Source organism: Mauremys mutica, chromosome 4 (genome assembly GCF_020497125.1).
Source record: "Mauremys mutica isolate MM-2020 ecotype Southern chromosome 4, ASM2049712v1, whole genome shotgun sequence".
Lineage (NCBI taxonomy): Eukaryota > Metazoa > Chordata > Testudines > Geoemydidae > Mauremys > Mauremys mutica.
The window spans coordinates 30,564,710-30,708,888 of record NC_059075.1 but is presented as its reverse complement, the minus strand read 5'-3'; the positions used below and the strand labels follow the sequence as shown (position 1 = coordinate 30,708,888).

The following is a 144,179-nucleotide window of genomic DNA, read 5'->3' as shown; positions in this document are numbered from 1 at the left end:
TTTCTGTGTACTGAGGTATAGACAGATAAATATCACTTTATTCCATAAATACCCTGACACTTACCCAATGTGTTTATGGATGACCAGAGGCTTTGGAGTTTTACTATGTAAAATGTATTTGTTCCATAAACAAACATCGTGTAAATGTAATAAGATCTCGGAGTTTAATGAACACTACACAAATGAAATGCTCAGGACAAACTTTAAGACCTGTTGGAGTATTTTAGAAAGCTCTATAAAAAATAATGCCTATGATTGTACATTTCCAGTATCTCTCTCTCCCTATTTTGAGTTATTAGGACGGAATTTCATGAACAGAATCTGAAAGCAAAATTTAGATTTTTTTTTTTAAACCAGGCAAGCCTCAGGAGTTGGCTCTTTGTGGGGCTGCTTGTGTTTAAGAATCAGAGGGGTAGCCGTGTTAGTCTGGATCTGCAAAAAGCAACAAAGAGTCCTGTGGCACCTTATAGACTAACAGAAGTATTGGAGCATGAGCTTTCGTGAGTAAATACCCACTTTGTCAGACGCAGGGAAGTGGGAAGCGGGAAGCTCAGGAATCTATTTCAATGGATGTTGTGTTTAAGAGTTCATCTGAATCCTACCACAAATTATTTAATGCTCTCGGATGTCACACACAGAGGATTATAGATTCAGGTGAAGAATGAGGAGCATTTATGGTTATTCAATAACAATATCTACACATGGCAAGTATCATTTTCATTGGAACATTATGGATTAACATTATTCAGATGCAGTTTGCTTCCAAATTCATTAACTCAAATTTGATTTATAGAAAATACTAGCATCTGCGCACATTTTCATGGCAAACATATTAGGGGGAAAACCCCACAATGAAAATTAAGATGATCCTGCTATTGACACATGCAGTTCTGTAACAACTGCCATACTGTGGGTGTGTCACTGAATTGGGCTTGGGAATAGCAAGTAAAACAAACCTTTTATTACATTTCCTCAAAAGATAGCTTTACTGTAGTTTCTGATTTAGTTGGTCCTATAAATTAACCCAGGTTATTATTATTATTCTTTCCTGTAACACTTAGCAACCACCTGCTGTTTATTGCTCAGTTAACTGCCTGAATTATTGCTCCAGAGCATGCAGCTTGAACACAAACACATTTAAATGGTTAAAACATCAATAAAGAGCAAGTAATACTACTTATTACTTTTAATCCATAAGAATTCAGGCCGTCTACTTTGACTGAACAATAAAGATCCGAGGGCTGAGAATTTGTCATTGGTCAAAAATTTCCCCAATGTTCTGTGTAACAGCTGGTTGCAACCCTTCACCCCAGAAGCAGCTGAGTTTCCGGAGCTTAGTTATAAAGTGTACAGTTGTAAAGTCTTTTGGAATTAAATACAAAGTGCAGGAAGATATTAATTATAACATTCATATTTCTAGAATTAGTCTTACACTTGTGATTTTACTTTTCTTCCCATTATTTTTCAGCTCTCTTTCTAGTGTATGTGATGACACTAGCTACCATGGTGTATGGTGCATAACTGGTGATCAGTCACTTACTGAAACTTTGGAAGGAGGCATTATATCCAGCCAATGATTGGATTCCTGTGAATTGAGCTCTCGTAGTGGCAGGGCACACTCTCCAATTGTTTTCTTTCGGGGAGTCTGAGTTTGGATTTTAAACACCAGTCTTACAGTCTGCAGAATTTGCAATTTGATAGTAAACACAAAGGTTTCCATGAATTCAATGTCCTAGAAGAAAGGACACATATGTAATACAACAGTACAATCAAAACAATGAAGAGCCCTATACAGCATGAAACCCAGGAGAAAAAAAAATTAAATCCTACAAAAGGTGTAATTGGAAATATACTTAGGCTGTCTTCATTGCCTAAAGAGGCGTGTTTTTATAGCTAGATAACTAACATGGACTAGCTTAATCCTTGTAGAGAGAGCGCTCTGTACATTTTACTGCAGTGTAACTAGGCAAGGTCAATTGCAGATGAGAGACCAATCATGTGATACACTGCAGTAAAAACTACATGCACCAAGTCTCACTGTAAAATTCAAGGAGACAATTAAAACTCCTTGGTTATCTCGTCGTAAAAACACACCTTTTTTGGCAGTGCAGACATAGCCTTACACAGTTCTCAGTCAGGACATTCTCTGCCTGGTACTGATTGGCTGTTTGTGCCAACCCCTCCTACCCTAACTCTCTCGTTCTTTTCACTTCAGCCTCACTCCACCTGCCCTCCACACACCTCTCTCTGCCCCACCTGTCTTTACCATCTCTGCTGACTTTCTATATAGGTTAATCCCCTCCTTACTAACCCCCTAAAAGGAATTCAACAACAAAACCAAACAAAAAAATTGTGGCACCAACATGGATGTTTACAAACCATTCCTCTGCTTGTATGTTACACCTCTGGCTCCTTCCGGGTGTCTGACCTCTCAGACTATGAATCCTTCAGGACCGGGACTACCTAATACTCTGCCTATCCAGTACCCAGCACAGTGGGGTCCCATTCTCAGTTGACCTCTAGACGGTACCACAACATATCATTGTGCTCTCACAGAAGTCAGTAGGAGTTTGGGGATTGGCTTCCACAAGGTAGGCCCCTAACTTTAGGATTTCTATCCCCTTTGCACAAGCAAGGTGATTCTAGGCCTGTCTTTTTCTCATTTAGCCCTCCTGACAGGTCAAAGTCGATACTCAGTCATTAATCAGCCAGTAGGACCCTGACACATGAGAAATGCAGAGTAAAATTTAAGGCACCAAATGATACAGTCCCCAATTCATATTTGTACAAAGAAGCATGGAAAAGGGAACTCAGAAAAAGTGTTAAATTGCACATTTCTCCAGAAGGACTGGGAGGATCTAGATGTGTTGGGTAACATTTCAGACTGTGCCATTTTCTCCCTTCACGCCCAATTCTATCAATCAAATATCACCAAAGATAGTCATGGTGAGAGGCAAGCTTTTGAGTTTACACAGGGCGCTTCTTCAGATCTGGGAAAAGTACTCAGTGTCACAGCTACATATAAAGTGGAACAGATTATTTAACATAAGTAGTTAACACATATTTCAAGGGAGCATTCCAGGTGAAGTAGCCCATTAACACACCTCCAATCATAAGGGGGTGGGAAGGAACCTGGGGTAGAGGGAGTTGCTAGTGGATTATAGGTTGTTGTAATAAGCCCTAAATCCAGCATCTCTGTTCAGTTCATGATTTTTAGTGTCTAGCAGAGTTATGAATTTAAGTTCCAAGGCTCGTCTTTTGAAAGTGGTGTGCAGGTTTCCTTTGTGCTTGTCTCTCTCACCAACAGAAGTTGGTCCAATAAAATATTCCTGGGGGAATTCTGTGCCAAAAAATTAAAAATTCTGCTCACAATATTTTAAAATTCTGCAAAATTCTGCATATTTCATTTGTCAAACTAATGCAATATAATCACGCCGGTTTCAATTATTTTGGTAATTTATTTAAACTACAATACAATGGATGGAGAATGGGAGTGGGGAGCATGGAAGGAAATCCCCAAACCCCCTTTGCTAATAGTAATGTAGCTATGTTTGACCCTTTACTTCTAATTATTAGTCAAAAAATATATGCAGCCATGTGCTCAGTGTTACATCATAGGCAGCTGAAGAGCAAGTGAGGGCTAGGAAATCAAACTCACAATTTATATTGGCTACTGACCATCTCCAGAAAGATCAGTAGCAAATAGTTCATAGAGCATATTTTGATAGGAAATTTTTTCAGTACAAAAATTTAGACCAGTTCTAATCAATAAAGCATTTATAAGGCCACACTATCCTTTACAATAAGGCTCCTTTTCGCCACTCTGGCAATGTAAAGAAGCCTTATAACTTTTAAGCCTGTTTTAAACTCCTGGGGGAATTCACTAACAAGGCAGGCTGCTACATTCTGCTCTGCCTGAGGGGATAGAGCCTGCCTAATGCCTACGTCCCCCACGTCTACCCCTCCACGAGAGTATGCTGCAATAGCAAGCACTCTCTCTCTCTCTCACTCACACACGATTTCCCAGCCTTCTCCCCACCAGGTGGTGGTTTACGTCTCTACCGGCTGCTCTGGGTGCCTGAACCGATGTGCCTGCACTGCCGGGGAAGGGTGCATGACTACTCTTGTGGCTTCCCTTTGCTTCCCTGTCAAAAGTCATTTTTCTGCATGGAAGCAAACAATTGATGGATAACATGAATTCTGCAAGTGCGCAGTGGCACAGAATTCTCCCAGGAGTAAATAAAAGCTATTACCTCACCCATCTTCTCTCTCTAATATCCTAGGACTGACATGGCTACGAAAACACTGCCTACAAAGATAATCATGTCTTGCTCCTCCACTTTCCCCCAATACTAGGTCATATTTTCCAAAGTGTACTGTTAATTGTCACACTTAGAGCCAAATTCTTGTTCTTTGTGCAGAGGCAGAGTTAACAAGTTTGCACGGGGACCTGTACAGAGATGGGGGCAAACTGAAGTCTCCACTTTGCTCCCCAAGCCAGAGAAAACATGAGGAGAACCACGAGAGCCATGTACACACTCTAAGGCAGTGTCTTGGCCAGTGGGCATATGTAACAACTGCACCCACTGGCCTTATGCCACTTCTCCTGACCTCTCCTCTGAACTGCTGCAGAGAAATGCACTGCAGATCAGTGCTCTATGATTTAGTCTCCAGTCTCTCGAACTCCATCTCCAAAGGAGCAGGAGCAGGGCCTCAGTAATTCTGCTGTTTTTCAGCATTTTCTACACCTGCAAAAAGCGGGTGGGTGAAAGAGGAATGGTGAGAGAAACAAGATTTATCCCTTTTTTAACTTCTTAGAAGCCTATAATGATAATGTCCTGACACTAAACAATTCTTATGGATAACCTGGTGCAAAGAAAATGAATGAAGTAGAAACAGGATCAAAATAATTTATGTTTGCAGAAAAAAAATGTATTGATGTTTTTCTGCCACCACTTACATTGGAACCTTCTTTGGCTGAAGATTTGAACTGCACTGGCTTAGGCAACATCAGAATTCCTTTGACAGAGACATAAGGATTTTCTCCACAACTAGAAGGCCAGCTCAGATCTTTGCACTACGACATTGAAAACAGAGAGTCACTTTAGACAGCATAAACCCCTAGTTTTAGGCTAACACAGAAGCATGCATTCTTGTTTACTGTATGGCGTAAGGAAAAAAGCTTCAGGATATTTTTTTAAGGTAAATCAGAGCACGTTTGATGTCCATGTTGCTTTAGAGTTTAATTTTTGAAGTATTTGATAATCAATTTCTGCAGCAAGGTAGAATAGTTATCCAGGAAACTTTAGTGAATTAATTATATGTCATTACAATAGCAGTCAGTAAGGAAAACGCCCCTAAGGCAGTGTGTATTGTTTCATGCAACATTGCAGGGTCCCTGGCTATTCAAAATTCCACTACCACAAAATCATTCACAGTTCATGGAATTGTGTAAACACTTGCTGCACACGCAAACGGAAAAGCCACAAGAAGTTACATCCCAAAATATACCAGTGTTGTGGTTTTGCCACTGAAGTACTGGCAGAATTAAACATAGCTTTGCTCTTGAAATAAGATGCAGTGAAGCAATCACATAGGGCCTGATTCTGCCACTCTTGCACACTACTTTACTCCACAAGCAGTCATACTATCCATGGCTAAGGCTACGTTTTAGTCACAGGTATTTTTAGTAAAAAAGTCACGGACAGTAAACTAAAATTCACGGCCCGTGATCTGTCCATGACTTGCACTATGTATCTCTGACTAAATCTTGGGGGTGGGTGGGAGGAGGGCAGGGATGCTGCTCAAGGGGAGGGGGGCAGTCCACGGCCCAGGACCCCCTGCTGGTGCTGGGGGGGGGTTGGCGAGGCTGTCAGGCTCCCTACCCGGCTCCTTGAGGCTCCCCAGAAGTGGCGACATATCCCTCCCTCAGCTCCTAGCTCTGTGCACTGCCCCTGCCCCAAGCGCTAGCGCCACAGCTTCCATTGGCCGGGAACTGGAGTCACACCAGCCGCTGCAGAAGTCACGGATGTCCCAGAAAGTCATGGAATCTGACTTCCATGACCTCCATGACAAACTCACAGCCTTAACCATGGCAGAAAGAAGTCCATTAGTGATTAAAACAGTAAGAATCCAGGAGAAGACGACGTCTTGAAAGAAGCAGGGAAAGGTGTATCACATTTAGGCCAAACTGAGGGTATATTTTGATTCTTCAGTTTTGAGGTTGTTTTACAGAAGCAAAGAGCCCGGCCTAGCTGGGAGAACTGATACCACAGATTACTAAGTACAATAAAGTCTCCATCTGAGTCAGTTATTTAAGCCCAGCAATATTCTCTTACATGCAAGATTGTGATCCAGATCTGTTCTGCAGAAGGAACATAACACAGTTTCACGTTCATTCTTCCAAAGTCTCGTTCATCACCTGATAACGTAATGGTATCTGGGGAAAAAGCCAACAAATCTTTTTAAAAGCCTTGCAATATCTTAGAGCCCATTCTGAAAAGCTGAGATGCTGTTCAGTTTTGTGACCTGCATATTTTAAAGCTCTCTCAAACTGCGTTTGAAATATCTCAGCTCAGATTTTAAGGCCAGGAGGGACCAATAGATCTTCAATTTGACCCCCTGTATATTACAGGGCATTAAATGTCACCCATTTGCTCTGTATTTAGCCTAATAATGTATATTTGATTAAAACATTCTCCAGAAATGCATCCAGTATTGATTTGAAGCCATCAAGAGATGGAGTCTCCACAATTTATCTTGGTAGTCTGTTCCAGTGGTTAACCACCTTCACTGTTAAATCTGTGCCTTATTTCTAACTTGAATTTGTCTGGCTTCTGCTTTCAGCCATTGGTTCTTGTTATGCCTTTTTCTGCTAGACTAAAGAGACATTTACTAGCTGGTATTTTCTCCCCATGAATGTACCTATACATAAGGCTAAGATTTTTGTCTCAAATATTTTTAGTGAAAAAGTCACGGACAGGTCACGGGTAATAAAGACAAATTCATGGAAGTCCATGACCTGCTGGTGACTTTTACTAAAAATATCTGTGACAGAATGGGGAGGGAGAAGGCTCCAGCACCCATCGCTGCTGGGGCTCTGGGGTCCCCCACTGTTCGCGGTGGCCAGGGAGCTGCGCGTAGGGGGCCCCCCGGCTGACAGCTCCAGCCCCACCACCCCAGGACTGCAGTCACGGAGGTCTCTGGAAATCACGGATTCAGTGACTTCCGCAACCTCCATGACAAAATTGCAGCCTTACTTATACATTGTAATTAAGTCACTTCTCAATCTCTTACATAAACTAAACAAATTGGGCTCTAAGTATCTCACTATAAAGACATTTTCTCCAGTCCTCAAATCATTTCTGTGGCTCTTTTCTGCTCCCTCTCCAGGTTTTCACCATCCTTTTTCAAAATGTTTACACCAGAACTGTATGCAGTATTCCACTATTGGTCTCAATAATAATAGTGGTATTGGATTGCAAGTTTCTCCATTAGAAGAGGAGGAGAAAGCTATTACCATACTTCCCTTTCCCCCTCCCCCACACAGAGTTGACTAATATCCTAATTAACTGGCTAGTTAACTCAGGGTGGGATTTTCCAGAGCACTGAAACTTGTGCTCCTATAGGTATATCTATACTGCATATCACGGGGTGCGACTACAGCTTGAGCTGACATACCCGAGTTAGCTAGATTAAAGCTAACTCAGATCCTGGAGCAGTGAAGCTGTGGCAGCACCGGCTGTACAAGCATGCCTGGACCTCTGGGTGATTACTCATGGGGCTAGCCCATGCTGAAGCTTGCGCTGCCACAGCTTCGCCGATCTAGCTAGCTTTAATCACACAAGCTGCAATTATGGCATCTCCATACCTTGGGTCACTAAGGTGCTCTTAAAAATCCCATGTTCAATCTCTCAATAGGAAAGCTGCAGATGGAGGACTGAGTAAAGTAGGCATCTTACACGTCAAGTTACAAACTACCCACCAATTGTTTTGCTCAACACCACTCCATAAAATCACTGTCTGCAGTAATACAGTGTAATACAGTCAAACCTCGCAATAACACGCCCCACTATAACACGAAATCGCATATAACGCGATCATGGGTTGGCTCCCCTTTAAGGCGGATACAACTTAGATAATGTTTTCACAGTACTGTACAGTACCAGTGGTCCCCAACACCACTGCAGGGGAGAGAAGCTGCAGCCCCGCGCCTGCCGGGGACAGAGAACTCTGAGGCTGCGGGCGCCGGTGCTCTCTGTCCCTGGCAGGCGGGGAGCCGCGGCTCCTCTTGAAGCTGGAGAGAAGCCACGGCCCCGCACCTGCCAGGGACAGAGAGCACCGGCAGCCCCGGAGTTCTCTGTCCCCCGCAGGTGGGGCTGCAGCTCCTCTCCCCTGCTGGGCACTAGGCGGTGCACATCAATGCACCGCTTTGGGAACCACTGACAAACTGAGTGGTTTGAAACCTTACTATACCACGACTCCGCATTTAGCGCGATGGAAGTTTTTGGTCCCCAAACGTCGCGTTATAGCAGGGTTTCACTGTATTTAGATATCACTGTGTGAAGGCAATTATTCCATTGCTGGTTACAAAACAAACAATTATTACCCAGGCTCCTGTTACTGCCTTGCGAATCCTTCTTCGAGGAGGTACTACTGGGTACACTGGAGACTGAATCATATCTCTGCAAAGAAAATGCCTCTTTAGTCAGAGCAGTGAGTGTGACAAAGAGCCCAGCAAGTTCTGATCATAAAAGATGGGACACACTGATAATTGGAAGGATGTAAATTGAAGTTCTTTCATTCCTTACTAACCCCTTGAAGCTGACAGTGCAGATTTCCTTGGTGGTGGGATTTAACATAAAATGCATTCACAGTCAGTCAGTGTTGATTTTTCCCCCTACTGATGCATGAAGATTCTGTCCTATTTGCATAAATAGGAGTTAGTAAGATCTTTATCTCCTGCTGCACCAATGGAAAACAAACCCCTTACATCACCCCACTGTCCAGTTTTATATTTTGCAAGGGAAGTGCAAAACAGGGAACCACAGTTGCTTATACTTTTCTGATAACCAACTGACTCAAATGTCCCAACTATACTGTGGGGGAGAAGGGAGGGATTAGGAAAGAACCTAGTGAAATTATTTACGCTTTTGAACTTTTCCCTCAAGCTCTTCCACTGCACATCAGAATGGCCCTTAAATGTTTACTCTTGAAATGTGATGGTATCAGGCACAGGTACACAAAAGAAAATGAGTTCTGGGTGTAGCCTAAGTTATTAAAAACTCACCTGGATGACACGATGGGGTGGATTTGTGAGATCAAACAGCGAATGGCTTAAACCAGGTGATCCAGGAAGTGTGCTACTCCTTAAATCACAAACTGAAACAGAAAGAGACAAACAAACATAGTTCCTGCTGTTCAAAGTAAATAACATTTTTACTGTCAGGAAAAGAAAAGAAGAGAAAGTAGTTCTTAGTAAATGCCAGATTCAAAGCCAAGTTAATCAGATGTTTGTCCATCCCTAAACTTGCTTATTTCATCCAGTCTGGAGCCAAACAATTATAAGTTTGAAAACATTTGTAACCATTTAGGTGCATGTGGATGTTCTGCATGGTAGAGCATACACACATGTACTCCAGAGCCCTACCCAAATCACTGCATTTTTTAATATATTATCTACAGGGTTATACATTGTAACTGCAAAGAGCATGAAAAATAACTTTTGTAGTGATATTAATTACAGCATACAATACACTTTGCCACAGAACAAAGTCTAGGTTAGTGACAGTTCATACCTGGAGTGGGGAAAAAATGTGTCTGTGGCTTTTGCTGAACAAGTTAAAATAACCCTTAAAAGATAGTTCATGGAAAGTGCCTAGGGGGTGGGACCAATCATGAAAAATTGCAACACTTTCCATTTTGAAAGGTTAAGATCCAGCTCCCTTTCATTTTTAAAAATCAGCATTTTTACCAAAAAGGGGTACTGAAAATGGAGTTTTGATTGAAAGAGTCAGTGATTTATGAATTTTGTTTTGGGGAGGGAAAAAAGCCCATTGTTGGATGAGAAAGAGCTGGTCATCGTTTTTCAAATGAAAAGCTACTTATAACTTAAGAATAAATCACTAAGAAAGAGACATAAGGAAATGAGGATTTCCAAAAGTTTTTGCACCTTTTATTTTACTATTAAATTCGAGAAGCCATTAGGTGCTCAGCAAACCCAGTCAGGCTACGTGCACAAGGGTGCACAGTTCACACTGTAAGCAATAAGGAAGTGCAAGAGTTAAGGTTTCAGCATCAAAGTTAACGCTGCTGCATTGCACACATCCTGCAAATTTTATAAGATCAAATTGCAATATACAGAACTACATATATAACCAGAAAAAGGGAAATGATCGATGCCTTAGAAATACCTATGTGCCAAATACCAAACTGACATCCTCTCCTGCCTCCTTATTTCTTCATGCACTTCTCTCTCCTCCTTAATGGCAGGAAGTAGCATTGCTTATGGAATGCCTTAGCAAAGAGATGGGTCTTATCTTTAGATCTGGTCAGGCTTGGGATTCAAGCTGACCTCCTTAGTTAAGGTTTTCCACAACAAGGGTCTCATCACCGAGAGTGCTTTGTCTTCTGCACCAAGGAGTCTTATCCTTGGCTGTGCCTGCTGCAGTCTCTCTGTAGGTCATAGTTGTGTTGCTGGGTCACAGATGGGAAACTGGTCTCAACTGTCCAGTTCCTAGTGAGTTTTGTAGATTAGAATTAGGACTATAAAGTCAGTCTGGAGGCCATAGTGGCACAGAGAACCAGTGAGGTAATTTATCATTAACCTTTCTTGCTAAATGAGCAGACTGCTGCATAGTGCAGTTTTCATGTTGCATCTACATTTAACTTCAGGTAGATTGAGTTGCAATAGTTTAACTGGGAGGTGACAAAAGTGTATTATATCACAATAGCAAGGTCCTCATTTGAGAGGAAGAGCAGAGTCTCCTGGCTAGCTGGAGATGGTTGAAGACAGAACTCATCGCTGTTGGAATCTTTTTTTGCCCAGAATCCGTGCAGAGTGGCTGTGCACCAGCCAAATACCCCAACATTAACAACAGAAAATACACCTTAACATGGGTGAGTTACTGTCACTGTTTTTCAGAAGCTTTTTAACTCCATCTCAACATCAGTGTTCAAGAGGCCTGCAAATACCTCTAACTCCACCATGTTGTCTAATTTCCAATTTTAAACCTACTAGAAGGCCACTTGCCACACTGGTTTCCTTACTGCCTGGTCTGTATTTTCCAGCATTTCAAGAGATTTCCATTATTTGCAGTTCAAAAGGAGGACACAATGAAAATTTGGATGTTGTCACTTTCAGTTGCCGCCTCACTACCTCCAAAAAGGAAATAATCAATTTTGCTTAGTATGAGCTGTCATGACAAAGTAATGCTCTTCCTGAGAGGCAAAAAGGAAAAAACAGTTCTGACTTGGCTTGGAGGAGGGAGGGGAAAGCAGTAACAATATTCAGATACATTTTAGTGAAGATCTGTGGGTCTGGGATCACTTCCAAATTATCTTTCTTTGTTTGCAAGAGAGAGACAGGACTTCTGGTCTGTTTACAAAATCTTATACAGAAATATTGTGTTACAGAAACATGCAAGCCCTTGAAACATAGTTTTGATGTAATGGAAGCAAATGAGCTGAGGCAAGCCCATAACTTGATTTAATACAAGGTGAAAATATATTTACTAAAATATAATCCATATGCAAAACAGAGGAACTCTCAGACTATTGGGAAACTGTTATCCAGTTGTTTAATCCTTTCCTTTAGCTAGAAGAGTACAAATCAGTTGGAGGTTTTGAAGATGGGATATTTACAGTATGTTTCTAGTACAGCTCGTTGACATTTTTCAGTTGAATAGACTGACAAAAAAGAGCGGCTTTTTCCAAAACAAGAAATGTTCACAAAAAATTGGTAACCACAATTTAAAATTTTGTGAAATTTCATTTTATAAAAAACATTAACCCATTTTCAAAACTGCTTATTTTGAACCCTATGAAATGAAAAAAAATCAAAAATAATTTTTCCCTTTACGTATTTTAAACCAGTTCTAGTTTTAAGTTCACAAGCATGCAACACAGTGGCACTTCTTCATGCTGCAGCACAGCAGGCTTAGGAGAGTACCAGCTAGATTTTGAAAGAGGTGACAGAAACCTTGCAAGGGAAAAGTCATTAATAGTGCAGTTCTCATGTTGCATCTATATATAAACTTCAGGTAGATCGAGTTGCAATAGTTTAACTGGGAGGTGACAAAGTGTGATATCACAATAGCAAGGTCCTCATTTGAGAAGAAGAGCAGAGTCTCCTGGTTAGCTGGAAATGGTTAATGACAGTACTCATCACTGTTGGCATCTTGTATTGGGGCAACTTCTGTTAGTGAAAGGAAGAAGTTTTCAGGCTTACATAGAGTTCTTCTTCAGCTCTATGTAAGCTCGAAAGCTTGTCTCTTTCACCAATGGAAGTTGCTCCAATAACAAATAGTCTCAACTCTTTCACTTAAGTGTCTAGTGAACAATAGTACTTGCTCTCAGGTTTATTAATATTAAGATCAAGTGTCAAATATTTTCTTAGTGTGTACCAAAGGTTGTATATGGGGTCTTTTAGGCCATGAAGAGGCAAGAAGCAAGCAGAGTTGTTGGGAACAAGGAGGAGGAGCCCGTATCGCAAGACCAGCTAGCTCTGTGGCCAACGGGACCACAGTTTGAGAATTGCTGTATTCGGACATACCTTCCATATTCCCAATGGGTGCTCTCTTCTGCATTTAAACTTTCTGGTGAGAAAGGAGAGAGAGAACAGGATGAGTTCTTACCTGATCCATATAATCTCACATCTGATTTTTCTGGGAAGCGCCTAGTCAGATCCGGTGAAATACGCTGCTGCCTATAGAATGGATTATACACCACGTCACCATGGGGCCCTTGCTGGTATATATTGGAAAGTTCTGCTTTCCTGTCACTAACAAAGGCTCTGGCAGATCCTGTGAAGCACAACATAAACCACGTGTAAGAGTCTTAGCAGTTAATGAATGTATTGCCATGGTTCATGAAGCAGGCAACATGCCTTTCAGGCAAAGGACACTTTGCTACCTGCTTAGGAAAAACTAACAGGTTATGTCAGATTTCAGCACTCTTAGGAATTACTGGCACAAAAATGAAACTGTACATTGAGAAATCATGCACACACCCCCCTTGGAGTTCCTTAATATAAACCTAACCTGATTTATACATAGATAGTTCCAACAACAGAGAGCAAGACAAATATTCACAGGAAACTGGGCCATGTGTGCAGAGAACCTGTGCTTCCACATTGCTATAGTAGCCCCAGAACCTTCAGGAGGGTCTAGAAAGAAGAGAGAATATAGCCTGTGGCTGTGTATACTCTTCACTTAATTTCAGTAGGATACCTATCAGTACAGAGAAGTCAAATGACTTGCCCAAGATCACCTCACTCATTGACTGAGTCAGGAATAGACCATAGAATCCCTGTCTCCCACCTGCATGCTCAGTTCCTTAGACCATAGCCGCCCTACTTTTCTTTCCTCTTCTTCTAATGAGTTCAGGCAAAATATTAAGGTCTTGGTAAACAGAACAATAAAAGAGACTGACATAATTTCTTTTTATTTATCTGAAGCCCCTCATCCATTCCTCTAGATGGTGTCAGAATGAATAAAAACAGAGACTAACTAAAAGAATCCTATGTAACAAAGAAATGATCATTCAGGAATTCAAGTGTGATGGAAGCACTAACTCCAGAAAGTTAAATTAGTTCAGAGCATTCAGCCATATAGATTAATATTAATATTAACATATGGGGTCAGAAACCGATATTTCCTTTTGCTAGCTTAGCTTCTCATGTAAGACCACGAGACACAAACTGTTGCAAGCCTTGCAAAGAAAATTTGCCAGAGCATAATCACTTTCAGTAAGGATGCAAGCAGCAATTCTGAGAGTAATTTCCTGTTTAAAAAAGGAATACACACAATCACACATACAGAAAATGGTATTGCATTAACAGCAGAGTTTGGACTGTTATGGCTGAAAACCAGGTACTCTAATGGTTCTCTTTAACATACTAGTGCTTTAGTTAGTGTTACATTATAGTGAAGAAGGAATTGCAGCACATTTCTCTACATTCAATAAATCTTCCTAAAAAAGTAGTTTGCCTTTAACACAAATAGCTTCCACAACTCTTAAAAGCTATTTGTCCTTCCCAAATATAAATATACATTTTTACTGCTAAGAACGAACAGAATCATTTCAGGAAGACACAGCTTCTTATTTGCTGTAAGAATTATATTTAAGCTTAAATTAAATGCTTACTCATGAGGCATATTTGTGAAGAGACACTTTTCTTATCACCTATAGCACATCTCTGAGCTCTCCAGAAAACAATGATCCAAGATTCCAATGAACAAAAGTCACCTGATAGTAGCATGATGTATAGTGAAAAAAAGTCTAAAGGTCTACGTTTTTGCAAAAGCATGATGCTTACAAAATAAGAAATTTGGTTGTTGAACATACAAAGCAATCAAAGCTGAGTAAAAGTATTGTTTTATAGTGGTCCATGTATTATTACAACTGAATAACTGAGGTGTTTTCCTGAACACACACACCCCAGTAGCTTCCTGCTTATGCCCAGAGTGTCCCTCAAAAGTGTGACTAGTTGAAAAGCACTGGTATTCTCTGTTGACAAAACATCATAGCAACTAGCCATTTTCAAAATACAAAATGTTTTGACAGTGCAACTGTGAAAGATAAGACAACTCCATGCAGTATCTTTGGGGACCACTGTATTACATTTATGAATGGTTGATGTAGGATTGTGTTCTACTCCAGTGGTGAGCAAACTTTCCCTTATCGTTAACGGAATCTGTCCATGCCACCCCTCCATTACCGCACAGCCAAGCTTCCTCAGCAGCCAGGCTGCACTCCTAGGGCAGGACCAATACCCGCCTCGGGTTTCCAGGGTGGAGGAAGGTGTACGTGACAGTCTCTGGGGGCAGAGCCAGCGCTGGGCACAGAGGCTGACAGGAGCAGAAATCGGTGCACCACAGGCTGGGTGGCCGGCTGAGGTGAGTCAGGGTGGAGATGGCACTCCCTCCCTGTCCCTGGCGGGGGCTGGTGCAGGCCCCGCCACACAGGGCTAGCCCAAGCTGCCTGGTACCGCTGCTTGCCCCCCGAATGTTCCTTCGCACCCCCCAGTTTGCACATCACTGTTCTACTTCATGGGAGATGGTTATCACAGCTCCTCCAGGTACGGGGTGAGGAAGGGCTGTGATTAAGGCAAGTTGCCAAGACTGAACTGTACCAGAGAGATACTCCCCCCACATGTGGTTTACATATACTCATTCAGACTGGGTTCTCCAACAACTAGGAGACAAGTAATGTGCTTTTGGTATAAAAAGCTGAATTTAAAAAGACTTCCTGATCCAACAAATGGATGTGTGCTTTCTTCCAATTCTGCTGAAAGTTTGGAAGGCCATTTGCCTACCGAACTCTCCACATAGAAGATGGGTGATTCCTGGCACATTTAGTAGGTATATAGGACATTTTAAGGTTTTCTCTGTGCGCTTGTGTCATTAAAATACATGTGCTTGCTTTGGAGAGCTGTGTGGTAACTCAAATGCTGGCCTACACTGGTCATTGTCCTTAGAAAGAAAGCCACTGAGTCACTACTGCTGCCGGTGGATCTCATCATCCCATTCCTTTCATGGGATGTTTGGCTGGTGTGGATGTCTTAGGCCTTTTCTGGTCTCCAAGACCTTACAGAACTGCCTTTTCACATTGCTTTTTTGCAGGTAACTTGTTTTCCTCCAGATGTCCTTCTCTACTCTGAGTGAAATTTGAGACTTGGGGGCTTTGTTGATTGATGTCAACTTTGAACATTTCTCATCTTGCAGAACAAGTGGGTTCCATACTGTGAAAGTGTTCCTCAAAGCAGCTCTTGTAGATGGCAAGAGAGCAGTGACTGAGGAAAAGGCAGGAGACTGGGCTTCTGGAGAAATTCTTAATCTCAGAATCTGCCATGAATATTTACAGAAGGGGCATTCAGCCTCTTTGGTTTCCCCAAGATGTAACAATGGCTGAACAGCAGTTTCTGGGACCTATATATTATTAACTATTACTATTACCTAATTTCTAGATGCATGGATTTTTACTAAGAATGTGGGGAAAAAAGCCAAAATAAAACACCAAACCCTAATTTTGCTATAACGCCAGGATAAAATTAGTTTAAACATTAGAAACAGAGAGACTGTCTAAAAGCAAAATTCCTGGACCTACCTTCAAATTTTGGTAAGTCAGTGAGGTTGGGAAGCAATGGAATCCAAACCACCATCTGGAGACTGGTCTGATTTACATTGTTTGGGCACAGGCCTAATAAATATATCTAATGAAATGGTGTCATTTTTCTGCTGGGGTTTTTTGGCACTATTTCACCATTCTGATTTTTAATTTACCTTGAATTTCCCCAACGTGCGACAAACTGCCAAGGTTCTTGGGTTGTATGTAAGCTAGTTTAAGCTGAGGGAGCACAAATGGGACCTCCCTGCCATCTGATGGCAGTTTTGCAAGGAGATAATCCTCGGAACAGCCAACTTGACGCTTCACTGACACAGAAGACAATGGAGGTTTCTCCACAATGCTTTGCCTGTTTTCAGCTGCAGCTTCAGATTCCTTCTCCATGGAAACTATTAAAAGAAATAAAGTAGTAAGTGCATTCAGTCTGAAGAGATCTTTTGTGTTTAACAGGATCAAGGATTCACAGGGTTTCCTTACTGTCATTGCATATAGGAGCAGCACTGGAAAGTTTACAAATGCTTCCAGAATCAGTATTGTCCCAAAATGTGTTGCCACCCAGACTTTATTGTAATAAGCACCTTGCTTTCACTTCAGTTCTTACAAGACTTCACCATACAGTGTATCATAATCCAGTAAGAAAAGGGATTAATACAGTACACCAATTGAAAGCTGTGATTACAACCTTCCAGAAAGTAGAGCGCTGAATTCTAGCTTTTGTTATTTGAGAGAGATAAGACCTTTACATGACCCTCGGGGTAACAATGGTTTTGTTTTTGCTAAACCAGGGCCAAATACAACAAGCAGTAGACTTTGTACAATTGTCATTTTCAGTCCCTGATTGATAACGTTTATCAGCATATGCTAACTTTCAAATCAAGGCTATAGTGTGGATGCTGTAAAATAATTCAAGTTAATCCAAAAGAAGTGGATGATTTAGCATGTTATCCCTGGGAAGTGTTATTAATGAAGCTTCAATATCAAAACTATTAACCTGCATGTTTATTATTATGGTGTGGAACTCACAGTCATTCTTTTCCTTCTCCACGTAGAAACACCCTTTGCAGCAGTTCTTTAGGCATTCTTTCGCCATAGCTTCTAATATTTCAACGTAAGTGAAACACGAACAATGCTCCAACGCAGAAGTCAATTCTGAAAACACACACAACATGAGAGTAGCAGAAATTAAAATGCAACACCATTATTTTAAAATTACTGCCACATCACATCCTGAGGCCCAAACCATTGACTTCAATGGGAACAAGAGCAGTACCATTAGGTTTATCGTATTTTAACTAGTTTTTCTTATACATAAAGCATGGAGGTGGAGAAAGGTATCTTAAAATTTGGTGTTTCTAAGGTTGGGACACTGAAGATAAACAAAATGCTTCTTTTCAAAAGTGCGAATGCTCTCCTCACATTCATATGATCCACTAATCTCCACAGAATTTATTAGCATTAGTCAAGTCAGTTACAAGATGTTTCTTTTTATCCAACTTCCTTTGTTCACATAGTCCTATTATTGTCTAATATTTTCACACACAATTTTACATTACTCAGTGTAAATTCCATGTTTTACATATTAACATGTGATATTTATGCATGATACCAAACATTACTTTTTCCATGGAACTACTGCTTTCTCAGGTTATGTATCAAATGGAAGACCCATTTCATACACAATTGTGTCCTCCACATATACAGAAGAGTGGAAATTGCTGACAGCTTCTAGCAAACTAAGTGGAGAGGAATAAAAGCAAACCTATAACAGTCGGTTAACATTAAAAGTACTTTATGACAGTAATAAATGGCCTCTTATTTAAATGTCTCTTTTGCTCATATGCTTATAATCTCTTTTCAGAGAGACTTAAACAGCTGCACTGCCTCCTGTCCCACATTCTAGCTGCCTTATTTACACACATCTCAAATGTGCATTTCTTTACAGAAGATTGTGTCTTCACTATCCCCTCCCTTTGGAGCTACAAGATGAGGTCAAACAGAACATGGAGACAAGCAGAAGGGGTGGGAAAGACAACAAATTGAGAAGATGGGAGTTATACAAAAACAGACTTATGGTTGGATATCTTAGTCACAGGAAATTATGTTGAACGTTTTCATGTTCCAGTATAGAGACTACTCCTATGTGTGCTTTGAACAGTTTGGTTTTTTTTTTTTTGGTATGCAAAGAGACAGCTAGGGAGCACCACACACTTTGATCAAATGATTTTATTGCTAAATGTCATTTCTATTAACAAATATTAGATGCCACCAAATATTCCAATAAATTCCTTCTGGAGCCATTGTAAATTGTATACATCTAACCTAAGTAAGAAAAAACACACAGGTGTTTTGCCATATGTGACTTTTCTTTCAACTGTATCTATCAGTGGGAAATAAGTGATCAATGGGTACTTAATTATACTAATGATAAGTATAGCATATATGTTTTAATTTGTTAGCCATGATCATGCATAACTCACATATGGTTTCACTTAGAAGGCTGTGAATTACATGAGTTCAAGATGGCAATGTAAGTGAAAAGTAAATGGAAATGCCCTCTCTCTAGATAATGACAAACCTTTATTACAATTGCTGCATAAAAGTTCCAGAATAGCTGACTGCAAATGGATATTGCTTCACCAACTCTCTCTCTCTCTCTCTCTCTCTCAACTGGGAGCTGTGGTGGTGAACTGACTAAAGGGAAATACATGTCACACATAGCCCTCTTGCTTTTAGTTTCAGGTGTTTGAAACCCTAGTAAGTCACAAAAGTGAATGTTCCACCAGTGTGGCAAGAGCCTATTGTAATTTTAATTTACTTTAACTTCTCTGAAGGGTTGTGGTTATTTTCAGGAATGAAGCTGGGGACCACAACTTCATCTATTTTCCTTCATGCTCAAGATCTCACTGTGGGCCAAGGAGTTAAACACCAGTAGCCTAGTGATTATATATTCAACTATGGTAACTATTATGGGCTCAGAAGCAGCCTGAATATGGGACATGTTTTGCTGAAAAACAGAATGTTACCCAGGAAACTGGAGAACATTCTGCTCCTTTGGAAAAGGAGTTATGGGATCTTTAACTTTCAACGATAGGCAGGACCTTGGTTTAATATCTCATTCTTAAGAGGACACTTCTCACTGAGCATTAAGGAAGTGATATATACTGTAGGAAGTGGCCTCAGAATCATTAATGAGCTCATTTTACCATGTGGGATTTGAATCTATGATCTTTGGATGTGAGAACACTACCAATGGATTACACCAATAGATTTTCTGCACATCAATTAAAAAGATGTACAGTATAAGAATTCCTACCCCTCAGGCTCATACCACCTCTTGGCTAAGCATTGTGGAATTAGAGGTTTACTTTACTGATTTTCCTTCCCTGTTTTTATCAGTACGCAACTGGAGCCTATATTCTTTTCTCTTTTTCACAGTGTTTAAACTGGACTTGTAACAGCTGCTAAATTTGCTCTAATCCAGAGGTGGGCAAACTATGGCCCGCGGAACCATCCTGCCTGGCCCTTGAGCTCTGGGCCATGGAGACTAGTCCCCGGCCCCTCCCCTGCTGTCCCCCCTCCCTTGCAGCCTCAACTCGCCATGCCACCAGTGCTCTGGGCAGCAGGGCTGCGAGCTTCTGCTGGGCAGCACGGCGGCTTGGCTGGCTCCGGACGGGTGGCGCGGCTGCCAGTCCTGCTATTCTGAGCAGCATGGTAAGGGGGCGGGGAGCAGGGGGGTTGGATAAGGGGCAGGAGGTTCCAGGGGGCAATCAGGGGACAGGGAACAGGGGGGGCTGGAGTCCTGTGGGGGCAGCAGTCAGGGGACAAGGAGCAGGGGGGTTGGATGGGTCGGTGGTTCTGAGACCAGGCAGTGAGAGGGGACAGGGGAGAAATGGGGGCGGGGGACAAGCTGTTTGGGGAGGCGCAGCCTTCCCTACCCGGCCCTCCATACAGTTTCGGATCCCCAAGGTGGCCCTCAGACCAAAAAAAGTTTGCCCACCCCTGCTCTAACAATGGTACCCAAGACTTGACGACACTTTGCTTGGGCATAACATTCTCTATCTTAGAATGACCAGGTTGAACTTATTGCCACCACTAGCACAGAGACCAAAAGTCTTTTAGAACTTCCCCAGGTGTCCAAGGGCAAGAAAACTAATTTTCCACACATGTACCAGAAACAGTTCAGTACATCAGTGGTCTCCAAAGTGGGGTGCGCAAGAGGATCCTTGGGGGCAGGGCCGGCTCCAGACCCCAGCGCGCCAAGTGCGTGCGTGGGGCGGCATTTTGCTGGGGGGGGGAGCGGCAGGCGGGTCCGGCGGACCTTCCGCAGTCATGCCTGCGGATGCTCCACTGGAGCCGCGGGACCAGCGCACTCTCTGCAGTCATGCCTGTGGCAGGTCTGCTAGTCCCGCAGCTCCGGTGCACCTCCCGCAGGCATGACTGCTTGGGGGTGCACGGCAGGAGGAGTGGTTTGGGTTTTTTTTGTTTGGGCTGGAGTCCGAGTGGCTTTTTTTTTTTTCCTTTTTTTTTTTTTTTGCACTTTGGCAAAAATGGTAGAGCTGGCACGGCAGGGGATGCATGCTCAAAAATTTTTTACTGATAGGGTGCATGATCAAAAAAGTTTGGAGACCACTGCAGTACATGACAGTTAAAACAGATCTACTAATTCATACTCCTAACATTACTGAGCAGGACCCATTGTGATATGGAAATAGTTATGCCCATTCATTACCCCAGTGACAAACTACCTCCTTTTCATCACTATGCTGAGTCCTTTGCTTGGGAAGAAGGACATAAGCATTGTTTTAATGGACTTTATAATAATAGTATCTTATTTCTGCATCCTAGGCAGATTTTTGTTTTAAATAAAAGCAGGCCACATTCTGTTAAAATTAAAACAAACTGTGACTTTATCATTTGATTAATGAAAACATGAGGTCAAGTCCAGTGTGGGACCAGCCACACATTTCTATACTATATGTTTAAGAGTAATTCATCATCTACTGTACAGAAACAAACATGCTCAGATAATGCTATTTACACATTAATGTTTTACTAGCAGAGAAATATCAATGGCAAACTGCAGAGTATATAGACACGTACTTAGTACGTCACAGCATTAGTTTAAATTAGACTTTTTTAAAAAGAAAGTTCCCAGAGCAAATAGGTAACTAAAAGCCATGTTTGTGCTAGCATTTTCTGTGTTAAAGAACATAAAGGTTTCAAAGCAGGTGGCATCTTTTGGATAGAGTTTTGAAGCCTGTGCTTGTGGCACAAGCACATTACAGAAACACGTTGAAGGCTTGCTAAGGGACTGATCATCTGAAACATGGTTTTGACTTACGTTGCTTAGCGTGTCTGACATGGTTCCTCCGTGATAAAGTGGATGCTCTAAAAACTATTTTTAAAGCTAACCATAAATAATTAAATACCCTGAATATAGTGAAAGGCTTACTCTCAAATTTAGATGTTACAGCCCCTTGTTTCCACTTTAGAAACTGAGTAGCAGTTAAAATAATTCAGAATAATTTATCTACCAGTCCCCAGTGCACTTAGCTTCTCACTCCTACATTTTCAAAGAGTCATATAGGATTAGGCACACAACTGCCACTGATTTTATGCATCTAGTAGTAGTGAAGTTATGTGGGATAGAGATTTGTTTAACAGATTCCAGCATTGCCAATTCCCACAATTTTATCAGGACTTTAGCAATTCTGGCATGTTTTTAACTTCTCATGAAAACCTGATCAAAAGCTGCAAACTCGTGAATCTTCTCTTATTCAAAATTGAAAATATCTTGTGTTACTGCCCATGGGGCTGAGGACAGCAAGATGGCCGATACTTCCCTACAGTCTGTGTGCACATGGAAGTGAGGCTGCCTGAGAAAGTTGCCTGAGATCTTCCAATGTTTTCAGTGAGATTGAAGCCATGTCCACAGGCAAAATGGCTGCCACTCCAGGGTTCCTAGGGCTAGACAGGACACCAGGGCTGTGAGGAGCAGTAGAGACTCTGAAAGGAAGATGGGGAGAATGGAGGGGGCTGATCATGGAATTGCAGGGAAATGGTGGGGGCAGAGAATAGTGATGGCAATCTGATGGGAGCTCTCCCAGCCTGGTGATAGGCAATGTTGCCAACTCATGAACTGATTGCAAGTCACAGTATTTTGGCACCTGCAGGAAGAGATATCACTATGATGCGAATAGCTCCTTCTATCCCACAATTTTCAGGGCTGGGCTTGCGGGCAGAGCTATGTGTGTGTGAGAGAACCCTGGGGCTGAGGACAGAGACCTGTCCTGCCACTGAGCCCTACCTTCGTGTATGGTCCTAGAGCAGAGAGAGAGGGGCCTGGGGCAGCAGAATGGGGGAAGGGTGATGCTGGTGGATCCTGGATGGAGAAGTCCCAGCCAGTAATAAGAAATGAATGTCTGTTCCCCTCTCATAGGATGAGGGCAGGAGTCACCACCTGAGCAGCTAGGGAGAGGTGTATATATGTGTTTGTACTAAAGGTTGACTTTTCAACCTGAAATTCCCACACATAGTGGCAGAGGAATAGAGAGGAGTTAAAAAGTCAAAAGAGACTTTAAAAACAAAACAAAAACAAACAAGGATTTGTTTGTTTAAAAATATCTTGTGATTTTTTTGGGGCAAATCTCAATTTTAGAGGGTTCTGACTAATGATTTTGGTTCTTTTAAGATTGGCAATACTGAAGTTCTGTTGTATATACACTATTTAATAAAAAAAATCCTGCTGGGGAGTAGTATAGGACTGTCCTTATAGGTTCCAATAATTATCAAGTACTGCATGATTTAGGTGCTGGCTGTAAAGAAGGAAGGATTCTGTAAACCAGAACCCTTTGCTCAGACATCTAGTTACAAAATTTTCAGTACAGTGCCTCACTACTGTACTCACATATAAATGAGGGCCAATCTATATTTAGCCCCAATTGAAAGAAACACTTATAAAATAGCAAATATACGTTAAGCACACAAGAGACTGATGTTCCACTGCACCAAAGAAAGGCTGTGTCAGTATCAGGAATCCTGCCCTGGTTTATCACTGAGGTTGGGGCCCCATTTTGTTAGGTCTATACATACATAGAGAGTCCCTGCTGTGAAGAGCTTACCGTGTAAAAATAGATAAGACAGACAAAGGGGGATGGAGGAAAGGAAGAGTTGTTATCCCCAATTTACAGATGAGGAACAGAGAAATTAAGTGACTTGCCCAAGGTCACACAGGAAGACTGTAGCAGAGCACAAATGAACCCAGCTCTCCTGAGTGCCAATCCAGTGCTTTATCCACAAAGCCCAATCTTTCCTCACACCACATCTCAATATGAATTTGACTCTCTTGTAAGCTTTATCTTCCCCGATTATCCAACTGTTGGATAATCAAATACAACTCAGTGATAGTCCTCTTACAAAACATATAAAGTGAAAAGGAAAGTCCAATTATTCCCCTAATAACATGGAAGACAAGATGAAAGAATATAGTTTAAAAAACAACACACACAATCCAGAGAATTAAATCACTGCTATTTTAATTTATTTAGACCAGAAAGGATAATTACCGTAATGATTTCCAGGTTTCTCAGATACAAATTTTAAATGAGTTAAATCAGATAAACTGGATATCAAAGACTTTACTGCCAGATGCTTTCAGAATAATTGCAAGACATGAGACACAAATGTTTGGACAGAGATGCAAATATTTTCAACAACTCATTAAATAAACTGAACAGGATCGGAAATAGCTGAATGTAGTATAAATATTCAAGGCTGGAAGTGGTCTCAAAGAAATGTCATATTTGTTATTATCCCATGATGCAAATATATTGTTTAAAAAAAATTAGAGCTAGAGTAGCTTGTTTATTTAACAATACCACTGCTTTTTGGAGGTGGACAGGTGTTTTTAAATGAAGATAAAAGTGAAATATTCTGATCCCTGACTGGATCTGCTATACTGCAGTTTCCCAAAGGATTACATTTAGAGGACACACCAAAACAGTTATGAGATTTATTTCTAGCCTGAAATACATACAACACATTCCCAGACCTCCATTCCACAAGTACATTACAGCACTACTGCAAATAGCAACGTGTCCTGACAAAATAGCAAGTATTCAGCAAAATAACTAGGAGGAGGAACGGTCAGTACTTATATCTGAGGGCAAATGCTCAGCTGACATAGGTGGTCATAGCTCCACTGACTTCATTGGCACTGGGAGCATTTATGCCAGCTGACCATCTGCCCCTTGAACAGTGCCACTTTGGACTTTATCACTCCCTCACCAGGTACTGATCACGCAAGCCTCTGTTTTCCCTGTTGGCTGGATCTCAATCCTAGGAGATCCAGTCCACTTTAAGCCTTGTAAATCCTGCAAAGAGCATAGTGGTAACACCACACATCACTGGAGGTCTAACAAAACACACTACAGCAAAAGCTGCTTCCACTGCAGGCTGGAAAGGCTCCCTCAGACTCTCTGTGCATGTCTTAGCAGGACCAACTGGTTGCAGCCAAATGTCAGGTGGGTTGCTGGGAGTAGCTGTGTAAATGATGCTGGGCTGGGGAGACCATGCAATTGGAAAGGGAAGGCTCCTAGATTAAAATATCAAGAAACTGGAGGAGCAGAGCAAATGGTTTTGAGAAATTTGCCTTCAGACAAAGTAGCAGCAGGGTAAGCACACGTATTCGTCGTTCACCACATCTATAAGCCAAAGTGAGCGTGTGGTTAAAAAACAAAGTCTTGCTTGTTCAGTTCTGTAGCTAGGCCTGGCTGGTTCAGACCATACAGGTAGAATATGCTGTCGTCACTTTGGGTAGATCTAAACTTGACTTTTTAATTGTGTACGAACAGTTGTTAATAGGCCAGACACAAGCATTTGTTCCTAGCTGAGTTTAACCCTAGGCAGCAGAAGGTTGTTTGAGTAGGAATAAACACTTGTGTCCTGTCTAAAGTTACCATTACTCAATTCTAGTGAATGCAAGTTAAACAAGTAAAAATTCAAGTGTATAGACTACTGAATTCTGCTGGTAGAGGTTACTATGTATGTAACTACAGCCTGGTAGGGAGGGCTGCTGACAGGTTTGCCTAGAGTAGCAGAACCCCGCCAATCAGTAATGCTTACAGCAAGCTAGTTGTTAAGTATCTACTCACCAAGGATCCTATTCTTCCCTACATAGATAAAACTTAAGAGCGTAGAAACCCTGGGAGTTTGCATACAGAGTCTCTTTCCAATTCTTCTGTCTTTTGGGAAAATGCAGGGAGGACATTTGTTCCCATCCCCAGAAGGAGACAGGAGATGTAGCCCCTCAAACCAATGGATCTTGGAAGATTTGCCAAAAGGGTTAGAGTAGAAATAGAAAAGTTCCCGAGAAGGGCAATGAAAATTATTACAGGCAGAAAGTCTTCCAAGTGAGGATGTGACAAAGTATTACATAATGAACAGAGTAAATCTGGCTTTGCTATTAAGCCTCTCATAATACGAGAAACAAGATGACACACCATAAAAAGAATAAATTTCCAACTGATAAAAAGTCATGGAATTTTTAATATACACACACACAAAGCTATGATGGACTCTCACAAAACAGTACTGAAGCAGAGAGCATAGCATGGTTTAAAAAAATCCCATTTAAATATAAGTAATAAAAATACAGTTACACAGGGTAAGATAAAATGGCATGCTGCAAACAAACCACTAACTGCCTGGGGCTAGGAAGAAATGTCTCACTTGCTTAGGTTATTGTATAATGGTCCAGTGTGGGGGCTTTATACTTTCACATAAAGCATCTGGTACTAGCAATGGTCAGAGACAGGATACAGGACTAAATGGAATATTGATCGGCAGCAGCATGGCAGTATCCATGTTCCTCAATGCCTCTCTTGTATTGAGGATACCCTGACATTGGAAATGAATGCCCTTGACTGAGAGATGTAGATCAGATCTGCTAGATCAGAGTCACTGCTGGGGTTCTACTCCCCCACTGCAGGATATGAGTAACATTGCATGAAGTCAGCAGGATTTATATCCTGCAATGTGGAAAACCGAGGCCCCTGGCTACCTCAGCCTTTGATCTTCTGGAAGTGCTGCTTTGGTGCTTGCTGAGCAGCTGCCAGGACATAAGCATCTGATACAAATATGTAGTTGTCTAAGTGCCAGCCGCTGTGATGAGTCAACCAGAGCCATCTCATCACCTCAGGGTCAGAGAAGGAAGGAGGCTGAAGTTTAAAACTACATTTAAATATACTACTCATAACATCCATTTAAAAAGAAAAAATCTCAGACATTTTAACTATGTGTATTAACTACTTTAATTGGATCCATAGAAACGGAGGGAACATTCTTATTTTGTTTAGTTTTCAAGACTGGTGGGAGCAAGAAGAAACTGATGCAGGGTGGGAGGGTCCATAAAGTTCCCAGTGCTTTTTCTTTTGAGCCTGACAAGTGTCTCCTTCTGGGGCCTGACCACAAAGAAGATATTTTCTCCTTCTGTGCATACAAGTAGTTGGATTTCCCAGGTTGTGCAGCAGGACATAGTTTTGATCATCTTCAGCATGCCCACCATTCTGTTCCTTTTCTTAATCAGCACGCAGCCCACCCATCACGTTTCCACTGGCAAGTCCTCTGCTTGAAACTTGTGCACACACAAAAACACCAACACCACTCTCCTCCAGGCACCAGACTTTCCTCTCCAGAATGCTTCCCACTCATAATGGGGATAACCCTCACCTACAACAGAACCATGGATTTTAAGGCCAAAGGGACCATTGTGGTCATCTAGTCTGACCCTCTATATAATACAATACAAGTCAGAGAATTACAGCCACTTATTCCTGCATCAAGTGCAGTATATGACTGAACAAGAGCAAGTCCTTCAGCAAGATGGAGTCTTTATATCAAGGCTGGACAACAAAATCAACCATTGGAACATATAATCAAGGAATGTGGTAAATTACCTTCACTGTTGAAAATTTTTCTATCTTTAAACTTCCAGCCATTGGATCTTTTATGCCTTTGCCCACTAGATTAACAGAAATCTTAAATATCAGATATCTTCTCCCCACATAGGCATGTATAAACCAAATAACCTCCTAGCCTTCTCTTTGATAAACAGATTGAGCTCCTTAGGTCTCCCACAGTATGTCCTCCATGTAAATTTAAACCTACAACTGGGCGAATAACTGCTTTTTTTGTTTGTTTGTTTGCTGGCAGTGCCCTATTTAAAAATATATATTTGGTTCAACCCAAACCAAATCCAAAAATTGCAATAAAAAACAGTAAATTGAACACTCACCTGGGCTGGGAAAGACTTGGGTTCAACCCCCCCGCCTGATGTGGAGAAGGGATTTAAACTTGGGTCTCCCACTTTGTAGGAGAGCACCATAGCCATAGAGCTAGGGGATATTCTGGCAGAAAACTCCCTCTAACTCTCCCATTGAAGCTGTTCCACTGTGTGTAAATAAAGAGTCATTGGAGCATTGACTTGAACATGGGTTTCCTCACATCCTACATGATTGTCCTAACCACCAGGCTCGAGTGTCATTTTCACTCTCGTTCCCTAGCCCAATGACCCCATTGCCATTATGAATCATCGCCAATCTTCCCCATCCCTCCATTAACCGCCTCAGACAGAATCTTCAGATTCAGATAGGGATGACTGCTATGCTCACCAGGGGAAGACAGCCACAGCTAAACTTAAACTAAGAAGTATTCGTGACCAACAATTTGTCCTGCATTTTGTTGCTAGCATTCACGATGTGTCTAGAAAGTACTGATATTACTATCAACTTCCGCAGATTGCCAGCCAAGGTGGAGGAAGAGCATCAGCTCAGGAAGCAGTCTTTAGTTGTGGTATAATATACAAATAAGCTCTGTGTTGCTATTGTGCAACAGAGCTAATAATAGGCAACCAAAAATCACAGGCCAGATACAGATACTACAGTTGCCTCTGCTGCAGAAACAATTTCAGGTTTTCTAGCATCCCAGTTCTTAACAGTCAAACCCAGGCCTCATTTAAAAATATCCACATCATTCCAGATGGATAATGTCACACAAGAGTTCGTCCAGCAATGCAACAAAAGCAGAAATGTTCTTAAAGAAAGTCTTCTATGGAATCCTCAAATGGGAGACTCTTGATGACCCTACTCTGAGCAAATCTCTAATGCAGTGATTCTCAACCTGTCCAGAGGCCTGTTACCCCTTTCAGGAGTCTGATTTGTCTTGTGTACCTTCAAGTTTCACCATACTTAAAAACTACTTGCTTACAAAAATCAGGCATAAAAATACAGAAGCTTCACAGAACATTTACTGAAAAGTTGCTTGCTTTCTCCTTTAATCATATTACAAAATAAATTGGAATATAAATAGCATACTTACATTTCAGTGTATAGTATATAGAGAAGTATAAACAAGTAATTATATGAAATTTTAGTTTGTACTGACTTCACTAGTGCTTTTTACGTAGCCTTTTTGTAAAACTAGGCAAATCTCTAGAGGAGTTGATGTACCCCCTGGAAGACCTGTGCATACTCCCATGGGTACACACACCCTGGTTGAGAACCACTGATATAAGGCACTATGTACATGAAGATGTTACATTGGATTAGTCTGTTCACTCTAGAAACAGTGAACTAACTATATTGAACTGAACTCTCACCGCTTTGTTATGCTGGTTTAAAGTACTTCCCTTATGAATCTCTGCATACACAGCTCTATGCTTGTTCAAATTAACCATGAAGCTTTCTGGGCAGATATCCTGTGGTACAACGTTCTGCCACTCATCTGTGTGCAGTGGTATTCTCACAGTGTGCTGTGGGATGCCTACTAGAACTTACAGGAATTCTGAGACTTAGTGTCAAACTCCCATCATTCCTCTCCTGGCATCTGTAATTTGCCAGTGCCATTTTTGTATTGCTGTCAGGCAGCATGGAAGACATGCACTGTGATCAGATGATTTTTTTCCCCTCAATTTCCTCAAACTTTATCAGCAGAGTTATGATTTTTTTTATAAGTTTAATAGGTAACAGATAACACTGCTTGAGTTTAAAAATAACCAAGAACATAGTGCAAACACAAAGGCAATGGAACTGTGGCATGCTCATAATGTAGCATCCTCACACGCTCCTGTAAACTATTTTCTTGAGGGGGGTGGATTGCAATGGGAAGAGCCTGAAATTTAGTTGCTTGAAAGGGTGATCCCAGTATGGCATGCTCCCCATAGCTTGCAGGACAGTGCTGGGATCAGGCGCTGTGCTTGACCTTTGTAACAGAAGGTGCTGCACTGCAGCTACTGCCTCTGCACTGGTTGCATCACATTTTCCAGGGCCACACTCCCTTTTGAGCCTCTGAGTGTGCGCCAGAAAGCCATTCCCTCCACACTTCAGGGCTTCCCAGCCCTCTGCTGGGCTGCAGTCATTCATCCTTTGAACACTGCCTCTTGCCTTTTTCTCCTTCTGAGGTTTGTCCCGCTCTTGGGAGGTGATAAGTCCTCTGTATGTGCAAGCTGGGGCATTGCAGGTGCTGAGGGAAGTCAGAAAAAGCCCGGAAGACCGCTGCCACCATGTCATAGGTCTCACCCCCACTTAGAGCTGTTGGGTTCCAATGTGGGGACCTGCACTGGTTTCCCTCTAAACTAAAATCCTAGTTTAGATCTAGTAAAAGCTGCCACCACTCAATCAGTTACGTGGTTTTTTTTTTTTTTTTTTTTTTTTTAAGTAAAAGCAATCACAGTACAGACTTAAAGAAATTCTATAGCAAAACACAGAATTGTAAATACAGAAATAAAAGTATAAGAATACTAGTTCCTTGCTAATACTTACTAGCTTGAATAGAAGAATTTGTTGCAGAAACCTGGGAGGACTTGATTAAGATGTCTGGACTTTCTTAATTCCCAAGAGAGACTCCCCAAGAAAAAAAAAAAAGAACAGGGAAAAAAACTTCCCTCCACACGGATTTGAAAATAATTTTGTCCCTCATTGGTCCTCTGGTCAGGTGTCCACAGGTAATGCTTGTTAACCCTTTACAGGTAGACAAAAACCTTAACCCTTAACTAACTGTTTATGACACCAATCCTAGTTGCTGTGCCAGCGCTGATAAAGGGCTGCTTTTCCCACCATTTTGGGATGCCATTCCCATCTCCTCTTCCCATGCTGGGGTTTGCTTTGAGACAATATGTTGTTTTTCAAGTTTCCCCCACCTTGTATAGCGCTGTAAAAATGTTGGGTGGGTGTAGGCAGCCTAGTACTTACATGTGCACTTCTGCAGGCTGTCATATCCCTCTGAGACAAATTCCCCAGGAGACACAGAAGGGTCCTGTTCAAAAAGGCAATGGGCAAACCAGAAAGCTACACAGCCCTGTTATTGGCTAGGAGGGTGATGTTCCAATTGCGGCAGGAGTTGAAGGAGGGAAACGCTAGCTATATACAGGTGTCCCAGCAGAGGTGCATTGCCTTCTGTCTTAGGAATGTATATAGCCCCTATCACAATAGTATCGAATGCCTCAACACCCCTGTGGAGGTAGAGGATTATTCTTATTGCCATTTCACAGATAGGGAACTGAGACACAGAGAAGCTAAGTGACGTGGCCAAGGTCACATGGGAAGTCTGTGGTGGGGCAGGGAACTGAATTAGTGTGCCTCAAATCCTAGACTAGGGTACTAATCATTGGACCATCCAACCTCTCCATCCTTCCATGTAATTTGTGCGCACCAAGAGAGAGCACTGTCTGTGTCGTAAATTCTCTTTATGACACTCCCCCCTCAGTATAAGGTGCACTGCCAACTATATAAAACTGCAGTACTTCTTCTGAACCCAAGAGTTCCAGATAGCCAGGAATTAATGCCTTATGGCTTTAAAACATCTACACATTCTGAAATATCTTTGAAGGCTGGTTGGGGGAATTTCTCAAAATCTCACATTAGCTAAAAAGCTGAGGGCATTTGTAGAACTTTGAGCCAAGCTACTTTTTCTATTGCTGTAAGTGCCACGCAAAGCATTTGATTTTTAATCACCATGGTGCTGACAGCTTCAGTGGCGAGAGAGGTTCCACAACAGCAAGCGGCTCAGGAAGGGGAATTGGGGTGGCAAATGTGGCCAGTGGTTGTGGGATCGGATACTACAGGGAACTAAAACTTGATAGTGTTGATTCTCTGGTGTAGATGCCATTTTGAGCATAGTTGGGGTGGGAGTTAAAATGCCAAGCAGCTGAAGAGAGGCTCCCAGCTCCATCGAACATAGTGGTGGACAGCTGGTACCCAGAAAAGGTTGTTTTGTAATACAGCCCACAATACTGACTGCTACAGCTACCCTTTGCAGCATTATCAGGCTGGCTACTGGTAAAGCTGTGTTCCACTGCATGGGATTCCCATGTAATCTCTGAATCTGCTGGGTCACACAGTTCTTGCCTGCCCAGAAAAAATCCCTTCTACTTAGATCCCCTGGATTTTAGGGCAGTCAAAAGCACCTTCTGGGGATTTTGGCTGCTTTCTGGAAAGCTTTCCATCACATCATTTTTGTGTTGTGGCGGTGGCATGAGAATCCCTTCGAAAAATGCAATTCCAGGTACTAACATTATGGGAGAGTAGTGGGAGCATTACTAGAGGTCCTGTTCTGGTCCTTTGCCTTGTGCTGGTGCTCCTGGGCTTTGAATCAGCACCAGCCCCACCTCCAGGAACGTTCTCTCATCTTCATTTGCTCAGAAAGCATCTAGTAGATGTCTTCTCCAGATTGGATTGAACATGCAGCTCTCCAAAGAGGGCTGGCAATCCCAGGAGCTTTGCAAAGGTCTACATGGAAGCAGGGACGGGGGAGCATAGCTGCTATAACTGGTATACGACTAGGTGTGTGACCTCACCTGATATCCATAAGGGTTACACCTGGCTAAGTGCTAATGTAACCCACACATCTCCTGGGTGTAGTGTTCTGTCCCATCTAGTGGCACCGAGACCACTCAGGGTACATCTATACTACTCGCCGGATCGGCGGGCAGTAATTGATCTGCGAATTGATGCCTGAACTCCACCTCGGCAGGAGAAGTAAGCAGCGTCGATGGGGGAGCCGTGGCAGTCGACTCGCCGCCGTGAGGACGGTCAGGTAAGTCAAACTAAGATACTTTGACTTCAGCTACGCGAATAGTGTAGTTGAAGTTGTGTATCTGAGGGCTTGGCTACACTTACAAATTTGCAGCGCTGCAGCAGGGTGTGAAAACACACCCCCTCCAGCGCTGCAAATTGCGGCGCTGCAAAGCGCCAGTGTGGTCAAAGCCCCAGCGCTGGGAGCGCGGCTCCCAGCGCTGTCCGTTATTCCCCACAGGGAGGTGGAGTACGGACAGCGCTGGGAGAGCTCTCTCCCAGCGCTGGCGCTTTGACTACACTTAGCGCTTCAAAGCGCTGCCGCGGCAGCGCTACCGCGGCAGCTTTTGGCTTTTAGTACATGCAGTAGAGCAGGAGTCAGCAACCTTTCAGAAGTGGTGTGCAGAGTCGTCGTTTATTCATTCTGATTTAAGGTTTCATGTGCCAGTAATACATTTTAACATTTTTAGGAGGAGGTCTCTTTCTATAAGTCTATAATATATAACTAAACTTTTGTTGTATGTAAAGTAAGGTTTTAAAAATGTTTAAGAAGCTTCACTTAAAAAATTAAATTAAAATGCAGAGCCCCCCGGACTGGTGGCCAGGACCCGGGTAGTGAGAGTGCCACTGAAAATCAGCTCACATGCCCCCTTTGGCACATGTGCCATAGGTTGCTTACCCCTGCAGTAGAGGCTCATGCACTAAATTCCAGAGGTCCCTGGTTCGATCCCGTCCGCTGATAACCGGGGTCTGCCAGCATTACACTAACATTTAAACAGAGATGACACCCAATTAAGACGACTCTGAAACAGTGGAGGGCACACAGGCAGGCTGATTCAGGTGTGACACAGGGCAGTGTGGGATAGCATTGGGAAGACTGCCAGCAGTGGAATAGTTAGGAAAGGGACCACATGTACCCAGGGGTGAGCTGGAGCCGGTTCGCGCTGTTATATCCTTGGGGCAGCCAGAGTAGGAAGCAATCACTTGAGGCCAGAGAGCAGACAGCTAACCAAAACCTCCATTTTATTTACAGACCATAATACTCTAACTCAGTTGCCATAGCAGCAAAAACCATGACAACCAAATACACAACATATTCCTCCCCCCCTAATAAGAACATCCCCTAAATAAAAAAAAAAAAAACACACTAGACTAGAGAAGGAGGGTAGACTGCCTCCATTCCCGGCTAAACCCTGGGGATTATTTTGCCCCATAACTGTGGGTTCGCCCTAGCTAGAGATCCAGCCGATGAGGAGGCCTTCTGTCTCTAGGTGGATTACGGCGAACTTCTGGTGTTATTGCACCCGAAAGCACTAGGGGCTCAGGGTCCGCAGCACGAACGGGTGAGGAGGTGGTATCAGCTCGTGCTGGGCAAAGGGGTATCTCAGCCGCCGGCAGTAAGGGAGGAGAACAGTCAGGAACAGGTGACTCGTGATTCGGTGCCTCACCAGAAGAGGTGAAGTCAGACCCCTCAACTGCAGATGGGTCCTGAGGACTGGCATGACCTGGCAACAGCTGATCTACATGTCGCCGCCAGGTAACATTCTCTGCAGTCCGGACTGTGTAGGAAACAGGTCCTGTTTGAGTGATGACTGTGGCCGGGACCCATTTAGCTCTGGAAGTATAATTCCGAGCCAAAACTGGCTGTCCCGGGCTAAAGGTTCGGTCTTTTGCTCTGGGTGCCCGTCTGATGACTTGATATTGCTGCTGATGTTGCACAATTTGTCGGGGTTCAGAAGGTTTCAGCAGATCAAAGCAAGTGCGCAGCTGTCGTCCCATCATTAGAAAGGCCGGGGATGCCTGAGTCGTAGCATGAGGGGTGTTTCTGTAGGAAAGTAAGAAGATATCCAGACGCTTTTGAATGGAGTGTTGTCCCCTTGCTGATTTCAAAGCGTTTTTCATTGTCTGCACAAATCTTTCAGCTAATCCGTTGGTGGACGGATGATATGGTGCTGACGTGATGTGGTGTATCCCATTTGCCTTCATAAAATTTTGAAACTCCTGAGAAACGAACTGCGGTCCGTTGTCGCTCACAAGTTGTTCTGGCAGACCAAAACGACTAAAGAGTCCTCGTAGTTTTTGGATAGTACTCTCTGCAGAAGTGGACTGCATTATAGAGACTTCTGGCCATTTAGAATGGGCATCTATTGCCACCAAGAACATGCTTCCTTCAAGGGGGCCAGCAAAGTCAACGTGAATACGTTGCCACGGGTTTTCAGGCCAGTCCCATGGGTGTAGGGGTGCCCACTGTGGTGCATTCCTCACACCCTGACATGACATACAAGCTTTTGCCTTCTCTTCAATAGTGCTGTCCAATCCAGGCCACCAAAAATAGCTTCGTGCAATTTCCTTCATGCGCACTATTCCACAGTGACCGGAATGTAGCTGTTCTAACATCTGTGATCTCAGCGGTGGTGGAATAATGACACGTCTCCCCCACAACAAACAACCAGATTGGACCGATAACTCCATCCGTTTGGACATGTAGGGAACAAGGTCGGATGAGACCGGAGAGGTTTGTCGAGATTTTCCATGCATCACCAGGTCCATAACTTGGGACAATACTGGGTCAACGCGAGTTGCCTTCTTTATCTGAGTAGCAGTGATGGGTGTATTCTCTACCTGTTCAAAGTAAAAGATTTCCTTTTGGGCACTATCTTGATGTTTGACCGGCAAAGGCAACCTCGAGAGGCCATCTGCATTGCCGTGCAGAGTGGATTTCCGATATTTGATTTCATATGTGTGTGCTGAAAGTAACAATGCCCAACGTTGCATACGACTAGCAGCTAATGGGGGAATGCCTGTGTAGGGTCCAAAAATTGACGTCAGAGGTCAATGGTCTGTAAGAAGAGTAAACTTTCGCCCAAAGAGGTACTGATGAAACTTCCGAATTCCAAAAACAATTCCTAATGCCTCACGTTCGATTTGGGCGTAGTTAGTTTCTGCTTTGCTTAGAGTGCGTGAAGCAAAAGCAATAGGTCTCTCTTCTCCCGAAGGCATAATGTGTGACACGACTGCTCCCACTCCATAAGGGGAGGCATCGCAGGCCAATTGCAGGGGTAAGGATGGATCAAAGTGCGTTAGAACTTCAGAATTTAACAATGCATCCTTAGCTTTGTTAAATGCAACATCACAGGCTTCAGTCCACTTCCAGGCCTTGTTCTGCCCAGGGAGTTCGTGAAGTGGTTTTAGCAGTGTGGCTAACTGTGAGATGAACTTTCCATAATAGTTCAGTAGTCCTAGAAACGAGCGCAGCTGGCTTACATTTCGTGGTGGGGGAGCCTCCACAATAGCTTTAACTTTTGCAGGGGCCTTATGAAGACCTGCAGAATCGATGATGTGTCCCAAATATTCAACAGAGGGCTTGAAGAATTCACACTTGTCTTTGCGAACTCGTAGGCCATACTCTTCCAATCTTTGTAGGGTAGCCTCTAAATTCTTTAAGTGATCCTCTTCATTTCTTCCAGTGACCAGGATGTCATCCAGATAGCACTGAACTCCTGACAAGCCACACAAGATCTGGTCCATAGCTCTCTGGAACAGGGCGGGAGCCGATGTTATTCCGAAGGGTAGGCGACAGTATCGATAAAGCCCCTTATGAGTCACAATAGTCAACAGCTCTTGGGACTTTTCATCGACGTGCATCTGTAAATATGCTTGACTCAGATCAATCTTACTGAACTTTTGTCCCCCAGCCAGGCCTGCGAAGAGGTCATCGATGCGGGGAAGCGGGTATTGCTCTGCACACAACACTGGGTTGACAGTGACTTTAAAATCCCCGCAAATCCGGAGAGAGCCATCTTTCTTCACTATTGGAACGATAGGAGTGGCCCATGAGCTATGGGTAACTGGTATTAGGACTCCATTGGTGACCAGGCGCTCCAGGTCTGCTTCAACCTTTGGCCTGATGGCATATGGCACAGTTCGGGCTTCAGATATTTTGGTGGACTGCCAGGTTTAATGTTCAATGTCACAGTGATTCCCTTCATACTTCCCAAATCATCTCCAAAAACAGCAGCATGTTTCCTTAGTACAGGGGTTAGACTGGTTTCTTCTTTAGTCATCCGGTGCACTTCTGCCCAGTTCAGTTGAATCTTCCCAAGCCAAGACCTACCCATTAAGGCTGGGTAGTTACCTCTCACCACAAACAGTGGCAATCTAGCAGCCTGTCCATTGAGCTCCACCTTAACATCAATAGTGCCCACCATGGGCACAGCTTCTCCCGTATACGTCTTCAGAACAGTTTTTGTTGCCTTAAGCGGAAGATGCTGTAGCTTTTCTTTATACACAGTCTCAGAGACCAGCAAGACAGCTGCACCGGTGTCCAGTTCCATGCGTATAGGTTTGCCCTCCAATAAGGGGGTTACCCAGTATTCATGTGAGCCCGCTGCCAAAGACAAAACATGCAGTGGCACTTCCTCTTGTGATGAGGTGTCTCCTTGATCATCCTGGGTCTGCTCTAGAGTATGCAAGGTTCCTCTTTTTGTCGGCCAGACCACAGGCCTCTTTCTTTTGTTTACAGGCACACTCAATGTGTCCCTTTTTGCCACAGTGTCGACACACCAGGTCCTTACACCAGCATTCTGATGCCTGGTGTCCTGGCTTACCACAGCGGTAACATTCTTGACTCTGCACAGTTTTGTGGGTCGGTTCTTGTGACACTTTTTGCACCCTAGGGGGTGCACCGATGTATTGTGCCTCCCTTGTAGCCAGTTCCATGGAGACAGCAATATCAACAGCCTTCTGTAAGGTAAGCTGAGCCTCTGTCAGTAGGCGCTTCCGTATAGCTTCACTGTACAGGCCACACACTAACCTGTCACGCAGGGCATCATTTAACATTTCTTTAAATTCACAGTGTTCTGTTAGCTTTTTTAGAATGGCTACAAATTGTACAACTGTTTCATCTTCCTTTTGGTCTCTTTTGTGGAACCTATATCTTTCAGCAATTACCAGTGGTTTTGGGGAAAAATGGGACCCCAGGATTTCCACAATGTCACTGTAAGATTTAGTTGCTGGCTTAACAGGGTGTAGTAAGCTGTGTAGCAGGGAGTAGGTTTTAGCCCCTACAACACTTAAGAATATTGGCACCTTCTTCGCTTCTGTAATGTCATTTGCAATAAAAAAAAGCTCAAAACGCTCAGTATACACATGCCACTGCTCTGTATTCTCATCAAAAGGCTCCAGGGGCCTGGTCAGAGTAGCCATGATTTTTAGTTTCACTTTCACAGTCAGTGCAAAGAAGCAGCTTTTTTTCTTTGTTTGGTCTTTACCTTGACTTCTACTTCCTTCTGTTACTGGAGCAGCACCAGGATCCCGTCCTCGTCACCAGTGTTATATCCTTGGGGCAGCCAGAGTAGGAAGCAATCACTTGAGGCCAGAGAGCAGACAGCTAACCAAAACCTCCATTTTATTTACAGACCATAATACTCTAACTCAGTTGCCATAGCAGCAAAAACCATGACAACCAAATACACAACACGCGCGAACCCGTTGTTAAATTTAGAAGCCGTTTTAGAACCGCTTGTTAACTAGCTTCCCTGCGAGGGAAGCTTTGATGGGCTCTGCCTGGGAAGCCTGTAATTCCTCCTCCCGGCCGCCGGGGGGCGCTGCGCTGTGCTGCGGGAGCCATGTGAGCTGCCTCCTGGCCCTGTTGCTGCTGCTGCTCTTTGGACCTCTGGCCCTGGGGCTCCTGCTGCTGCCTGGTGAGTCCCCGGCTGCGTCCTGCTGCTCCCAGCCCCCCCCCCGTGTGAGTATCTGCGCCCCTCCCCCGCCTTCCCTGCCACAGCCACCCCCAGCCAGCCACCCCCCTGCCCCCAGCCAGCCCCAGCCACCCCCTGCCACAGCCACGCTCCTGCCCCACCCCCTGCCCCCAGCCAGCCCCTGCCCCCAGCCGCCCTCTGCCCGCAGCCGCCCCCTGCCCGCAGCCGCCCCCTGCCCGCAGCCCCTGCCACAGCCACCCCCGGCCTGCAGCCAGCCTCTGCCCGCAGCCACCCGCAGCCCGCCCGTCTGCATCACCTGCCCACAGCCAGCCCGTGTCACTCCCTGCCTCCAGCTAGCCCTGCCCCACGCCCCTATCTGCAGCCAGCCCCACATCCACTGGTGCCCTGCAGTTCCCAGGGCAGTAACCCTGCACACCTGCTTTAATGAGGGGGGGGGCAGGGAGCAGCTGGGACCCACACATGTGCACACCCTAGAGTGACCAGACAGCAAGTGTGGGGTACCCCTCACGGGGGTGAGGGGTAATAGGAGCCTATATAAGAAAAAGACCCAAAAATTGAGACTGTCCCTGATCACCACCCACACATGTGAAACGGAGCTCATTTCTAGTTCAGCCCCATCTTTTTAAAAAAGAACTTTAGGTAGGGTTAAAATACATCTGTATTTTCCTGGACATGTCAGGCTTTTCGGTTCTTAATCACCTCCTGGGAAAATATGGACGTATGGTAACCCTATTGGTACAAAAAATACATGCTGTTGCACATCCCTTAAATCAGAACTTTTTATAGGGAACCCGTTGTTAAGATTTTGGCAGCTCATCACTGCATGTACCTTAAAGTGAACAAACTCAATGCAAAAGTAGAGTTACTCCTGTTCCAAGAGGGATCACTTGCAGCCTAAGACACCAAAGAATTTTCGTAACCATTTTTTTTTAAATGTGTGTTGCCACCGTGAAGCAAACAAACTACAGTTACTCTGATGTAACATCCATGTGCAGACAAGCCCCAAAGGAAGCTGGTTTGTTGATAACAGAAATACGGTTCACTGTGGTTCTACTGTTCATTTCACTGGCTCCTGTGCTGAGGGGGCATATAGGTATGGCTGAACTACCACAGTGGCCTGTGAATGGGTTTTTGCCTGCAGCAGAATAGCCGATACCACCTGACTATTGTGCTTGGCCAAAAGTAACTTGTTCAGACGTCTCCGCCCTTACAAAGAAGATCTACATGCACATTTCCCTCCAGGCGGGCCTTTTTAACTTAACTCTGCAGGATGAGCACAGGTGTAGTCTAGCTTTAGCTCTCTGCCTGATGAAGCAGCAGCTGCAGATACTGGGGAAGGCAGATAAAACCCCTCACCCACCCACCCCAAAGCAATACTTCTGTGCACAGAGCCCAGGAACAGACCACCAGCACAGTAATAAGGCACAAAGTAAAACTGAATTGCTGCTGGCTACCTCCCCGAAGAAAAATAAAGTTGAGCAAGTGTGCGTTTGAACCTTTGCAGCTGCAGGAACAATTGCCTCTGCTCTTAAGACACCCCTCGGAAAAGGGGGAAGTAAACTTTGGCAGGAGAACACTATGGGCAGTTGTTCCTGTGGCATGGCCCCAAATGACAACTCTGCTTTGACCCACACACCCCTCCCCCGCACCCCAACAGTCACAAGAATGGAGCCAACCTTTCCCTGATGCAGGGCCAGTGTGCTTTGGAGAGACAAAAACTAACTGAAAAGTGAAAGAGCATCTTAAGCTTAGACTTTTTAAAAAGCCCCTTGGAGGAAAACATTGCAGCAACAGGAGCCTCCAGTGAGTTGAGCAGCTGTTTGCTGGTGTCCAAATCACTCTTTTTTTTAAGTTAGCATTATAGTCTTGCACCTGCAGTTTTTAAATACAGTCATCATCCAAGTCCTAGTAACCAGATGATTAATATAGTTTAAAAAAAATGGCCAAAAGCATAATATCCATAAATCTCAGCCAATTCTTCACATGCAAGATTAGCTCAAATATAAAGGAAAGGGCATTATAAAATAGTCCCATGATAATGCTTAAAACCTATTTTTTTTTAATATACTGAAACATGCACGCCCCAGCCATGGCCTGTAATAGCTGTTGGAGGTACTATAGCCATGTGCCTAACACAGCATTAGGCAAGTACCACTGCAATTCTTGTATTGATAACATTGTTCCTGAGAGCTGGAGATATGTTCACTGACTTGGACAAGAAAAGACAGTGAAATAAGTTATGGAAGTGGTTAATGCAAATGAATGTTGGATAGCATGATCATTCAGATTCAGATGGGGGCTGGCAATGAAAGAAAACTCTGAGAATGAAACTTCTGCAAGAACAACATGACTTCTAGTGAAAATGTGGCAGTAGTTCCCACATGAGGGGTTTCATCCATTCTAACACAGCAGACTATTGACTTTATTTATCCTAGTCATCAATGGTTACTTTATAATCCAGTTTAAGTATAAGGGGTTTACTTTATCTAACATGTTCTAAACTTATTGTGATTCCAAGATGTTTTTGCACCCAGAAGTCTCTCCCCACTTTCTTACATGAGATGGAAGAATAGAACTATCAGGTATTCTGCTATGCCTTTGATACTTGAAGAACTGGAGCCATTTGTAAGCATTCACAAACACTATAACCAGGAGAGAATACTGTAGGCGGAAGGGATCTTATCACTTCGGGGTCTTAGGCTAGACTTGAGGGCCTAACTTGGAAAATGTGTCCCTTAGTGACTTACTCAAAGTAACACACTAAGCAGAGCATTGAATAGAATCCAGATCTCTTGAGCCCCAAGACTATGCAAGACACACCTAAGATACTTTTGGTGTATGGACGGACAGCTCATGAAAATGAACTCCTCACTAGAGCTGGTCAAATATTTTCAATTTTCACTAGAGTACAGAATTTCCTAACAAATTCAGGGGTGCAATCCAGAGAGAAGATAAGCATCAGCGTTTATAGTGAAGGTGGTTTTAGGTTTTTATTATAAATTATTAAAGCACTGACCAGGTTAAACCTAGCTAAGATGACGGGCAGACGAACACACATACTAAGCAGAAGAGATGTGACCTAGGTAATTCTGTATGTTCAGATGGGCTAACATAGCTAGGAGACATTATGCAGTATAGATAGGTTCAAACCAAACCCAGGATCTGACTCTCCTCCCAGTTTAGGCTCCAATCCTACATATATTTATGCTCATGTTTAACTATATTCACAAGTAAACCTTTGCAGTTCAATGGAACTACTCCTATGAGTAAAGTTAAGCATGTGCATAACTATTTGCAGGATCAGGTCCTCTGGGAAATCCATAAGCAGGTTCTTATTCAGAATCCACTCTCTCTCTCTCTCTCTCTCTCTCTCACACACACACACACACTAAAGCCACTGCCTCTCATATTTACATAAAATGTATCCCCAATCACTGACTATTCTTTCTAAGGGTCACAATGCAAATCTTCAAATTATGTTTGCTATCCAAGTAAAATTTATTTAGAACATTTTAATTGTCTCTCACACACACCCCATTATCATTAACAATTCTCTCACCATCTAGATGGCTGGAGGAAGAGGGGGCTCATCCACCGATGCAATCATCAGGCTGCCAGGGAAAATGAGTAGTGTTATTCACTGGGTGAATAACAGGATTTAACACAATGCGCTCTTTGAAGTCAGTGAGAGTTTGACCCTTGACTTCAAAAGGAGCAAGTCCCAAATTCTGTGTTTGGGGAGTTAGGGATTTGTCTGAGGAAGATTAGAGTGAGGTTATTTACCAGATTTAAGGCATCTGAAGAAATGTACTAGCTTATTCTAAATAGAGTTAGCTAGGTTGCAAAATTAAATAAAAGCCTGAAGAAGGGAATGAGTAGTTTTGCTAATGGTCAGAAAAGACCCACTGATTGAGATGGCAGTGTTTATTTCAATTAATCAAGCAAAGTCAAAATTAAGAGTATTATTGTCAGTTGAACCCAGAGTGCAGGAATGAACATCTTTGAACACAAACTACTTCTACTGTTGGTTACTAGATTTGCTAATGAGGAAAGTCCAGGGCCTAGTTCTCCTCCTCTCATTGTTACAACTCCATTGACTTCAGAGGAATTACTGCCAATTTACACCAGTGTAAGTTAAAGGAGATTCAGTTCCACAATATTTGCCCTTTCATTCTTAACTAACAAAATGTGTTGCTTTCAGTATGGCAGCATGCCTAATAATTAAAGAAAGTTATAAGATGAGCTTAATTACAACCAAATCTTTAGTCATTAAAGTAGCACTGTAAGAATAGTGTGTCTGAACACACTCAATAACCCAAGCATACAGAATGCATTAACAAAAGTACAGCCTGGCTTTAGAACAGGATGTTTTGAAGCCACTTTTAATTCACAAATGATACTTGGAGGTTAATAGACAACGCATATTATAACTTAGAATATGTTGATATGAGATGTGTTCTGTTGCTAATAAGGGAGAGATGCCTCAGTTGACAATACTCTATTTTTGTTTGTGGTTCGGCTAAACCACTAGTTCTGTAAAGAGCTCCTCTGCACATGATTAGATTAGTTACAATGCTCCTTGTCTGAGTTTAAGAATGAACAATGCCCAGTTGGATTTTGGTCATAATCAGTCTTGGTTTACATCAGTGGTCCTCAACCTTTCCGTGTGGCGGGTGCCAGACAACTAGCCACTGAGGAGCGTGGCCGCCAGACAAGCAGCCACCGAAATGCGGCAATGACAAGAGGCATTGCTGCCTAAATACCACCAAAATGGCACTGCATTGGGGACCCTTGGTTTACATGAAATATTTTAATTTTAAAGTCAAACAACTTCATGCAGTAATGATAATTTAGTAATTGATTCTATGTGAAAATTCTGAATGTATGGGATTACAACTGGGCTATGGCATAATTTATGCAAAATTAATGATTCTATAGTTGAATGTAGTAACTAGTTCCACCATCAAGCTCCATTCTTGGCTGTTTGCAACTTGAAGGAAAGACCTGTTGTGAGCAGTTTTTAATGGGATATGGTCAGCTTAAAACTAACATGATTGTAATAAAAACAAAAGCCCCAATATTGCAAGCTGTAGCACACAGATGGATTTCTTCAGTCCCATTGACTCAATTTGACTTCCATTCAAGTCAATGGAAGTTGTGAGTCCTCAGCACCTCTCATGAACTGATAATTGTTTATCACTAATGTCTACAACTGATACTTTGCTAGCTAAAATTACACAGAACTACCTTTATGCCACTAGCAAAAGCGACAAAGATTCAGTGAAGTTATAAAAACTAATGCCCTGATCCAGCAAACACGTATGCAAGTCTAACTTTACACACATGCTTCCGATGAAGTGGGTATTCACCCATGAAAGCTCATGCTCCAATACATCTGTTAGTCTATAAGGTACTCTGTCGCTTTTTACAGATCCAGACTAACACGGCTACCCCTCTGATACTTTACACATATGAACAGTCTCATATGTAAAGTTAAGCACAAAACAGTTTGCAGGATCAATGCATTAGTTTATTTTCCTTGCACAGGAACCTTGTATACATCAGCATGGAATGATAATCTGCACTCTAATATTTTACATTTGGTATGTATATATAAACCTAATGTACATACATGTCAATTCACATTCCAATCAGCTCTTAATATTTACATTTTTAATTACCAACAAACCAAGTGGTTACAGTTAAAGGCTGGCCCTAATCAGAATTTCTCCAAACACTTTCTCCTAACTCTGTTCCTAGTCACTCTTAGGGAACACTTCTTGCATAGCCAAGCACAGCATGAATTACAGAGCGCATTGCGTGGCAGTGTGGGTTTACAATAATGTAGTTCTTGTGAAACCTGTAGAGCTAAACTTTAGTCTTCAGATTAGTGATTATATAAAGGGGGGGGGGAAGGAAGAGAATTAACTCAATTGTTTCTAGAACCCAACCATTGACTGTGGAGATATTTTGAAGGCATGTCAGACAAAGTGCTTTATCAGTTATGTAGCTACATTGCCAACGCACTCCTGCGATTTGCCAAAGAGAGCAGGCGGGCTGCATCTGGTAAAGAGAAGGCAATATCACAATATAATGCCAATGCCCTGGATACTTTCCCTAATGTTGGAGTGCAACAATACAAGATATGGGGTTGTTGCTGGCATAGGCATGTGGTTTTCTTTTTTAGGCCTCTGAAGGACAGAGCAACATCATTCACTAACAGGGAGAAGTTTTTTATTTTAAAGCGAGCACGTGTTAGAATCATAGAATATCAGGGTTGGAAGGGACCTCAGGAGGTCATCTAGTCCAACCCCTTGCTCAAAGCAGGACCAATTCCCAACTAAATCATCCCAGCCAGGGCTTTGTCAAGCCTGACCTTAAAAACCTCTAAGGAAGGAGATTCCACCACCTCCCTAGGTAACCCATTCCAGTGCTTCACCACCCTCCTAGTGAAAAAGTTTTTTTCCCTAATATCCAACCTAAACCTCCCCCATTGCAACTTGAGACCATTCCTCCTTGTTCTGTCATCTGCTACCACTGAGAACAGTGTTCAGAAGACCTGGGCCCGGGGTTTCACACTGGGTCAGTAACCAAGCACATGCTGCTGCTGCTGGACCTTTACCGGGGGTCAGGTTTCAGTTAGGGGCTTTGGCTGCACTTTAGTGCAACAGGAAAACCCTTCTGACCCGCGGAGGGTTGAAAGGGCCGTGGCGAGGCTGGGCCAAGCTGACCGGGGAGAGCCCAGAGCTTTACCCCGGGGGACTTCAGAGCCTCCTCAAACAGAGCAGCAAGATCCCCCGCGTCAGGCGGGACGGCTCCGCCCGGGCAGCTGCAGCGCCGCCGGGGACTGGGCTGGTTACCTGGGCAGCGCGGCTCCTCATCCTCCTGCCGGCGGGCGGCGGCCGGCGCAGCTGAGCGGCCTCGCGGGAGACAGCGGACTCCTCCTCAGGGCGCCGGGGCCAGGCAGAGGCTGGGGGCTGGCTGCGGTGTGAGACTCACCGCCAACTTCTCCCCTCCTCACAGGGGCCGGGGCTTGGCAAAACCGCTGCGGGGCTTCCTCTGGGCGGGCAGGACGCTGGGCAGCTGGGGGCCGGGCTCCCTCGCCATGCTGCAGAGCGGACGGCGCTTGCACCTGCTCTCCCCAGCGCCTCTCCCCCAGCCTCCCCGGCACCTCCCACCTGCCCCCAGCTGGCTGGAGCCCTCGATCCCCGGTGTCTGTCCCTCACTCCCCCTGCCCCGAGCCCTCGATCCCCAGCGTCTGTCCCCTCACTCCCCTGCCCCCACCTGCCCGGAGCCCTCGATCCCCAGCGTCTGTCCCCTCACTCCCCTGCCCCCACCTGCCCGGAGCCCTCGATCCCCAGCGTCTGTCCCCTCACTCCCCTGCACCCACCTGCCCGGAGCCCTCGATCCCCAGCGTCTGTCCCCTCACTCCCCTGCACCCACCTGCCCGGAGCCCTCGATCCCCAGCGTCTGTTCCTCACTCCCCTGCACCCACCTGCCCGGAGTCCTCAATCCCCGGTGTCTGTTCCTCACTCCCCTGCACCCACCTGCCCGGAGCCCTCGATCCCCAGCGTCTGTCCCCTCCCAGCTGGCTCTGTGCCTAGCGTCTGTCCCCCGCACACAGGTGGCTTTAGGACTCAATGCCCAGGATTTATCCCCCAGCCTCCTCTGCTCAGCTGGCTCCTACCCCACAGCTGGCTCAACGCACCCTGCTCCTGGACCTTGCCCCAGCTACCTGCAGGCTCAGGTGCGGGTTCCTCCCAGCTACAGCCTCTCCCCGGCTCTCCTGTAGGCAGCTGGCTCTAAGCTTTCATTGCCAGGGCTTCCCTCGCCTGCCCGTAACACAGCTGGGGCTGGGCTCAGCCGCTCCCCGCCTGTCTCCCCCTGCAAGCGATTCTGGTGCCGCAGCTCGCTGCCTTCTTCACTTGCCTCCCCAGGCACTGGCTTCCTTACCTGCCCAGCGCGCTCCTTGACACCGGCTGCGGCAGCCTTTCCCTTGGGTCCTAACGCCTGACAAGTCTAGGGCTGCCAACGGGGGAGTTTCCAAGCCTGCAGCCCCAGCCCGCTGTAAATCTCAGCTGTCCTCCCTCAGTGGAGCGGTTCCCCTTGCTTAGTGATTGATCGCTCTTGTTAGGAGAGGAGGGAGCTGGTTCCCCTGGTAAATTCCCGTCTGCGAGGCTGACCGCAGCGCCTCACAGGTGTGGCTGCTTAGGGGATTTCTCAGAAGGGCAAAACTCAGGAAACATTTCATTAAATTAGCTTCCCAGTTACTGTGATACGTAGGTGCCTATCCTGCTCCCACTGAAGTCAATGGCAACATTCCCGATGAACGAATTGGGACTGGGATTAGGCGTTTAGTATCAGGATTGGGCCCACATACTATGGTGCTGAGTGAACTAAAACCTCTATAGAAGAGACTATTTAGGGAGGAGTGAATTATTACTTATATTGGTATAATGCCCAAAGGCCCCAGTCAGGAAACAGCTCCCCATTGTGCTAGGCACTGTACTGTAAAGCCCCCCAGTCTTCACAATCTATACAGTGAAGCAATTCAGAATTTTCCCAGAGAACATTTGCTCATTTTTAGACTCACTCACTAACAATGTTTCTTGAGATTCCAAAATGTTTACATAGGTTCAGTGTTTAGGTAGGTCCTCTCTTTCCTCCACTTCCCCTTCCTCCCTTCCAGTTCTGGCAAAAATCAAAACCAGAAATCCCTTGAGAGAAGCTCTACTTGTGGCATTTTCAGCTGTAGAAATGGAAAATAGAGACACCAGGCACTCAGGATTTCCAGTGCAATTCTGCAGAGTCTAGAATTTTGGAAAATTCAAAAAAGTCTCCAAATTTTGAGTGATCATACTAAATGCACCTGAACTATAGCGCTTTTGAGGTTTCCCCAGTCTGAGAATATTTAAAATTCATATTGTCACAGATCTGATGCCAACTATGAATATCATGTCTGTCACCATGTTATGTGGCATGGCCACATGAAACTTCAGAGCCTCAACTCTTCCTACTCCAAAAGCATAGGCTCTTAATCTCTGTCACCAGTACAGAGCCAACCCCCACCTGGTTGAGCAGCCCTTATTCTCTCCAGCAGAGGGCACACTAGCTAGTATGCTACAATATTTTAAAGGCATAAAAGTAATTTGCTACTATTTCTAAAACATCTGTTTTTCTGAAGCTTACTTTAAATAAATCTTTCAAGGCATCACTTTACATTTAATTGATATGAACAATATATTTTTACTGTTCATGACAACAGTTGATTTAATAGATTCCAAGGCCAGAAGGGACCTCTGTGATCATTGAGTCTGACCTCGTGTATAACACAGGCCATGGAACTTCCCCAAATAATTCCCAGAGCAGATCTTTTAGATAAACATCCGATCTCGATTTTAAAATTGTCACTGATGAAGACTTTACCATGATCCTTAATAAGTTGTTACTCTCATTGTTAAAAAAAATTCTCCTTTTTTCCAGTCAGAATTTCTGTAGCTTCAACTTCAACTTCCAGCCACTGGATCACATTATACCTTTGTGTGCTAGAATGAAGAGCCTATTATTAGATAGTTGTTCCCCATGTAGGTATTTATTGTCGTCGGCAATCCCTCAAGGTCGAGGATGATTTTTCACAGGTTTTATTTTTCATGGGTCCTTTGGTGACTGAAGAGTCCAATTCTTGTGCCACAGGCTCATTGGCAGACATTGCAGGTGGTGTTGGAAGATACGGTTGGGCCACGATTGCTGCATGACTGTTGTCTTTCTTTTGTTTTCTGGTGTTTTTCTGAGACCAGGGCAAGGCGATTTTCCTCAAAAGTAGATGTTCCCTCTCTGACAAGTCTTCACCAGTTATCCCTATCCTGTGCTGGTGTCTCCCAGTGTGCTGTTTCGATGCCACGTCTCTTGATGTTTACCTTGAGGATGTCTTTAAAGCGTTTCTTTTGGCTTCCTCATTTCCTTTCCCCTTTGGTGAATTGGGCATACAGCAGTTGTTTTGGTAAGCGTACATCAGCATCTATTCCTTGTCCAGCTTTCAGGATTTAAAACTAGGGTTTTGCGGGGGCACACAGCAAAGGGTGCCTGGCTCAGGTATATGCTTAGCCATTAAAGAAAGCTGTCATATCCATAGCCTTCTGAGAGAGAAAAGTGCCCAGCAGGCAAGGTCTTTAAACAGCAGAATATAAATTCTTCGCAGCTAGAGCCTGTAAGGAGTTAATACACCTTCCTTGCAGCCAACTTCTGCAGCCAGAGTCTTTCAATTCCATAAAAACTTCTTCAGACTCTGTCCCTTGAGTTCTCATTGGGAGGACCCCCAAACTGCATCCCTTCATCCTGCTGTCCTAATGAAGAATAATCTCTGCTGGATTCCACCTTTTCCACCTCGGTGCAACCTTTGCAGTTTAACAGACAACTGGCTTCCCTTCTCTGCTCATTGAGAGTTTAAACCTTTTCTCCCCCAGACACAGGGTGTGAGTCATACCCTTCATTATATAGAGCTGTGATTACATTTGAGTTTCCTTTTTTCAAGTATATATTTAATTTAACACTTTTCTGACATTTCTCTTTGAGATTTCTAGCTACTATTTGCAATGACTGCCAGATATTCAATACTGCAATGCTTTTGAAACACAAATCTAATACACTATCTATATCTATATAAATCTATCTAAAGTGTTTCTAGGGAGCACAGAGCATCAAATAATTAAGTAGTAAGATACACCAGAATTGTCCATAGCAGTCTCTTTGCTTTGCCTCTCCTGGTTCAGCAGCCTTGGTTAACTGTGTCTTTGGGGTGGTTTGTTTTGTCTTCTTATTGTTGTAATTCCTTGCCTTCAGTTATAGCAAGAAAACTTTTATGAAAAGCTATAAAACATGCTCTGAAAATAAGCCAAGTTGGGCTCAGTCTTTTTGATGCTGGTATGTCATCCCACTTCTGAAGGCGGTTGACAAAAAAACCCTTCTCTGTCTCTCATGAGTTTTACCCTGGACTGCGTCTTCTGACACACAGAAGTTCAGCTGTACTGATGTGTTGTGAATAGCGAGGTTGTTTCTGAGGTAGCTGGGCCTTCTTCAAGCCCTCAAATTGGCATGGGCCAGGAACTGGAGGACAGGGTATATAGGATGTGGAGGACAGGGTATGTAGGACAGTGATGTGATTTGTTCTCAAGGCTGGACACTGGGTTCTGTGTAAGCTGAAGTTTCCATCTTGCTTCCATCTTCAGCCCTAGAGAGTGACAAATATATGGGTCACTGTGAAGAGATAATCATCTGAGAGGAACGGGTGCAGTTTCTTGGCAAGAAGGAGGTGGAAGAAGGCATTTCTTGCCATTGTTTCTGCCTGGGCATCCAGGATTAGTGATGACACTAGGAAGACCATGAGATGTCCTACCATCTTGATTAATGGAGGATAGCTTGATGGAGAGGTCAGTGCCATGGTTCTAGCACTGATCAACAGTATCATTTCAGTCTTCTTTGGATTCACTATGAGCCAGTTGCTCTTCATCTGGGCACTGATCTTGTGTAGGCTTTGTGATGCCATTGTCATATCCACTGACAAGGAGATGGAACTAGGTACTATCAGCATATTGTTGACAATAGAGCCCATGGCATTGCAGGACCTCTTCAAGGCGTCTTAAGTCTATGAGAATGTGCCAGGCAGTGGGTCTCTGACTTTAAGACCTAGTACACTATGTCTAAGAATCACAGTGGGGTCCTGGTCCACCTCTAGGGCTCCTAGGCACTATGGTAATACAAACAGTCAATAATAGTGGGCATACCCGCTTTGTCATTTTAATCAGCATCATTAAAATAGTTTCTTATTCTGATATTATGCTATAAACCAACCTATGCACCACGTGACTGTGCTACCTATACTACAATTTGCAATCACTGTGCAAGGGAATGGAGAACCAAGCAGGAGGTTGTAATCTGCAGCTCACAGGAGGAAAGTTTTGAAACCGGAGATGTCTTTGACGTTGTCTTTATTTCAGTGCAAATCATAGTACAGCTGGACTCAGTTCAATAGTAAGGTTACAATTGTTCCCAATACTTGAATGCTTAGGAAAAAAACAGGAAAGACCTGTTCCAGGAAAGATTATATCATTGAAAACTGCCCGTAAGAACACCTGATTCTGCTATACTTTTACTTTTTAAAAATAATTTCCATGGCATCACATTAACAAACATAAAAGCTCATGAACTCTGGTATCTAAAGCAAATGTGTTTGACATCTGGCACATATTCCTCCTGTGGGATGGATTGTTTGTGCAGAGCTTTATTGAATAATATGAAGAATGAATTACAAAATATTAGTGTAACCTAGTAAAAAGTTGTTTTATTTTTTAAGCCAAGGACATAACAGATCTCACAGAGCTACTTTACTTAACCTGAATCAAACTTATGTTAAGGAACAATAGCTATAAACAAAGAAGCCTTTGTGTTTTCAAGTAGCGCAGTCATAATTAGCTTGGTAATAGTGGCCCCAATTCAGGAGAGCACTTAAGTACATGCATAATCAAGGCTTAAAAAGAACTGTACTCTCCCTAACATATGAACCTTGCAAGGAATACAAATGCCGGAGGTTGCTACTGAAGGAGAAAATGAAAAAGGAGAAGCTAAAGAAATAAATGCACAATACTCTCAAAGAGGGAGCAGCCTTTATTCAAGGTGGAAGCTTACCAAGAGTTTTAAGCATGGCATGGCAGCCATGCCATGCTTAAACATGCCATGCCATGCCATGTTGCAGTATGGGGCCAGATCCTCAGCTGGTGTAAAGCAGGATCAGTGGTGGATTACCGTATGGGGCCCATGCCCAGGGGCCCTGGACAATTGGAGGGTCCCCTCCACAAGCCAGAACTCTGCCCCACACTTGCTCCTCCTCTTCCCCCTTGAGGCCCCACCCCCTGGCCAAGCTGGACCAGGTGAGCACTGAGCATATTCCTCCTGTGCGAAGCTGCCCCTCCCCCCGAGCTTCTCCCTCCCATGTGGAGCTGCCCTCCTAAGTCACTTTCCTTCCCCCTCCCTCCCACATGGAGCTGCCCCCCCTTTCCTCCCATTTTACACATGGGCGTAGTGAAACATACAGAGGTTAAGTCAATTGCCTACAGTCAAGCACAAAGTGAATCAAGTATCACTGCTAGTTAGAAAACTCAAGTGTCCTGGCTCCCAGTCTTCAACACTTACCAACAGATATTGTGTTAATAAAAAAACCTCATGTCTCAGCTATTACAATATTTGGCACTTTGGCAGAGTTCTCTGGCATAATGCTGTATCATGTGGACAGACAGCTGCAGCTGTCCACACTCACTCACCTGAAAGTGCAGGCTCCAGAACTAATGCCACAAGTGTCAGCAGGGTTATTAATTCAAAACCAAACCATTTAGTGACAAGATGACATCTTGAAGATAGCCACATTTTTAGTGCATTGAACCATTTATTTTCATTCATATTTATTTCTGTGCAGCCCAGGCAGCTGTGGAGAGCCCTAGACCCTCCATCTGTCCGGGGCAAGGAGCCGGGGTGCCCGAGAGCAGCCCCCAGCCCATGTCCCTGCCCTCCAGGGCCCGCCGTCCAGGACAGGTGGAGCGTCCGGGGCTCCCCACAGCAGCCCAGGCTCCCTGGGCAGCTTTTACCATAGCCTGACTTCCGGCCAGGCCAGGAGGCAGGGCCAAGGGGAGGAGCAGGGGGTGGGGGCCTGTAGGGTGTGTGTGGAGGGACCCCCAATGTTCTTTGTGCCCAGGGCCCCAATAAATCTTATCCGCCTCTGATCAGGATAGCTCCATTTTAATTCCATTTCCAATTTCAATAGAGCTCTGCTGATTTCTGTCATCTGAGGAGCTGGTCCATGACTGTGTCATCTCTTACAGGTTATGCAGGATTGGAGCTGGGCAATATTTAGCTGAGAGCTCTATCCAAACCCTCAAGGAAAATCCAGAGTGGTGTTGGAAGTGGTGGTAGCGATTCGGTAGGTAGATTCTTACCATTGAGTCAATACTAAACCAATAATCCATTCTTCTTCATCAACAAATTAATGTTTATAGTACAGTAGCACCTAGAATTCTCAGTCAAGTGAGGGATCCATTGTACAAGGTGCTGTATGTGACAGGTATGACAAAATCCTGGACAAACTGTATGTAATTAAGTTAAACTCTTTTGAATTAAGTTGAAGTATCTTAGGACTTCACTATATTAAAAATGCAAATATTTATGTATTATTGTGGAATTATCTGCAGTGACTCTATGCCTTGCTGGGGAATAACACAGTGTGTATAGGGACGGAATTGTGTAGCCTGGTAATACCTTGGTTAGATGGGAGGGGGAGAGACAGGTGTCTCTGCCCAAGATAGGTGACTGAGTGTGGGTGTCTTTGCTGGACCATAAAAGGCAAATACAGGAGCAGTTGCCCTGAATTATGACACTGTACAGACATATAACAAAACAGTCCCTGCCCCAAAGAGCTTACAATCAAGTATACAAGAAATAACATTTAGATGAGCCAAAACAGGGGGGCATGTGGGGTGAGAGGACAGGGTAAGAAACATCACTGGGTATTTTATCACAGATTACCTGTGTGTACAATTCTTAGGCAATTGGAAACAGCAATCAGTAGCTATTCTACTCTTTGTACAAAACTGCTCTTGATATCACCAGGAATTCCATGCCAGGAATGAGGATAGACTATAGCCCATAGTGGAATGTATCCTCACCTTGATGGGCAGGGTTTTACAACTCCCATGAAGCTGAATGCATAAATCCATGCTCCATGAGATGAGTGTGTATATGTCTACACAGATCACATCAGTGACTACACAGAGCAGGATGTGTTCCAGTCATGTGTAACTTGATCTCATAACTTGAGCTGCATTATTAATTCTATTCCAAACCCGTGTTAGCATAAACACTAAAAGCTGCAAATTGCAAAGCATTTATTCTTGAAAGTATTTGATTGACAAAGTAATTCCAAACAACTGGAGGCATGAGTAATAACTACACGTATAATATGTATTGCAGGGAAAGGTAGCTATATTTGGTATATATTTATGCTCTGAGAGGAAGCATTCATATTTACCATGAAGGGTGGTCCTTTGCTAACTTTGAAACACTCATCCATTTAAAAGTATTGCTATATTTTCAGCAGTCACTATTGCTTTAATTCCTTAACACCATCAGAGCCACATATGTGGTAGCAAGGCATTCTGGGGTGAAGGGTTAATCATTTCACTGCAGCTCAGGGATTAACATCACATTAAAAACACATGTATATGTATCCAAGTGACAGGATGAAAAATGACCAGTGGGGGTGAAAGGTACATTCACTCAAGCAGACAAGAATGTGTTCACAGCCTATTCAAGGACTAAGTAAACTTTATTGCACACTTCTCAGTCAATGCACTGATTGCTCCCCAAGTGCTCTCGGTAAAACAACACAGTGGCTGTGTAATCTTCAAATCTATCATTAACATGCAAAGGTCAAGCAGACTTTGCTTTGAACCCTATTTCAGTGCTCTATGTTAGAGGAACTTGGATCATCTTGTAATGATATTGTGACTGAATTATGGAAGAACCGTGGCAGGGAGAGATATTTAAAGGTAGAATGGGAAATGAGACACCGAGAAGATCCTTACTACTCATCTTATTCTTGTATAGTACCTGTCATCCAAGAGGACCTCAAAATGCTTTATAAACTATGGGATAGATTGGGAACTTCTTACTCATGCTGGTGAGCAGTTACTAACATGAGTCGTCCAAATGAAAGCAATAGTATTAACGGTGTGAGAAAATGCTCCCTAGTACAAATATGGGATTCACAATCTGGCTTTACAGAGTTCACTTCCCCTGCCACTGATGTAGGCCCCTGGGTACTGAAATGGAGGAAGGGGTTAACAGCATTCAGTAACATCAGACACAGGGGGAGGCGGGGGAGGAATGCCTACTGCCATTGAAAGTGCAAGGGGAAATTTAGGTAGGTAGAATGCAATTCCCCAACTGGGATTTAGTCAGGAAAGTTGGGTTAATACGCCTATTCTTAGGAAAAATGCAACAGGAAATGTAGTGACTACAGATAGCCAGGACCTCAGTTTTACACCCTAGCCAAAAGACGACATGTCCAGCAGTGCAGTGGCTCAGTACTGACAGAGAGAAGAGTACAATCAGACTTCCACAGCCCTTGTGGGTTTTCCCTGAAGAAAGACAACCCCATCTGCTTTGCCTGTGAGATCATATAAAAAGGTCAGTGGAACAGCCCCTAGCAGAGGACAACCCTTGGCCATAGAAACAGATTATCCTTGTGCTGTAAATAGGGCCAAAGGAGGGGGCAGTAGTGCTATATACAAACCCAGAAGACAGTGACTCTCCAGTGATTATAACAACACTGACCTTAAAAGCACACAGGGAAACTGCTAGAGAGAGGCCACCCTGTTCAAAGCTGTGAGCCTGAAGTCAGGCTTTTAAAGCCATATTCAGACACGTAAATGAAACTGACTTGCTTTCCACACAAGCCCCTTTTCTATGGCAGTGTATGTGAGCTGCAGATGCTCAGCAGGTTTAATAATCAGGCCATTTCTATTTAGATGCCCCAATAGGGCTGTCAGAGCCTGATTTTATGCTCCCGGTTTGAAGATTTTGGCCATGGGCCGTAGAATAGTGCTGACAACATTTAGCATGGGTAGGTTTATTGGGACGTTTGGTTCTGCTCAAGTGTTTCTAACCAGTATTCCTGCCCTTGGGCTCCTTTCCCCTTCCCACCAACTACTGTACCATGCTCTTTCAATATCACTTGATTCCGAGTTTGCAGTGCAGTGACTTCAGCGCACTAGTGACATTGTTAAAGAGCAACTTAGCTGTCAATTTTTATTTGAAACAGCAAAAGATCCTTATCAGCACCGAGAATAGCTTGTAAGTCAACATATTCCCAGTGAATGTCAAATTGACATGGCATGCATTACTGCAGTCAGCCGTAGGAGTTATTGGGTGAGAGGCAGGAAAAGCAATGCTATGACCCAGCGTCATTTAGCCCCTAGACAAAGGAAATACAGTCAATGACTCAACTGCCTTTGGAATTTACTGTAATAAACAATGGGAGAACATTCCACCTGAAAGAAAACAAATTAGAGATAATTAAACCTGTCATGCAGAAAAACTGGAAATACTTTCTTGTATCAGAGCCATAAGCCATGTAGTGCATGTGGGGATGAAAACTAACAACTGGTGACTGATTTAGTGATGAGGAAGTCCCCCTGGAATGTATGGCCACCAGACTGAGTTGTCTGATTTAGATCATATTAAGTTTTTTGTTGCAAAGGCTAGATCACCCTGCAAAGCTAAGGCTGAAATTCTGACCTCAGCAACTACATGTGCACTCTATACCTTCCCTCAAAGGCAAAGAGCCAGATTGTTGGGACAGCATGGAGTGATACTACCCCAGGCCCAGGAAAGTACATCACCTCCACAGCAGGCAGCAGCAGCATACCACACGTGAGAGGGTGCAGCATGCACTCCCCGTTACAGCAGGCTAGCTATGCTTGCCGTGTGTTGGGAGAGGGCCTGGCTAGGGCCCCATGGGAACTAGCTGGAAGCGGTGCCTGCATTCAGAAAAGCGCAGGGGAGTATAAGTGATCCCGTACTTTGATGGACAGTTCGAGGAGGAGGAAGGCCCCTTGTGCCCATCTCTCTCCCTGCACACCTGCTGAAACGTTAATCTGGCTTAACATGAGCCTTAACAGACACAAAAATCAGCGGGAGAATAAGCTAAGACTCATGCACACAAAAGCTAGTTGCAGTCTAGATGGACGTTCAAACTGTGAATCAATGCAACAAAATTAATGTCTTCTAGTTTCTTAAGAATGAATTTTTAATTATTCGTGACATTCACTAATCATGGCTTGTTATCTAGTACCACATGGCATATTTAAAGGAACACTGATATATAGCTATGATACTATATATTTTATAACAGCACTTATGCCTGATAGATGTAATGCTCTCAAACTCACTCAATTTCCTTTGTAAAGAGATTCCCGCAGGATGAATGCATTAAATGAATCAAAACTACCACTTAGAAAACATATCACATTCAGATCAATGGTCACAACATAGTTTCATTCAATTATAGTTTTATTTAAAAAAAGCTTTAAGAACAGTCCCACATTGGCATATCCAATATAAATCCTTCACAAGTTGCAAAACAGTACACAAATTAGACTCTTTTTCAGATACAAATGAAGTAAGGGTTTGTATGTTAAAGGGTCATGAGGAAAAGTGAAGCCATCTATTTTAAATTACAGTTCTCTTTTGATACAGCCTAGGGTTACAAAACATAGCATGTGTTTAGCAATCTGGAAAGCCTGAACGTAAGGGTTAGGGAAATGACTGTTTAAACAGAAGCAGAAGTTTAATGGAACAGCTGCTGAGCTAGGCAGTGAATCTGTCCCTACGGCTATCACTAATTACATGAAAAACTGTTATACCTTCCATGGTGTCACGTATCAGAGGGGTAGTCGTGTTAGTCTGGCTCTGTAAAAAGCAATGAAGAGTCCTGTGGCACCTTAAAGACTAATACATCTGTTAGTCTTTAAGGTGCCACAGGATTCTCTGTTGTGTTACCTTTGCTATTTTGGAAACCCTGCCTGCCTTTTAGTATTAATTATTAGACGAGAGGTTGAAGCAGCAGTAGGATAAGCAAGAGACTTTGAAAACCTTAAACAAAAGTAATTGAACATTTTCCTGCCTTTTTAAGGCTTGAACAGAGCTTCCTTCTGCCAAAGTTCCTAAAGGGGCAGGAAAAAGGAGTTCAGGCTGAGGTGGCAAGAGGCCAATCCCCACTATTCTTTCAGGATTTTGGCTTCTTCCTTTTGTTCCTGAAAGCTTATATACCCACCCGTCAGGCAATCGGCTCCTCTGTGTTCTTGTGGTGAGAAGAAGAATCCCTTTTAGCATAAGACAAGGGTGATTGGATGTTTGGGGCGATCCCCTGCTTTCCAGAATCAGCGTGGGATCCCTTCATCATATAGCTATGTACAGCACACACACATTTTTCTAAAGAGATTGTCTGTCTCTCTTTGGGTGTTTATCTACGGCAGCTGCAAAGATGCTATAAACATGGATTTAAAGGTGACACTTTTTTAGGATGCATTGAGACTCCCAAACCAGCAAGAGACAGTCAAAATTTCAGGAGAGAAGCAACTTGCTAGAACAAAGTGTTGGTTACCTTGAAAGCCAATTTTCTTTATCTTCTTCGTAAAATCAGGTTCTATAAGCAGATTGCTGATTGGGCAATCAGTTCAGAGCTAACACTTTCCCCATGAGAGAACGGATCTGCAGCTTAACATCACAGTAACTGCAGGGAGAACAAAAAGCAGCCGACAGAGCAGTGCCATGCCTATGTTTCCAGAGGAAACATAAGAATGTCGAGAGCTTGCTGTACAAACAGTGGGCTGGGCAGCAGTGGCAGCTTTAGCATGGGCTCTGCTGCACTCATAGAAATCATGAAACCAAGGTTGCAGAGACAGGTAAAAACACACTTCTACTCCAGTGGGGCGGGGCAGCAGTGCCTGGGGATTGGAGCGAGTCTGCCCCACACTCACCCTGCAGCAGCAGCTTCTGTCCCAGAGGTCTGGGCATGGCTCCCCACTCCAGGCATTGTGACCTGGTGCATGGGTTGCAGAGGCAGAAAGTGTGAGGTAATTTACAATTAGGGATACATCAAAGGGAAAAGAGATGAAAGCCTCCCAGAGGAGACTATTTCATGCCATCAGGAAATATAGTTGCTAGCGGTGTCTTATGAGATGGAGCATTTTTTACCCAGCCTGACTCTGATAATTATTTTTATGCATTAATATTGACTTGTTTGCATCAAGGTGGATCTAAATTGGGCCAAATCCATCCCTGATGTGACTCCTGTGATATCAATGGAGTTCACACTAGGGATTAATTTGGCCCGTGGGTATCCATTATACAAATAGACATCCAAATTCTAATTGGTACATCCTAAGAACAGATATAACTCCTCCCCACCTCCTACCAGTAATATGTGCATCACTAGATGGAAATGTAAAGTTGTTAATAATAATGCAAAAAGGCAGAAGTGTTCAATAAATATTTCTGTTCTGTATTTGAGGGAAAACTTGTATCATACAATAACACACTTTCCATTCCACCAGTATCTCAGGAGGATGTAAAACAGCAGAGTTAGACATTTTAAAATCAGCAGGTCCAGATAACTTGAACGCAAAAGAGTTTTTAAAAAGAGCTGTGTGAGGAGCTCACTGGACCATTAATGTTGATTTTCAGTAAATCTTCTGGTAATTATAGGACTGTCAGTATGACATTCATCCCAGGCAAGATAATGGAGCAGCTGATACAGGGCTCCATTAATAAGGATTTAAAGGAGGGTAATATAATTAATGTCAATCAACATGGGTTTATGGAAAATAGATCCCTATCAAACTAACTTGAGATTGCAAATTTGGTTGATTAAGGTAAGTGTTTATGTAATTTAACTTGGTACCTCATGATATTTTGATTAAAAAACTAGATTGATACAAAATTAACATGGCACACATTAAATGGCTTAAAAACTGGCTAACTGAAAGCTCTCAAAATGTAATTGTATATGAGGAATCATCATCAAACAGGATTTCTGGGGCGATCCTGCAGGGATCAGCACTTGAACCTACCTCGTTTAACATTTTTACCAATGACCTGGAAGAAATAATCAAATCATCAGTGATAAAATTGGCAGATAATACACAAATTGGGAGGTGATAAATAAGAAAGAGGACAGGTCACTGATATAGAGCATCCTGGATTGCTTGGTAAATTGGGCTCAAGGAAACTATGTGTTTTAATATGGCCAAATATAAATGTATACAAAGAATGTAGGCCACACTTACAGGATGGGGGATTCTCTCCTAGGAAGCAGTGACTCTGAAGGAGATTTGGGGCTCACCTGAACATGAGCTCCCAAGGAAACGCTGTAGCCAAAAGTACTAATGTGATCCTGGGATGCATAAACAGGGGAAATCTTGAGTAAACAGAGAGTTTACTTTACCTCAGCAGTTGGCACTGCGGTGACTGCTTCTGGAATATCGTCTCCAGTTCTGGTGTCCACAAATCAGGAAGGATGTTGATAAATTGGAGAGGGTTCAGAGAAGAACCATAAGAACGATTAAGGGATTAGAGAACGTCTTATAGTGATTGAGCAATTTGAGTCCATCTATTTAGCTTAACAAAAAGAAGATAAAGTCTGATCAAATCAAAGTACCTACATGGGAAACAAATATTTGATAGTGGGCTCTTCAGTCTAGCAGAAAAAGGTATAACACATTCCGATGCTGGATGCTGAAGCTAGACAAATACAGAAGGAAATAACGTGTAATTTTTTGACAGTGAAGGTAATTATCCATTGGAACAATTTACCATGGATTATGCTGGATTCTCCATCACTGGCAATTTTAAAATCTAGATTGGATGTTTTCTAAAAGATCTGCAGTAGGAATTATTCTGGGGGAGTTCTCTGGCCTGTGTTATACAAGAGATCAGACTAGATGTCGTCAATGGCCCCTTCTGGCCTTCAGATGTATGAGTATTCTGGTCAAGACCCATACTGCAGCCTATTCATACAAAAAGTAGGAATAATTTACATAGGGATGAGGTGAGAAGAGAAGCCATTGCTGGATTAGGGGTAGCCACGTATAAACATTGGGGCAGGGGTGCCCAGGGTGGGCTGTGGCTGGGGGTAGGTCACTCAGGCCACAGAGCGAAGTCCCTATGGAGAAGGTGAGATGGCCAAGCCCCTACCTCCACCCTGCTACCCCACTCAGCCCCAGCAGGAGGGCAGAGTATCCAAGCATAAACTCTCCAGGACCCCTATGTACCATTTGTCATAATGACCTGTGATATTGCAGAGGGGCCACTCTTAGGGATGGCCAGTATCTGCCCCAAGCTTCTACAGCTGGCCATAGGTTTGATGGCACATGATTCTATGCAGAGCAAGCCACAGTTTGACTCACAATATACAGCAGCAATATGTGGAGTAATCAAGCTATTTATATATACTCATTTGGGATGATCAAACACTGCTCAGTCATCTCTCTTCACCTTGCACTCTTTAGTTATGGCTATTTCCAGATGTATATATACACACCATATCTCATCCAATTTTAGCCATTGTAAATTCTTCCTCAATTCATGCAGAAATGTGTACACACACACACACACACACAGAGAAAAATTACAGGAAGATCCTCTGTTGGTGTAATTTGTCATAGCTCTATTGAAGTCAATGGAGCTATGCCAATTTATACTAGCTGAGGATCTGCCTGTAGACAGACTTATTCGCCTTTCTACAACATTCCGCACTTAACTATCGCAAGAATGAATCATCTGGCCGAACTGAACAACATACAAGCAAGATTCATTTCTTTTCCATGTTGCTGAGCAGTGAATTTCTTTCAACAGGTTTTTAACACGGACAGCTACTACAGAGACAAGTGCAACAGGAAATCCTAGAGACAGACTAGATTTGGGAACCATTGAACAGTGATACTGATGTTCTGTCCATTTTTAGCTAGAGAAGACTGGATTTATTGATTGTGCTGATGCTAATGATGCACCTAAGACATAATGAAAGATCAAGCTAGGCTACATCTGAACAGAGGGACAAGTCTTTCAAGAGAAAGTCAGAGAAGGCTAAAGCTGAATGTAGACTCCCATGTTGAGAACTAACAATCCTGACTTATGCATGAGCTAAGTCCTGAGAGATGCTGACATTTCAATTCTTAGCAACCTGGGGTGTTCAGACCCTCTAGGGGCAAGTTACTGTGTGGCAAACCAGGGTGTGAATCTACAGCCCACAGCTTGTGCAGTAACACCGTGCATGGACATTGCTACAGAACACCTGAAAGTCCTGGAGTATGGCTCAGCTTACCATACTTCGAAGTAGTAACACATCAAGCCACACTCCAGGAATTTCAGAGCAACATCCACACAGGATGTTACTGTGCAGCAAGCTGTTGTACTATAGATACTCACCCCGGCTTACTGCACAGTAACTTGCTGTGTAGACAAACCCTGAGCATTTGGTTTCATCTAAGTTAGAAGACTGATAAATAGGTCAGTGTCAATTTTATTCAGTTAAAAATCCATGAATGGAAGTCTGGCTTGTGATTGTGTATTCATCCCCTTGTAGGGGGATGGTCTAGAAATACTTAGTCCTGCCATGAGTTCAGGGGACTGGACTAGATGACCTCTCAAGGACTCTTCCAATCCTATGATTCTACAACAGTTGTACAGGAAGCAGAATAGGAACTATGCCCAAACAAACCTTCATTTTTAAAAAAAGTTCTGGTTGAAAGTATGTTTCAGTGGAAGTCAGTTAATAGAAAATAACATCCCATTTGCTGCATAAAAAGTATACCCCTAAGAAGATCCCCAAGTTAAACAGTCTGGAAATAAACAATTAGAGGATCCAGTCAGTTCCCCACTACCATATCATCCTTCACCACACATCTTCATTTGTCATCCTACCTGGCTCGCATCATTCCCTCTACCCATTTGTGGGACTAGATTTCCTACTTGGTTTGTTCTAGGGTGACCAGATGTCCCTATTTTATAGGGACAGTCCCGATATTTGGGGCATTTCTTCTATAGGCGCCTATTACCTCCCACCCCCATCCCAATTTTTCACACCTGCTGTCTTGGTCACCCTAGTTTGTTCTGTAGTGAAGATTACTATTCTTTATTTGTATTACAGTATTTCCAGGGTATGTCTACACTCCAATTAGACACCTGTGGCTGGCTCATTCCAACTGACTCAAGCTCATGGTGCTCAGGCTATTTAATTGCAATGCAGATGTTCTGACTCAGGCTGCAGCCCAAGATCTGGGACCCTCCCACCGCGCAGAGTCCTAGAGCCTGAACAGCTACACCACAGTTGAACAGCCCCTTAGCCCAAGCCAGCTGCATGGGTCACCCAGTGTAGCTATACCCCTACGGAGATTATGTTAGACACTACAAACACATAGCAAGAGAGATTCTCTGCCCCAAAGAATTTACAGTCTAAAGAGACAAGACAGTCACAGGGTGGAAGGGGAAAGAGATGCAAAGTGACTTACCCAAGGTCACACAGCAGGTGAGCAGCAGAGCCAGAAACAGACCTCAGGTCTCCTGACTTCCAGTCTAGTGCCATATTCACTAGACCATGTGTGCTGCCAGCTCTACACTATTGATTAGAGCTATTGTTTATTAAATGCCCAGTAAATAGAGATATGTCAGAGTTCTATATACTTCCCCCCAGCATGATGTGGTGGGGGACTAGAAGACTAATTGTACGACTAAGACTAGAATTATGGCTCTGGCTGGTGTTAGAGGAAGTTTGGAGCTGTAGGGGGTAGCAGAGCAGGGCTTCCCCCGAGTGTAACAAGCACTCATAGCGACACCCACACTTGCTTTAGGCCCAGTTTACTGTTCAAACTGAAGCAAACAGGAAGTTCCTCCCAGTGTCCTATGGTTTCACAGCCTCCCCTCCCAGGCGTCTTTAGTAATGCTGCTTCCTACTACCTCATCCAGCTCCCTGCTCAGCCAGTCCTCATTCAGCCAGCTCTGGTGCTCTTCTGGAAAAGCAACTCCAGGATAACCTTCCTGAGTACATGGCCCCTTGCTCTAAGGGCCTACCAGAGACATTAGCACCACTCCTCTACAGTTCCCCATTCCAGGCATAGCCTGTCATGCCTCCTCTCCCTGCCTGCTGTCCCTGCCCAGGTTTAGCTCTATCCCATTTAATTATCTCAACTGGACACACCTGCTCTGCTGACAGGGCCTAGCTACCTCGCGACACAGGGTTATGTAAGTGTTTGCAGAGCCTGAAAGTTTGCATTTTTAACCATCTGAATCTATATTATGTGAAAACTAACATGTGTGGTCCTTATTTGTCAGAACTGCTATAACCGGTGCTTGTGTACTAGTATATTGGAAATGGATCCTTTGAATAGAAAATGTGGTGGTGTTAGATGTTGTAATCGTGTAGTAATTTGTTATTTTGAGGTTGGTATATAGTTTGGCAAGGTTCAGGTTGGCTGGGGTGATAGCAAGTGATACAAGACTTTATGGCAGAGGGGAAGTGGCTGATTTTCATGGCTTCCAGACATTTTCACATATTTTAAGGCACAAAGTGTTTGTGTTGAAAGTGTAATATTGTTTTATGGGCATTCCTGGGCTCTGCTGAATCACACTTTCAACCTTAAATCTCTTTCAACAAATGTTTTGTTCTGGAATTCCTCTAGTGTTTTCATGTGCTTTAATGAATGCCAAAGGCTCGATTAAGTTCCCATAGAGTGGCCCAGAAGAAGAGACTTGCTCCAAGAGATTATATAAGGACCAACAAAGTGGGGTTCCTCTCCAGTGGGTGATATGGGGGGTGGACAGAGCCGTATTGGTGGGCTAAGGGATTAGTGGAGGGAGAGGAGAGGGATTTTGCTACATAGAAAACTATAAGCATTAAAGTTTCATAACAGACAGCATTAAGAGTTTAAAGTCTTTAATGCAAGACTTTGCCTTTCCCTGTCCTGCTCCCAAATCCCTTGTGTCTCACTTTTTACCTTCCCCTGTCACCTGTCAGTGCTTCTCTATCCTGCCCTCCCAACCATATGCCTCCCATCACCTGCCCTCCCCTTTCCTCCAAGACTGAGGAATTTGATGCGTGGACCCCTTTTGAGCCTCAGTCCCTGTTGATCCTTCTCTCTATACTCCTTCCCTAGCTCCTCCAGGACAGCTGCCTGACCACGTCTCCCTGACCTCCCACCTTTTATTTCTGGCTCAGCACAGCCTGGCAGAAATCAGCAGGGTTGTTATATATCATATAAAGGGTTGTATATGGTGGTCTGTAGACATGTGAAAACAGCTCTGTCCCAGCATATCACACACTGCAGCTGAGGTAACAGGAAAAGATAAAATAATAAAGAAACAAAATACAGTGTCCTGCTACTTTAAGGCACACTCCGTTCTGTGCAGAGCATTTCTCTGCTCGGCTCCAAAGTACCAGGGCTTTCTTCATACTGATTAAAAATAAAGAGCAACTTGGTAAACAAAGGGTACTTCTGCTGGGGGAAATAAAAAACAGTCCTGAATTTGAAAAGCCTGTTATAAGCAAGATAGTCAGTTTCTCTATTCCTTCATGGAACTGTGCCTGAGAGCTTCCTGAGCCTGCAGTCCTCCTCTTTACATCCCTACACTAATGAAGCTCTAATATATTGCTTCCCAGCCTACCATAACGTGGGAGTACAAACACCTCATTCCGAGCTGTTTCACATTATATATCTTTGTTAATCCCCTATTAGCCCTCTGAGAAACACTGAGCCATTTGTCCTCAGGCCTGCAAAATTTAGCCTTTGTTGGCCAAGCCATTTGGGAGGTAAGATTAGCCAATGGAGAGGAAAAAAAACACTGGAAACATTGTAAACAGTCAACAAGAGAAAAACTTACAAAAACCACATCAGGGTGAAATCCTGGCCCACTGAAGTCAATGGCAAAACTCCCCTTGATTTCAACCAGACCAAGATTTTATCCCACAACTTTAAAAATTCATCTTCTAATTTTTCCCAAAAAACTTTTCAGAAAAATTCTATTCTGGGAAGAGTTTTGGCATATGTAATTTTTGGGTGATTATTTTCTTTTGGGGAAATTGGGTTTAGCAAAATTGAATATTGGGGTTACAATGGGAAATTAGCTCTGGCCATAACCACAGAACTAGCACAGGCACTTCATAATCTTTGCTAATTATGCACAATCATTAAAAGTATGCAAAGCAGTTGAACACTCAGGACCTGACTCAGTTATGCTAAGGCCCCTTTATACTATTCTGGCAGCAAACATTTATGCTCATGCTGCCTTGGTGAACATAAGGATCAGGCCCTAATTATTTTAAAATACACAATCCAGTGATAGACCTCTTTGAACTCAATTATGTAGGAATATTTAATACAGTGAGGAACCCACGCAGGTGACACTTTGTTAAAAAGGAGGGCTTATAGATCCAGCAAGCATAGTACAACATGTATTGTAGAATGAACTTACAATGACTCAACTAAGAAGTACGGTCAAAAAGGACAGATGGAGCTAAGCCAAATGTAGGGACAACTGAGACAGACTGTATGACTGACAATTCCAGAAACAACTGGCAATGGTAGTTAGTGCTTCTCAGATTCCACATTTGGACAGGTGAATTTTTTGTTTGTTTGCCTTCCTTTTAAAATAAAAAAAGCAAAATAGCAAAAGCCAGCTTTTCCCTCAGTTTGTTTGGTGCCTTTGCTAAGCAGTGTTGCAGTTACAGAGGTGGGGAAGTTCACAGTCTTTGGAGCATAAAATCACACCCTAGAAAAGTTTTTAAAATCAACAACAACAACAAAAGGTTCTTAAAACATATAATCACATATAAAATCATACGGGATCTGCTGACAATACATGTTCAGATGTCTGCATCCTGGAAGGATTGTATATGAAGAGGCTTCTCTCATCAGATGGCGTAGGCTGTTGTGTCTGTGGTAACGCTGGTTAGGTTTTGAGCTGCTATATTTTTTTGAGGAAAAAGATCTGCAGAAAGGGGATAATGTCTTTTTGTTGTTGCTTTTAACGTTTAAAGGGACCGTACTGAAGGTTTAGAACGGGTACTGTGATACGTATATCCTCAGCCGGATGACAGAGCTCCCTCTGAAGTTGATGACAGTGTTAACTGTGATCATTTCCAAGTCCAACTGAATGGTACGGGGCCCTTTCACGGGACGGGTCATCACTAGAGTAGCACTGATAGGTCCCGTTTGCTGTGTGCAAAACAGAGAGAGAAGCAGGTGAGATTTCCAAAGATGATACATTACGTTTATGATCTTAGAGTATACTACTTAATGGTTGAGTGTCTCACATCTCAGAACGATGCTTCCTTAGCCCTTCCATCCATTTTGCTGAGGTGGGCAAGTGTCATTATTCCTCTTTGATAGATGGAAAGATTTGAGCACAGAATAGTTAAGTGAACAAAGGTCAGGCAGTAAGTCAATGGTACAGCTGGGAATTAAAGCCAGGTTTCCTGATCCCTAGTTTAGTGCCCTATACATTGTACCTCATTGACTTGGTGAGTACATGGGTGGGACACCTCCAGAGGAAACCCAGGTACTGGTGATTCAATAGGTCTCACTATTTTCTTTCAAGGTATGTACACAGCAATGGAGGTGTGATCATAGTGCGGATAGGCATACCTGTACTAACTTTAATTTAGCTAATATGGGTAACAACAGTAGTGAAGATGTGGCAGCCTGGGCTTCAGTGGGGCTAGTACAAGCCCATGTACAAGCCATTGGGTACTGTGGGCACACATTTGGGTTGCTAACCTATGATGCAGTCTGTGCTGCCTTGTCTCCTCTCTCATAGTTACACGTTAGCTAGATTTACACTAGCTTTAATCACCCTTCATTTGCTGTGTAGACATACCCTGTCATTACTGAAGCAGTGCTCTAGCAGAGCGGTAGAGGACACTGTGCTGCTGTGGTTGCTGTATTTGGCTGATGTATAAAACAGGGGTAATTAAAGACCCACGTCACTCACTGTAAATGCTTAAACAGACAATTACATTCTGCCTGCCTAAATATCTCCTACAGTCCACTTTCAATTAGAAAAGGCGCTTTGCATTTCCTGTGTTGAACTGTTGTGTATTTACAGGCACTGTTGAGAGCTACTGCACTTCACCCCAGAGATGGCTGCATTTCAATGGTATAGGAAGTGTCACTTTGTACAGTTTTATCAGTTTGTAAAGCATGTGGGGATCCTTGCAGATGAAAGTTGTTATTGTACATATAAATCCATCATTATTATCTGGAGGAAAAAGCAAGACCATGGATTCAAGAGGTGCTGGCATGTTGGGCCAGGTATTCTTTTCCTGTTTCCGTTAGTTCTTAAGCTTCATGAAGTTTATTTTGGTTTGATGCAGACATTTTTTTATCCATTTAAAGAGACACTGTGAAGTGGTTTTAAGTTCCAAAATTTAGACTTTATTTAAAAATAATATATTACAAAAACTTCATATGTCTATAAAAGTGGCAAAGAGTTCTGTGGCACCGTATAGACTAACAAACGTATTGGAGCATGAGCTTTCGTGGGTGAATACCCACTTTGCCGGATGCATTCACCCACGAAAGCTCATGCTCCAATATGTTTGTTAGTCTATAAGGTGCCACAGAACTCTTTGCCGCTTTTACAGATCCAGATTAGCACATCTACCCTTCTGATACTTCATATGTCTAGAAAACTGTTCATGAATATTTTTCCAGTTTCAGTGGAAAGAGGGTTGGTTTTCATTTGCATAAATATGTGTTGCAAAATCGGACCCTTTTGAGAGACTCCTTTAAATGTATTATACACAAAGGTGAAAACAATGCTGGGATTGTGGGTCAGATTTTCAGATTTGCTCAGCACTCATAATAAACTCATCCCTCAAGTACTTCTGAAAATCTGGCTCTCGTTTAGGTACCTAAATGCAGTCTGAATGCTTGATAATCTAGCCAAAATGGTTGGTTCTCAGCACTTGAAAATCTGGTCCGGTGTTCCTAAATAGAGCAGCAAATCACCATTCAGCAGAACATCACACACACAGCCTGGGACCTGTTTTACTGAGACACATAATGTTAGCCAGAGCACTTTGCTTAGCTCCAGCTAGGTTTTGAAAAAGTACCACAAAAATTTGAGCTGACAGTGGGATAGCTCACCAGAGATGGGCAGCACGGGCTTAAGTTTAACAACCCACCTGACAGATGGCACTTTTAACAATATAGCAGTATCTGCCTGCCCCACCCTCATCCCCCACATCTATAACCTCTCGTTTTTATTTTTTTCCAAAACAAAGGAACAGGCACCACCTGCTGGTTATAACCTAGACACTCTGGGAATATTCTGTTACCAGTTAAAGGAAAAGTGCAACATGTCCAATAAAAGAAAGGCCTTGGGTACTTTCTGGGATAAAGAAAGAACGGAATCAGATTTGAACAATGGAATTTGTCTGTGAACCCCACACAACTGACTGATCAGTCCAGATAGGTGAAAAAATCTGGGACAATAAAACTTTACAACAGCAAAATGCTGCTACAGGATGGAAATGATTATCCCTGGAACTGCCTGGAACCTTAAGACAAAGCTGATGCCATTTTAAAGTTCGGAATCCAATGCTACCATGAAGAATGTGAATTGGGAAATGCCAGAATCTGTTCTAATATTATTTCTTATGATGTGCTGAAAGTGTCATTACATGTATTCCTATGAATGGCACTTGGTTTGACTATCAGGGTCAGATTCTACTTGTGGTTACTACCCAAGCTTCTGAGTCCCACCAAGAACGATGCTCCTTGTTCTAAGAATGCCAGCTGTCCAATACCTATCCAATGGAAAGCGGGGCGGGGTGGGGGTGGGGGTAGAGAAAGAGGTCAGCTGCAAATTGTGCGGAAAATCTGGACATTTTATTAAAAATCCAAACCCCTGCAAACTGAATTTTTTTCAGTTTTTAGCCAAAAATGTTTGTGTTTTGACTGAGCATTTTGAGTTTTGTATTTTCGGTTTCCTGACAAAAAATCAAGAAGTCTTGAAGAAAACAGACACTCTCTGCAAAACTTTCTTTTAATAGAAAACTCAGTTTTTCAGTTAAAAAAAAAACCCAAACAACCTGATAACATTTTAAACCAGCCTCTCTCCTCAGCTATTTCAAGATGTCACTGAGCCATATTGCCACGTATGGAATAGCACAAGTGGGGCATGCTGGGCTAGTCTGGTGAATTCCCTACACTGCCATTATAGAGTATCTTTCCCTGGGATACATCACCTTCCTGCAGAACTAGCATCCACAGCCTTTCTGGGTTTGAGCAGCCCGCTGTGATTATGACCAGTACATTACACTGCATGGCTATGGATGTAGTATGACAGGCACACGTCTGCCCCTATGAGAGATCTTGCACTGAAATTTTAAATAGTACACATTAAAAACATAGTACAGCTGTCAGAGAAGGATGTGGCAAACTATAAGATACTGGTAGGACTCTATACAGACTTACTCACCCGCATGTAGAATTCTCTGCCCTCATTCCCTGATTTGATTTGGAAGATGTAATAGGCACCAGGGAAGCGAGTTGTTGCTTGCATTTGGAAGATGTCAGACGGCACGGACCGTCCTGACATGATGTCCATGTCTCTGTATAGGATGGTGAATGGTTGATCTCTGCAACCGGGGTTTTCAGCTGGACACATGCAGCGACTAATGTGGACAGAATTATCATCAGTATTGAGCCAATTCTGCAACACCTATTTCACTACACGTTGCTATGAAAGCAAAAAATAATGGAGTACAAAACTTAACTGGCTTAAAGAACCATGTAACTTTCATTTCCTTTGCTTGCATTCAGAGCTCTCCATAGCTCCACCCTCATCCTTCCTATATCTCTGCCTTCATCTTCCTTCTGCTCTCTAGGCTCTGCCAAAACTGCTCTTCATACTGAAACTTTTGTCTCCTTTGATCCCTCAAGAATTTGGACTTTCTTTTCTGACAGCTCTGCAGCTGTGGACTCCTAATGCATGATTGTCCTGGTAGGAATTTAGCCTATAAGCTCTTCAGGTTAGGGACCTGTTAATTATTGGCCTAGCTCACTTACGGTGCAGAACCATGAACATCAATGGGGCTATATAAATAATTACATTACTTTTTGGACAGGATGTGTGTCCAACACCTTTCAGGGACATGTCATAGATTAAATACAGTCAGAGAATAAATCTAAAGCCTGGCCAGAGCCACAAAGTCCAATTCTTCCAAAGCCTGGGTCTGGAGTTTTGTTTCAGGTACACCTCTAATTAAATCAGACAGTCCACAATGATGATCTAAATAGCCTCCTCTCTTTATTACACACACAAACCATAATCCATAAACACCCCATGGATGGGCTGAACTTGAGCAAATACTTGACCAAAGAGATATCTTGCACTGACAGCCAATAAAGGTAAATTTTGTTATCTATGTTATGTCCTAATGGTCCCTGCTGGCCTTAAACTCTGTGAATATTAAAAGACCCAGCAACTTGCTTTCCTTTGATCACACTAAATCCCATTGTTCTGGTTGATGACATTACCCTAACTGCTTCCTAGAATCTCTCATCTTCCCTCTATTTAAGTAATGCTAATTTCCTTGACAGTACTTCTAAAATAAAATCAGAGTCTGCATATAGATTTTAAAGCACTTTAAAATATGGCTCTTAAAACCAGAATTTTGATCTTGGGGCAAAACTCCCAAAAGAAGCCCCTGCAGAATGCAGGCAGAGAGCAAGAAACATGCCCAAGCCACATTTGCTGAAAGTGCTCAGACTCTCAGTGCATCAGTGTTGCTCAGGTTCAGTGACCAGAGCATGTCACCTTGAGCCATCCAGTTACTAGAACTGGTGATAATAGATTGGCTGGAAACCCTTTGGATGTTAACAGAGCCCTAGTCTTGTTGCATGTCTTTTGTTCTCTTTGGCTTCAGCTACTGACATACCATCTGGAGTTTTAAGCTTAATATTGAGTAACTTCGCAAGGGGGCTGCAGGTACCATAAGCTGATTTAAATAAATCCGAAGTGACTGACAAGACTGGGGAGTATTTCAGCCATAATTTGACTCCCAAGTGTGTGCAAAAAAAGTTAAAACCACCATGTGATTTTGTAAGATGTTGGGGCTTTTAGTAGGGGGATTGTATCTTGGGAACACTGTGCTCAAAGGACCTCACATGTGGATCACTAACAGTACCTAGGAACCCCATGAGGCAAAGCAAATTTCAAGACAATGTCAGTCAGCATGTGGATTTTACAACTCTTAGAAGAGTCATCTTTTAAACGGTAAGCGACTCACTCTTAACTCTAGCAGAGCTGCCACGCCTCTATAGTACAGTGTGTTATGCTTTCAAAGCACTGTACAAACATTAACTAGTTAATCCTCACAACCCCCTGGATTAGGTAGGTAAGGAAGTACTATTATTAACAAATAGATTGTGTTTGATCAAGTATGATTAAAGGCAGGTGGCAATGGAGTAACTAACTTTCTTTTGTTGCATTACAACCATTATGGTCTTCTCTGCTGCACTCATTTTGGTGAGGGCTTTTCCAGCTTAACTTTCCACACAACTGAATCTCCTACCACCTGGCAAGTAATTGCAATTTATATTTTTATAAAGCTTGCTAATAGTAAATGCAACAATAGCGTCTGTATAGCTCTTTAGATGTATTTTGCTGTCATGTTGCAGAAGTGCAATTTATTTGCCTCAAGCATATTTACTGCCCTCCACTTCTATGGGTCTGTTACTCACTTGTCATTGATCTGGATATAAGGATCCTCACACTTTACTGGGTCTAGACATTTGTATCCTCCTTGGATATTGAAACAGGTTTGCTGTGTAGTACAAGTGAAGTTTCTAGTCTCACATTCATTGATATCTGAAACATAAAAATGAGAGGGAGGATAATACAAGGAAAACTCTACAAGATGCCACCCTTGTAAAGTGTGGCCTAGTGGTTGGAGCACTGAATGGGGACTCGGGAGACCTGGCTCTGCCACTGACCTGCTGGATGACCTTGGGCAAGTCACTTCCCCACTCTGTGTCTCACTTTCCCCCATCTGTAAAATGGGGGCTGTGACACTGACTTCCTTTATAAAGCACTTTGAGATCTATGGATGAAAACAGCTATAGAATACCTATATATCATTTATTATTTGTATTTTAGTATAATAAAGCAACCTCTCCTATTAAGAGATTGCACCAAAGTATCACCAATCAAAGCACAACCCTGCTCCATCTGTATTAGAAGGCTACCTTTGATAAGTAAGGATGGATTACTAACCTTGTAGTAACTTGAGCTCTTGCAATGTGTTGTCTCTATGAGTAGTGCTATTTAGATTGTGCATGCGCCCAGGACCAGAGGTTTTTCACTAGCAGAGTCTGGGCCATGTGTGCATAAAGGGCACTGCCAGATCACCCGCCATCTTAGTTTTGTCCCTACCATCAGTGCCAGGTAGGGGGAGACCAGGCAGCAGAGGAGGAGTGTTGGTAGTGCACTGCACAGCTCAAAGAACTCAAGTTACTACAAGGTAAGTAACCCACCCTTCTTCAAGTGGCTGTCCCTATGTGTAATGCACTTCAGATGATTCACAAGCAGTGTCTGTTTCAAGGAGCTGTCTGCCTGGAGTCTTATGACACAGCAGATTGCAGAGCTGCCCTGCCCAAAGAGGCAGTAGAAGCAGCTGCTTGCACCAGTGCATATTGTCTAGTGAAGGTGTGAATGGAATTCCAAATTGCTACTCTGCACATGTTAGCAATAGGAACGTCTCTAAAGAAAGCTACCGATGCTGCCTTAGCTCAAGTTGAGTGAGTTCATATGCTGCCCTCAAGGGACATATTATTTAACTTGTCCCAGAATAGGTTGGAGGGGAGAGGTGAGGGGGGAAGCGGGAGGTGGCCCGCAGCTTGGGACCCCCACTGGTGCTGGGAAGGCGTGGTCTGGGATCTCCGCTAGTGCTGGGACGAGGGAGGATAGGTGGCGGCGCGCATCCGAGGAACCCCGCTGGTGCTGGAGGGGGAGGGTTGACAGGGCTGGCAGGTTCCCTACCCGGCTCCGACCGGCATGTCTCTGCAGCTCCTAGGGGGAGGAGTGCCCAGGAGGGTTCCATGTGCTGCTTTCACCACAAGTGCCAGCTCCACAGCTCCCATTGGCTGGGAACCACAGCCAATGGGAGCTGTGAGGGCAGCGCCTGCAGATGTGGGCAGCACGTGGAGCCCCCGGACGCGCCGCCTAGAAGCTGCAGGAACATACTGGTGGGAGCTGGGGAGCGCCCCCAAGTAAGCACCACCACCACGCACCCCAATCCCCTGCCCCAGCCCTGAACCCAAACTGCTACTGCTGGCTCAGAGGCTGCCTGGCTTGGGCAGCCTGAGCCAGCACCAGCTGCTGCAGAAGTCACGGAGGTCACAGAAAGTCATGGAATCCATCACTTCCGTGACCTTGGAGACAGACGCACAGCCCTACACATAAGTACTGGTGGCCATATGACCCAACAGTGATAAGCAAGATTTGTCTGGATGTTCTGGGGCTCAAACAGATCTGCTGTTTGAGCCTGGTGATGGAGATATTGTAGGTATATTGTATGATGGTCCCAGAAGAGCCTCGAGACTCAATACCATCACTGTGCAACACTGTAGCCCCTCAGTAATGGCCACTGAGGTGCTGGGTACCAGTGAGTATATGGGGGAGAGGGTATCCTCTAGTACAAGAGTAGTGAGGTAGTGTGGAGACTCTCAATATTTTATCAGGGCTCAATGCTCTGTAGGAGTCCTTAGGGACATAGTCTGGGACAGGTGTCTGCTGCAGTCCTCTTCTGACTTTGAGGATTCTGACCTCAGATCCAGAAAGGGAGGCTCTTCATATTGCAGGAGGTGGGAGTGATCTGCCTTTACTCATTTATGGTATCGGAGACAGTCTGCCTCAACCCAACTTGTTGGTGGGGATTGGAAAGTGGTACCACAGAGATATTGGCACCAGTTGAAGTCTTGGTGCCAGGTGTTGAGATCTGGAAAGGAGGAGTGACTTCAGTTCTAGGAATAGCAGAAGATTTTCAGGAATCAGAAAGCCAGACAGAGTTGATGGGAGATGTCTCCACAGCTCAGGACACTGAAGAAGAGGTCATTAAATCCTACGGTACCAACGAGGGTTTCGGTGTTGAAGAAGCAGTCCCCAGTACTGGAAGATGCTGCAGTTTTGCCCTTTGAAGAAGTCCCAGTCTGTTCCTTCTCAGTACTGTATGGTCCTGTTCTGAAGTACAAATCTCCCAGTGACTTGGAATGGGGCAGGGACTTCTGCCTCTTCTTAGATTTGAATGGGGAATCTTCCCTCTTGTCCTTATGAATGCACTTGCATCTCCCTTTCCTTCCCTGCTCTCCTGAGCCTCTCTGAGCTGGTGAGGGGTGGAGGTCTTGGAGACCAAAGAAGAGGCACCAATCCTACCTTCTTCAGGTTGATGTACAGGGGCGTACGCCTTACTTTCATGTACTCCTCAAAGAGGAACTTTTGGAGCTGAAACTCCCTGCACTGCTTTTTCCTACTCAGAAACGACCTGCGGATATCACAGGGGCATACTGGAAGGGACATTGACTTCCCCCAGGAAGTACAGACAGATATTGTGATAGTCCATGACCAGGAAGGGATTGGGGCATGTATTGCAATTTTTGAAACCAGGGATTTTTGGCATGCTCCCCACAACCATTGGGTGGGTGGGTGTGGGTGTGAGTATGTATACAGCAATGACTTCCCACCATTGGAAAAAGTTTCCAAAAATAGGGAACCAGACCCCTAAATCTATCACTTAACTATAGTATAAAAGTAGCTAACTATGAAAATTCTTACAACTTTGAAAACTATTTAGAGAGAGAATCTGAAGAAGTCAGCATGACACTGATGCTCCATCCTAGCCCATGAGCAGTAAAAAGGAACTAAGAGGCAACAAACTAAGAGATAAGAGGGTGGCAGTCTAGCAGCCCCTCTCATCTCTTTGGGGTGGCGCACAAGGAAAGTGGGGATGAATACGTAGACCACACAGCCACTGCTAAAGACCAGTCCCCAGTCACGGGTACACAGAGCACATGCCCAGCCTGAAGTGCACTACTCAGAGGGACAATCACTCTAAGGAGAACCATTTTTTCATCAGTCCCTCTTTTAAGCCAGATTTCATTGGATTATTGATAGTTTATTTCTCAGTTTCTGGGAGAGCCCTCACAGTGATAGGCACTGCACAAATATAAAAGGAGTTATGGCCCCGCCCCAAAGAGCTCACAATCTAAAAAGTTAAACAGACAAAGGGGAAGGGAGGGGAGGAAAGGGGAGGGGAGCATAATGTGTCCATGTACCAATAACGCAAAATTTTCTGGAACAATTGTTGGACATACACTGTCCCCATTTGCCCCTCAACCTTGCCCTTATTAGCCAGCTAAAAAATGAAACATTCAGAACACAGGGCACTGATCCAGTGTTGTTCAGCATGGGACCAAGTACACTCTGCTATTGGAAGTGCCATTTGTGGGGAATGAGGGGTTTGGGCATTAAAAAATTCAAACCACACCTGACTCCATGAATGCTGCTACTGAGACGATTAAAAAAAAAAATTCTGTATCGATGAACTCTGCAGGATTTCTTTTTCAGTGAATGTATAGAGGGTGGACATTAAAGAAAAAGCAGACTGCTCCTGTGCTCACAGCCAGCTTAAAACTGGCCAAGAAGCCGCAAACAGAAAGCTGTATTGAAAGGGAGAAGCGAGTCCAGCAGCAATGGTACAACCATGGCTACAGCTTAATGCAGAACATACAGAACAATAAGTGGAGATGCAATAAAAAAGAGAATGCCCCAGGCACAGTCATGGAAATCAGTTGCTATCTCTTTCTTATCCTATAGTGCAGGACACATCCATAGATGCAGAGACCAGTGCTCTAAGTTTGAGATTAGCTCTACTCAGTAATATACTTTAATGACTTAACGGCATTTCAAAAACTCCAGAGTGAAGTAGGGGCTCTCAATGGACCCAATCCTCATTTCCCCCATTGGAGTCAGTAGGTGTTTTGCCACTGTCTTCAGGGGGAGCAAAACTGGCCCATTAGGTACCTTTCTGTGCAACCCTTACTCACAATAGTAAGCGCTTACTCATGCAAATAACCCCATTGATATCAATGGGATCACTCATGGGAGAAAGCACTCACCAGCATGGCTGCACAATACACCCCCTAAGATATTTCCAACTTTTTGCAATGCCAAGATCAAACAAACGTCTCAAGTCTTGATTTTCAGTGAATCAACTTAATTTGCCTTCCAGAACTATGAGCTATTTACTGTTTGGTTGGATTTTAATTCATGGTTGGAATGTTCTTACCTTGGCAGCTTCTGTTATCATCAAGCAGAACATAGCCAGGGGGGCAGGAACAGTAGTAAGAACCAGGCTCATTCACACATTGGTGCTGGCAAAGGAACTCTGAGAAGCTGCACTCATCCATGTCTGCAGTGATAGAATGAAGTTTACAATGCTTTGTGTTAAAGTAAAAAGGACTTTCCCCTGAACTCCATCCTAACTACAGTGCCTGTCACCACAAAAATTCATAGAGCTATAAGATCATGGTGTTTGCTATTCAACTCGGTTTAATAAACCAGATTCAACTTTGATGTAAATCCACTGACTTTGCTGAAGGTATACCAGGGTGAATATGGCTCATGGTAGCTAGGAATGAATGTAAATTATTACTTTACTTGAAAAAGGAAAATGATCCAATTCACTATTGTTTTCTAAGCCTCACCCATGTCAAGTCAGGCCTACAACTATTAATAAATGATAATGAAACCCACTCTCAGAAGACCATCCAGTAGGCAAGCCTGTCTAAAAGTGAGACTCTAGCCTGAATGAAATGTAGACTGGCACCTTTCTATTCAATATACCTGCTCAGTGTGGGTAATCAGTGAGGCTGGCTTACTTGACTAACTGAAATAACCTTCTAGTGTTTCTTACTCTTGTTAGCCCTGCAGAGCCAACATAGCTAAGAGAGAGTGAACTGGATTTTATTCCTTTTTATGCATCATCAAGAGACTTGCTTAAGTTCCAGTCAGTTACTTGTCATTCAGGGTATAGTTTGGCCTGCAGAAGTTTTTTTACCGGTGATGACGGAAGAAACTTGACTCTTAGGACCCCAGATAAAAAAAATGTTTTAATTGTTTTAATTTTAAAGTGACGCCTGTGATCTGAGTCATGACAGACTCCAGGGGGCCATTTTTAAATAGCTACTTTTTAGAATACAGTACCAGGGAAGAACATTCAGCCACAAGTAGCCCCAAGGCTACTAAGCCATTTTAATTCAGGGTCATCTCTACTATGCAACTGAATGTTGCAGATCATGGGAGTCAAGGTGGTGGGGTGGCCTACAATAGGTTTCTCTATATTTTTAAAAATACAACCAGTTTTGTTAATTCTTCTGGAAGACTATGGCAAAACTGGCCATTGCCTTCAGGAGTGCAGTTGGACTTCATCAGTGCATTTTTTTTAAAGCTCTTTGCTATGTATAATCAATTCTGCTGTGTCACCAGAGTATTTACACACCTTAGGGCCCACTCCTGCATGCTTGGTACATTCAAAGGCTCCTTTTGACTTCAGGGAGGGGTTTTGGTGGGTGAGAAACACAGGGTCAGGCCCAGAATGACTTGCTGACAGTTCTCTGTGCAGCTATACAGGGGACCTAGCTCTCCTCCTGTAAGGAGCTGAGTGCCTCACTTCCCATTGATGGCAGCTGAAGGTTAAGGCATTCAGCACCTTTTTAGCTCTGGCACTCAGTAGCAGAAGTACACCCTCCACTAATCTGCAGGTACAAGGGGAGGATTTGGGTGTAGCGCAGAGGGTTTGCAAATAACGGAGTCCGTCCATGTCATCTATTCTGTTTGGTGCATCAATGCATCCAACTGAAATGTTACTTCACAACTTTTTAATTAAGCTTTCTCTACAGGTGAGTCACATTGAATGAAAAACTAGAGAGTGAAAGGATACATTGCTCTTATTTCCTGTATTGTCAGAAAACCTGTTTCTAATTGTCCATGTGATTGGCCATTCACTTCTATCTCACTTCACAGGTAGAACTACCCATGGAACATAGGTATGTTTTCATGATCCAGATGTTACAGACCTGACCTAGTGCTAATCTAAGGCATAGGAGTGAAAGGCCTCTCCTCAAACAAATGGTAATGAGTGTGTGTGTGGAGTCTTCCCTCGCAGGGAGCTGTGGGGTTGAGTATTTTATAAAGGGAAAAATCTTTTCTGGAAAGCAAAGCCTTCCCTCCAAGAGAGTGACAACAGTCCCAGCAGAAATCCTGCATCCCACCCCTGCAGCAGCCAGCTCTGGTTTTTAGCCTTTATTCATTTATTTCCTAGGCATTCCAATATGGCTTAATAACATCATCCTAGCTCAGTGCAGGTCTCCCAGAATGCCTCTAAAATATCAGGGAAGCTGAGCAACCTTTCAAATCTTGGATTAAAAACAGAAATGCTGGGTTTCATTCTTTTTACTCTTGATTTGCTAAATCAACATAATTTGCAGAATTTTGTGTACAAGTGAGAAAGCAGGACCCCAATGTTCCACATGGGATCATGACTGAGGGGAAAGCACATGCAAGGAAGGTTACTGTTAATCATTTCCTTATTCCCCTGCTTAGTTAATAAGAGAACATAACATAAGAACGGCCATATTGGGTCAGACCAAAGGTCCATCCAGCCCAGTATCCTGTCTACCAACAGTGACCAATGCCAAGTGTCCCAGAGGGAGTGAACCTAACAGGTAATGATCAAGTGATCTCTCTCCTGCCATCCTTCTTCACCTTCTGACAAACAGAGGCTAAGGACACCATTCCTTACCCATTCTGGCAGATAGCCATTAATGGACTTAACCTCCAAGGATTTATCTAGTTCTCTTTTAAACCCTGTTATAGTCCTAGCCTTCACAACCTCCTCAGGCAAGGAGTTCCACAGGTTGACAGTGCACTGTGTGAAGAACAACCTCCTTTTATTTGTTTTAAACCTGCTGCCCATTAATTTCATTTGGTGGACCCTAGTTCTTGTATTATGGGAACAAGTAAATAACTTTTCCTTATTCACTCTCTTCACACCACTCATGATTTTATATACCTCTATCATATCCCCCCTTATTCTCCTCTTTTCCAAGCTGAAAAGTCCTAGCCTCTTTAATCTCTCCTCATATGGGACCCTCTCCAAACCTCTAATCATTTTAGTTGCCCTTCTCTGAACCTTTTCTAACGCCAGTATATCTTTTTTGAGATGAGGAGACCACATCTGTACGCAGTATTCAAGATGTGGGCGTACCATGGATTTATATTAGGGCAATAAGATATTCTCCATCTTATTCTCTATCCCTTTTTGAATATTTGCTTTTTTGACTGCCACTGCACACTGCGTGGACGTCTTCAGAGAACTATCCAAGATCTCTTTCCTGATTAGTTGTAGCTAAATTAGCCCCCATCATATTGTATGTGTAGTTGGGGTTATTTTTTCCAATGTGCATTACTTTACATTTATCCACATTAAATTTCATTTGCCATTTTGTTGCCCAATCACTTAGTTTTGTGAGAACTTTTTGAAGTTCTTCATAGTCTGCTTTGGTCTTGGCTATCTTGAGCAGTTTAGTATCATCTGCAAACTTTGCCACTGTTTACCCCAGGGGTAGGCAACCTATGGCACGTATGCCGAAGGCAGCACACGAGCTGAATTTCAGTGGCACTCACACTGCCCAGGTCCTGGCCACTGGTCTGGGGGGCTCTGCGTTTTAATTTAATTTTAAATGAAGCTTCTTAAACATTTAAAAAACCTTATTTACTTTACATACAACAATAGTTTAGTTATATATTACAGACTTATAGAAAGAGACATTTTAACGTTTTTAGAAGGTATTACTGGCATGTGAAACCTTAAATTAGAGTGAATAAATGAAGACTCGGCACAGCCCAGAACCTTCTGAAAGGTTGCCGACCCCTGGTTTACCCCTTTCTCCAGATCATTTAGGAACAAGTTGAATAGGATTGGTCCTAGGACTGACCCTTGGGGAACACCACTAGTTACCCCCGACATTCTGAAAATTTACCATTTATTCCTACCCTTTGTTCCTTGTCTTTTAACCAGTTCTCAATCCATGAAAGGATCTTCCCTTATCCCATGACAACTTAATTTACAAAGAAACAAAGGCTTGAGTCTGAGCCGCCAGTTCCTGAGTACTTATTCCCAGCTCTGACACACAGACTCCCCTGAGCAAATCACTTAAGCTCTCAGTTTGATTTCCCCAATCTTTAAAATGGGGGGTTAAATATATTTAACCATCTCACCAGGGGTGTTGTAGGGATGAGTAAGTATCTATAAAGTGGTTTATAGAGGGAGCATGCTAGATATTGTTGTTATTAACTTCAGGCCATGAAGCTACTTTATCAACAGGGAGTGTGAAAAAACAGACACCGCTTTACGTCTTGTGTAATCCTGCTAAAGCCAGAATTTGGACCAATTAGCATCTCACTGCCAGAACAAGGACTTAAGAACAGAATTTTAAAGGTATTCAACACTGCGAGGTCTAAGTCCCATTTTGAAAGTGAGACTTAGGCTCCTGAGTTAGGCATTGCAGTGCTGAGCAGAATAACCCCTAAATACCTTTAAAATCCGGGCCTGAGTCCCTTTCTTTATAATTAGGCTTACAAAGAACAACGGCTTAACATACACTGCACGTCACATGTTTTTTCTCTCAAACACAGCCCTTTACATCTGTTTAGTGTAAATTAAAAAACAAATATTTTCCAGGGAGGTTTTTTCCTTCCAAGAAATATTGGCTGGACTCTCTCATTTAAACAGACTGTGGGGACACTCATGAAAGAAGTTAGCCTAACTATTCTTTTTCAATTAAGCAAAATAAAACAACAAAAGGAAAATGAGAGCGGGGGAAAGAACAATGGTGTAACAATTTTCCAATAATACTGCTCCATTGTGGATGGATCGCTCCTATCTGATTAGATTCAACAGTGCTCATGAGGAGGTTTCTTGTTTCTTTAAATCTGTAGCAAGCAGGTGGGGCTGGAAAATGTTCGGGAAAGTTCTTCAGTAAAGCAGGGCAGGAGAGGTAACGTGCTTAAGTACCTTTTGAATTAAAGTGAGCTATTTGCTGTATCAGGGCAAGAATAGATTTTGGAATAATGCTATTTTATTTATGCCAATAAAGTTCCTTGGTGAGTGTTAGAAGAAAGCAACTCTTTTCTGTGGTTCTTTACCATTGTCACAGAACAGTTCTAATGTTTAATCTATTTCTTTAATACCAGTATGAGAAAAAACATACACCACCATTGATTTGTGTGTGGTTTCTTGCTTTTACCCTCCTGTTTAACTGAAATTAGGAAAAGATGAATTGTTCTACTGGATTGGATAGGTAGATATATCCTACTTCTAACAGTGAACCATATTTGAAACTTCAGAGGAAGGCATATAAAAAATAACACATTACAACGAATGATTTAAAGACAGTTAACCCCCTCCCCACATCCAATCACTGAAGACAGTTACCACTGCAGCTGATTCCATCCGCTTCCAGTTCATAGCCAGGATCACAGCGACAGAGAAAAGAGCCGTATGTGTTGACGCAGTTTTGCACGCAAGGGTTCTGGGTTGTACATTCATTCACATCTACGGGAAACCAATACTCAGTTTATCAATGACTTCTCCCAAGGCACTGCATCTAATTAGTTACTATTACAATCAAACATTAGAAAGGACTTAACAGTACAGGCACAGCAGTCTCTTGCAAAGGTTTGACTCAGTTTGTATTGTTATTGGTATTTAAGGCTGATGAATTGTAATGAAAAAAGTGGTTGGAAACCCAGTCCATTCTGTATGTAAAGCAATTGGGAACACTGTCCCTAATGCTGTTGCTGAGGCACTAGATAGCATTGAATATGAGATCAGATAGTCTCATATTTAACAAATCTGCCAGCTCTTGAACCTACCCCTAGTGAGGGAAGAGGGTCACTTACAACTGAGACTTCTTGGGGAAAAAGCTGCTTGATCTGTCTAAGATCAGAAAATAACAAGAAAGACTGGGATAAACTATTTACTGCAGATGCTTCCTTGTTTATCTAGTAATTATAAGAGTCTCCGACTGATTTAATCTGAGCAAGACCAGGCCAAAAGCAGCAGGATAAATCTAGGGAATGCTGATGTAATGAGGAAATGATCCTTATAGAATCCTGTGGCTACCATAAAGTAAATAGTTTCTTTTTAGGACACTTGCAACTCCTGGAATGTCTTTATCCCATTAACGCTGGGCCATTCCCTGAGCAGCTGCTTTGAAGTATTTTACTGTTCAAGAACAGAAATATAACGTTGATCATGAGATCACAGAGGCTCTGATCCAGTAAGGCATTTAAACACATTGGAGAGGAAGAATGGTCCAACAGGGCATTAACCTGGGACTTGGGAGACCTGGATTCAATTTCCTGCTCTGCCACAGACTTCCTATGCGATTTTGGGCAAGTCACTTCATCTCTCTGTGTCTGTTCTCCATATGGAAACTGAAGCTAATGGTACTGTCCTACCTCACAGGGGTGTCGTGAGTATAAATACAGTAATGATTAGAAGGTGCTCAGATACTACAGTGATGGAAACCATATGAGTACCTTCAGGAACGTTTACCCTGCAAGCTGAAGTTCCAGCATGAGGAGGCATACCTGCAGGATCGAGTTAGCATGCTAAAACAGAATGCGGTTGTGGCAGACTACCCTGAGTATGTGCCTAACAACTTGGATGTACTTGGGGTGGCTAGCTACTCACACCACAGTGGCTACACTCTATTTTTAGCACACTAGCTGAATCAGAGCTAGCACAGCTGTGTCTCCTCCAGCTCAAAGTGTAACCATACCCTATAACAGACAGTGCAACACATGTGAACTCGGCAGGATATTCATGTTCTTAAAGTTACACACACACTTAAGTGCTTTGCTGGGCTGGGGTCAACACTGCAGTAGTTATTGCCTGTATACAGTACCTTGGCATGATCGTCCATCATCATTAAGGGTAAAACCTGGATTGCATGTACAGGAGTAGGAACCAGGTACATTGGCACACAGCTGCTGACAGTAGCCATAGCGACATTCATCTATGTCTAAAAATAAAAGAAGATTCAAAGTACAGACAAGATTGTAGTTGTAATTGCCATACATAGCATTAGATAAACTCATATAACCATAGGACTAAAATTTACTCATAGCGAGGGGGAAAGGGATTAATATATGATATTCTGACTCCAGAACTCGAACAGCTAAATTCCAGAGTATTTGGATGGAAGGTTGTTCAAGTCCATCTCTCCCCAAGACAACACAGCAATACATTTTGTTGTAAATAGCTGAAATATAATTATGGGAGCTGATTGGTTCCATGGTGTAAATGATTCTGCTCAATGTGCTACATCATCAAAAAGCCCATGTCACACACCCTCCGTAGCTACTCTCGATTTGTGTCTATTAGAGTATAGCCCAAAACATTATACTGTTTTTTTGTAATGGTTAGGTTGTAATCCTGGTCACTTAGACACACATATCAGCGCTACTTACATAGTAAGGTGAGCAGAATTTAACCCCAAAAGCTGCTTTTAGTCTTAGAGGTGGCAATCTTTAAATATTTTTATCATCCTGAAAAACTATTTTTATTGAGCTGTTTTCACTGGCTTATGAGGAAACTTTAAAATATAAGAATTCATAGTGTCGCTAAAATAACAGTTTTTTTGTTGAACTGCAGCATTAACAATCATTGCATTTGACTGTCATGAGCAAGAGGCAAGACTGAAAGACACAAGCATAATGTAAATGTACTCTCTGATGGCACTGGAACCTAATAAACATGATTATGAAAGTTAGGAAGAGCTTTACTCCTTGCTTCAGAGCAGAAATAAAACACCTGATGAATTGTCTCTTTTGTGGCTATTCATTTTCTTTTGGATCAGCTGCCTTCTAATTTATGGAGTTTGTTTTTTGGCTGTCCTCAAAACTTCATATCCTTCCAATAGTGAGTTTATGACCCTGCTTAGATTTTTCTTTATGGGTGATTCAAATAAGCTCTCAGAGCAAATACTGCACTGATATTCAACTTCTATCTCTAGTGACAACCCAAGCCTTGTAGTGACAGCAGATGGGAAAGACGGTATTGGAAGACGTTCCCTATATGAGTGCTTCCTGTAAACAAGGTCATGGGTGAATGGTTTATTCATTCTTCTCTCTCTCTCTCTCTCTGTTTGTTTGAGCTGGAAAGCACTGCTGTGTTTGGAAAAACTATAATTATATAAAAGTCTGTGGTGATCTGGAAAAATAACTCAGTTTGATGAAAGCTTAACAAATTTGCACTTGGATAACCAGACCTGAGCTTTCTCAAAACTGCATCCCTAAGACACTGTGGTGGAATATTAAATGATAACATCCAGCCAGTGAAACACTAAGGTAGACATAGAAAACCAGTCAAACAAACACTTCCTTGAATGAGAGGGTGATTCTTGGCTGAATGTCCAGTGGCAATGAGAACCTGCAGCATTCGTGGGGTTCAGTGGAAATTGCGGGTGCTGACCACCTCTGAAAAGAAGACACATGTTTCCAGCAACTTTTGAAAGCTGCATTTTCTGAATTTGATTTTCTGGGTTGACTCTTGCTCCCTTACTCACAAGGGTATAGCCACTGGGCCTGAGTCTTCTCTCTGCCATACCAGTTCCATGCTGGTGCAACTCCTTTGATGTGAATGTCCAGTGGCGATGAGAACCTGCACACATGTTTCCAGCAACTTTTGAAAGCTGCATTTTCTGAATTTGATTTTCTAGGTTGACTCTTGCTCCCTTACTCACGAGGGTATATCCACTGGGCCTGAGTCTTCTCTCTGCCATACCAGTTCCATGCTGGTGCAACTCCTTTGATGTGAATGGAGTTCCACTGGCAAAAGCCAATTAGACTTCTTGTCTTCCATCTGTTTACTAAGGTGAGTAAGGAAAGCAGGATTTGCCATTTATGGTATCAGTTATATCAGAAGTATCTCCAGAAGCTCCAACACATGTGAAAATCAGAATACTGATAGTTTCAGTTTTGTCTGTCACACATAAATGCACAAATAGCAGTTCATTGTTTGTCATTTATCATGTACTTTTTGGCATAATATAGGCATTCTCTGATGTCTTACTTCAAATTGGTTATGTTCCCGGTTTGGATTTTAAAGCAGAAATTAGGTGTTAAAGACTATTTTATACAATGGAATATTTGAATAGTTTGAATATTTAGGTGATTTTATATGACCATGAAGAATAGACAACACTGGGTAGCTGCTAGCTAGCTATATCCAGTTTATCAGGTTTAAGTTTTTGGGTTTGAGTGGCAATTTTGTCAAAGAAATGGCTCAGGAAGCTAGGTTAAACAGGACAAAAGTAATGGAAATATGTTTAAAAGCATTAAGGGGCATTGATTTTCACCTTTAATAGATTTATTTTCTGTTTTAGTCCAATACCAAGATGACCCACATACCAGTGACAGGTGTGTCATATAAACGTCTCGCTAGATAGGTTAAGCCCTAATCCTGCAAAGTTTTATACACATTCTCAACTTTAAGCACGTGAGTACTCCTGTTCTCCTCAGTGGCACCACTCTCAGCACTGAAAATTTAGTACATGCTTAAGTCTTTGCAGGATCAGGACCTACAGGTTTCCAAGCCAGGGACTTTATTTTTGTAGGAACCCTTTTCCTGATTGGCTCCTCTTGGCACCACTGTGTAACTACTGTGCTGGCACTTACTGGCTAAATGTTAAATAGCAACAACAACAACAATTTGGTTAGACAGATGTGCTGTTCTTACTAACAGTGAAGAAATGTACCAACAGAGACTGCCTTTGTAAACTCAACCCAGCCCTCCAAATACTTTTAAATTATCTCTTTTTTTGCCATGTGCCCAGTGGAAATGGATTCTCCAGGGCCTATGGAAAAGTAGAGAACTGAGAAGACTCTTTGACATTTTTGGAAAAATGCAGAGGAGTTTTTTCAGCACAGCTTTTCTTGTTACATCTCTGCATTGCTTTGTGGTGATCTTCCCCATCCTTACTCACAGTTACCTAAATCAACCACTGAGATGTTATTGTCTCTTTAAAACAGCATAAACAGATACTCTTGGGCAAACTCACCTCAGCAGGGCAACAGCTATGGTCTCTGATACTTACACCAAGCACCAAAGTGCTTGAATTCTGACTCAGGGCCAAATCCTGGTTCCTGCACATAGCTCATGTACTTGGGTTGTGCACAAGGGAACTACATGGGGATCATCACATACCGGGGCATGGTGCAGAACACACACACAACCCCATGCACAAGATTAACCCAGTGCATCCATAATATCACAGATCACTCGCTAGCCCCAACTCCCCCCCTAAAGAGGTATGCTGAGGAGTCACACAGAAAGTGCATAGGCTTCCTGAATGGCCTATCTGTGACATCTTCTACCCCAGGAGGCAGAATTACTCAATTTCCACTGAACATAGGGTTTTCTGAGGCCCTTACTAAACCAGAGAATTTAGCACTATGCCTTTTCCTTCCCAGGTCTCTAGGAGAATAGGAGTTACAGGAACCTGCTCTAGAATTAAAGGTGCAGGGGACTTGATAACTTCATATCACCCCCGGGTGAGTTACACAGCAGCTTTTAGCAGCAGTTAAAAAAGCAGCCATGCAATCCTCCATTCCAACTGCTAGACAGGAGGAGGAGATGAGAAATAAATTCCAAGGAAAATGAGCAGGAAAATCCCATTCTCCTTCCAGCTGAGGTGGAGTGACACTGAAGTCCCATTTTGGAGAACAGATGGGCAAACAGCCTGTGCTGAGAGGGGAAAAAAGCAGGGAGAGAGTGTAACAAGAACATTAAAAACACATTTGGTCATGTCTCTGACTTAGATGAATTGGCCTAAAATTAAAGCCCATGTCAGTGCCTGTGACTACTGACTGAGGGGAATGGGTGGGGGAAGTGGTAGAGTTTGCACCTTTGCTGCTGTTGCTGTTTGGTAGGGATTGGTTTTTCACATTGTAGGGCACTGCAGACACAGAGATTGACTCTCTGCAGCTGACAGAGAGAAGAGCTCTGAATCTGCTGAAACAGCGCTGGTTTCAGACTCACATGTTTGCTTGTGTCCAAGATTTTCCAGTGGGTTCACTGCTCTGTTTCTTGATGTTATTGTTACTGAGCTCCTGCTCTCTAGTAATGTAAGCGCCTTAGGTCAGGATTGTGACCATGTGGAAAGCACATGTTGCTGGTATGTCATATTTTTATGAACTAGAACATACAAAAGGGGCTGCTTTCATAGTGGCAGTCAGTAACATGGATGCCAGTCATATGGCATTGCCATTTTGTTGCATGTGGGAGTCTTTTTGCCAAGCATACTATTGGCACTTAACAAATAAGAAAGATGTTAGTTTTCCACATAGGTCAAGGTTGAGCTCTGTATTTGACCAAGACTCTCAGTGATGTCAGTTCAGCTCTGTACCACCATCTGCACACACCAGAATCCTAAATTGTCCAAAACGATGGAAGATTTTGAACACAGAAGAAAATATGAAAATTATGGAATTTGGGAGACCCATGATAACAATCCAACTTTAATTATCATCAAAACATTGGGGAGACAGAAAGAGACCAGAATTATGACTAAAATGAATTCGGTTAATCAGATGGACACTGATTTTCCAGAATCACTGTAGAGCAGTGGTTTTCAAACTTTTTTTCTGGGGACCCAGTTGAAAAAAATTGTTGATGCCTGTGACCCAACGGAGTTGGGGATGAGGGGGTTGGGGTGTGGGAGTGGCTCTGGGTTTGTGGGGGGCTCAATGCTGGGGGTTAGGATGCGTAAGGTGCAGGCTCTGGGGTGGGGCCAGGGATGAGGGGTTTGGGATGCAGGAAGGGGTTTCAGGTTTGTGAAAAGGGATTGGGGCATTGGATTGGGGCACAGACTTACCTCTGGTGGCTCCCGGTCAGCAGCACAGCCGGTGTGCACCGCAGACCACACTGCACCCCTGAAGTGGCCAGCGGTATGTTTGGCTCCTGGGCAGACGCGAGTGACTCTTGCCCGCAGACACCGCCCTTCCCCCCTCAGTTCCCATGGCTGGTTGCCAGCCAATGTGCATGCGGAGCCGATGCTGTGGGCAGGAGCAGAGCGCGGAGCCCTGTGCCCCCCCACCCTCTGGCTGCTTCTGGGGCACAGCGTGGTGTCAGAAAAAGTAGGCACTAGCCTTCCTTAGCTGGGCAGCACCATCGACAGGACTTTTAACGTCCCCGTCGGTGGTGCTGACCAGAGCAAGGTAACCCAGCGCCTTACATGCCACGACCCGCTACTGGGTAGCAACCCATTGTTTGAAAAACACTACTCTAGAGAATGTATATCAACAATCCAGAAGAACATACCTAAACACTGGCCTTCTAAGAGCCAATAGCCCTCAGTGCAGGAGCAGGTGTATCCTCCTTCAGTGTTTATACAGATCTGGGTGGGGTTACACTGGTGTGACTCGGAAGCACATTCATCAATATCTGAAATACAGAAATGTACCATCAAAGCTTTATATAATTATTAAAACAAATGGTGAGTTTATTTTAATTGTATGGACACTTGAAATATATCAGAGGATGACTCTGAGAAGAAATCAAAGAAAGTTGAACATACTCAATGTTTGAGGCATTGCACAGAAATTCATAGAAAACTCCAAGTTTCGAGGTGCTGAAGTCAGTGGGGAAGGTACTCCACACCTCTCAGAAGGTGCTCAGATCCCTGCAGGATCAATCCCATAAAAGTGATTGTTTCCTAGAGTTGATCAAAAAAATGGAATTTCCATCGCACCAGACATTTTTGGTGGCTCCATTGCAAAGACTAACATCAACCTACCCAAAACAAAACATTTCATTTCAATTTCCCTGATTTCTGGTTGAAAATTTCAGTGAAACCCTATTTTCCAAGAGGAAGAAGAGCTCTGTGTATGCTTGAAAGCATCTCTCTCTCACCAACAGAAGTTGGTCCAATAAAAGGTATTACTTTACTCACTTGTCTTTCTAATAGGAAAATGTTTCACTCAAAAAACATTAACTAGCCTTACTGATTTCAATGCATTTGGCATTTTATTACCACCTTCTTTGGGGTTATTTGTTTGTTTGCAAATAATTCGATATTCATATAAACGGAGATACTGTAACCTAATTGATTAAAAAACTGCATTATTGGAACCCTCAAGTTGACCCCAACACCTTGGCTGCTGGTGCTCCCCAATCCATTCTCTGCGATGCCTCAACACTTTGGGAATTCTAGCAGATCATAGAAAATGAACGTCTCCACATCCACCAGGGCCTTAACAATGTCCCTCACTGCCACTTGAAGTCCCAAAGCCCTTTTGGATTCATGTGTTTAACCTTCACCAATGCAATTGCAACTCTGAAGTTTGGAAAGTCAAATAGAGTTCACAAGAAGTTACAAACACCCAGTGCAGAAGATCCCTGGCTTTGATTTTCTGTGAAGCTCATGGGCAACCCTAAACCACATCTGCACAAACCATGGCAGATGCAGATACTTGCTGCACAAATGGAAAATTAAAGACTCTCCAGTGTGCAACTGCGGTCACCCAGAACAGACCACGGAACATATAACAACTCAATGCCTGATTCACAAATATGAAGGCGGCATCACAGCGATACCCTCCGCTAATCTTGACGCAATTATCTGGCATAACCATCTGAACGTAAAATTATAGTTGTTGCTCTACATCAGCATACAAAGAAGATTGATTAAAAATGCCTTTCAGAGTCATAAGTTCAATTTGAATCCCTCCTTGTCTGATATCTTTCCTAGTGTTTCTGGCATTGCGTTTGGCTCTAGAGATCAGAAATGGAATAGTCAGATGATAAATGGTGACATTCTTTCAGCCAACTGAGATATCTATGTTTTATTGATGATTTTTAAATTATTCTTGATTCCATCATACTGTGCGCTGGCCTTTGCTGCGTTATCATGTCATCATACTGGTGCTACTCCCTCAAACCCTCCCTTGCTGTTTTGTTAACCCCAACTTTATTGTGTCATGACTGAAATCTGCTTGTAAGCTGGGGGTCACACTTTCCACAACTATCATATGTTATTTGTCTTAGTATATTGAGAACCCTTGGGGTAGGGCTTGTATATTCCTCTGCACGTAGACTGCACATTGTGGGTACCAGCCAAATACAGATAATAATTATGGTAATGTGTTTTTCATCAAAATGCATTCCGTTTTTTACTCCCGCTTTTTATTTTAAAGGCAGGAACGTGGGACCCTAGCAGCCATGATTGCTGCTGCCCACAGTAAGTTCTTGGCGAGGCTTGGCCCTGCGCCTCACAAAAGGCTGCATTCAGGCCATGCCCTCGTTCCATGCTCACAACTCCCAGTGCCATTAATGGCAGAGGCACTGTGTGGTCCAAAGTGCGGCCAGGAGGAGGATCTCAAGGTATTATGTGGTGCAAATAGTGTTTGAAGAGTATTTGTTATATCCTTGGGGGCAATAGTTTAGGAAGAAATCACTGGAGACACAGAGAGCTGTAAACCTTGAAGCAGCCATTTTATTGCCACTCACAGAACTAACCAACAGCCAGCCAAAACTGGCTGGGCTATTCCCTAATAATCTAACTCAGTTGCCATAGCAACACAAGATTCTGTTACCACAACAACCAAATACACAACAATATTGATCTTCCTTCACTGTTTTCTCTTCATTCTTTATGCACAGTAGCTCCTCTACCCCTTTACACTCAGGTTCTTGAAGCAGGTATAAGACTTACCTTCACCTAAAGCAGCGGGCTGCTCTGAAATCAGCTCTGTTCTATGCGTTGGCCTTGTGAGGAGATTGCTAAAGAGTTACATGGGATGTACCTACTTCTAGAAATGAAGGCATCACTGCTGTTGTCTCCACTACCTACTGGGAAGAGTCCTTAGCTTACTTTCAAACCATAGTCTTCCGCCGGGGTAGAGGAGACAATTCAACCTCTGTTTCCATTTGAAAGCAAAATTTGGACAGTGAGGGCTATGAGCAATGCTTCTGCCACCTTAGGAAAACTGGCCAATTTCCACTTCTACTAGTGTGCAATCACCCACCCAAAACATTTTGCTGCCCCTTATATTTTGCTACCCATGGGGGGGGGGGGTCACCTGATTGACTTGCATGGTAAGGCTGGCCTTGCACACAGAAAGCAGGTATGAACTGCAGGGGGCAGCAACATAATGGACCATGGAAATTGTAAACATTATGTGCAGCTTCATAGGCCTGGATTAGGCCTTAATATAAACATTCAACTTTACGTTCCACCTCACTGGCTGGCTTCCTCCAGGGCAAGCCCCACCGATGATGCACATTTAAAACTTTGAAAGCCCCAGTCAGTGGAATAAAATAAATATTATTTGGCAAGTTGCCTTCTCAGTTCAAATACATAGAGTAATTCCAGTATAATATGTAATGCTCATGTCTGCCAGTACGTATTTACATGGCGTTGGCTTGTTAAGTGATGGATGACAGTTATACCCTGGGAAAAATATCTGCCCAGGAATTTGGTAACCATTGCCTATATCCTTGAAAGAAGATGGGGCAGGGAGATGGCAGGGGCAGAGGGACTGGCAGCACTGCAGCACACCTGTTAGCACAGAGGCACAGGGAGTGAGAACGCCATATCATCTCTCACATTGGTGCTCTGATAAAGATGAAGTTAAACATTTAATAGGGAAAAAGCAAACCAACCGGGGCAAAAACTACCTATAAAACATAGTGACCCATAGACAGGTTGCCCATACTGAATACATTGGACTTAAATACCTGCAGGAAAAATACATTCAACCACACCAAGGACATTCTTTGGCATCCTTTGGCACAGTGGAAAATTAAAAGTAAAAGTCATATAACTAGCGCATTCTGTGAAAGTCACTTCCTTTTCTAGTTGGAGAGCATGTTATTTCTATCCCATTCTCAATACAAGGGCAAAGGGCTAGGTGCGTGCTCCCTGGGCTTTTTCCTGCTATCTCCACACATCATGATGTATATAGAATCAATAATACTTAACACTTTGCTAGTGATTTTCCTTTCAAGATACTTCACAAAGTATGACCTAATTAATGAGGGGATGGTGAGTTTTGTCGTTAAGCCACTGGACTGGGACTTGAGGACATGGACTTAATACTCTGCTTTAGTGCAGTCCCCTTGTTATTTTGGTCAACTTATTTAGGCCCCATCCTCAAAGGTAATTGGGCATCTAATGTGCATTTATTTCAATGGACCTTAGATGCCTAAATACCTTTGAGGATCTGAGCCTGAATCTCTCTGGGCTTCACTTCCCATTTGTAAAGTGAGGCTAATAATATTTCCTCTCACACACAACTTGTCTCTCTTGTTTGTTTACACTGCAAGCTCTTTAGGGCAGGAATTCTCTCCCCCTCTATTCAGCACCTGTGCACAATGAGGTTTGCTTTTGAATGGCCCCTCTAAGTGATACTGTAATACTAATTATAGTGATAATCCTCATAGAACCCTGTAAGATGGATAAACATTACTATCCCCATTTTACAAATGGAAAAATTGAGGCCGAACAGTTCAGGACTCAGAAGTTCCTTGCTCTCAATCCTTTCGCTTAGACCGCACTGTCTCTCACGTGTCTCAAAAAATGCAGGAGCTGATTTCCTAAGATATGGTAAGTGGCAATGCAAGTGATGCATCAGAACGCAGGATCGAACTGTAAATGAGGATCCACAGCTATTATGCGTCAAGTTCCCCTCCAAAAGTTCAGCGAAGTTCAAAGGCTCTCTACCAGCATAACTATTGCTTGTTCTGTGCTACACACAGTATTTATATCCCATCCACATGGAATACCTGAGTTCAAGTCTCTGAGCCAAATCAGGCAGTGCAGGGATTTGAAAACAGGTCTCACATTTCAGGTCAGTGCCTTATCCACCAGGATTTGGGTGGGGTGGGTGTCTCTGGTTTTTCACAAGAAAGGACTGACCTGGCTTAGGTGCCTGACTCCAGGAGAACTCTGACCAGAGACAGGCACCTAAAGCCCAGATCATGGAAGTTAGGTGTCTAAGTCCCTTTGTGGATCTGGACCTTAAATACTGCCTCAATCCTCTGCATTTTACTCCTGGCTCAGCTTAGGCAGCTCTCTACTCAATGTGTGCTGGTTTCTGAGAATCTCTTTCTTAGGCACCTAACTCTCCCCATGCATTGTCTAGGGGAGCTTGGGCACGTAACTCAGGGCCAGGGATTACACTGGGCAGCAACGTCTCTAAAGAGTTAGGTGGTGAGACACTGAGGGTTGCAGTGCTTAAGTCCCCTTTGTGAATCGAGGCCCGGGGCTGCTGTGGGGATTGGTACCTTGGAAATCAACATTATAGTATAATGAATAAAATGTTGTATTGACGTCCATAATTCAAATGAACATTAACTCACTGGGTTTTTATTTAAAAAAGCAATGCATGCAAGCATGTAAAAATATATATGTTGTAAATATAAAAAGGAAAACATAGCAATCAAACAGGATGCTGCTACCATCCCTCCCTAATGATGCTACTCCTCAACAGAATGCATGATGATTATTTTCATTTCTATGGCCTCGGGTGCACAAAGAACACAGGATTGGGTCCAGGATCACTTGTAACAACAATATAACAAGACACAACAGCATAGAGAGAAAACCCCTGATAAAAGGGTTCGGAAGAATAGGATAATGTCAGTTTAGCATTATACAAAATCAATGTAGCCCATATTAAATGGATTAAAAACTAGTTAACTGACAGATCTCAAAATAATTGTAAATGATGAATCATCAGACAGTGGGAGTGTTTCTTGTGGGGCCCTGCACAGCTCTGTTCTCGGTGCAGTGTTATTTAACAACTTTATTAATGATCTGGAAGAAAATATTAAATCATTGGTAAAAGGCCAATGACACAAATTGATGTAGTAGTAATAATGGTAGGGCCAAGTCAGTTATACAGACTGCTTGGTAAGGTGAGCTTGTGGAACAACCCGTGTTAACAGAGACATATGCAATTGCGGTCATACATCTAAGAACAAAGAACCCATGTCATTCCCACAAGATGGGATTCTTGGAATATCCTGGAATGCAATGACACTGTAATAGATCTGCTATAGCTCAGTCACAAACCAGGGGCTTGATGTAGAAATTATTGGTGATGTTTTACAGTTTGTGCGATGCAGGAGGTCAGACTAGATTATCATAATGGTCCCTTCTGATTTAAAATTCATAAATCAATTACCATGAGAGAGGCATATTATCTACCTAGGTACCCAGGAGCCCCACCACCATTATATCTGAGCTCCTCTGGAGTAGTCAGAAATAGACATAACAATCACCCTCTCTTTCTTCCTTCTAAGCCTGGAAAACTTTGAAAAATCAGAAAATGCTGATAATATTGTTATTCTAGAAGGTGTTAATGGCTTCCCTCAATCCTACACCTGGTTAAAGCCAATGGATATTCTAAGCACCCTTCTTTCAGGCTAATGGGAAGGAGCAATTAAACCCCTTATTGGAATGAGGTAGCTGGAGACAATAGAAGCTACTGCCATAGGCAATTGGCAGCATGGCTAATCCTCAGCAGGGCTCAGTCATGTAGTCAGAAGTAGATCTCTGGAACTAGTTACAAACACTGGACCTAGGGAATTATTTTAGCAAGTGTTGTACGTGTGTGAGAAAGTTAGAAAGCAGGAGAGGCCATCATGAGAGGCACTGAAATGGAACAGTGATATGGAGGGATTTGGAGATCCCCATTTCATATCATACAGCAATGGGATAATATCAATGCCCTTTTACTAGAAGCATGTCCCAAGACACTGAAATAATTAATATTGTGGTTGTCTGTGCAACTCTGGATTCCAACTGCAACCTCTTTCAGCTACCATTGCTGATGCAATAGAAACTGTCGTCCACTAACTAACTTTACAGCAGCTGGGAGTATTCTATCCAAGTACTTATCTGGCTCACATCACTATAATATTCAGTGCGGACCTAGGAGTCCTGGGGAGAAATACTTATATAAGTGTCATACATTATAACACAAAATTGACATTGTATTTATTCAGCTGAATAAATACAATTTGCTGCTGATGAAGATGCTGGTGTTTGTTCTACGGCATTCAGGGAAACAGGACTTTGTGCACAATCTTTGTAAATGAACAGGGCTGCACCCAAGAAACATCTGCTAATGGAAACAGCTTATTAAGGCCCTGAATATTGTCTAAACTGGTCAGGTCAAAGGGACAACATCAACAATTTTTATTGAAAAATTCTGGTTCTGAGAGAGGGCCAATTTTGGAAGAAAAAAAATCTTTTCATACAAAAAATGATTAGCTCCTCTGCTGATGTTTGTTTTAGAGAGAGAAAGAGTGTGTAAGTGTGTGTGACTAGGTGTGGCCCAGTCATAAGAGGGGGGATGCTCTGCATAGCAGTGGATGTATGTTATAGAGAAGACAAGTGCAGACTGACTATCCCTTCTTCTAGATGTTTTGATTCAGGGGTGTTTTATTTCTCCTCTCCCCCCGACCCCCGCCGGCTCCCACCATTAAACCAACATGGCTATGGGAGCTTACACGGGTTCTAGGGAAGCATCTTCCAATGTTCTTGCAACAAGTTGAGGGGCTGCAGGTTCCCAGCATCATTTCCCACCTCCCTAACTAACAGAACTGGTTTGGTAATTTAAAACACTGGCAGCTCACTTTTAGAACAATAAATAGAACGAATGTCTTCTTGTTGTTTATAGGAATAATCACAAGCCAGGACTAAACAGACGAGCTCTGGGACATGAGTATTGGTTCCAAGATTATTTGGAACAAAGCTCTTTCCCTAAATGTCTCCACCATTCCTTTTTTGGACACTGAGGAAAATAATTTCCTTGGTAGTAGATTTTTACACAGTGAAATCACATGTTTTCTCAGAAGGTTTTTTTCTCATGATAATTACAGTTGATAAGAAAGGGGAAAATAACAATGCCACATTCCTAAAGTGCAGACTGAAGCCAACTTCAAACTGCTGCTGTGTGGGGTCAGTGCTATTTTCCAAGGACAGCCAGCCCAGCTGAGACTGGAAACTATCCAAGACCAACTCCCTATACACCTGTTTAATTGCAAATTTCAGGGTCTGAGAACTGGCCCTTGACAGTTGAATTCATTTTAGCTCTGCATCCCATTTACATTATAGTAACAGTTGATTGCTAGGGCTAACACAGTTCTATAGATAGATGGGCAGCCTGAGTTTGGACACTGAATATTGGTAATCATTAATGTGTAGCACTGCTCCTACTGGCTAATATAAGAACTGCTTGACTGTGTGTCCTAGGCTCAATATCTCTGACAGCTAATGGAGAGTCTCCTTTAGCTAGCACCCTTTCAGCACTGCAGAAATAATGATGATAATAAGCAATAGCTCAATGGGTGAGAGGCTGTGTTTTCTGCTCTGCTGCTGGCGTTCCTTATATTACAATGGTGCTTGGAGGTCCCAACCAGGGTAGGGCCCATCGTGTACAAATGCATGACGAGAGGCAGTCCTTGCTCACCAAAAAGCTCACACTTGTGCAGTTCTGTGTCGCCACAGATTTGTTATATCAAGATCAGAAATTATTTGAACCCCATGTTGTCCGGGAAGATTTTTGTCTAAATAAGAGTATGTAATAAACTGGCTAGAGCGCAGGCATGCCATTAGTCTGGAGTAGATGGAATCAGAATAGCCTCTCTGTGTGTTATAGCTCAAGTGCTAGTGGCCTAGTTTTGGAGCACAAGGATCTTAGTTATTTCCCTGCTCCCTCGGTGAAGTTCTGAGTAGCCACAATGTGACAGAACAGTAGGGAGCAGGATGTCCTGTGGCGGTGGGGAACATTTATTATAATATTCAGTGTACCAATCCCATTAAATTAATTAGCAGAAAATTTGCATCTCCATCTTTTCATCTTCATCAGCAACAAATTGTATTTATTCAGCTGAATAAATACATCAATTTTGTGTCATAATGTCTGACACTTACATAAGTATATCACCGCAGGACTCCAAGGTCTGTACTGAATACTACAGTGATGGGAGCCAGATGAGTGCTTGGATAGAATACTCCCAGCTGTTGTGAAGTTATTTACTGAACGACAGTTTCTATTGCATCAGCAATGGTAGCTGAAAGAGGTTGCAGCTGGAATCCAAAGTTGCACAGACAACCACAATATTAATTATTTCAGTGTCTTGGCACATACTTCTAGCAAAAGGGCATATTATTCCATTGCTGCATGGTATGAAATGTGGGTCTGAACACACAGAAAGACCAACCCATATAGAAAAGTCCTATAGAACTCAACAGAAAAATGTTAACTTTCCTATAGCTTTTAATTATAGCTTTACTATTTAATTCTATAGCATGGTTTTAAAAGAACCTATCGAAACCTCTGTTAAATATATAGGATGTTAGAGTAATATGTATAAAACCCGTTTACATTTCCATAGACTCCTATTGGCTTAATCACCTATTGAATTCTATAAGACTTTTCCATTAGGGACTAGGACATGAGAAAAGGGTGTGTGTGTGTGTGGGTGGGTGGGTGGGTGGGTGGGGGAGAGGCGGAGAGAACAGATTTGCTATTACTGCTCTCAAGCCCCAGGGAGCCTGGAGAAATCACTAGCACAAACAGTCCAGCCAACTGATTTAGCCAATTGGTGGTCAGTTTACATTTCCTCTAATGAGTGAACTTCTTGACCGCACATTTTAACTGAATCATTAAGAGCTCCTTTTCCAAGAGTTCCTTTGGCAGGCTAAAGATGATAGAGGCTGTTGATAGATCACAATAGCCAGTGGAAAGGGGAGTAGACATATTTTTAAGTACAGTTTATCAGAAGAAACCAACCCAAAGGAGATATTAAATAGAAATTAAGGTAGTCAAGAAAACAGATGTGTGCAAATATCAAGTTGCAAGTAATGATAATGATATCTTTCACCGTGATGGACCCTGCCACTGAAATGCAGCCGCCTCTGGGGAGAAATGTGCCAGCTGTTTTAAACATTGTGCAGGAATACTACCTAGCCATTTAGCTAGATATTAAATGAGTGATTCCATTAAAAATGCAAGAGAAACTTCAGGTATGCAGGATGTAATTACCCACATTGGGAATTCAGTCTGGATGTTGAGGCTACATTCCCAGAAAGTGCCATGGGGTCTTTATTGTCCACAAGAGATCAGGACCTCAGGTACAGATGCAAATAACAGAGGCCACTGTAATGCTGGAAGTTCCCGCTAACACAGTGGTCCTCAAATTGTGGGGTTCTCCCCCTAGGGGAGCACAGGCAAACATTTGGGGGGACATGGCAGGGCCCAGGTCTTAGCCTTGGCCTCTGGACCCAGCTCTGTTCCTGGACATGGTCCCACTTCTGGCCAAGGCCACAGCTCCAACCGTGGCCCCAGCCCCAGCTTTGGAGCCTGGCTCCACCTCCGTTCCCAGCCCTGGCTCTGGCCCCGGCCCCAGCTCCAGCTCCTGGGGCCAGGGCACGGACAGACTCCATTACAAGTAAGGGGGCAGGGCGCAACAGAAAAAGTTTTAGGACCATTGCTCTAACACCATGCTGAGAATTGGCTATGTGATACCTAATCACAAACTTACTTCTCCCAATACTTTGGTTTTAGTTGGAGATATCCCATTCAGGGACTGACGAGATCCAAAGTTATGTAGTTATGAGATGTAAAAGGTTCCCAGCCCAAGGTGCTATGGCTGTAGATAGCTTCATCACACCCCTGCTCTGTGCAAGCTACATTCATCTACGCTGAAGGTTGCAATGTTTTGTCTTCCTTTGGCAATCTGATACCGCTTGCCCTGAACCCAGCTGATAAAACCTCCGTCAGTCAGTTAGCATTTTGCAGGGTTCTAAAAGGGATAAATAGCAGGTAATTCTTTCAGGAAAGAAGGAAAATAACATAGCAGCACCCACTGTGTGTTTGCAGGGAGGGTGGCGAGACATGCTCACTTCTGACTGGGAAGCAGCAGTTCAAATTGTCTGCAGTGCTGGCCAGTTCTAGGTAGCCTAGTGATTAGATCCTTCTGGATCAAAGTTTGAGCTTCAGCCTCCACCAGTAATGCTCCAGGCCTGGAGGCACTCGGAGTTTTACAAGAGCTGTGTACTCATTCTCGGAAAGAGTGGGCCTTGCATATCCCTCTGCCAGCTGCTTTAGGAGCAGACTTGATGGGTTCCTAAAAGAGGGTGTTGTCCACTCCTGCTTGGTTGGAAGATTGTGATGCTTGGGCTTGTGGAAGTTAAGGACTTATCAGGGGAGAATGTTATTTTTCAAATTTCATTTGATTTTGAGTTTGGCCATGTGCCAACAGGCTTTACCACAATATTAAAAGCGCCACAAACCAAGGTAATTCTTGTCTAAACATCATGGCCTTTTGGTTCATTTGTAAGCAAAGAATTGGTACTGGACAGAAGCCAATGGAGGAGGAAAAATCCTTGAGAATTATTCTCTGAAAATACTAGCTTCAGGCTCAGACAGCTGTGTCCTCATTACTGTTAATTGAAAAGAGCTATGCATGTTGAGCAACATTCCCCTCTAACTATGTACACAACGAGCCACCTATTGATTTGTTTCTGCAGTGGTGATCGTTGGAAAATGCCTACAATCCCAACTCAAATAAGAACTGGTTTAAGATCAGATTTGGCACGTATTGGTTTAAAGTCACTGAGCCACATTTGCTTGGAATTCCTAGCCACAGTCTACCTAAAAGTGCTGCTGGCCAAACGGGATCTAAACCTTCTCAAATGAATGAAAAATGAATGTATACGGAGTTATTATCTTGTTTTAATTTGTTGTGATGAGGATGTGTAGAGCTGATTATACCCTCCTTCCCCAATCTCAGAATAGGGATCCCGTGGAAGAGAGACATTTCATTTCAGTTGTTTTCCCCCGTCTACTGAATTCTCTTTAAATGGATACATTCAAACAAAAACCTTCAAGACTTTTGGACTGGCAAAAACTGGCAGATGCTCCCAGCCTCCAGCAGCAAAGAGAGGGTATATTACACCAACTTCCAAGGCTGCTTCCTTCTCACCCAGCAGCCAGCCTGGTACAACACAGTGGTGCTGAGGAGGCTGCCAAGTTTTGCATGGTAATGGAGCTCCTGTCAGGGGTGCTGGAACAATTTTTGTAGTGGGGTGCAGAGAGCCATTGAACCAAACTGTAAACCCTGTACATGATGGAAACCATGTCATGCCATGGGGTGCGGACACCTCCCCACACACACCTCCATAGTTCTAGCACCTATGACTCCCGTCAGTGCAACGAGGTAGGCAGGGCGGCTCTAGGAATTTGGCCGCCCCAAGCACGGTGGCATGCCGCAGGGGGCGCGCTGCCGGTCGCCGGTCCCGCGGCTCCAGGGGACCTCTTGCAGACGTGCCTGTGGAGGGTGCGCTGGTCCCACGGCTCCGGTGGACCTCCCGCAAGCATGACTGCGGAAGGTCCGCCGGAGCTGCCTGCTGCCCTCCCAGCAAAATGCCGCCCCAAGTGTGTGCTTGGCGCGCTGGGGTCTGGAGCCGTCCCTGGAGGTAGGGGACAGGGTTCAAAGTGCAGCACATGAAATGATTGCCTAATTAAGCTTCGCTTAGGTCAGTTTGGACCAGCTTAATATCCCACAACATAGATGACTCAAAAAAGAAAGGATCAGATCCTCTTCCCCTGTTCTGGTGCTTGTGTAAAATGAATCTGTTGAACATGAGGGCCTTGGTGATCCTCTCACTCAGTATAAATCAGAAATTACTTCACTGAAGACAGCATAGCTCTGCTGCTGGTAAACCAGCATAAGCAAAAGGAGACCCAAGCTCTTCCTTTCAGGTTATTGTTAATACTTCACTTTCCTGTGTAACCATCTATCCGGCAACAGTTTAGAAACAGGAAGTGACAGTGAAGTAGGAAAGTGCATTCTCCAGTTTTCAGATCAGGAATCTGAGGCACAGATGGGTTGAGTGATTTACCCAAGGTCACACAGTAAGTCTGTGTCAGAGATTGAGAGAATCCAGCTCTCCAGACTCCCCTTACTGAGCTTTAATCACTGCACCAATACACTGACTTTTCACCTTCGGAAACCTGAGGTCAAAGCCGATCAATTGCAAAGCTTTATTCCTACCAAACTAAAAAAAAGGTAATTTTGATTCATCTACCCATCCAAGCCCAAGCACATTTATTTTTATTTTAAAAAATCCTTTACATTTACATGCAGATTAGGTGCCATCTTTGTGACCAATGTGGCTCTCAGTATCACATACTTTGGGCAGCCCCTGTGTAATTTATTGTTAAAGGTAAATATTTAGCAGGATTGGGGCCCCATTATGCTGGGTTCTGTAAAAATAATGATCAAGAACAAGTTCAATGGGCAAAATACAAGACAGAAACCTGAGCATGCAGGTGCTGACCTATCAAACCACTCAAGCATGTGAATAGCTTTAATAAAGGTGAATATTTTTTCCCAAGAATGTTTATGAAAAGTGCCCATAATTCAGAAATTTCCAACCTGTTCTAAATGTTAAGCACAAAAATTAGTCAATGAGGCTACTCACTTGCCTAAATGTGTTAATATATTTTGCTGGATTGGGGCCCCGTATCCTAATTCTACAATTACTTCTCCTTGTACATTATAAATTGGTACATCAACCAAATTATTTTACATAAGTAGGCGGTGGGGTGCTTAGAGCACAGAAAACCTTACACCATGCAAGTGTAAGAAAGGACTATGGCTGACATTTGTTTCCATTCTGATGTGGAACAAAAAGTTAAATACCAACATTTTTGGGGAACCAAGAGTCTGAAAAATGTTGATTCTGAAATGTCCACATTCTATTTCAGATCAGTTCAACATTTATTTCCACAATTTGTAGTATGGTGGCCTCCAGCCCACATTCTCTTCTATTGGCTGGGATCCCCAGCTGGACTACATCTCCCATGATGCAGTTCAGCCGAAGGGGCCGCATGGTGCATCACAGGAGATGTAGTTCAGCCAGGGAGCCTGGCCCCTGGGGGAGTATAGGAGCATAAGGCACATGACTGCAGCTCAGGAAGACTCAGATTAATGTCAAACCGACCCAAGCCAAAATGTTTTAATTAGACAAGAGGAAATGTTTTGACTCAGGCTGACCTGACCAGAAACAAAACATTTAGATTTTCCTGCAGAAAATTTCAATTCTGCAGAAAATACATTTTCAGTTAAAAAGAATTGACAGACAATTCCTGATCAGCTCTAGTTTGGAAGTACTTGTTGACTAGGCCATTTAGTATTATTTCTGAAGCAAACTATTTCTCTGGCTCTCCATCAAGCAGGCTGTAATTCTAGACTAGCACATGTTCCATCATTATATGAGCCTGCCATTGTCAAAACAAAACTGCATTTTTCCTTTGTCTTAGCACTTTGTTTATTAACCTCTTTGAGCTATAAGGGCTTTTGTCATAGTTATTCATGTAAAAAAGCCACCACATGCTGGGAATGCAACATCTTCAATTATACTGTGCAGATAACACTAACCTCAAAGTCCACCTACACTTCAGAGGAGTAAACGGACCAATGACAGCCCAAGTGTTTCTGATATGGTTTTATATCCTAAGAAACCTTATTTTATTTTAATGTTTTAACTGACTGCGTCTATTATTGGTTTGGGTGATAGATGGGGAAACTGTCCGTATTGGGTTTCTAATTCAAGAAATTGAAATACAGGTATGTGTGTTTACATTTGTTTACCGGTGAGCATGCTCTCTGTGCTTTCCTGTAACTGTCCCTTTGAATCACAAATAAATGGCTGTAAAATACCTTTTCTTTTTGAGTGTGGGATCGATTAGTTGGATTAGTTTGTCTTATGCAGAGAACACTCTAGATGAAAGCTATTATCCATTGAAATAGATTGATTATGCATGTACAGAGAGTAAAGTGTGAAACTTCTGACACTATACAAAAATCAGTTATAATGGATTGTGAAAGATCCACTACTCTAATGAATTCGTCCTATTCAATAGCAATACTTAGGGATGGTCTGCAGTACTGAGTTAGCTCAGCTTAACTACATCACTCAGGTCTGTGAAAAATGTCACGCCCTGTGTGATATCATTAATTTGACCTAAACACTGCTAGGTCACCACAGTGGTTCTCAAACTTATTTGATTGTGCCCTCCTTCTTTATGTCTGTAGTAGTTTATGCCCTCCTTCCCGCCACACAAGTACGTACATCGATTAAAACAAATCAACATGCATCTCACTAAATATTAAAAACAGCAAGGCATTGATTCAAACAGAGCCAATGATCCATTGCAGTAAGAGCACAAGCAAAACTGTGTTTGTGGCTGATTCTTACAATTAAATGTGCACACCACATCGTAGCAAACGGATTACTGTACAGATGGCAACGACTTTGTATAATGCTATGCAAGCTTAACAGAAATCCGTCAAAATGCGCAGCACCATCTAGAGTCAAGTGCACAGCGCCATCCAAGGACCTAATATGTCTGGAGCAATGAGCTTTGATACTTATTCATTGCTGTGGATAAAATGTGCACGGCATGGTTCCCTCCCCAAAAAAGCTTCTCACCCACCCCACCCCATTTGAGACCCTCTGGATCGATAGACAAATTCTTCCATCGACCTAGCTACTGCGTCTCAGGGCTAGTCTACACTTACCGTCCGGGTCGACGCGGTGAGTTCGACTTCTCGGAGTTCGAACTATCGCGTCTGATCTAGACGCGACAGTTCGAACTCCGGAAGCGCCGCAGTCGACTCCGGTACTCCACCACTGCAAACAGCGGTGGCGGAGTCGACCTTGGAGCCGCGGAGTTTGACCCCGCCGCATCTGGACGGGTGAGTAGTTCGAATTAGGGTACTTCGAATTCAGCTACGCTATTCAAGTAGCTGAATTTGCGTACCCTAATTCAAACCCCCTTTTTAGTGTAGACCAGGCCTCAGAGAGTTGGACTTACTACAGAGATGGATGAGCCCCTATCCTTGAATTAGGTTTTTATAAAGCAAACTTTTAATCACCATACTAGAGCACAGGAACTTTCAAATCCACTCCCCTTGCCAACCCCTTTATTCCTCTGAGGCAGGGGTAGGCAACCTAGGGCACACATGCCGAAGGCGGCACGCAAGCGGATTTTCAGTGGCACTCACACTGAGGGCTCTGCATTTTAATTTAATTTTAAATGAAGTTTCTTAAACATTTTAAAAACCTTATTTACCTTACATACAACAATAGTTTAATTATAGACTTATAGAAAGAGACCTTCTAAAAATGTTACAATGTATTTCTGGCATGCGAAACCTTAAATTATAGTGAATAAATGAAGACTCGGCACACCACTTCTGAAAGGTTGCCGACCCTTGTCTGAGGTGTTTTTAGGACTGTCTTGAACAGTGATAGCTAAGACAAAATGGCTAACACAGGGTTTCTCAAACAGGGGTCGCCGCTTGTATAGGGAAAGCCCCTGGCGGGCCAGCCCAGTGTGTTTACCTGCCCCGTCCGCAGGTCCGGCCAATCATGGTTCCCACTGGCCACGGATCACTGCTCTGGGCCAATGGGAGCTGCTGGAAGCGGCGCGGGCCGAGGAACGTACTGGCCGCCACTTCAGCAGCTCCCATTGGCCCGGAGCAGTGATCCGCGACCAGTGGGAGCTGCAATCGGCCAGACCTGCGAACGGGGCAGGTAAACACAGCGGGCCGACCCGCCAGGGGCTTTCCCTATACAAGCGGCGACCCCTGTTTGAGAAACCCTGGGCTAAACATGTTTTGAAGCCCTAGCTCCACTGAAATCAATGGCAAAACTTCCATTGCACTTCAGTGGGGCCAGGATTTCACCCCTACTGTAGACAGGGCAGTTTGCCATTTTAACACCTTTTAGCTGGTTTAAGTGAACCCTAGGTTTCAGAACCTTTGTCCTACTGTGGACAAACTCTCTGTACCTCAATTCATCCCTCGATAGAAAGAGAAAACACTACCCTCTTCATCCCACAGGAGTTGTAAGGCCTATTTGGCAAATATTTATAAAGAACTTTGAGATGAAAAGTGCAATATAAGTGCTAAGTATTGTCATCATTGTATTTTGTCTTTCATTCAAAGATCTCAAAGAGCCTCCAAACAGGAGTTTGAGATTTTAATAGATTTCAGCTTGGGGATGTTCCATGATAACTTCAGGACATGTCAATTTCATATCACCTCCAGAACTGAAATGCATTTCACATGTTCTGCTTGGTCATTGGTGCAGGATCTTTGAAACCTGGGGCACAGATTTACATTTACAATCCACTTATATGTTTACATGTCAAAGTTGTCTGGCTTCAAATTTAGCCTGAGACTTTCAGAATTGCCATGGGGATTTGGACATCCAATCCCCATCCATTTTAATGGGAACTGGGCATCAAACTCCTTAGGTTTTCCAACCTAAAAATCTGTCTTATGTTTTAAAATTACTCCTGATAACACTTTGACAACAACACTGCACATATAGCACCTTCCTTCTGAGAAGCTCAAAGCCCTTTGAAAATATAAATGGGCCAATTTCTGAAGTCTTTACTCAGACAAACAATTCATTTACTTTAACAAGAGTTTTACTTGATAAGGGCAAAGTATGAATGGAATAATTGTTCTGGTATTTAGCTTCACAAAACTACACCACCAAATGCAAAGGACCGCAATCGGCTACTGGATTAAAGTCCCAGCTGCAATGTTCAGTGATCCACCAGCAGCATATGCTGGGTTTATTACTGGGCTCATCCCCACGCATAAATTAGCATAGCCTCGAAGCTGCTCTAAAATATGCCCAGCTGCAAAGATTGCCAGGGAGATGTTACAACAGCTGAGGATTGCCAGAGTCTACAGTGCTCCAAGAACATCTCATTCCCTCTGACCCAGCTCCTACATTAGAGGCTGTGAGGAGTGGACTCTACAGCACATTGGGATTTCTCTTACACTAGAATACTCCTCAGTTAGCCACTTAAGATAGCTTTAACTCTGGTTTGTTCCACCAGGGTGGCAGAAATCTGATTTAATGTGGACCATAATCTGGCCCAATAAGCATAATTTTAAATTCTTTAAATGTGGAGGCTATAAAACCTTATTGTGTGCTATGAACCTTTTCTCCGAAGTCTCAGATTAAAAAAAAATAATTAAAAAAACATTGTCCCTATGCTTCTCCATTACCATCAGTGGTTGGAAGTACTCCCTGTTCTGTGATGTGAAACCTCAGTACATGCAATAGAATTTTTTGCTGCTATGTGATATTGTAACTTGCCATGCACCCCAAGACTCCGCTTGGCCTTACTGCCTTCTGGAGGTGGCAGAAGCTTGCTTTCAATGGGGGTGGGTGGGAAAAAGGGCTGAGATGTATATTTGGGGTGCAGGCCCTGGCAGGGAGCAAAGGATAACAGGGGAGGTAGTGGAGGGAGCTGGGAGGAAGATAGGGCAGTGGGGAATCTGGGGGACCTGGGGTAACTCCCCACAAAGCTCCACCTCCCTATTACCTGTGCCCAGCTCCTGCTCCCCACAGGGGCTCTGCTGTCTCTACTGTCTGCTTCCCAGCTCCCAATGTCACCCGGCTTTGGCTCCATCCTGGGTGCCCGGCAGCTCCAGACCTTGTGCTTCCCTCCCCAGTCCTGGCTGCAGTGTCTCCAGCTTCATCCACACTGACCCACAACTGAGCACCTCTGCATGTGCCCAGCCCACTTAGAAGATGCTCTGCAGCAACAGGGAGGGAACGGAGCTGCCTGGCCCAGGACCAGCTCCCCCCACTGGGTGCCCAATTCCTACTTGCTCCATCCCCAGCCCAACACACAGGGGCAGAAACATAGTTCAGCTCCTAAAATATTTCCAAATGGGGGTGCTAGCCCCCACCTCCAGCCCTGGTTCTGCCCTCCGGCTGCCTCCTACTCTTTCTTCCATTAAATAGACGTGGTTTTGGATTCTCCTTCCCTCCCCTACATATATTTGTCCAGGTTGAATTTACTTTTGTTAAAATCTTGCCCATAGGAAGGAAAGTCTATAACCTCTTTATAGGTATGTCTGCACTGCATTTTAAAACCCATGGCAGCAAGTCTCAGAGCCCAGGGCTACAGACTCGGGTTTGCTGAGCTTGCACTATGGCACCAGAAACAGCTGTGTAGATGTTTGGGCTCATGCTGGAGCTGGGACTTGGAAGCCAAGGGATGGGGCAGAGGCTTCAGAGCCCCAGCTCCAGTCCAAGCCACATCACACAGCTGTTTTTAGCGCCACAGTGCAAGCTCAAGCCTGTAAACCCGAGCTCTGAGACTCACTACTGCAGGTTCTAATCTGCTGTGTAGATGTGTCCTAAGTTTCTCTGGGTTATTCCCCTGCCCACAGTGTAGTTCACAAAATCTTCCCATTTAGTGTTATCTGCAGATATAGGACCTGAGCCAATGCCAAGGGAAAGACTCCCATTGACTTAACAAGCACTGTATTGGACCCATAGTTAATGCATTGTTAACCCCTTTGGCAGCTACTTGCATGGAACTTGGAGAGGGGAACATAGAGTGCAGAAGGGAAGAGTTTGGATGAGGCACTTGGATGCCAGTCCTTGTGCCCATGGCTAGAATGCGAGTTGTCACTGCAGCATCTCTGTAAATGGCTGTTAATACAGAGCCAGTTCAGTTTTAGAAATATGGAATCCTCTAAGGGTATTATCCAGAACACAACACATGAAACATGGTGGCAGTGGGTGGTGTGAGACTCGTCAGCAGGGAGTGTGAAAAACAGGCAAACAAAGCATCACCTAGAAGCAGAGCAAATAGGCATGGAGGGACAGCCCACCAGGTAGGCAGAAAGTCCAGACAATAAACCTTGCACAAGCATGGAAACAGTGGAAATAAGAGCTGAGTCTGTATAAACAGTTGTCCGTAGGGGGATAAAGATGAGAAAATGAGGTAACCTTTTTTGTCAATAATAATGCCCAAAACACTGGAACCGCTGAGAAAGGTGCTTGAGTATTGGGATCCCAGATTGTTGAGAGAATCCTAATCCTAGAGAAATGCCCTCATATAGTAAGGGCAGCTGAACTGTTCAGGGAAAGGATCAACATGATAACAGCTATTGGTGTGGAACAAGTACACAAGCTCAAGCTAGAGGAACCCAGGAGGCAGAACAGAGATAGACCAACTGGGAATGAGGACATCATAATCCACTGTATCGGGGTGTATGCTGTGGAATGCAACATGAAAGGCAGAATGAAAAACATCCTGCCTGTGGTCAAGGATGCAAGGTGTTTGGGAAACAACCACTTTATAGCCCAATGCTGCAACTACCCCAGGAAGAAAAAAAACCAACAGCACACATTATGACTGAAGCTGTAGAAACTTTCAGTGAAGAGGAGGCTATCTGCTGTGTGACTTTAGCAGGTCCAAAGACTCTCAAATATACACACACTGTAGAAGATGACCACCAGCCATTCAAATGCCATATTTGCAGCTATGTGCTATTAGATCAATGATTAATATGATTCCCTCTGGATTGTAGAGCCAGCTGCAAATAATCCCAACAACAGTGATACAGAGCAATATTAGACTGGAGGAATATGACCATGGGCTGAGGATGTCCAATAACACCATTCTGAAGCCAGTGAACACTCTTTTTCAGATCATTAAAGATGATATTTAATAAGACCAGACTTGATAATGGTCCCTGCAGCACCCCTAGAAACCTCTCTCTGCTCAGGTCATTGCCAGATATCATCATCCTTCGTTTATAGCCCTCCAGCAAGCTTTCAACCCATGTGACAGAGTTTATGTTCAAGCTAATTTGAATTAGTATTTCATAGTACTGTATCAAATGCTTTACCTAATTCATCTATGGTGTAACTCCATTGGCTTCAGTGGAGTTATAGCAGGAATGAATTTGGCCCATTTTATATTAAATTATCTATCCCTCTTCTTCAGTACCATAGGCCCTATCTGTCTATCTGGTAGATATGGTCCTCATTACAACAGGATCTGAGTGTCTTACAATCTTTATTGTATTTAACCTCACAACACCTGTGTGAGGTAGGGAACTCTTATCCCCATTACACAGATGGGGTAACTGAGGCATGGACCAAGATTGTCAGAAATGGCTAGTGACTTGGGGGTGCCTAAATTGGGACACCTTCCAAGGGCCCGATTTTTCAGAAGTTCTGAGCACCTGCCCTCCAAAAATCTGGCCCCTTTAAGGTGTTAGTGTTGGACACAAACTGAGGCACCCAAAAATCATTGGTGACATCTGAAAATCTTTGTCTAAATGACATGCCCAAGGTAACACAGGAAGTCTATGGCAGAACAGGGATTTGACTCTCTCTCTCTCTCCTAGGTCCTAGGCTAGTGCCTTAACCACCAGACAGTCCTTCCTCCATGTGCAATTGTACTCCCTTACATGACAGGAAAGCAAGAATGAGTAGGACTTCTGGGTTTGACCCATTGTTCCTGTTCGGCAGCCCCTTCAGCTCACGGCTGGAATACTAATTGGTATTCTACTGAACAGAGCTGGGACAGTATAGATCTCATGCATGTGCTAGTAAATTTATTTTCTTTAAAACATTCTCACACCTCTTAAATAATAAAGTGGGAAACCAGTGAACTGGTGGATGAAAAGTTTAGAGCATATTAATCTCCACACAATTTAAGGCAGCTCTTATTTTTCTGCATTGCAGCTTCCTCATGGCCTCTTAAGTCCTAGGGACAAAACACAAGAGCAATGCCAGCACGTTTACTCTGCCTATACAGTCTGGCACAGCACATGGCTGAGCTGGACGATTTACATTTGTGAAAGAGCCAATTCATATTTTAATATATTTTGGCCAAACATCTCGATTGTGACATATAACTGTGGCCAATTTCAGCCTGGAGCCAAATGGAGAGAAACGAAGCTGACCCAAGAAATATAAGGCAGGAGCCAAGAATAACAATGACTTTTATGTCATCAAGAATCCTGCCATCTCTAGGCACTCCGGACACTGCAGACACAGCCTTATGCAGGGCTAAGCACTGCATTGATACTACAGTGAAAATGAATAAGGCTTCCAATATGTTTCAGACTACAGTAACCCACGTTATGCTGCCGAAGGGTAGAGAGACAGAGAGAGAGAATTGTTCAGGAAACATGGAAGCCCTCAGGTCTCAATGGAATGTTATGTATGGACTGTTGGCCAGAGTCAAGTTAGAAAATGGAGAAAGGAACAAGTCTCAGACTTGATGGATTGGAGAAGAAAGACTCAGGCAGATCTTCCAAGATCAAGTCATGGCTTCAAGAAAAAGAAATGCTGTAATTGGTTGGCCAGAATGACCTGTTCATTCTTTTACTTTAAGAGCTAGCCCATAAAGTGGTGCTCATTTAATCCACTCCCAGAGCAGACAGAATTAATTGGCACATTCTGACTTTAACTGATTTGGCCCTATTGCAATCTCTGGAAGTGAGAGAAAAGTAAGACATACTGAAAGCAAACAGCCTTGCAGTCCCTCATAAAATTAGGGATCCACAAAGAGTGTAAGGAATCAATTAGAGATTAACAATGTGGGTCAAATCCTGCCCTGGCTGACGCAGTGCACAATGTGTCCTCTGCTGCAGGAAAAGACATGGTGGGCTGGGACATCAAGACGCTACTCCTCTCAATTGAACCTGGTGTAACCTCCCACTGGCCAGTCCTTGCTGCCAATTGCAGCATACAAGCTGCTCCGCTGGGAGTCTAAAGATAGGTGACCCCTGACTCACAGACCATGCTCGCTTGAGCTGTGGCATGCGAGCCAACATATTAGCCAGCACTGTGCAGAGGTTATCCCTTGCAGTACTGTGGAGAGGATCTGATCTGCAGTTCCCTGAGCTGTCTGCACCTGATATGTCAATGCATCATACAGCAAGGTGACTCTGGAGCTTGCAAAGTGAGAACAGAGAGTAGCGAAGAATAACAGATTCTAAGGAGATTAAGAGTTCTCAGTTATGGGGATGTGAACCTGGCTGTGACAGGATCCCAATTTACATAGGGAAGTGCTCATGCCCAACTGCCCCATGTATGCTTACAAAGCTGTGCCTGCCCAGCCTGAATGCAGGGTCCTGTGCTGTATGCTGTGGGGTGACACCTTCCCTTTCAACCAGTTGCCCACACTCTCCTTTGTTTCATTGTCCTGTTCCTCAGCAGATTCAGAAAGCAGCTCTAGCACCCACAACCAGCTCCCCACCAACATACTGAAAAACCCCAAAAACTTTTAGTCACCCACCCAATAAGCAGCTAAAGAAATTACTATAAACAGATGCAACTCAGCAATCATAGGGAGCAGCTCCAAGTAACCTAGCGAAGGGTCCCATTGTTATAACTGGGTCAACCAATTTACCTGAAGTGTGACCTCAATTTTAAAAAAATATATGGAAGGTCAGTAGCTGTGACAATAACTTAGAGTAACAAATGTTGATGGAACGTAAGTCAAGCTGCTTTCAATAATTAATGTTATAAACCGGTGCAAGAGAATCAGACAGAAAGACTAAATTAGTCCAAACCAAAAAGGCTACATTGACATGATTCAAGGGCTGTTGAAATCATGCTTGGTAAAAACAGATGTGGAACTGGAAATTAATGGCCCAGAATCGATATGTCAGATATTAGCCCTAACTGGAGGACAAAATAGTGAGTAGTTGAACTATTTCTCCCATCACATCCTTTTTGGGTCCTTAAAGAGATTTGCGGAGAAAATGAAGGAAGAACAAACAGAGGCTACTTAAGAAAGCTTCACCATCTTGGCTGCCACCTCCACCATCACCCCAGGCCTTTGTCACCCTAATCCTGAGAGATGCCCTCACCAGACTGGGCCAGGGAGAGAGACCCAGATTGACATCACCACTTCTACTGGCACCAGCTGAATCCCAACCATCTCCTGGGATAAAAATGGGATCAGACTTTAACAGCAGCAGCAACAGTTCCAGACCATCACTGTCAGTAAGACGTACTCATGCTGCAGAAGGAGAACAGCCCTGAACTTTGGGATGCTTCAGCTCTGTATCCGAGCCGGGACATGTGGCTTAGGCCCATGATTCGATTAAACTAACTCACTGGGACAAATTTGGCTCCAAGATTCTGAAATCCTATTGAAGCCAACAGGAATCATACACCCATATCTGAGTGTGGAATTTGGCACTCTGTCATCAAGATTCTCCTTAGCTGAAACAAGTTAATCTGTGGTTCCGCTGCTGGTGAGTTTATTTTATTGTCTCTTCCCACATCATCACACATCAGTACAATTAGTCAGTAAGGCACTGATATGCAGGATGATATACTCTTGTTTACTATTACACTTCACCATCCCCAGACGGCCAGCTCTTTTTTTGCAGCGTGTTCCAGAGATGCCAGTTTTCTTAGTGACATGAAGCTTTCTTGGCTTGCTCATTATATTTCTTGGTTCGGAGTTGCTTCTTCCTATATAAGTAGTAACCTTCACACACAAACTGAGTGCTCCCCTGCGCTTTAACCACTAGACCATGCTCCTTCTGCACAGGAGTTTATGGGCATGAAAGGGGATGACAATCTTAACCCCAGAGTGCTCAGTTTATGCCAGCACACACAGACGCTTCAGCCACGGACTGATTCACACCATTGGGAGGCAGCTTTCACATCATTTCTCTCCCCTACAGGTTCCACTAGGGGACAGTGGGGGAGGGGTGGAATTAGCTGATGGGCAGGACTTCATAGGCACCTTGCTGGTGCAGGATACTCAGGAGAAGCACTGAATTATGCCCTCTCTCAGATAATACCCTTTCCCAGGCCACCCACTCTTGCAACTGTGCTGGTGTAATGGCTGTCATCATTGCCAGCACTGAGGATTGAACCAGAGCCCCACTGAGCTAAAACCACAGCTCTCTCTTGCTTCTGTCTGCTTTCCTTGATTCTTTCTCCTTTTCCATCCCTGGCTCCTCCCATTCAACAGACGTGTTAATGGGATAAAAATAGTAAAAACAAAAGTTTCAAATCTTTCTACAATGCCCAGAAGGATCTATACTTCAGGCATGTTTTAAAAATCATTGTAAATCAGGAAATGGTGGGGTGGAGTGAAGGGAAATTGGAAAGAACTCTCAGCTTATGAATGTATAATGCAAGAACACGGGCTCTAGTTCCAATCCAGTCTTGCCAACGGTTCCTGGACTGAGTTCCTCTAACAAAAGGGGCATTATGATAGTTAAGCAGTCTACAATTTGAAAGGAAAAAAAGAGTCAGAAATTATACAAGTTAAAAGGGACACTGGCAGCTTAGAGCTCTTGGGTGAGATTGCTGTTTACACCAGTGCGAATAATGTGCAGAGTGGGCATAAATCATTCCCATTCTAAGTAGCAAGTTACACACACTTTTTACTGGTGTAATGAACACTGCTTTTGCCAGCCCCAAGGCCTGGTCTACACTTAGAATTTAGGTTGACATAGCTACATCACTCAGAAGTATGAAAAATCCACACCCCTAAGCAACATAGTTGTGTTGACCTAACCTCAATGTAGATGCAAGTAGATGGACAGAAGAATGTCATCAGTCGGGGAGGTATTGTTCCTATACCGATCAAAAAACCCTTTCCATTGGTTTTGTCTGTGTGTACACACTATGGGGCTATGCCGGCATAGTTATGGTGACCTAGCTATGCTGGTATAATCCTGTAAAGTAGACATGCCCCAAGTGTTCAGAACCATGAGTCAGTCCTCAAAGAATCAGGAGGTTTAAAAATTACCACCACCCTCTGGTATCTTTTTCTATGCCTGGTGATTTTTGAAGCTTCAGGTGGCACTTGGGTCCTATTTTCCAGCTTTTCTCTGCAACTACAAGGGCTAGAAACTTAATTTTTTTAAATGAAAGCTCAGTATTTTTATGCAACATCACCATTCCAGCAGCTGGGGCTTTAATAATAATGCCAAATATATATACACACACATATCTTTAGATAGACAGACAGACAGAATATACAAGATGAGGACAGATTCTCTGTTGGCCTGCTTGTCTTTCTAGAAAACAAATATCTTTCCCTGTGGTGCTAACAGCAGCTCTTAGGTTATTAACACTGAGAGCACTTAAGCTTTCATTTATTGCCTGTAAGCTGTTTGTTTCCCTTTGGGACACGGTGCAGAAGCCCCAGGCCTAGACCAGCAGGGAAAGGGTTAACCCCTTCTGCTCTGTAAGTGGCCATAGCAATTTCTTTCTAGAGCATGCAGGTTTCCTGTAGCTGTGTTAGTCCTTGGGTATTATGGACACAAGGTAGGTGATTGTCTCCGTCTTTTATTGGACCAACATCTGTTAGTGAGAGACTCAAACTTTCAAAAGACACTCAGGAGGGGAGTCAGAAGCAGTGTATACTATAAGAGGGGCTGCTTTTCACCCAGTGCAAGAGGCTCTGCAGGGAGGCTCTCTGGCTGCAGGATTGTGGGTGAGGACTGCGTTAGGATTGAGGAGAGCCAAGTCGTGGCAGGACTGGGGAAGGAATCTGTTCACCTTGCTCCTGTGACTCCAGCCAGAAAGGATGAGGGCTGGAGGGCTAGAAAGGGATTGATTCCTTGTGAACTCATGCTGACCAGGAGAGGAACTACTTATGTTTATCTTTAGCTATGTTGGAATAAATCAGCCCCTAGGAGGGGGAATATTATTTGAACCACCTGGGGTGTGCATTCCTTGGAGAGTTAAGGCAAAGTGAGGGTTGGCTCACCAACCAATTGCCAGGATGGGATAGACTAGGGTGACCAGATGTCCCGATTTTATAGGGACAGTCCTGATTTTTGGGTCTTTTTCTTATATAGGCTCCTATTACCCCCCACCCACTGTCCCTATTTTTCACACTTGCTGTCTGGTCACCCTAGGATAGACAGACCCGCTCACAATGTTCTTGCATTTCTCTCAGCTTGGATAGTGAAAACAGGTTTGTCAGGGGATGGTTCATTCATTAAAAAGAACGTTTCCACTGGAATTTAAAAAAAGAAAAAAAGTAAAGAAAAGATTTCTATTGCATTAGTTTGGCAAAGGGGTATCTTATAAACCCTAAATGTGATCTGAGAGAGTTTCTATAACCTACACTCCATAGAACAAGTGGGCACTAGGCTACCTCCGCTCCCATTGAATTCAATGGCCAAAAGTCCCATGGACCTCAATAGAAGTGGTTAGGCTCGTAGTGAGCACTTTTGAAAACTTCATTGTAAAAGACTGTCCTAGGTTTCAAGGGGCCTGGAACGTTGACAAGTGGGGAAGGGCAGGGGCAGCTTGAAGGGTCACTGACACTAGCAGTTGTTTTTATGGCTCAGGCACCCTTTTGGTTCAGCATTTCTTGTGTATGCCTGGTGAAATTCACCCCTATGCAGAGGATCAGAACAAGCCCAATCCATTATTTAAACCCTGAGGGTTTAAACCCTAAGTGATACATAAGCCTTGTGTTGTCCCCCAGTGCAAGGGTGAACTTTACCTCCATAAAATACAGTGTTCTGGATGTACAAGAAATACTAAAATGGGCCCTACAGTTACTGCAGAGGAACTCATGGATGTTACAGCGTAGCGTGACAATCTTCTATACTGTCTATCTAGGTGCCTTCCGTTCCCATCTCAGGAAAGTGAAACACAAATTGTCTCCAGAGCATTTCACTAAATAACACACAGTTTAAAACAAAGTCTAACCCAGTGGAGACCCAATGGCTGTGGCGAGGTCTTGTTTTCTTTCTTTAAGCTTTGTTTTTTGTCCTTACACAAACACTAACTATTATCTGCCTCAATTCAAACCTGATGGGGAGGTTCAGAAAATGTTTCCAGCTAATTGTGATTCTGATGGGCCGCTCTCCATCTTTTCCCAGCTATTCTGGTCAGTGGTTGCATTCAGCACAGCCTCCCCTAGCAATTAATTGCTGTATTCACAACTCCAGGTGGCTCCACTGGAATGGTGCTGATTGAAAGGAGCATTGGCCTTCATAGTGCCATATCATCATCAAAAATGATGTGAATTAATTCAGTAGGGTCAGTAGGACTAATACTATACTTAACTCACAACACCTGTCATCTGAGGATTTCAAAACTATTTGCAAAAAATTAATTAAACTTCACAACTTCCATTATTATTATTACAGCTGGTTGAAAAAATGGGCTTTTCCCCCCATGAAAAATTTAATTTTTTGGCAAAAATTCAAATACAAAAATTTTTCTGCCAAAATCCAGAAATATTTTGGCTGAAAACCAAAATATTTTGATTCAGGAATGCTTCCCTAATGGGAATTGTAGTTTGGATGCCTTAAGTTCCCATTCTTCTCTATTGGATGGTCAGACTACATCTCCTATCATGCACCAGGGTTTCCCCTCTTGGAGAGGGGAAGCAGTGCATCATGGAAGAGAGAACTGAACTCCTAGAGAAGAACAGGGACATGAGGAAATTGAACTACAACTCCTATGAGGCATTGAAGCAGCATATCTAAATAGAAATATTTCCGGATTTGGGCATTGTTTTTCAATGAAAAACATATTTTTCTATGGAAAGCAGACATTTTCATGAAAAAATCATTTTGTTGAAACCCAAATTTTCCAACACTTTTGACTGAAAATTTTCAACTTCTTATCTCCATTTTACAGGTGGCATAACTGAGGTGCAGCAAAAGATAGTGGTTGCACATTGAGTCAATGACAGAGGCTGAACCCATGACTCCTGCACAACAGAACACTTGGAGCCTGAGAGTGATGAGGAGGGGATTGGACAAGATGACCTCCTGAGGTCTCTTCCAACCCCAATATTCTATGATTCTCTGATACCGGTTTCACACCAAAGTAACTCTGCTACTTAGTGGCATTATGTCTGCTACACCTATGTCAGTTTAGAATTTGGCTTGCAAGCTGTACTCTTGAAGCTAGAAAAAAACAAATAAAAAACAAAAATGGTGTTTGTTCTTTCTCACTTAAACTAATGTAAATCAGGAGTAATTCCATGGATAGCAAGCATCATAGCTGGGTAAAAGTGGTGTGCGTGGGGTCAGAATCAAGCCCAAAAGATGCACCTCTAGAAAAGCTACAAAATGGAGGCAACAGTAAGAATAGTTATTTTTTATTCATGTTACAGGATCAGCGCTCTATTGGGGCAGGGACTGTTTCTTACTGCATGTTTGTACAGTGTCTAGTACAGAGGGGTCCATTTTTAGTTGAGGCCTTGAAGTTATCCTAGTAATACTACTAGTTTTAGGCACTATACATACATACATACATATAGTAAGAGAGAGTTCCTGTCCCAAAGAGCTTACAGTTTAAACAGACAAGGCAGACAAATGGTGGGAGAAAGGAAGTCTTATTATACCCATTCAACAGACGGGGATCTGAGGCACAGAGATTAGGAGACTTGCCTAAGGTCACACAGGAAGTCTGTGGCAGAGCTTGGAATTGAACCTAGAGTTCCCAAGTCCTACTCCAGTTCTTTAAACATAGACCCTCCGTTCTCTCAAGGACAGACTCATGATGGTGAAAATTCATATATTGTATGCACCAGTGAATCACCTGACAGAGCCATCTTTCAAATCAACAGGATGGATTTTCATTTTTAAGGAAAACATGCAGACTGGAGAAAATACCTTTGTTTGCCCTGAACTAAGACCATACAAGCAGCATAACATATGTCCTTCTATGAGAAATGCTATAGTCCAACCACAATTTATCAGGTTTCAAGCAAGAATTAGTGTGTAACATTGGCCTCAGTTATGCAAGAGGTTAGATTATTGCAGTGATCCCTTCTAGCCTTAAAATATATAAAGTATTCTACTACTTACCAACACATTGGTTGTTTTCACCCATTTGGTAGCCAAACCGACACATCAGAGGTCTTGTAGCAGTGGGGTAGTTGGGAGCTGGAGGTGGTGGATAAATGTTTGAATAAGGATTCACATATGGTGATCTATAAACTGGATTTGTTCGGGGAATGCATAAATAGCCACCGTTCTGGTTAACACACACCATATCTCCTCTACAGGCCTCAGGAATAGTCCGACATTCATCAATATCTGGAAGGATGTAGTAATAGAATGGCAATTAGATCAGCAATTTCCACAATTGGTCCTTAATGTGACACATGCACAGAACAGCACATATGATACGGTTTACTTGGGATTTTGCTGAATATGTGATACATGGTTTGTGTTAGGAAAAGCTATGCTTCCTTTGCAGAGGCTCACTTTGAAGTCAGCTCACATCATAACAGGAAACAGCACATATTTTCAACCTAGCATGTGTTCTACTTGTTCTACTTTACAATCAGGGAAAAAAACAAGCACTTTTCTTTTCTATAGATGCTCATTTTAAACACTGATCCTACAGCCCGTTTCTCCTAATGGATCTGTCCAAGCCACAACATTCAGCTCCAGATTTCAAACACTGGTGGTTTCGTTTGCCCAGCTGTGAAACTTGGATCCTGATTTGGGACTCCGCAGTGCCTCCCACACACAAAGTTTGAGATGTTCAAATCTGGGGATTTGGTTCAGGTCTCTTTTTTGTTCTGACTGGGATTTTTTGTCTTGACCTTAGAAAGATGCAGAGAGATTATTAGGATCTGAGCATTTCCTTGGCTGGGAGGGTGGAACTGCTAGGAAGCTCAGACAGGGCATCTCTGTTTTTATGTTACTGTTTTTAACTTACTATTTGTTAGCGTATGTGGAAGGTGCTATATTGACAGCCCCTCTGAAGTCCTCTGTTAACCCACAGAAATGATGCTCCATGGGCAAAGTTCAAGTTTCCCTGCACTGCCCCAAAGTGCACCTTAATTCTGAACTAGAGGGTGAGAGGAACTCTCCCTGGCCTCTTGGCTGAAGCTGCCAAAAGTAGCAAGTAGTGGGTATTTATGATACTGAACCCCTGTTCTCTGGCAACTAGACTGAGCTCCCAAACTCGTGTCATCACAGCCATGAGAAAAGCACAGCACCCAGTCTGAACAATGACATTTTCATATTGAAAAAATGATGCAAGTGAACAATTTCCAAAGGCTTGTGCATAATTTATATATATTTGCCAGACACTGAGAGCATCCTTCAGCCAAAATACACAGATAGTAGCACGTTATTAATTTAACAAAGCCAGAGGGTCTGAACCCCAGTGCAAATGAATTGATTCAGTCAAAATCCTACCTAAGCATTGCCCAGAGGCACGGTCCAGGTCAAACCCGTTAGTGCATTGCTGCTAAAACAAGAAAAGAAAGGACACTCAGTGATTGTGAAATTGGATGATGACAAAAAAAATCATGTGATCATCTGGATTATTATTATAGTGCAATGTGTTCAGCACTGTACAATATGCAAAAAATGAACAGAGTCCCTTCTCCAAAGGACCTGTGTCATGACTCTCTCATATGGGAAGTCAGCAGACTTTGAACTCAGAACCTTCAGCACTGCAGCACAGACCTCTTGCTTTAGCCCATGCAGTAATTCTATAAGCTGGCAGCAGTAGCAGGCTGTCATTCTCTAATGGAGAAACCAATACCTAGTCTGCCAATGGCTTAGCGCTCAGTGGATAGGCCACTGGACTGGGACTCAGGAGAGCTGGGTTCAATTTCTGGCTGTGCCACCAATCTGAGTGGCCCTAGGCAAGTCACCTCCCTCTCAGTTTCTCCATCTGTCAAATGGGAATAATGATACTGACAACCTGTTTTGTCAAGCACTTTAAGATCTATGGATGGAAAGTGCAATATAAGATCTAGGAATTATTATATCTCCTGTCAGGGCCGGCTCCAGCTTTTTTGCAGTCCCAAAGCCGGCAAAGCAAAAAAAAAAAAAAAAAAAAAAAGATAAAGCTGCAATCAGCGGCATTTCGGCGGCAGCTCAGCCACGCCGCTTAATTCTTCAGCAGCAAGCCCTTTGCTCTGAGAGGGAGTGAGAGACCCGCCGCCGAATTGCTGCCAAAGACCCGGACATACTGCCCCTTCCCATTGGCTGCCCCAAGCACCTGCTCCCTTTGCTGGTGCCTGCAGCCGGCCCTGTCTCCTGTTAGCACTTGTCTTGATGAGGAGAAAAGGTGTGTTGTTAAAAGTCATGAGCCAACGCTAGGGTTGACAAGGCAATATATATTTTTAAACACATGCTCAGCAGGTGGAGTTGGAATCTGGGGTACCAGCTTAGCACACATGTAGACGCGTTGTGAATACCACACCTTTAAATCCTACTGTAGACAAATCCTTAGAGGAAGCTTTTTTCAAGGGTGCATGCTTTACAGCAGTCTCCTCACCCCACCACACAGACCATCGGTGGGGCTTGAACGGCGGTCTCCAGTATGCCAGCAGAGCCCGCTCCATGTCAGCCACAGAAGTAACTCCTGTACGGCCTCCTCCAAAGCCCAGTGAAGTCAGTTTAAAGACAGCCATTGACTTAAATGGGTTTTGGATCAGTCCATCAGCTGGTAACAGTTGGTCAGCCAGTAGAGGGGAGCATGACACCCAATCTGTCAGTAGGTTACACTGACAGTGTAAGAAATAGGGACATCGAAGACAGGATGCACTGGAAGAACCAGAGGGCAGGAGGACTTAGTGGTGTTTTTCTTCTGGGCGTCAAGGAAGAAGTGAGTTTTCTACAAGTATTTGAAGTCAGTAGAAAGTGTTGCCTTGGTGAGCTGGGAAAGGAAAGTGTGTCATGCATATTTGGCAGCAATGTAAACTGCAAGTGGGAGTAATAGAGTGGAATGAACAAGACACTGAGACAGGCATTTTTAAAGGGTTAAGGGGACATGGCAGGAAATACATGAATGGTCATTTAAATGTATGAAGTGAGTCCCTCCATCTACCCACAAGAGCACTCCAGTTACAGATCATGTGGTGGGGAATTCTGCCGGCACTTACTTTGACATTATGAGATGTTTTAGCATCATCTGGAGGAAGCCAAGGGTATTCTGATGGGAGAGTCTATTTTCAGTCTGTCATGTAAAGAACATACATACTCTGTGTGCTTTTAACCTCTTCACCTAGCTACAGTGACATTCTTCACATCTTGTGGCTGTTGCCTAGGTTGGCTAGAGCTGGTTGGGAACTTTTAGATGAAAAAATATTTTCATTAAAAAAGGCCAATTAGTTGAAACAAACTCTTTGTGGGAATTAAGTTGGTTTCAACAAATGTCTTGTTTTGAAAAACACTAAAAAAAGTTTAGAAATTGTCAGAAGGATGTCCTGTTTTGACATTTACAAAATGAAGGAGTTCCATTTTTCAGCTGGAAATGACTTTGTTTTGAACTTTAATTTATAGCAAAAAAAAAAAAAAAAAAAAAGGTTTAAAAATTTTAAAATGTCCAAATCAGAATGAAACGTTGCAAAATTATAAAAAGAAAATGTTTCAATTTACTCATTTAAAAGTAAATTTAAATTTTATTTTCAGTTTGTGAAAATGTTTGATATTTCAACTTTTCATCCCAATTCAGGATGGGAAAAAAATGCAAAAATCTCTAAAATTCTCACAGGATGGGAAAACTGTTTTTGCCCAGCTCTAATGTTGGCAAAATATCAATTAACAAGCCACATGCAGTCAACTGTCAATCCAACAGGGGAAAAAAACAACAACTAAATTTCAAAACCTTCAGTAAAAGGTATTTGGAAACACAGCGCTGAACAATATAAGACTATTACCTTCAAATCAGAGTCTAACCTCCCCACACCCCCTGCCTAATTTACAGTGAATTTAATGCCCAGGAACATGAAGGACTAATAAAATTTGCTTGAGCCAGGCTCAGTTCAGGCAGGAACTGTGTAAACTTCTTTATGCAGCCCTACTAATGTAATATCCCTCAATCCTGAGCTCCAATGCTCCTGGATATTCCCAGGAATTAGAATGACGACTAGGATGACATCTCCAGGCTCCCAAACCCACAGCTGAAAGGCCTAGGGCTGGATCCTGGAAGCTTTCCATACACAGAATTCCCATTCAAATCAATGGGAGTTCCAGATATGGAGGGTCCTCACTGTTAGAACTCAGGACTCAAAGCTCCTTTGTTGGTGCTTTTGCGCATTCATTTTCAAGGACTACTTAGTTCAGAGGCAGTGTCTGGTTTTCTTTGAGACCTGTCTTTCTCCAAGAATTTCCTGCTGAGTTGACAGTCCACATTAGACTCCAGGATCTCCAGGATCCTGCTGGCTCCCATTCCTCCACGCTAAACCCTAGACCACATAGCTTCCTGTTCCTCTAAGCCCCAGACCACAGATTTCCTATTTACCTGCTATCAAAGTAAGCCTCATGCTATGAAATGATTTAGTGTAAGAAAGTATATGTATTCGGTGTGCTCATCTCACCTGTGCTTTCCCAGGGCGTGTAAGGCAGGTGGCCAGCATGAAAACCGTCAGTATCCTATAATACGCATAGAAAATAAGATGTAAACATTTTGATGCACATGTTCAATTCACAGATTTAGATACGAGGCCAAATTAATCTCTGGTGTAACTCCAGTGCACTCCACAGCGCTTACTATAGATGAATTTGGCTGACATATAACATTAAGTATATGGCCCAGATTCAGAACTCTGCAGTCAGTGTTCTTACTCTGGACTAACACCAGTGAGATCAGAATCAGGCCCTAAATATCTGTAGGCTAATCCATGTCCTTTATTATAGGCTATACACAAACTCTTCAAAGGGTAAGTTTATAATAGTCAATGATAAAACTTTATCCCTCTGTGGCACCTGTCCTCTGAGAATGTCAAAACCCTCCACAAGCATTAATTTAGTCCACAACATCCTTAGGAGTTAGGTCAGTATTATACACAATTTACAAATGGATAAACTGAAGCACAAACCCCACAGAGCAAGTCAGTAGCAGGGCTAGACCACGCTTCATCCCCAAGAAAGTACTCTCAAAATCAACTGATTTCTTGGGATCAGATTGTAGCTCTTTACTCACACTGAGTATTATCTTGCTCTGCAAGTAAATACATTGTGCCAGGTCATCATCTGATATAAATCAGTGTCTTCAACGAAACCATGCTGATTTACAGCAGCTGAGAGTCTGGCCTATGTATTTCCAAAGGACTTTTTGTAAAGCAAGGAACTTCTCAGTGACAGAATCTGGCCCTTTGCTATTAAATATTTGGCTATAGACTGAGCCCTGGAAGTATGCTTTGCCCATATAAATACCCTGGCAAAATCAAAGTGATGGATATTAACTAGTGCCAGATTTGAATCTGGAAAGAATAAGAAGAAATTGATTTTATTTTGTGTACTTCAATTTCAGTGTTTTCCAGTTTCCTTATATAAAGATCCTTTTCAATACATTGTAGAGCCATGTCTCGTTTATGCTGGAGACTATTACTGAATGTCTATAGCGTATACAATATATTTCTAAAAACAACATGGGAAGCAGGAAAATTTTAGGTGGCCTCAGTTCTGCTACTTAAAGGAGCAGCCAACTTTCCCTACAGGTTCTTTTAGCTCTGTCTATGATTCGTATAGCAAGTCAAGGTACTGAACATGACCTATTAGATACATCAGACAAGACTACTCACAAACTGACAGGCACATTTTAAAACACCAGTATGTTTAGTTGAGGAATAAGCACTGAAAAGTACACACAACCCCTAACATAGTTGTTCGTGGTGCTGTGTAACAGGCAAATGTTGTTTGTTTGGCAAGTTTTGTAGTGACACAAACAGGCAAATTCTGTAAAGACTTTTCCCTAGAAATGGAGGTAATGCATTTAAGGCACTGCATCATCTATTTAGGACTGCATCTCTTTTATGGATCCCTTAAATCCTTTTGAGGAATAGAACACATTTTCTCAAGCATGCACTGTGTACATTACTGCACATTCATTTTGTATATAGAAAGAGGAATAATGGAAGGAAATGAAACGTTTTATCGCTGTATGTTAAAAGTGCCTAACAGGGCTACTCTTTGATATACAGCAAAAATTCATATCTACTTACTGATAGTATCCACAACTACATACATCCTTCAGTTTCAAGAATTAAGAGCTACTAGGTTCTTCTGAGTTATAAGGAACGTGATAGAACAATACAGAGATTTCCTGACGTGGGTTTGGGCTGCAATCACTACTTCAATTGACTTTACACTATCAGATCTCTCGTCCCTCTGAGAATTATTAACAGACATATAACACAACACAACCAACAACATTGCTTTAAGCTGGTCCTGTTGGTTTAGTCAGCAGACAAATTATTATAAAATAGCAATTATCTTCTGCAACAATAGCTAGTGAAGTTTAAATCAATTACTGTGAATCATATCTGCAGAGAAAGCAGCTGTGATTTTAGCCAGAAGACCCTTTACTGTAGCAATTCAGCATTCCCACAAGAGACAGATTCCTAAATGCAGAATACAGCATAGATCAAGACAGAAATTGCTAGACAGCACAGCTTTTATAACAAACAAAAAGAGCTTTACCCTCTCTCTGACCATTAAGATCCCGTCTCTTTGCAAATGGCTTTAGCAAGTGAACTGGCATAGTGACTCGTAGCCACAGACGTTTTCCATGAGTAGGTTTCCATTCAGTCAGTAAAATAGTTTGATGCACAGTACCTACCTCTTTACTTCTTGCATGTCCAACATTAGTTAGGAAAGAAGGAAAAAAGGAGTCTGCACGCTGAATAACTAAAAAACGTGTCTGAACATCGGTGTTTTGCTAGCACTTGAGTTCCTCAGTCATTTGTATTCCAAAGAATGAAATACCAAATAATAGAAAGGGCAGAGAGAGGTCTGCTCCTCCTCAGACACTGGAGAGAATACAGCAAAAGCACCTGGTTTTGCTTAGTTCTCTTCTGTAATTCAGCATTAAACCAATTGAAGGAGGAATGTTAAAAATGAACACTTCATTTTCTAAGTATGTTAAACAATGCAAATGGGGGCCTCAGTCTGGAGACAGCTGGTTTAGATTACAGAGCTCACCAACTGGCTAGACTCCTCACAACAATCTTGAGGAGCCTGCCAGGATAAAAGACACAGCTTTAAGGAAAGCCTCTCCTACTGCAAACTTTACAAGTAAACGTGCCTCGTGCAGAGGCTGCATTGTTATTGGATAGAATCCCTTATCAAGGGGCTGGAAAAGGGACTGTTTTCCTTTCATTCAGAGCAAAAAACTGGGGCCCTGTAGCTGGTGTCTCAGCTTGGATGATGAATATGCAGCACTGCAATACTTCATGCCAATGGCATACTGATGAAAGCTCTGGCCCTCCGGGAGATGAATGACTTGAATTCATGGCAATTGCAATTACAGGGACTATATAATTTTGACTTATTTCAAAACAAGAGAAAACAAATTAGACACTCAGGGGGAAGTAACAGCATTGTCTGAAATTTTGGCCATTTTCAAGGTGACGCCAAACTTAAGGCTTCAGTTTGTAAAATGGAAGATTTCTCAGGAAACCCAAAGCACTTTCCTTCTGTCTGCTTTAAGGCTGGAGCTTTGATTGAAGAGGGAGGAGGAGAAATACTTTTTCAGGTGTTGTGTGACTTTGCCACAGACTTTTAGTAGGTCAAGCAGAACATATATAAGAATGTAAGAATGGTCATGCTGGGTCAGATCAATGATCCATCTAGCCCAGTATCCTGTCTTTCTGGTGGCCAGTGCCAGAGGATTCAGAGGGAATGAAGCAAATAGGGCAATATTGAGTGACCAGTCCTCGTTTCTGGCAGTCAAAGGTTTAGCCACACCCAGATCATGGGTTTACATCCCTGACCGTCTTGGCAAATAGCCATTGATGGATTTATCCTCCATGAATTCTAATTCTTTCTTGAACCCAGTTATTCTTTTGGCCTTCACAACATCCCCTGGCAATGAATTCCACATATTGTCTGTGCCTTGTGTGTGAAGAAGTACTTCCTTTTGTTTGTTGCCTGTTAATTTCATTGGGCGACCCTTGATTCTCGTGTTATATGAAGGAGTAAATAACACTTTGCTATTCACTTTCTCCATACAATTCATGATTTTATAGACCTCTACTATATACTCAGTCATCTTTTTTCTATACTGAATGGTCCCAGTCTTTTTAATCTCTTCTTATATGGAAGCTGTACCATACCCCTAATAATTTTTGTTCCCTTCTCTGCACCTTTCCAATTCTAATATATCTTTTTGGAGATTGGATGGGAGGGATAGCTCAGTGGTTTGAGCATTGGCCTGCTAAACCCCGGGTTGTGAGTTCAATCCTTGAGGGGGCCACTTAGGGATCTGGGGCAAAAATTGGTCCTGCTAGTGAAGGCAGGGGGCTGGACTCGATGACCTTTCAAGGTCCCTTCCAGTTCTAGGAGATAGGTATATCTCCAATTATTACCTATTACCTTAGAACTGCACACAGTATTCAAGGTGTGGGCGTACCATGGATGTATATAGTGGCATTGTGATATTTTCTGTCTTGTTATCTGTCCCTTTCCTAATGGTTCCTAACATTGTTAGCTTTTTTGCCTGATGCTGCACACAAGCAGATGTTTTCAGAGAATTATCCACAACTCCAAGATCTCTTTCTTGAGTGGTAACAGCTAATTTAGAACCCACCATTTTGCCTATATAGTAGGGATAATTTTTTCCGATATGCATTACTTTGCATTTATCAACACTGAATTTCATCTGCCATTTTGTGAGAACTCTTTGTAATTCTTTAAATCAGCTTTGGACTTAACTGTCTTGAGTAATTTAGTATCATCAGCAAAACTTTGCCACTTCACTCTTTATCTCCCCGCCCTTTCCAGATCATTTATGAATACGTTAGCATCCTCAAAGATCTGTATTGGGACCTATACTATTCATTTACCTCTCTCCACTGTGAAAAAAGACAACTACCTTTTCCGTAACTGGTGTTCTTTGACGTGTTGCTCATATCCATTCCATATTAGGTGTGTGCACTTGCCACATGCACTGGTGCCAGAAGTTTTTCCCTCAGCAGTATACATAGGGGACCGGCTCTGGCACCCCCTGGAGTGGCGCATGCATAGCATGGTATAAAGGGCTCTGCCGGCTCCCCCCACCCTCAGTTCCTTCTTGCCAGAAACTCCGACAGTGGGGAAGGACAGGTCATGGAATGGACATGAGCAACACATCTCGAAGAACACCAGTTACGAAAAAGATAACTGTATTTTCTTCTTTGAGTGCTTGCTCATGTCCAGTCCATTTTAGGTGACTCCCAAGCAGTACCCCTGAAAGTGGGTAGGAGTTCACGGACGTGTAGATTGCAACACCATTCTGCCAAACCCAGCATCATCCCTGGCCTGCTGAGTGATGGTATAATGAGTGGTAAACGTGTGGACTGAGGACCACGTTGCGGCTCTACAGATATCCCGGATAGTTATGTGCGCTAGGAAGGCCACCAAAGATGCCTGAGCTTTCATTGAGTGGGCTCTGACAATTGGTGGTTGTGGAATCCCCACCAGGCCGTAACAGGTCCTTATGCATGAGGTGATCCAACTGGAAATCCTCTGCAAGGACACCAGGTGACCCTTTATCCTATCCGCTGTAGTGATGAAGAGTTGAGTCGATTTATGGAAAGGCTTGGTATGTTCTAAGTAAAAAGCCAAGGCCCTCTGGATGTCCAGGGCGTGAAGAAGCCTCTCTTCACTGGTCTTGTGCAGTTTGGGACAGAACACTGGGAGGAAGATGTCCTGGTTCATATGGAAGGTGGAGACCACCTTTGGCAGGAAGGCCAGGTGGGGCCGCAACTGAACCTTATCTTTGTAGGAGACCATGTATGGCGGGTCTGAGGTCAATTTCTGAGACCTGTCTCACTGATGTCACCATCACCAGGAATGCGACCTTCCATGACAGATAGGAAAGGGAGCAGGACCCCAGCGGTTCAAAGGGCAGGCCAGTGAGCCTAGAGAGAACCAAGTTAAGATCCCACTGCAGGACGGGATCCCACACCTGCGGGAAAGTCTCTCCAGCCCTCTCAAGAATCCAACCATCATGTCATGGGAGAACACCGTCTATCCTTGGATTGGCGGGTGAAAAGCGGAGATACACTCTAATGGAAGAGTGTGCCAGGCCCTGGTTCCTCAAATGGAGCAGGTAGTTTAGGACAGCCTATATGGAGGGAGAGCTGCCCCATTTGGACGCCCAGCAGGAAAACCTTGTCCACTTGGCCAGGTTAGTCAGTCTAGTTGAGGGCTTCCTACTTTCCAGGAGGACCTGTTGGACTCCTTCCGAACAGGTCCACTCCTCTGGGTTCAGCCATGCAGCATCCATGTCAAGAGATGGAGGGACCCAAGGTTGGGGTGTAAGAGCCGACCATGGTCCTACAACAGCAGGTCCAGTTGGTTGGGCAGGGGCCAGGGAGGGGCTACCGACAGGCTCATGAGCATGCCGAACCAATGCTGGCAAGGCCACACCAGGACACTCATGATAGCCCATGCCTGATCTCTCTTGATCTTTGCCAGGGCCCTGCTCCTGAGTGCAATCGGAGGGAATGTGTACATCAGGCTCCCTGACCACGACAGAAGGAAGGCATCAGGCAGGAGTCCTTGCTCAGACCCTGTTGAGAACAAAACTGGAGACATTTCCTGTTCTGTCTGGTAGCAAACAGGTCCACTTGGGGAGTTCCCCACCTTTGGAAGATCATGCAGGCTACCACTGTATGGAGCAACCACTCACGGTGGCAGGAGAAGTCACTGCTGAGCTGGTCTGTTACATATTCCTGATGCCAGGAAGGTAACAAGCTTCCTGGTTGATTTTGTGGTTGATGCAGAAGTCCCACAGACGGAGTGCCTCCTGACAGAGAGCCAACGACCTCGCTCCCCCTTGCCTGTTGATGTAGAACAACGAGGCCTTGTTGTCCATCAGGACTTGTACCACCCTGCCCGACAGGTGGGGCAAGAAGACTCCACACACCAGCCGGACTGCTTGGAACTCTTTGATGTTTATGTGTAACCGCACCTCCTCCAGGGACCACATTCCCGATGTCTGGAGGTTGCTGAGATGTGCACCCCAGCCGAGGTCCGAGGCATCTGACACCAACTCAATGGAGTGAGGAGGCTGTTGAATGGAACCCCTTCTAGGACTGTCCTGCGGTCAGTCCACCATCTCAACGAAGTAAATATCACCAACGGAATGGTAACGATCTTCTCCAGGGGGTCTCGGGAATGGGAATAGACCGTCGCCAGCCATAGTTGCAGGGGCCTCATCCAGAGCCCGGCATGGCGGACCACATAAGTGCACGCTGCCATTTGGCCCAGAAGGCGCAGGCAGACCCTGGCTGTAATCAGAGGGAACGCAGAGACTTCCGCGATGAGGCTTGCCATCAGGTGGAACCTTTCCAGCTGCAGGAACGCTCTGGCGCAGGTAGAGTCGAGGACTGCTCCGATGAACTCTAGCCTCTGCACTGGCACTAACGTCGACTTTTTGTCGTTCACCAGTAGGCCCAGAGAGTGGCACGTGGCTTGAAATACTGCAACATCCCTTCGGACTTCAGACCTGGAACCACCCTTGATGAGCCAGTCTTCGGGGTACGGATAGATCTGGATAACCCAGAGCCTGAAGTAAGCCACCACCACCGACATGCACTTGGTAAATACCCTCGGTGCTGTCACCAGGCTGAACGAGGGGACCATAAACTGGTAGTGGTGGGACCCCCACCGTAAACGGGAGGATGCATCTGTGTCCTCAAAAGATTGCTATGTGGAAGTATGCATCCTTCAAGTCAAGGGCGGCATACCATTCTTCTGGATCCAGGGAGGGGATAACAGAAGCCAGAGAGACCATGCGGAACTTTAGCTGCTGTAGGTACTTGTTGAGGTCTCGCAGGTCCAGGGTGGGCTGTAAATCACCCTTGGCCTTTGGGATTAAAAAGTACCGGGAATAGAACTCCTTGTTCCTGTACTCGAGAGGAACTTCTTCCATCACATTCAGCTGTAGTAACCCCTTTACCTCCTGCATCAGAAGACTCTCGTGAGAGGGGTCCCTGAAGAGGGACAGGGAAGGCGGGTGGGAAGGGTGGGTAGAAAGGAACTGGAGGATATAACCCCATTCCACTGTGCTGACGACCCAGTGGTCCGAAGTTATAGCGGTCCACGCTGGGAGGAAAGGGGAAAGGCAGTCGGAGAACACTGGGAAAGATGGATCTGGGGAATAGTCTGATAAATCGCCTTCAGGCGCACCCTTAAAATGACCATCTGGCCCCTTGCTTATTACAGGTCGAGCCCAACTGGGCCGAGGATGGAGGTGTGTGGCTCAGGCGGTGCTTGTAACCCTTGGCTTGTTTATGGGGCTGGTCCTGCTGAGGCTGGCACCCTTGGCCCTGAGGCTACTGCGGTTTGAACCGCTTACACGCCGGGGGGTGGGGGGGGGATGTAGAGACCCAGGGTTTTCAGGGTGATGTGGGAGTCCTTGAGGCCATGCAACTTGCTGTCTGTTTGCTCAGCAAATAGGGCCCCACCATCAAAGGGCAGGTCCTGCAATGACTGCTGGGCCTCAGTGGACAGCCAAGAGAGGAGCAGCCAAGAGACTCGCTGCACAGAGATAGCGGAAGCCCTGGTGCGGACAGCATCAGCAGCATCTGCTGCCGCCTGGAGGACCGCCCTGGCCGCAGTCGTGCCCTCATCGAGGATTGCTCAGAACTCCTTCTTGGAAGCCTCGGGGAGCAACCCTTCAAACTTGGCCATGGCTTACCACATATTAAAGTCATATCAGCCAAGGGTGGTTAGCCACTCTCAACTGAAAGCTGGAAGACGAATAAACCTTACATCCAAAGAGATCCAACCTCCTTGAGTCTTTATTTTTGGGGGTGGCCCCAGGTTGTCCTTGCTTCTCCTTGTGGTTAACCGCCTCAACCACAAGGGAATTAGGGGCTGGCTGGGAGTATAAGTACTTGTGTCCTTTGGTCAGCACAAAGTACTTGTGTTCAGCCCTTTTACAGATAGAGGCCAGGGAAGAGGGGGTCTGCCTCAGGGCATTAGTGATTCTGGAAACCCCTTCACAAAGGGTTAGAGCCACCCTGGCAAAAGCAGAGGAACAGAGGACATCAAACAGAGAGTCCGAAGGCTCTTCCAATTCCTCTGCCTGAAGCCCCAGGTTAGAAGTGACCCTCTTCAAAAGTTCCTGGTGTGCTCTGTTGTCATCCTGAGGAAATGGGTAGCGGGTCCCGTGATAGCTTTGCCTGGCAACGATGAAGACAATGCCGGTGCTGCAGAAACTGCCACATCCATTGGTGGTCCAGCAGCTTGCTTCCCTGGGTCCTCCTGGACCTGTAGGGTCTTACTCCCCTAAGTCTTCAGCACCGGAGGTGGACAGGATACCAAGGCCATTGGCCTCTCTGAGGTGCCTGACACCAATCAGGTAGCCTGGGAAGGTTGGGTGAACCCCCAAAGGTTCCATTGATACCATGGTGTCAGCCACTGTGCTTGGGGCCATGGGACAAGTTTTGTTGCTAATAATGTAAATGGCACTGCCAGTACCGGGCTTGTCCCACAGGCAGGGAACTTTGCTCCAAGCCGGAGCTACCAGTGGAGTGATCAGTACCGGGTGACCAGGATCGGGCTGAGCGGTGGCTCTTGTCCAACCGGTAACGGATGCTGTGTCCCAAAACTGACCTGTCAGACTGTCTTGGTTGGGCTCTCGGGGACTGATGGCATTTGGGAGATCTGCATTGGATACCCGGCAATCCATGCCTCACGCTATTCAACCGGTACCGGGATGTTGAACGGGACCTGGAGCTACTATAGGCCGATTGCTGGGAAGATCGTTCTGAGTAGGGTGACCCCCCTTGGAGACAGGTGATGACGGCCCAGCAATCATAGAATCTCAGGGTTGGAAAGGACCTCAGGAGGTCATCTAGTCCAACCCCCTGCTCAAAGCAGGACAAAACACAACTAAATCATCCCAGCCAGGGCTTTGTCAAGCCTGACCGTAAAAACCTCTAAGGAAGGAGATTCCACTACCTCCCTAGGTAACCCATTCCAGTTCTTCACCACCCTACTAGTGAAAAAGTTTTTCCTAATGTCCAACCTAAACCTCCCCCTCTGCAACTTGAGACCATTACTCCTTGTTCTGTCATCTTCTACCACTGAGAACAGTCTAGATCCATCCTCTTTGGAACCCCCTTTCAGGTAGTTGAAAGCAGCTATCAAATCCCCCCTCATTCTTCTCTTCTGCAGACTAAACAATCCCAGTTCCCTCAGACTCTCCTCATAAGTCATGTGCTCCAGCCCCCTAATCATTTTTGTTGCCCTCCGCTGGACTCTCTCCAATTTATCCACATCCTTCTTGTAGTGCGGGGCCCAAAACTGGACACAGTACTCCAAATGAGGCCTCACCAGTGCTGAGTAGAGGGGAATGATCACATCCCTCGATCTGCTGGAAATGCCCCTACTTATACAACCCAAAATGCCATTAGCCTTCTTGGCAACAAGGGCACACTGTTGACTCATATTCAGCTTTTTGTCCACCGTAACCCCTAGGTCCTTTTCTGCAGAACTGCTGCCCAGCCATTCGGTCCCTAGTCTGTAACAGTGCATGGGATTCTTCCGTCCTAAGTGCAGGACTCTGCATTTGTCCTTGTTGAACCTCATCATATTTCTTTTGGCCCAATCCTCTAATTTGTCTAGGTCCCTCTGTATCCTATCCCTACCCTCCAGCGTATCAACCACTCCTCCCAGTTTAGTGTCATCTGCAAACTTGCTAAGGGTGCAGTCCACACCATCCTCCAGAAAGTTAATGAAGATATTGAATAAAACTGGCCCCAGCACCGACCCTTGGGGCACTCCACTTGATACCGGCTGCCAGCTAGACATGGAGCTATTGATCACTACCCGTTGAGCCCGACCATCTAGCCAGTTTTCTATCCACCTTACCGTCCATTCATCCAGCCCATACTTCTTTAACTTGCTGGCAAGAATACTGTGGGAGACTGTATCAAAAGCTTTGCTAAAGTCCAGAAATAGCACATCCACTGCTTTCCCCTCATCCACAGAGCCGGTTATCTCATCATAGAAGGCAATTAGGTTAGTCAGGCATGACTTGTCCTTGGTGAATCCATGCTGACTGTTCCTGATCACTTTCCCCTCCTTTAAGTGGTTCAGGATTGATTCCTTGATGACCTGTTCCATGATTTTTCCAGGGACTCAGGTGAGACTAACTGGCCTGTAGTTCCCTGGATCTTCCTTCTTCCCTTTTTTAAAGATGGGCACTACATTAGCTTTCCAGTCATCCGGGACCAGCCCAGATCGCCATGATTTTTCAAAGATAATGGCCAATGGCTCTGCAATCTCATCGGCCAACTCCTTTAGCACCCTCGGATGCAGCGCATCCGGCCCCATGGACTTGTGCTCGTCCAGCTTTCCTAAATAGTCCCGAACTACTTCTTTCTCCACAGAGAGCTGGTCACCTCCTCCCCATACCGTGCTGCAGAGTGCAGCTGTCTGGGAGCTGACCTTGTCTGTGAAGACAGAGGCAAAAAAAGCATTGAGTACACTAGCTTTCTCCACATCCTCCGTCACTAGGTTCCCTCCCTCATTCAGCAAGCGGCCCACACTTTCCTTGACTTTCTTCCTGTTGCTAACATACCTAAAGAAACCCTTCTTGTTACTCCTAACATCTCCGGCTAGCTGGAGCTCCAGGTGTGATTTGGCCTTCCTAATTTCACACCTGCATGCCTGAGCAATACTTTTATACTCCTCCCTGGTTATTTGTCCAATCTTCCACTTCTGTGGCAGTCTCTGGTGTCTGATCGGTCCCGGGAGTTTTTGCCGGGTGGCACATGCCTCAGAGGGTCTACTGGCGAGGTATGCCTCGAGTCCCTCGATTGGTGCTCCCAGTGTTGGGACCAAAGAGGGTTCCACTGAACCTGCCTCTCTAGTCCTGAGGCATGATGGCTTTGGGTGGGCGAACGCTGGTGGGACGTCCCTCTCAATGAGGATCGGTATGCTAAGGTGGGAATACACACATAGGTCCCAATGCAGGTTTTCCCCGAGACTGGGTACCATGGGAGCCAGTGTGAGCGGCACCAGGAGCGTCAGGATCTCTTGAGCCGCTCGAAGAGCTTTGAGCATCGACAGCACCTGAAGCTGGCTAGGGCCTACACCACTATCCAGGGTCTCAGGCGAAGCATGGGATGGGCTGCACCACTCAACTTGAGCTGGGGCCTGACTTTCCGAACGGGATGTTGAGCTGTCTGGCACCCCCAGCCCTCTCCTGTCCCTTACAGGAGGTAGGAGATCTTGCCCTCCCAGTCTTCTTCCCTGGAGCCGTGGAGTGGGACCGGTTCTGGCTCGTGGACGGAACTGGCGGAGCATTGTGCATGGAGACCGTAGTGCTCAGTGCGGAGTTGGACTGCTGCTCCAGTGCTGGAGTGCCGACTCCATTAGGAGTGCTTTCAGACAGATATCACACTCTTTCTTCATCCTAGATTTGAAGGACTTGCAGATACGGCACTTGTCACTTATGTGCCCTATGCCTAAGCACCTTAGGCAGCTGGTATGTGGATTGCTGACAGGCATAGGCTGTTTGCAGTGATCGCAGGGCTTAAAGCCTGGGGACCGGGGCATGCCCCGTTCTCCAGCTGAGACCCGTTTGGGACTAATGAAAAGTTGAGAACTACTACTAAGGGTAACTAAGGAACTACTAACTATACACAACTATATTACATGTTTTCAAAGTTCACAAGAACAGAAAATGAAACAACACTAGACAAAGCAGCAGATGTTCCAGAACCGTCACTGGCGGCAAGAAGGAACTGAGGGGGGGGGGAGCTGGTGGCGCCACTCCAGGGGCCCCCAGAGCTGGTCCCCTACAGATACTGCTGAGGGAAAAACTTCCAGCACTGGTGCAAGTGGCAAGCACACCCCCCCAATATGGAATAGACATAAGCAATCATTTGAAGAAGTAACCTTTTATTCCTACCCTTTATTTCCAATCTTTTAACCACTTACTGATCCATGAGATGACCTTCCCTCCTATCTGATGGTTGGCTACTTTGCTTACAAGCCTTTCATGTGGGACCTTGTCCAAGGGTTTCTGAAAGTCCAAGTATACTTTAGCAATTGGATCACCCTGGTCCACATGCTTGTTGACATCCTCAAAGAATTATAATAGATTGGTGAGGCGTGACTTCCCTTTACAAAAACTGTGTTCTCTTCCCCAACATATCGTGTTCATCTATGTGTCTGATAATTCTCTTCTTTACTATTATTTCAACCAATCTGCTTGGTACTGAATTTTGGCTTACTGGTCTGTAATTGCCAGGATCACCTCTGGATCCTTTTAAAAAAAAATCGGCATTACTTTAGCTATGCTCCACTCATCTGGTACTGAGGCTGATTTAAGCAATTGCAGAACTATTAACTGTAGTATATAAGCTACTTCATATCTGAGTTCCATTCAGAACTCTTGGGTGAATACCCTTTCATCCTGATGTCTTATTACTGTTTATTAGGCTGTTCCAAGGCCTCCTCTACTGACACCTCAATCTAAGAGAGTTTCTGAGAGTTGTCACGTAAAAAGAATGGCTCAGGTGTCAGAATCTCCCTCACATCCCTTGAAGTGAAGACCAAAGCAAAGAATTCATTTAGCTTTTCTGCAATGGGCTTGTTTTCCTTGAGTGTTCCTTTAGCAGCTTGATCACCCAGTGGCCCAACTGATTGTTTAGCAGTCTTCCTGATTCTGATGTACTTTAAAAAAATTGCTGTTAGTTTTTGTGTCTTTTGCTAGTTGCGCTTCAAATTCTTTTTTGGCCTGCCTAATTATACTTTTGCACTAGACTTGCCAGAGTTATGCTCCTATTTCCCTCAGTAGGATTTGACTTCCATTTTTTAAAGGATGCCTTTTTTGACTCTAATCACTTCTTTTATTTTGCTGGTAGCCATGGTGACATTTTTTGGTCCTCTTATGCCCCCCACTTTTTTAAAATCTGGGGCATACAGATAGTTTGAGCATCTATTATATTTTTAAAATGTTTTCATGCAGCTTTGAGGGATTTCACTCTGGTCACTGTTCCTTTTAACTAGCTTCCTAATTTTTCTGCATTTTCCTTTTTTGACATTCAGTGCTACTGTGGCAGGATTTCTATGCATTCCCTCCCCCCCTTTCAAGGATGTTATATTTAATGACATTATGGTCGCTATTACTGAGCTGTTCAACTATATTCACCTCTTGGATCAGATCCTGTGCTCCACTTAGGACTGAAACAAGAATTAATCAGCACAGACATTAGAGAGATATGTTACTAGACAGATGTAAGGAAGTTTATGCTGGCTGCAGAAATGAATATAGAAATTAAATATGGATATAATATCATGTGTTATACTTCTATGGAGTCTTCCACCTGAGGAGCTAGAGTGTTTTACAAACTTTAATGCTATCATCTTCCCAGAGAGTTTAGAAGCTGTCTCTATTTCACGGGTGAGGAAACTGAGGGACAGAGAGGTTAAGACTAGCACTTTCCAAAGCAGTCTCTAATTTTGGGTACTCTGCTTTAGCCAGAAAGGCTAGGATTTTCAGAGGTGCCCAACACAAGTCCAACTAAAGTCAGTGGGAACTACCTGTGCTTTGAACCTCTGAAAAATCAGGCCCTAGTCATCTACAGCTGGGCTCCCAATTTGTGACACCCAACACTAGTGGCCACTTTTGAAAGTTTGTCTCTTAGTGACTTGCTGATGTCATGAGGCAAAGGAAATTGTGTCTCACTAATCTCTTAGAATTCTCTGAGCATGTCAAAATATTGGATGAAGGAAAACCAGCTGACAATTTATTTAGACTTCCAAAAGCTCTGCTAAAGAAATTTAGCAGGCAAGGGGTGAGGGGCATAATATTGTCATGGATCAAAACCTGGCTAGGAGACAGAAAGCAAGTAGGATTAAATGATATTATCATGGCAAAAGGTTAACAGCAGTGCATCATTGTTGTATGGTAGGTACCATGTTGTTTAATATACTAATGATATGGAAAGAGGGTGAGCAGTGAGGTAGCTAAACTTGTAGATTATCCAAAGTTACAGTATTTCCAATAAGGGTCCAAAAATCATGAGATCAGCCCCCAAGTTATGAGATCATTATATATATATATATATAGATATATATAGATATAGATTGTTTTTTGTCTTTTTTATTACTCAACTCCCTCTCCACTGGGGGTGTCTGACAAGTTATGCAGATGGGTCAAGACACAAGATGAACTTCTCTACAGTTAAGTTGTGCTCATGAATACCCACGTTTGTAGTGGAGAGGCTCATTTCATATGACTGGTGGTCAGCCTTCTGGCTCAGTTGATTTTGGTCACTATCACATTTCACACTAAGTGTGCCAAGGAGGCAGAGCAAGGCTGTTGACAAAGAAACACCTCAGGCTAAAAGCTTTGGTTCATCAGCCAGTATGGAATCCCCATCATTGGAAATTTTTAAGAACAGGCTAGACAAACATTTGTCAGGGATGATCTAAGTTGACTTGGGTCCTACCTCAGCAGAGGAGGATGGACTAGATGACCTCTTGAGGTCCCTTCAAGCCCTATGTTTCTATGATTCTAGTCTGAAGAGGGTCTATCTGCTGAGGACAAGAGGAGAACTGAGCATTCTCCAGCTAACCAGCTCCCTTTAAAGAGGGAATTACATAACATAAGTTTTTATTTTTCTGTTTCCATGTGCTGACAGGAGTGTATAACACCCACTGTCTGGGCTGGTCGTAAGTACAGTCAAGAAACCTATTTCCAGAAAAATGGAATGGGTGTATTCCCTAGTGGAATTTCTGCAATACCACTTTCCACTGCCTTTACAATCTGCCCTTCACACTCACCACTCTGGTTAAAATCTGATGTAAAGAGCTGCACAAAGGAAACCATTTGCAGTACACAACTACTTTTATTCATCTAAAAAAAATGTAACACCATCTACTGACACTTTACCTATTTACATATATTACAGCAGAGCAGCAGCTCTGCTCAAGTTAAGGTTGAAGTATTGCTTTCTGTTTAAAGGTTGACTAGTCTAAGTTCTCTAAAATCTGCACACTTACTCGGAATGTCTAAACATTTGCTGTGCCTCCTGGAGGAGGGTTATTAGTACATATCTGGGGTTATTTGAGCAAGGTATTTTCAAGATACACTCTCCTAAAAACATCACTTTACAAAACTAACTCACATTCTTTCCCCTTTTTTTTATTGGGGGGGGGCACATACCTGGGGTTGGAAGTGGAACTATGGCTCTAATTGTTCCTCAACCCCTGAAAACTAGGCAATACAGAGTTAAGCTACACAACTGTGCAATGCTGCCCTCTTTGAGCAGGCCCCAACACACTCATGACACATACTATCACTATGTTCTTGCAGATACTACAGAACATTCAAGAAATAGGGCACATGAGCACTGTAGGACAGAATCTAACACCTTTAATTTGTAAGGCAAAACTTGTGTTTTGGTCAGGTGTACTCAAGAGAAGCCACTTACCCCTACATTACACTCAGTGAGTCTCCTCAACAGAAAAGCTCACACTTGTCAAATTGTATAACCTCTTCATCCCCTTTTACAATTCTTCACCTTTACCTACAAGATTTCATCTAACATTATACTTTCAGTAACCCATCATTGAACCCACAGACCATTCTCATCTTTGATGTCCCATGGTAGTTTTTTTAACTTTTACCTCACCCTTACTGAACTATTCCCAGTGGCTACTGCCAGCTCCAGAAGGGCAAAATTAAGGTTTCCTGGTTTTCAGAGGTCTAAGTTTAACTAAACTTGACATTTTGGAAGGATGAAATACCCCTAGGCAACCTCAACTCTGCATTAACTAAGTTTTTGTTTGTGAATACAGACACAGGCCACTCCCCTAACAACTCCTGCCCTGACTCAAAGCTTAGAAGCCTTCTTGCTTCTTTTCCAAACAATGTTTAAAAATGAGGCATTTTTCTCATGAAGACAAATATGTTTAAATCAAAGCATTTAAAACAAGGGTTTTGGAGAGACTGATTTTATCACCCAGTCCCTCTCAAAAACTACATGTACAGAGGTACACACTACACAAGTGTGTTTAATTTCATTTCCCAGTGGACACACATGCAAACTAACCACTACTGGAAAGCTCAGCAGTCAGGCGAAGCACTGATTGACTATAGAGACTGAATCACAGCACCCTCTCTGACCCATAAAAGTGGTCCTCTCCAGGACTGAGGCAACGTTGGCAAGGCACTGAGGGAATACCATGGAGTCAATGCTGTTCTTGTTCAGTGGATAGGCTCAGTATGTCACTCTTTACAGCTTTCAATCTGGCACCTTTAACAAGCATTTAATACACAGATATAATGAGTTCTGAGTCTCACAAATCTAGTACAAGTACCTCAGCTGCACTTCACTTGTTATATCTAGTTTACAGAACAGTCAGACTTCAAATATTGTAGAAACAGGCAGAGCATGGAGAAGGGTTGTTTTCAAGTGTTTCTAATGATCTGGATGAAGTTTTCATTGGCTGTATTATAAAAGCAAATATTCTGCTAAACAGACCCATGATGAGGTCCATCTTTCTCTAGTAAGTTTCTTCCTCTAAGGTTTTGAAATTAGAAATATAGCTTGAGTCTACAGCTGCATGAATGTGAAAGCATTCTGATGGGTTGCAAAATACTCACTTGGAGAAAATGATTATTTTTTTTCGCGGAAAGACTACTCAGAGGTTGTATGCATTGTATTATATTACAGATACATCTGTCTTTTCTAACCACTCTCTTAAACAGTGATGCATATCCTAAAAACATGACTTTTTGGTCTTGTAATAACTGGCAAATGAGATTTTTTTTTTAAAGGAAGCTACCCATCTTCTGTAATATTTTGAAGTCAGATCTGAAATCATTAGCTGGATAGAAAAAAAAAGTTTACCTGATGTGATAAGATGTATTTTTATATGTGTATATATTAAAGTGCTTTTTTTTTTCATTTGTAGAAAGCACATGAATTCTCCCCAAATAAATACTTTTCTTTAGTATTGCTAGATTAGTTTAGCAGACTCAAGAATCACATAGGCCAGAAAAGATAAGTGTCCTTTTAGAGAACCATGCAGTTTCATCACCCCTGCCCCCTCCACATACAAAATAGCTGGCTCTGATTGTTGTTGATCAACATTCTCAACCTCGCTAAGTCACATCCTTGCCAATTTGTGGCTTGGACTCCTTAACATGTTTCTCTGTAACTATTAGTACTCCAAAACATTCACTGTCTATTCTGTTGTGTTCTACTGCACCTTGCTTGTAACTTTTACCAATGCCATAAAAATAGGATCTAAGAAAACACAAAGAAAAATGCAATCAGCTGAAGGTCAGCACTAAACATTTCTTCAAAACAGGGGTTTAAGTTCCAATTGCAGGTTGGATTTCTTCAGAGCAACTGTTCAGTAGAAAAAGGACATTAGAAATATATGTGTGAGGGCTCTCTTGTGCAGGGTCACACTGTTTCTTCTTGGGACCCTTCCTGTTCAATGTGTATTTGAGGTCACTAAAGGAGATTTTGAGGTATTTAGGGTTGTAGTGAAATCTGTATGTAGATCACACTCTGTTCTACATGATCTATATACTCTGTAGTCTTTTTGCTTTCCTAATACCTGGCAGGAGATTGAGGTTTGGATGAGAACAAACTGTCTGGGGCACAATCCAGAAAAGATAAGAGGATGTTGGCTGGTTGTGAGAGTAGATGGCAGAGGTTTTGTCTTCCTTTTGTCAACTGATGGCAGCTTTGACGTCCTGTTGGATCCATCACTGTTCCTAGGATCTTAGATGAAAGTTGTGGCCTGGAGTTCATTTCTTCATCTGATGTCTTCTCTCTCTCTCAAGCCTCTATCACTTCCAGATTAGACTATGACAATGTGCTTTACTTTGGGCTATCCTTTAAGACTACTAAGAACTTCTTGATGGTGCTACATGATGCGGGGACTTAGTTTAGAAGTTGCCTATTGCAACTGCAGAAGTCAGCTAGGGGTACTTTGGTCTTCAATTCCCAGCGTTCTTCTCTTGAAGGCTTGTAGCTGGGCAGTCTTAAAAGACAGATCCCTAGCTGTGGAATTTGTTCCTTGTTGCAGTCTGTCAGCCCAACTTCTGCAATTTGAGAACAGGAGGTAGGATTCATCAGTTTATATAGGCATTTTCCCAATATCAATGTTTCAGTCAGGGTTTTTTCCCCAAGCAGCAGATTTGGTGGCTATAAAGATGAATATTTTATTATGTTTATTATCAGCAAACATTAATATAGTTTTAAATCTAGGAAGGTGATGAGTGCCAAGTTGGCTCATATGTAAATAGCCTGTAGCTGGATTTGAGGGTTGATGAAAATGAGACATACAGATCAATTTATTTTTCCTGGATTCATGAAGGCAGACCTTCAGGGACCATGCCACTGATTACATATATTTTTATACCATAAGGGACTTGATAGTTCACTGCAAGGACTGCTGCTGACACTTAATATTGCCAAAACTTTTTTAGTCCCAATATGTGCCTGCAGAGAAGAACTTGTGACTTTGTGTCAGTTAGGACTAGTGATGTACAAGATGGCTTTTCTTCATTTCCATCCTCTGGTAAGGATGCATCTTTTCTTCCTTGGCCACAAGAAAACCCAATTATTATCCTTTCACCACTCCACATATCCCAGTTGCATGAAGGCACCAAGAGGATCTCTTCAGTGTCTATGATTATGGTGGTTGCTTTGGCAGGATCTATATCTTCTGCATCTGCAGCCAGGAAAGTCATGCTGACTGTGGCAGCAGGATATGTCCTCATCTTCTACTGGTGCAGGGAGCACTGTGAAGGGTGTATTTTCAAAGCCAGATGGAAAAAGCTAGAACTGTGGTAGGAGAAAGACAGGATTGGGGAAAAATAGTAGACAGTGTCTTTTCAGAAAAAGAAGGAGGTGGCCAAGGAAATTATGCAGTCACAATAGTAACCCTTTGTTTACACAGTTGTTATAGGCACACATAGCAGCAAGTTTGAGTCAAAGGATGAATGTCTTTCTTCTAAGGGAATCTCTCTTTTTTTTAAAAATAGGCCTAATTTCTACCCATCATGTAAACACTCCATTTGAGTGTTAGCTTAAAATATCATCAGTGGATTCACTCTTTTCCTAGATAAAAAAAAATACCATCAAGCAGATAACTTTGTGGCATAGCTCTCTACAGGAGCAAGTAGGGGGGGAAAAAGGGTATAAAACAGTCAAATCAAAATGTCTGCTGGCAGAGAGGGAAGTTTACAAATAAGTATCCATTTTGCTTGTTTACAGAGGTCTGAAAATTGAGGAAACATAAGTGTTACTGTGAAATTCACAATAATATTAATGAGTTGTCCATCAAAGACCAAGAGAGGGTCACCTCTCAAAGCCAGTAAAACATGGGCTGCCAGAAAATTCTGAGCAAAAATGCCATTAAATCCCATCAAGACTGTGAGAAGCCATTCAATAAGAATCTTACACTGGCTGTGAACAAATTCATTAAAAGAGTGAGCTCAGAGTTGATACAAACAACAGATGTAAATCCTTAAAAAAATAAAAATTAAGAGTCTATGTCACATGCGCCAGTGAAGCACAGAACAATACCCAATCACTCAATGTGGGAACTTACTGGATGATAAATGTCCTCTTGTATTTATGTCTAATTAATATTTACCTTTATTTCAGCAAGCACATTCATTTCTTTGATCAATTGCTTTTACTTCTCTTTTGTTTGATCAAATCGGCAAGTGTTAGTAATTTGGTCAAATTACCATTCTAAAAGATCAACTAATACAGCCAGCATAGAAAAGCCATATTTTCTCTGATGTTACTTCCTCTTTTATCCCTAGCTATTATTAATATATCAGTTTTCTGGGGCACTAAATTATTTGATACAAAAAGTATTCCACTGATACTACACATTTAAGGTTTCTAAATCTTAACTGCAAAAAAACCCAAAAAAACCCTGTACTTAAGTGTAAGTTTGTAGCAATTGCATGTAATAGTTCACCCAACATCTCATTTGTGCTGCTGTAAACAACATGTGCAAGTTATTTTTTTTAAATAAAAGCCAGCAGCTGTTTTGCTAATTTTTTTCATTGTGCATCATACATTGCCAACTTACATGTATCATTTTTGTTGTTAGCTATAAAGCTTTGCAATGCTGCAAAAAAATGGAAAAGTATATACATTAATACAGCATAATGCAGCACAAAACAAATGCCACAATCTGTAGATTTTCACCTTACAGATATTCACTTATCTAACAGCTAATAAGGATTTTAGTAACTATCAGGTGTGGCAAAATAAAACATCTCATGCTGTAAAGACATATAAAAATATACCAGAATTTTTTAAAATGTTTAAAGACATTTATACGTACAGAATTAAATTTCTCAATTTGCATTTGATATTTAGGCATTTCCAAAAAGTGCACTTTGATGAAAGGAAGACTTTGAACATACAAATAAAACCAAGAGAGATACATTCTGATAAACATAAATCTAAGTTGAGCTCGGCTTTCAAAATTCTTTTTATAAATACTTCTTGTTCTTCCAAATTTAGGCCCTGCATGAATTTGTGCAATTGATTCTTTAAGCTGTCATTTCTGTTTCCACAGCAAAGTTTTTTTCTCCACAGTAAATTAAAAATTCGCATTTTTTCTTAAATAAAAGTTTAATGACATTTTGTTACAGCTAAATTCTCTCTCAAACTGGGACTGTAAGATACCTAGAAAGCCACAACACATAATTAAACAAATGTGTATTAAACATATTAAATTATTTATTGCAACTGACTGAAGATATAAGTCTTGAACTTTAAGACAGTGGTAAAGTAGCAACTGAGCTACCTGGAAAACTGTGGTCACAACAGTGTCAGAACTTAACTACAAAACTTCCAAGAAGCTTGTAACTAGGCTTGGCAGGATTCAATTTTTTTAAAATAATTTCAGTGCATAATATTGATGTTTCTTTTTAAGCATTGTTTTCGATTTGTATTGATTTAAATTTTCTCAGTTGCATGAAATTATGGGTTTAAGCATTTTCCCCACTTTTAAACATTTTAAATTTTCAGTTGTGGGAAATTAGGGGGATGGGGGAGTCAGAATTATTTAATGACTGTAGATGCTGTGATTCAAAGAGTTATAACTTGTCAACATATGTGAAAATATACAAATTAAATATTCTTATATCAACATATACTTATTTTTACTAATCAACTGCTAGTCCATTTGTAATCAGCCTAATTCAGAAGTCTAAATCACTGGGTTTTGAGTCCAATAAGTTCTCAAGCAGTGTTTTTCTTACTTTGCCTATCTGTAAATTTCAATTATCACTGAGGAGACATTTTATTTTCATCGGGTTTGCGTGTAAACAGTGAAATAGACATTTACCAATATTTACTGATAAACTTATCCTTCTTCCAAGCCTACTTATAACGTGAAAGAAACATATATGAGTTAAATTACATTTTGTTTGGTACTAATAATGCAACTGTATCAGTCAACCATTGCTTTATAAATTCTTCTTTCAAGTAGCCTGCCTTGTTACAAATTATTAGTGAA

General features: G+C 43.3%; 2 protein-coding genes across 8 annotated transcripts in view; both read right to left on the bottom strand.

Annotated features, from left to right (window-relative positions):
- Positions 1–46,274, bottom strand: part of TC2N (tandem C2 domains, nuclear) — a 51,903-nt gene extending 5,629 nt beyond the window's left edge. Inside the window, exons 1-10 of one of the 6 annotated variants that reach the window (XM_045013485.1) lie at positions 46,085–46,274; positions 44,992–45,239; positions 17,368–17,493; positions 16,503–16,733; positions 12,855–13,022; positions 9,290–9,381; positions 8,609–8,684; positions 6,339–6,439; positions 4,961–5,077; positions 1,541–1,732 (exon numbers count right to left, since the gene is read on the bottom strand). In XM_045013485.1, the coding sequence (XP_044869420.1) occupies positions 1,541–1,732; positions 4,961–5,077; positions 6,339–6,439; positions 8,609–8,684; positions 9,290–9,381; positions 12,855–13,022; positions 16,503–16,733; positions 17,368–17,434 (1,044 nt within the window). In that variant the 5' untranslated portion in view covers positions 17,435–17,493; positions 44,992–45,239; positions 46,085–46,274. The other 5 variants (XM_045013489.1, XM_045013487.1, XM_045013488.1 and 2 more) reach the window with 5 other exon arrangements.
- A 17,420-nt stretch (positions 46,275–63,694) lies between these two features.
- On the bottom strand, positions 63,695–142,782 carry FBLN5 (fibulin 5). 2 transcript variants are annotated; one of them, XM_045013493.1, is made up of 11 exons: positions 142,740–142,782; positions 122,033–122,087; positions 118,896–118,947; positions 117,549–117,779; positions 88,182–88,304; positions 82,765–82,881; positions 81,288–81,407; positions 76,080–76,202; positions 71,479–71,605; positions 69,212–69,407; positions 63,695–65,943 (listed from the first exon to the last, which is right to left on the bottom strand). In XM_045013493.1, coding segments are annotated over exons 1-11 (1,308 nt in total). In that variant the 5' UTR covers positions 142,742–142,782; the 3' UTR covers positions 63,695–65,781. The 2 variants fall into 2 exon arrangements, with proteins under 2 accessions (XP_044869428.1, XP_044869427.1); XM_045013492.1 differs by lacking the exon at positions 142,740–142,782 and adding an exon at positions 124,276–124,647.
- Between the last annotated feature and the right edge of the window lie 1,397 nt (positions 142,783–144,179).

What these genes read in the sequence shown, in the direction of transcription:
- FBLN5 (XM_045013492.1), bottom strand. Translation starts at nt 124,301, where the DNA reads ATGTTGGACATGCAAGAAGTAAAGAG. An exon ending in CTTAGAAGGCCAGTGTTTAG is followed by an intron (nt 82,882 to 88,181) that starts GTATGTTCTTCT and finishes TTTTATTTTTAG; the next exon opens with ACATAGATGAATGTCGCTAT. An exon ending in TGATGGACGATCATGCCAAG is followed by an intron (nt 81,408 to 82,764) that starts GTACTGTATACA and finishes GGTTTCCCGTAG; the next exon opens with ATGTGAATGAATGTACAACC.